This window comes from Cetorhinus maximus, chromosome 7 (assembly GCF_964194155.1).
Source record: "Cetorhinus maximus chromosome 7, sCetMax3.hap1.1, whole genome shotgun sequence".
NCBI classification, from domain to species: Eukaryota; Metazoa; Chordata; class Chondrichthyes; order Lamniformes; family Cetorhinidae; genus Cetorhinus; species Cetorhinus maximus.
The window spans coordinates 110,956,956-111,101,134 of NC_135885.1; the positions used below are offsets into that span (position 1 = coordinate 110,956,956).

Below are 144,179 nucleotides of genomic sequence, written 5' to 3' on the forward strand. Positions count from 1 at the left end.
TGGGAGAGAGGTGGAGAGAGAGGGGGTAAGAGAGAGGGGAGGGGGGTAGAAGGCTAGCTGGGAGAGAGAGGGGGAGGGGGCTAGCTTGGAGAGAGATGGGGAGGGGAAGGGGGAGGGGTTTATCTGGGAAAGAGAGGGGGAGGGGCTAGCTGGGAGAGAGGGAGAAAGAGAGTGGGGAGGGGACCAGCTGGGAGAGAGGACAGAGAGAAAGTGGGGGAAAGGGCTAGCTGGGAGAGGGGAGAGAGAGACTGGGGGAGGGGGCTAGCTAAGAGAGAGGGGGAGGGGCTAGCTGGGAGGAGGGGGAGGGGCTAGCTGGGAGGAGGGGGAGGGGCTAGCTGGGAGGAGGGGGAGGGGCTAGCTGGGAGAGAGGGGAGAGAGAAAGGGAGGGGGCTAGCTGGGAGAGCGGGAGCTGGAGGGGGCTAGCTGGGAGAGATGGGGGAAGGCTATCTGGGAGAGAGATGGCGAGAGAGAGAGGGGAGGGGGCTCTCTGGGAGAGAGGAAGGAGATGGGGGAGGGGGCTACATGGGAGTTAAGTGGGGAGAGGGGGCTAGCTCAGAGAGAGGGGAGAGAGGGGGGTGAGGGGGCTAGTTGGGAGAGAGAAGGGGGAGGTGCTAGCTGTGAGTGAAGGGGAGAGAGGAGGAGTGCGCTAGCTTGCAAAGAAGAGGGAAGAGAGACAGGGGGCTAGCTGGGAGAGATGGGGTGAGAGATGGGGGGAGGGGGCTAGGTGGTAGAGAGGGGGATGGAGAGAGGATTAATAGAGGGGTGAGAGAGAGAGACAGCATAAGGTTCTACAATGCGGAACAAGTTCAGGAGGCAAAAAATTGTGAACACCACGTTGTGGGACCAGCAACAGCAGCAGAGCAGTGAGGTTGGTGGTCTTGGCTGGTGGCGTCACTCAGGCCCAGCTGGGTGGCAGCGGTGCTCCGAATTTCAGTGGCGGCCATGTAAGCCTGAAACGCAAGGAGGTCACTCAGGCCTTGCTGCCACAAGGCTGAGGAGTCCGGTCAGGTACATTGGCCCATGCAAGTACATTTCCAATGTGCCTGAGGGTGTGACAATGGGTCTGGGCCAGCATTAGGATTGGGTAGTCTTGACAGGCAGCAGGAGAAGGGGCTCAGGAGAATGAGAGATGTGGATGGGTGGCCTGCAGACCACTTCATTGGTCTCACTAGCACTGTCACACTCACTCCTGTCATGAAGCATCCCTCACATTTTCCCCAGAGTACGTCACCCTGGCAGAACAGCAGCAGAAGAAGAGGAAATGGCAGCAGAGGCAGCAATAGCAGAGGATGAGACGGTGGCAGCAGAGGAGGAGACAGAAACAGCAAAGGTGGCAGCAATAGAGGTGTAGGCAACGAAAATTGAGGCTGCAACTACGATGCAGGGAAGGAAAACCTGAAAAAGGATGATGTGTTTTATAAAGTACAGATCTTTTCGTTTGCAGGTAAATCTTAATGAAAAAGCCGACAATTTGTGCTCTCAGCCATTACAAATTATGTGTCTTTGAGATACTTTGAGGTTTTCTTTGTCTGCAGAGGCTTGCAAAGGCATCAGGGCGCAGGTGGCATCGTTGTGCTTCCAAAACAGCACAATGAGTGCTGTCGAGAGTGACAGCAGGGCTGACGATAATCTCCTCAAGCACTCATTGAAGAGGGCATTGGAAGATGCTACTGCAGCCAGGTACATGTTGTCTAGCAGTGACTCATTGTTTTTAATTGTGTTGGCTAATATTGTATTCTCACAGACCTGCATGAACAATTATGTGCTGAAAAACAAATAATTCATGGACCTTGTATGCTTGCTCACATAGAAAATGCCAACCACCTTGTTAACATCTAATTTCTTCTTCCTGACAGAGGAAGGATTGCCTGAACGACGCGCTGCCTGACGTAAGTGGCTGAAGAGCACGATTCACTAGTGGCTCAAGGTGAAGACAAAAGCGAGCATTTCCTGAGCCCCAGCACAGCTGGAGGATGTTGCATTACCCACCCAGCACCAGAAGCTGCTGATCAGTCAGGGGCTGATGCAGTGAAGGCAGCCCTCCAGCAGAAAGCTGGGGGAGTTTCCTGCGATTAATGAAAGTCTCAAGGAGAGTTTGGAGGAGGCATCGAGGCTCAGTTACAGACTCCAGAATCAATTTCTTCCCACCTTCATGCAGAGTAATAGCTGTGTTTATATAACTGCAATCCTTATGTTACATGCCAGAGCTGATGAATCATATAAGATTAACTAGTTTTCTTGTTTTCTGTTGCAGCACAAGGACCACAGCAGTCTCGTATGGAGATGTTGCAGCCCGGGATCATGCACTTCATAGTGACAATCCCTGCCGAGACCGAAGCCCATCCTGCATTGATTTTTGCATTTGGACTTACAAGTGCGCATACGCAGGCAGTAAGCACCTTTGGACAGGCGGTGGCCAAGTCGACAGGGAATGTTAGAAAGGGAGTTCCAGGATTTTGACTCAGTGACAATGAAGGAACGGCGAGCCAGAGAAGAACTTGTAGGTGGTGGTGTCCACATGCGTCTGCTGCCCTTGCCCTTCTAGATAGTAGAGGTCATGGTTTTGGAAGATGCCGTTGAGGAGTCTTGATGAACTACTAGCTTTCTTATTTCATTATATACTTTTAAATTTATAATTCCACTGCACTGTTAATTCTCAATGGTGCCACATTTACTTTGTTACTTTCATTGTTGACTAGTTCTTTATCCCGCCAACTCCCCCACCCTGCTCCAGCAAAGTGTCCCTTGTTTTTCCCCAGAGTTGTTGAAGGCATTATTCCTTTCAATTCCCAAGTGCTTCTTATCACTAATGATCACCTCCGAACACAGGAAATAGCTTCTACAACCTTGACATGCCATGATGGCTTTCCAGCGTTTTTGATTGCTTATAACAAACGCTGTAGGGTGGGGTCATGTTTGAGTGCTTCAACGATCTGCGATCAATACTCATTCCAAATTACACCATTTGAAGTCAGATCAGCAGCGATTGCTTACGAACTTTTATGAACGCTGAATCAATGCCAAATACTTTGGGTAGGGGCCAAGCTGGATTGGTGATATTGCTGCCCTCCTGCAGCCAGAGAAGGGGCAGAGGACATCCTAGCCTCTAAAAGGAACTCCAAAAGGAGTTCCAGGGACAAGTCTCTGAACTGGGGGGCTGCAGTCTTCTTGCCTTTCAGGGCAATGTCTTCTGTGCAACAGACTTGGGCTAGAAGCACTGAGAGGTGTGCACACGGCTTCACTTTAAATATGGCACCCGGCACGAGGAAGTGGCGAGGTGATGGCGTGGCGGGTGAATCGGAGGCCGCCTGCCAGCAAAATGGCATGTTTCCCGGGAATGCTTGATAAATGAGGCGGGTTTGGGACAATACAGCATGAAAAGCTGCCATTTGCGGCTGACGGCTGAAACGTTCTTCTTCCCGCCTGCTACCGCACTTAGTGCAAATCTGGGACGATTCTGCCCCTCCTCCTGGTGACTTGGAGGGAGTATCTTGCTTGGCAGAGTTGTATTATACTTCCTTCTATTCAACAGCGCTGCAGGAGATTTCCCCAGAGAAACAACTCAGATCATGTTCACAGAGCCACCAAGTTGCCACATTGTCCAATTATAGAAACAATACATATTAAAATGTGGACACATGAGGACATATGTTTCACAGAAAGCTGTCTTAAAGCTGGCTTGACTCCAGGAGATCCTTAAATCCTTTAATCTTCCCTTAAAATGTATATTAATGCATCAGGTCAGCAGCAGGTGGAACAATCACACTGCTTGCTTGATGGCTTTAGTGAATAGAATTGGCAAATTGACAATTGGGTATGTGGCTGGGAGGGGTGGTGGGTGGGCAGCTGGGAGGAGGAAGGGAATGCAAAATTTTGGCCACTCTTTCACAGAACTGAGTTGGGATTCAGATTCAGTCCTTTAAGGGGTGGAGTCAAATCCGATAACTAAGTGGCCACTAGTCGATGATAAGACAAGATTTTGATAAAATTCCATACCAAAGATCTTGTTTGGAGCATTTAGGAGTGGCTTTCAGCGCTGGGACCACCCATACATTACCAAAAATTGCATGGAGGTCCTAAAACCAGTGTAGATGCCTGATTTAGATGTTGAAATAAGATTTCTGCCTGTTTTCTGTTGGAGGACTGGTTACTCATTTCAAGGCCCACTCGAAAATGTGAGTGGTCATATTAACCTATGCTACCCAGTGAGAAAATCAATGTAAAGTAAAATTCAGCATGTTGTCAAATCACCATTTGACCCAATCCCACCAGTTATCTGCCAGTGGGGTTAGGATAACATGACCTGCAAAATAAACGACAGATATTTGACAGCAAAAGTCAATGTTTGCTGATAGGAAGTTTGCACAGATATAATCTTTTTTAAATAAGATATAGATATACACACACATACATATATGTATAATAAACTGGAAAAGTCTTAAGCATAAACAGGGATACATTTCCACTAAATTTCATTGAATTTTTAACACATTTATTTTAGAAAGTTCCCTTACAAATGTTGTTCGATGCTAAATAATAAACACAATCAAGAAGAAATACATTATATTTTTCTTGTAATTGATTAACCAGCTGAAACATATCAAAAGACTGAAAATATTTCATTTAACAGTAAATCATTTATTGATGCAGTACTCAACTCTGGATGTTTTGCCAGATTAACTGCTGCATAATTGAAATATAATATTCTTGAAAACAAGGAAATTAGTTGCATCAAAAGACCTATAGTTAATACAGAATGATCTATTTTTCCATAAAGCTATGTTAGACAAAAATATTCCCAAGTCAAAAACGGTAATTTGAAATTTGTAGTTTTTGGAATTATTGTGAGAAACAAATGCAAATTTGACATATTTTTGCAAATTAAAGAATTGTCTCCTTACAGACTGAACTTGATTAACGTAGGTCACATCTTTATCTTATTTGTGTGTTGCTTTACTTAAACATATGCATTCTTATCAAATTGCTTTGGAGGGATCCCTGCATTCTTCATTGATCTCATGTCTTCATTGTGTACCATTGTCCGGGAAGAAAAAAGGGATGCTCTAGCACTGTAGCCATAACCCACTCTGGAAGAAAGGTTCATGAAGTTAATACATTCAATAATCAATTCAATTCCATATTAAATCTCCGAATTAAATTTATTTATACAATTCTATTTCAAATATCTTGTTTTGACTGTGCTCTTACACTGATACTGATTAGATCAATCATAATGATGTTGGCAAATTTGCAATGCTTGTTCCTGGTTCCTTGATAGAGAAACCTCATCAAAATTAACAAATCTGTCATTTTGAAAATGGTAGTATTTCTGAACTTTCTTTATTTCTTCCTGTTTCTCTCCCTTTCTAAAGGCACTCTCATACTGCAGTGCCAGCCACCCCTCCAGTTTATCACCCAAGTGTGAACTCAAGATACTTTTGGCAGGTTAGTTACCACAGTGGGTATCATATCCAAGGAAATTCCTGACCTCATATATGTGTGCAGTAACATCAGAAGTATTTGGGTAGTGATCAGGAGGTAGAAACCCTGACTGATGCTTTTTATTTGTCCCTCAACAAGCAGCACTGAAGTCATTCAGGTGCCCCTGAATTCCTTCAGGTCCGTACTCATCACCTCTGGGCTCTCTGAAAAAAACGATCACTTACCTGCTGTCCTGTAGTGTTACTCCTTTTTTGTTGGTTTGCTCTCACAATGATCTCTTTGACTCCCAATGTAGATTTCCGGCACTATTTCCCTGTGATTCTCACTGTCTCCCCAGCCCTGTGGAGCCAGGGGTACTGGAGTGGCAGATTGTTGTGGGGGCATGGGGGGGTTGTTGTGTTAATTCTGTTGATTGAGGTTGAACACATATAAAGAGACACAAATACACAGAAGCAGAGTGGGGTCAGGAGATTTATAGCTATAATATTTTACTCTCTGAATAAACCTATTTCCAGTAAAGATTGGCTCTGGTTTCTTCCTTTATCAACTGGTGGAGGGGGCCTACTGGGGGTGTGAAGGTGTTTTGATACTCCTGCTGATTTAAAGGGTGTAGTCCTGAGCAGGCTTGATGTCTGTTTGGAACAGCCTTAAATAATCATTGCAAGTATTGAGGTAAGTCCAGGCTAATCAGCTCAAGTTTACACACTAACAGGTTTGGCAGGAACATCAGCATAGACTCCCCTGGAGCCCATTCAGTAATATCACAACTTCAGATTCAAGGATACGTAGGGCCCTCGAAGTTGCTGTGCTGTTGGGGCCCTCAATTGCAGCAAATCTCTTAGCATTTGCCTCTATTCAAACTGCAAGGTCTGGACCAATATTCTCTGTGAAATGTGCGGCAGTAAAATGGCAGCCAAATCTTTGCTCTTAACAACTACTTTGGCATCTTGCAAAATGTCAAGCATCACTGTATTGTTTTTTATTCGTTCATGTGATGTGAGCATTGCTGGCTAGGCCAGCATTTATTGCCCATCCTAATTGCCCTGGAGAAGGTGGTGGTGAGCAGCCATCTTGAATGGCTGCAGTTCATATGGTGTTGGTACACCCATGGTGCTGTTAGGAAGGGAGTTCCAGGATTTTCACCCAGCAACAGTGAAAGAACAATGATATACTTCCAAGTCAGGTTGGTGTGTGGCTTGGCAGGTGGTGGTGGTGCTCCCATGCATCCGCTACCCTTGTCCTTCTACGTGGTAGAGGTTGTGGGTTTGGAAGATGTTGTCAAAGGAGCCTTGGTGAGTTGCTGCAGTGGATCTTGTAGATTGTATACACTGCTGCCACTTGTGCATCAGCGGTGGAGCGAGTGAACATTGAAGATGCTGGATGGAGTACCAATCAAGTGGGCTGCTTTGTTCTGGATGGTGTCACACTTCTTGAACCACTGCAGCCCCTGTGGTGTAGCTGAACCCACAGTGCTGTCAGGGAGAAATTTCCAGGATTTTGACACAGCGACAGTGAAGGAACAGCAATATACTCCCAAGCCAGGATGGTGAGTGGCTTGGAGGAGAACTTCCAGGTAGTGGTGTTCCCATGCATCTGCTGCCCTTGTCCTTCTAGGTGGTAGTGGTTGTGGGTTTGGGGATGATACCTAAGGAGCCTTGGTGAGTTCCTGCAGTGCATTTTATAGAGGATACACACTGCTGCCATTGTGCGTTGGTGGTGGAGGGAGTGAATGTTTGTGGAAGGAGTACCAATCAAGCAGATTGCTTTGCCCAGGATGGTGTCAAGTTTCTTGAGTGTTGTTGAAGCTGCACACATCTAAGCAAGTGGAAATTATTCCATCACACTCCTGACTTGTGCCCTGTAAATAGTGAACAGGCTTTGGGGAGTCAGGCGGTAAGTTACAGAATTCCTAACCTCTGACCTGCTCTTGTAGCCACAGTTTCAGCCCATGCCTGGATACTTTCCAGGTCTTGCTGCATTTGGACTTGGACTTCTTCAGTATCTGAGGAATCGCAAATGGTGCTGAACATTGTGCAATCATCAGTGAACGTCCCCACTTCTGACCTTATGGTGGAAGGAAGGTCTTAATGAAGCAGCTGAAGATGGTTGGGCCTAGGACACCACACTGAGGAAATCCTGCAGTGATGTCCTGGAACTGAGGTGACTGACCTCCAACCACCAGAAACATCTTCCTTTGTGCTAGGTATGACTCCAGCCAGCAGAGAGCTTTCTCCCTGATTCCCATTGATTCCAAGTTTGCTAGGCCTCCTTGATGCCACACTCGGTCAAATGCTGCCTTGATGTCAAGGGCAGTCACTGTCACCTCACTTCTGGAGTTCTGCTCTTTTGTCCACGTTTGGACCAAGGCTGTAATGAGGTCGGGAGCTGAATAACCTTGGAAGAACCCAAACTGAGCTTCAGTAAGCAGGTTATTGCTAAGCAAGTGCTGCTTGATAGCACTGTTGATGACCCCTTCCATTACTTTACTGATGATCAAGAGTAGACTGATGGGGCGGTAATTGGCCAGGCTGCTTTTGGTGTACAGGATACACCTGGGCAATTTTCCACATAACCGGATAGATGCCAGTGTTGTAGCTGTACTGGAACTGCTTGGCTAAGGGTGCAGGTAGTTCTGGAACACAAGTCTTCAGTACTATTGGTGGAGTGGAGTGTTGTCAGGGCCCATAGCCTTTGCAGTACCCAGTGCCCTCAGCTGTTTCTTGATATCACGTGGAATGAATCGAATTGGCTGAAGACTGGCATCTATGATGCCGTGGAGCTCAGGAAGAATCCAAGAAAACCATCCACTCGGCACTTCTGGCTGAAGATTGTTGCAAATGTTTTAACCTTGTCTTTTGCACTGATGTACTAGGCTCCCCCATCATGGAGGATAGCGATACTTATGGAGCCTCTTCCTCCAGTTAGTTGTTTAATTTTCCACATTCACGACTGGATGTGGCAGGGCTGCAGAGCTTAGATATGATCCATTGGTTGTGGCATGCTGCTTTCGCTGTTTTGCATGCAAGTAGTCCTGTGCTGTAGCTTCACCAGGTTGACACTTCATTTTTTGGTATGTCTGGTGTTGCTCCTGGCATGCCCTCCTGCACTCTTCATTCAACCGAGGCTGGTCTCCCAGCTTGATCGTAATGTTAGAGTTGGGGCTATGCCAGGCTATGAGGTTACAGATTGTGGTGTTTTGCATTCTGCTACTGCTGATGGGCTACAGCATCCCATGCCCAGTTTTGAGTCACTAGATCTGATCGAAATCTATCCCATTAAGCATGGTGGTAATGCCACACAACATGATGGAAGGTATCCTCAATGTGAAGACGGGACATCGTCGCTACAAGGACTGTGTGGTGGCCTCTCCTACCAATAATGTCATGGACAGATGCATCTGTGAAAGGTAGATTGGTGAGGACTAAATCAAGTAGGTTTTTTCTCTTGTTGGTTCCCTCACCACCTGCCACAGACCCAGTCTAGCAGCTATGTCCTTTAGGACTCAGCCAGCTCAGTCAGTAGCTACTGAGCCGCTCTTGCTGATGGACATTGAAGTCTCCCACCAAGAGTACATTCTGTGCTGTTACCACCCTCAGTGCTTCCTCCAAGTGGTATTCAACGTACTTCAATTTTAAAATTGTCAACCTTATTTTCGAATTGCTCCACAGGCTTGCCATTCCCTACCTTTGCACTCTCCTCTAGCCTTCTAACCCACTGAAAGGTCTGCATTTCTCTCATTCTGGCCCCTTGAGCATCCCCAATATTAATCGTGCTACCCTTGGTAGCTGTGCCTTCAGCTGCTAAGCTGCTAGGGCCTTAAGCTCTGGCATTCCATCCCAGAATCCTCACCTTTCTACCTCTCTTTCCTCCTTTAAGATGCTCCTTAAAACATACCTCTCTGACCAAGCTTTTTGTCATCTGCTCTGATATCTTGTTTTGTGCCTCGGTGTCAAATTTTGTTTGAAAACATTCCTGTTAAGGATGTTTTACTACGTTAATGATGCTCTGCAATAAAAGTTTTTGTTGATTCTATAAAAAAGCATAACGATAGAAAGAAAAATTTTGTTGGCAGAAACTGTGTATGGATGTATGGGGCTAAAATTCAACTTTGGTGAGCGCACAAATAGGCAGCAGGGGATCAGGCACCAATTGTACACACAATCACATTTTACATTACATTGACTTCAATCAAAGGGAATATCAAACAAGGTGTATAATGAGCGGCCCATTGCTTGCGACAACTTTGTGCTTCCACTAAAGTTGAATTTCCCCACATGATGTTTATTACATTTATCTAATTCTGATTAATCAAAATGTTAATCTTTGGAGCCCGGTTTATTTCAATGAAAGTTGAGATGGAATTTCACCTACCTTTGATAGCAACAAAAGACATTTTAAGTTGTACACTCCCTTGCATAACTCGCAAATACATGATAATGTAATGTACTGTAATGCGTGTCTAAGTTACTTTGTGCATTCATCACGACATATTCAGTTCCATAAAAGTAGGATTCTAAGCACACTTCTTGGAAATGAGGTGGGCCAAGTAGATTAAGTGTCAATGCGGGAACATTTAGGCGACAATGATCATTGTATTGTAAGGTTTAGGATGATGGTAGAAAAGAACAATGTGCAATCCAGAGTAAGAATAATTAACTGGGGGAGAACCGAATTCAATGGGGCAAGAACAGAGCTGGATCAGAGAGACTGGAATCAAAGGCTGGCAGGAAAAACTGTAGGTGAACAATGGGCTACCTTCAAAGAAGAAATGGTTTGGGCACAGTCAAGCTATGTTCCCTCAAAAGGGAAAGGTAGGGCAAACAAATCCGGAGCTCTCTGGATGAAAAAGGAGATACAAATTAAGGTAAAGAAGAAAAAGTGTGCTTATGACAGGCGTTAGGTAGAAAATACAACTGAGAACCAAGCGGAATACAAAAGGTTCAGAGGGGAGGTGAAGGAACAAATAAGAGAAGCAAAGACGGATCACAAGAAAATACTGGCAGCCAACATAAAGGGGAAACCCAAAGCCTTCTATCGGCATGTAAATAGTAAGAGGGTGGTAAAAGGAGGAGTAGGGTTAATTAGGGACCAAAAAAGGGATTTACACATGGAGGCAGGGGGCATGGCTGAGGTGTTAAATGAATACTTTGCATCTGCCTTTACCAAGGAAGCAGATGCTACCGTGGCCACGGTGACAGAGGAGGAAACTCTCACTAGAAGGGTTCAAAATTAATAAGGAGGAAGTGTTGGATAAATTGTCGGTACTTAAGGTTGACAAGGCATGGGACCAGATGAGATGCATCCAAGAATATTGAAGGAAGTAAGAATGGAAATTGCAGGGGCACTGGCCATAATCTTTCTTCCCTAGAGTCAGGGGAGGTGCCAGAAGACTTGGAGAATTGCAAACACTACGCCCTTGTTCAAAAAGGGCTGTAAGGATAAGCCCAGCAATTACAGACCTGTCAGTTTGACTTCAGTGGTGGGGAAGCTTCCAGAAAAAATTATTCGGGATAGAATTAGTAGTTACATGGAAAAATGTGGGTTGATTAGGAAGAGCCAGCATGGATTTCTAAAGGGGAAATCATGTTTAATAAACTTGCTGGAGTTTTTTGAAGAGGTAACAGAGAAGGTTGATGAGGGTAATGCTGTTGATGTGGTGTACGTGGACTTTCAAAAGGCATTCGATACAGTGCCACACAACAGACTTGTGAGAAAAGTTATAGCTCATGGAATAAAAGGGACAGTAGCAACGTGGATACAAAATTGGCTGAGTAATAGGAAACAGAGGGTAATGATCAATGGATATTTTTTGGACTGGAGGAAAGTTTGTAGTGGAGTTCCCCAGAGGTCGGTATTGGGACCCCTGCTTTTCCTGGTATATATTAATGCTCTAGATCTCGGTGTGCAGGGGACAATTTCTACATTTGCGGATGATACAGAACTTGGAAGCATTGTAAACTGTGAGGAGGACAGTATAGAACTTCAAAAAGACATAGACAAGTTGGTGGAGTGGGCAGATAGGTGGGAGATGAAGTTCAATGCGGAGAAGTGTGAGGTGATTCATTTTGGTAGGAGGAGCAGAGAGACATGGATGTATATGTGCATAGATCATTGAAGGTGGCAGGACAGGTGGAAAGAGCAGTTAATAAAGCATACAGTATCCTGGGCTTTATTGATAGGGGCATAGAGTACAAGAGCAGGGAGGTTATGCTGAGCTTATATAAGACACTAGTTAGACCTCAGATGGAGTTTTGTGTATAGTTCTGGGCGCAACACTGTAGGAAGGATGTGATCGCATTGGAGAGAGTGCAGAAGAGATTTACAAGAATGGTTCCAGGGATGAGAAACTTCAGTTATGAAGATAGATTGGAGAGTTTGGGACTGTTCTCCTTGGAGAGGAGCAGGCTAAGAGGAGGTTTGATCAAGGTATTCAAAATCATGAGGGTTTGGATAGAGTAAATAGGGAGAAACTGTTCCCACCCATCAAAGGATCGAGAACAAGAGGGCACTGATTTAAAGTGATTTGCAAAAGACACAAATGTGATGTGAGAAAAAAACTTTTTCACACAATGAGTGATTTGGGTCTAGAACGCACTGCCTGGAAGTGTGGTGGAGGCAGGTTTAATCAAGGCATTCAAGAGGGCATTAGATGATTATTTGAACAGAGACAATGTGCAAGGGTACAGGGAAAAAACAGGAGAATGGCACTAAGTCATGATGCTCATTTGGAGAGCTGGTGCAGACACGATGGGCCAAATGGCCTCCTTCTGTGCTGGAACAATTCTGTGATTCTTCAAACTATATAGCATTTCAGTAAGCTTATTTTATCTTACCTTGGAGAACCTTTACCATTAGATAAGGAGAAACAAAATATTGCACCTCCTAATATGGAAAGTGAAGATCCAGCCCAACCAATAAACAAAGCAGCTCCTAATTCATATCTGCAGAAGCAAGATAAACATTTTTCATGTTTCCCCCTTGACAAGTTGACTAAGTGTTTAAAAATCTGTAACAATCTTAGTAAATTACAGGGTCACTGTTTTGAGTTAACACTCCAAGTATTCAGCTTTGGTGTCAGGAGTACAAATCAGGAATTCAGGGTCTGGAGGTCAGTACCCTATCAAAATGTTGCTATGTTGAACTCTTGTCGATTGTTACAAATTCATATTTACATTGTTTGAAACTGCAGCTAAATGGGTGTCAGCCATGGCTCAGTTTATAGCACACTTGCCTCTGAGTCAGAAAGTCATAGATTCAAGTCCCATTCCAGGATGTGAGGACAAGAATCAAGGCTGATACTTAAGTGCAGTACTGATGTAGTGCTGCACTGTTGGAAGTGTTGACTTTTGAATGCGATATTAAACCAAAGTCATGTCTTAGGTGATTGCACTATTTTGAAGAAGAGCAGGGGAGCTATCCTTGATGTCCTGGCCAATATTTATCCCTCAATCAACATAAAAAAAACGGATTATCTGCTTGTTATCAAATTGCTGTTTGCGGAACTTTGCTGTTCACAAGTTGGCTGCCACGTTTCCAAATTACAACAGTGGCTGCCCTTCACAAAGTAATTAATTGGCTGTAAAGCGCTTTGGGGTGTCCAGTAGTTGAGAAATGTGCTATATAAATGCAAGTCTTTCTTTCTCGTTGTATGTAAAAACTTAATATGTAGATATCAGCATAGATCTAAAGCAACATGACGGAAGGTGAAGAATGACTTAAAATCATTACAACTAATCAGTTAAAAGTCACAGATTTTATATACATTAAAAATGCATGGTAAATGTAACAATTTGTTACTATTTTCATTGCAGCAAAAATATAAAGGAATAATGATACAGTTGTTTAAAATACTAAGAAGGATAGATTATACTGATACAAGCATGTTATTTGATTGGACTGTAAACATATAATTGGAGGACAAGAATATAAAATTCACATCCTATCTAGCAGAGGCTGAATACCAACTCTCCAATAGCTCCTCCACGTACCATGACCCTACCACCAAACATCAAGCAGTTGTTTCCAAGCCCATCATTGACCTCATCTCTTCTGGAGATCTTCCCTCCACGGCTTCCCATTTTATAAACCAGGACCCTGAACAGCGTGCTCTACCGCCTTCCCAAGATCCACAAACAGGACTGTCCTCGTAGACCTATCATTTCAGCCTGAACTGATTTCTTCCTGTCTTGAGACTGGAGAATGGCCAATGTTGTTCCATTGTTTAAGAAGGGTAGCAGGGATAATCCAGGAAATTACAGGCCGGTGAGCCTTACGTCAGTGGTAGGGAAATTATTGGAGAAGATTCTTCGTGACAGGATTTACTACCATTTGGAAGCAAATGGGCATATTAGTGAGAGGCAGCATGGTTTTGTGAAGGGGAGGTCGTTTTTCGAGTTTTTCGAGGAAGTGACAAAGATGATCGACGATGGAAGGGCAGTGGATGTTATATACATGGATTTCAGTAAGGCCTTTGACAAGGTCCCTCATGGCAGACTGGTACAGAAGATAAAGTCGCACGGGATCAGAGGTGAGCTGGCAAGATGGATACAGAATTGGCTTGGTCATAGAAGACAGAGGGTAGCAGTGGAAGGGTGCTTTTCTGAATGGAGAGCTGTGACTAGTGGAGTTCCGCAGGGATCAGTGCTGGGACCTTTGCTGTTTGTAGTATACATAAATGATTTGGAGGAAAATGTAACTGGATTAATTAGTAAGTTTTCAGACGACACTAAGGTTGGAGGAGTTGCAGATAGTGAAGAGGATTGTCAAAGGATACAACGGGATATAGATCGGTTGGAGACTTGGGCGGAGAAATGACAGATGGAGCTTAATCCGGACAAATGCGAGGTAATGCATTTTGGAAGGTCTAATACAGGCAGGAATTACACAGTAAATGGCAGAACCCTTAAGTGCATTGACGGGCAGAGGGATCTGGGTGTACAGGTCCACAGGTCACTGAAAGTGGCAACACAGGTTTATCCACCAGGTAGTCAGGAAGGCATATGGCATGCTTGCCTTCATTGGCAGGGGTATTGAGTATAAAAGCTGAGAAGTCATGCTGCAGCTGTATAGAACCTTGGTTAGGCCACACTTGGAATATTGCATGCAATTCTGGTCGTCACATTACCAGAAGGATATGGAGGCATTGGAGAGGGTGCAGAGGAGGTTTACCAGGATGCTGCCTGGTCTGGAGGTTATTAGCTATGAGGAGAGGTTGGAGAAACTCAGATTGTTCTCATTGGAGCGATGGAGATTGAGGGGCGACTTGATAGAAGTTTACAAAATTATGAGTGGCATGGACAGAGTAGATAGTCAGAAGCTTTTTCTCAGGGTGGAAGAGTCAATTACTAGGGGACATAGATTTAAGGTGAGAGGAGAAAACTATAGAGGGGATGTGCGGGGCAAGTTTTTTACGCAGAGGTTAGTGAGTGTCTGGAATTTGCTGCCAGAGGAGGTGGTGGAAGCAGGTACGATAGTGGTGTTTAAGAGGCAACTTGACAAATACATGAATAGGATGGGAATAACGGGATACAGACCCCGGAAGTGCAAAATGTTTTAGTTGACGGGCAATATGATCGGCGCAGGCTTGGAGGGCCTAAGGGCCTGTTCGTGTGCTGTACTTATCTTTGTTCTTTTACTCTATATTTTTTCTCCCCTTGTCAAGTCTCTCCCCACTACATCCATGACTCTTCTGACGCCCTAGCCATTTCAACAATTTACAGTTTCCAGCCCCTAACAGCCTCCTCTTCACTATGGATGTCCAACCCTTCTACACCTCCACCCCCCACCTGGATGGTCTGAGGGCTCCCCACTTCATTCTCAAACAGAGGTCCAACGAATTTCCTTCCACCACCACCTTACTTCACCTTGCTGAACTTGTTCTCCAATTCAGCAACCTCTCATCACTCATGTCACTTACTCCAAACAAAAGGTGTTGTACCTGTATTTGTCCTAGCTATGCCTGTTTTTTTGTGGGGTAGTGGGACATTTCTTGTTTGAGTCCTTCTCGGGCCCCATTCCTCAGCTCTTTCTGGTACGTTGGTGACTGTATTAGTATCATTTCCTGCCCTCACCCTGGAGAATTGGAAAACTTCATCAACTTTGATTCCAATTTTCCCCTTCTCTCATTTTCACCTTGTCCATCTGACTCTTCCCTACCCTTCCTCAACTTCTCTGTCTCCATTTCTCCATTTCTGGGGACAGACTATCAACAAGCAGTCATTATAAGCCCACTGACTACAGCTACCTCGTCTACAGTTCCTCATACCCAGCTCCCTGTTTTCCCAGTTTCTCCACCTCCATTGCAATGTGTTCTGATGATGCAACCTTCTGTACTAGTACCACTACTCTGATATGTCTTCCTTTACCCACAACTGAGGACTCCTCCTCAATGTTCTTGACAGGGCCTTCGACCATGCTTACCCCATTTCTCACACTTCTGCTCTCACTCTTCCCCCTCCCTCTAGAACCATGTTAGGGTTTCCCTTGTCCTCACCTACCACCCCACCAGCCACATACTGAACAGATCATCCTCCACCATTTCCACCGCCTCCAGCCTGATTTATTATTAATTTATTTAGGGTGTGCAGAGGCACAGAGCCTCAGTGGTTAGATGAAGTTCTTAAAGCCTGCTTTCGAGTTTAGTCAGCGGACACTCCTCGACAATATAGTAATTGTTTGGACTGCGCCACAGCTGCAGCCTGGATGGTCTTGGCCACCCCACTGATGCTGGGTGGCTGCACAGAGGCCTTGGTCAGTATCAAAACAGTTTAAAAGAGCCCCACTGTTCCTGTGGGAGATCAAAGCCAGGTGGACGAGCAGTGGGGTCTATGATGAGATGGTGATTTCTGATGAATGTTTTCTCCTGCCAATTCTCCTACCATTGGTCCTCAGCTGTTACTCCTCAGTGTGCTGCCTTTAACCATATGGGGTGATGTGAGGAAAGGTGTACTACTAGTGGGTTGAGGAGGTCATTGAATAAGGGCAAGCTTGGGATGGAGTAGCTTACCTGTTAGTTACCCTCCTGATGTACAGGGGTGCGATGTTGCTCAGGACTGTGAGCCAGGGGAAGCAAGTTGGTCCAAGAGCACCTGTGATGATGTGCATTGTTAAGTTGAGTTGCACATCAATAACAAAAACAGAATTACCTGGAAAAATTCAGCAGGTCTGGCAGCATCGGTGGAGAAGAAAAGAGTTGACGTTTCGAGTCCTCATGACCCTTCAGCAGAACTGAGTAAAGTTAGGAGAGTGGTGAAATATAAGCTGGTTTAAGGTGGGGCGGGGGGTGGAGAGAAGTTGGGGGGCATGTGGTTGTAGGGACAAGCAAGCAGTGATAGGAGCAGATAATCAAAAGATGCCACAGACAAAAGGAACAAAGGGGTGTTGAAGGTAAGAAGAATATTAGCTAAGAAAATGTGCTAATTAAGAATGGATGGCAGGACACTCAAGGTACAGCTCTAGTGGGGGTGGGGTGGAAAGACTGACAAGGTATTACAGTTGTAGATTTAAAAATAATGGAAATAGGTGGGAAAAGAAAAATCTATATAAATTATTGAAAAAAACAAAAGGGAGGGGGAAGAAACGGGGTGGGGATGGGTGGAAGGAAGTTTAAGATCTAAAGTTGTTGAATTCAATATTCAGCCCGGAAGGCCTAGTCGGAAGATGAGGTGCTGTTCCTCCAGTTTGCGTTGGGCTTCAATGGAACAATGCAGCAAGCCAAGGATAGACATGTGGGCAAGAGAGCAGGGTGGAGTGTTAAAATGGCAAGCGACAGGGAGGTTTGGGTCTTTCTTGCGGACAGACTGCAGGGGTTCTGCAAAGTGGTCGCCCAGTTTGTGTTACATCTCCAATGTAGAGGAGACCGCATTGGGAGCAACGAATGCAGTAGACTAAGTTAGGGGAAATGCAAGTGAAATGCTGCTTCACTTGAAAGGAGTGTTGGGGCCCTTGGACGGTGAGGAGAGAGGAAGTGAAGGGGCAGGTGTTGCATCTTCTGCGTGGGCATGGGGAGGTGCCATAGGTGGGGGTTGAGGAGTAGTGGGTGATGGAGGAGTGGACCAGGGTGTCCCGGAGGGAACAATCCCTACGGAATGCCGCCAGGAGGGGTGAAGGGAAGATGTGTTTGGTGGTGGCATCATGCTGGAGTTGGCGGAAATGGCGGAGGATGATCCTTTGAATGCGGAGGCTGATGGGGTGATAAGTGAGGACAAGGGGGACTCTATCATATTTCTGGGAGGGAGAAAAAGGCGTGAGGGCGGATGCGCGGGGGATGGGCCGGACACGGTTGAGGGCCCTGTCAACGACCGTGGGTGGAAAACCTCGGTTAAGGAAGAAGGAGGACATGTCAGAGGAGCTGTTTTTGAAGGTAGCGTCATCAGAACAGATGCGACGGAGGCGAAGGAACTGAGAGAATGGGATGGAGTACTTACAGGAAGCGGGGTGTGAGGAGCTGTAGTCGAGGTAGCTGTGGGAGTCGGTAGGCTTGTAATGGATATTGGTGGACAGTCTATCATCAGAAATTGAGACAGAGAGGTCAAGGAAGGGAAGGGAAGTGTCAGTGATGGACCATGTGAAAATGATGGAGGGGTGGAGATTGGAAGCAAAATTAATAAATTTTTCCAGGTCCAGACGAGAGCATGAAGCTGCACTGAAGTAATCATCGATGTACCAGAGAAAGAGTTGTAGGAGGGGGCCGGAGTAGGACTGGAACAAGGAATGTTCCACATACCTCATAAAGATACAGGCATAGCTGGGGCCCATGCGGGTACCCATAGCCACACCTTTTATTTGGAGGAAGTGAGAGGAGTTAAAGGAGAAATTGTTCAGTGTGAGAACAAGTTCAGCCAGACGGAGGAGAGTAGTGGTGGATGGGGATTGTTGGGGCCTCTGTTCCAGGAAGAAGCTAAGGGCCCTCAGACCATCCTGGTGGGGGATGGAGGTGTAGAGGGACTGGACGTCCATGGTGAAGAGGAAGCAGTTGGGGCCAGGGAACTGGAAATTGCAAGAAGATGCAACACCTGCACCTTTACTTCCTCTCTCCTCACTGTCCAAGGGCCCAAACACTCCTTTCAAGTGAAGCAGCATTTCACTTGCATTTCCCCTAACTTAGTCTACTGCATTCATTGCTCCCAGTGCGGTCTCCTCTACATTGGAGAGACTAAACGCAAACTGGGCGACCGCTTTGCAGAATACCTGCGGTCTGTCCGCAAGAAAGACCCAAACCTCCCTGTCGCTTGCCATTTTAACACTCCATCCTGCTCTCTTGCCCACATGTCTGTCCTTGGCTTGCTGCATTGTTCCAGTGAAGCCCAACGCAAACTGGAGAAACAGCACCTCATCTTCCGACTAGGCACTTTACAGCCTTCCGGGCTGAATATTGAATTCAACAACTTTAGATCTTAAACTCCCTCCCTCCATCCCCACCCCCTTTCCGTTTCTTCCCCCTCCCTTTTGTTTTTTTCAATAATTTATATAGATTTTTCTTTTCCCACCTATTCCATTATTTTTAAATCTACAACTGTAATACCTTGTCAGCCTTTCCACCCCACCCCCACTAGAGCTGTACCTTGAGTGTCCTGCCATCCATTCTTAATTAGCACATTTTCTTAGCTAATATCACCACCTTCAACACCCCTTTGTTCCTTTTGTCTGTGACATCTTTTGATTATCTGCTCCTATCACTGCTTGCTTGTCCCCACAACCACCCCCCCTTCAACTTCTCTCTCTCTCTCTCTCCCCCCCCCCCCCCCCCACCTTAAACCAGCTTATATTTCACCCCTCTCCTAACTATACTCAGTTCTGCTGAAGGGTCATGAGGACTCGAAATGTCAACTCTTTTCTTCTCCGCCGATGCTGCCAGACCTGCTGAGTTTTTCCAGGTAATTCTGCTTTTGTTTTGGATTTCCACCATCCGCAGTAGTTTTTTGTTTTTATCTCTGTGTTTAATTGACTGCCACTCCTCTTCAAGAAATACCTACCGTGAAGTAGTATTACTCTGTTCTCCAACAGGATTTTCGTCTGTCTCTTCTGCCTTGTTCACCTTTATTGCTTTCCATTTCTCTCCTGGTGTTTGACAAGGTGTTTACTAAAACCCGCTTTCACAGCCATATTTCCTTTCTCAGTGACTGTCTCCGTCTCCGACTCACCCCACGTGGATTTCAACTGAAATTCCATCCCTCTTGTTTCGAACCCACCCAGGATTACAGGTATCTTCGGGACATAAAACGTTTCTCGGACTGCTGTTCCTGTCGCATTCTGAGATCCACACTCAGTGCCATGCGCCGCCATATGAACACACTCGACCTCTCCCTCCAGCAGCACCGCCGCACCCTTTTTCAAAGCTGCACGTGCCCCCAGTTTCATTTTATTCTTCGTCTCATCCGACGCCTCAACAAGAAACTTTTTCTCTTTCTCTCAAGTGCTAAGGAACGCAAGCTCCAACAACTCATCGACACCAACACCCATCTGGGACCCTCCACCCCTGCTTGTCCCTCCGTCCCCACCCCATCTTCCAATCCCAGCCCCAGCCGCGTATTCACTATACCCCCCGACCTTCCCCTCTCCGATGCTGAACGTTCAGTGCTCAGCAAAGGACTTAGTTTCATACCCTTATGCCCTCATCTCAACGAATTTCGGGCTCGGCACGATGCTGAACTCTTCTTCCGCCGTCTTCGTCTCCGTGCTCACTTCTTTGGGCAGGAGTCCTCTCCCCGTTCAACGGATCCTTTTACCCACCTCCAATATTCTCCCTCCACCTGGACCCATCCCTCTGGATTCTTACCTTCTCTTGATCTTTTCATTGAGAACTGTCGGCGTGACATTAGCCGTCTCAATTTCTCTGCTCCTCTCACCCATTCTAATCTGTCTCTCTCTGAACTCACTGCACTCCGTTCTCTCAGGTCCAACCCCAACATTGTCATCACACCCGCTGACAAGGGTGGTGCTGTTGTTGTCTGGCGCACTGACCTCTACCTCACGGAGACTGAGCGTCAACTTGCAGACACTTTCTCCTACCTCTCCCTGGACCATGACCCCACCACTGAACATCAAGCCATTGTTTCCAGGACTGTCACTGACCTCATCTCCTCTGGAGATCTTCCTCCCACAGCCTCCAACCTGATAGTCACCCAACCTCGGACGGCCCTCCTACCCAAAATCCACAAACAGAACTGTCCCGGCAGACCGATCGTGTCAGCCTGTTCCTGCCCCACGGAACTCATTTCTCGTTATCTTGACTCCCTTCTCTCTCCCCTTGTCCAGTCCCTGCCCACCTACATCCGTGATTCCTCTGACAACTTACGTCACATCAACAATTTCCAGTTCCCTGACCCCAACCGCTTTCTCTTCACCATGGACGTCCAATCCCTCTACACCTCCATCCCCCACCAGGATGGTCTGAGGGCCCTTAGCTTCTTCCTTGAACAGAGGCCCCAACAATCCCCATCCACCACTACTCTCCTCCGTCTGGCTGAACTTGTTCTCACACTGAACAATTTCTCCTTTAACTCCTCTCACTTCCTGCAAATAAAAGGTGTGGCTATGGGTACCCGCATGGGCCCCAGCTATGCCTGTCTCTTTATGGGGTATGTGGAATATTCCTTGTTCCAGTCCTACTCCGGCCCCCTCCCACAACTCTTTCTCCGGTACATCGATGATTACTTCAGTGCGGCTTCATGCTCTCGTCTGGACCTGGAAAAATTTATTAATTTTGCTTCCATCTCCACCCTGCCATCATTTTCACATGGTCCATCTCTGACACTTCCCTTCCCTTCCTTGACCTCTCTGTCTCAATTTCTGATGATAGACTGTCCACCAATATCCATTACAAGCCTACCGACTCCCACAGCTACCTGGACTACAGCTCCTCAAACCCCACTTCCTGTAAGTACTCCATCCCATTCTCTCAGTTCCTTCGCCTCCGTCGCATCTGTTCTGATGACGCTACCTTCAAAAACAGTTCCTCTGACATGTCCTCCTTCTTCCTTAACCGAGGTTTTCCACCCATGGTCGTTGACAGGGCCCTCAACCGTGTCCGGCCCATCCCCCGCGCATCCGCCCTCACGCCTTCTCCTCCCTTCCAGAAACATGATAGGGTCCCCCTTGTCCTCACTTATCACCCCACCGGCCTCCGCATTCAAAGGATCATCCTCCGCCATTTCCGCCAACTCCAGCATGATGCCACCACCAAACACATCTTCCCTTCACCCCTCCTGGCGGCATTCCGTAGGGATCGTTCCCTCCGGTACAGTCTGGTCCACTCCTCCACCACCCCCTACTCCTCAACCCCCACCTATGGCACCTCCCCATGCCCACTCAGAAGATGCAACACCTGCCCCTTCACTTCCTCTCTCCTCACCGTCCAAGGGCCCAAACACTCCTTTCAAGTGAAGCAGCCACTTGCATTTCCCCTAACTTAGTCTACTGCATTCGTTGCTCCCAATGCGGTCTCCTCTACATTGGAGAGACTAAACGCAAACTGGGCGACCGCTTTGAGAACCCCTGCAGTCTGTCCGCAAGAAAGACCCAAACCTCCCTGTCGCTTGCCATTTTAACACTCCACCCTGCTCTCTTGCCCACATGTCTGTCCTTGGCTTGCTGCATTGTTCCAGTGAAGCCCAACGCAAACTGGAGAAACAGCACCTCATCTTCCGACTAGGCACTTTACAGCCTTCCGGGCTGAATATTGAATTCAACAACTTTAGATCTTAAACTTCCTCCCCCCATCCCCACCCTGTTTCTTCCCCCTCCCTTTTGTTTTTTTCAATAATTTATATAGATTTTTCTTTTCCCACCTATTCCATTATTTTTAAATCTACAACTGTAATACCTTGTCAGCCTTTCCACCCCACCCCCACTAGAGCTGTACCTTGAGTGTCCTGCCATCCATTCTTAATTAGCACATTTTCTTAGCTCATATCACCACCTTCAACACCCCTTTGTTCCTTTTGTCTGTGACATCTTTTGATTATCTGCTCCTATCACTGCTTGCTTGTCCCTACAAGCACACCCCCCCACAACTTCTCTCCCCCTCCCCCGACCTTAAACCAGCTTATATTTCACCCCTCTGCTAACTATACTCAGTTCTGCTGAAGGGCCATGAGGACTCGAAACGTCAACTATTTTCTTCTACGCCGATGCTGCCAGACCTGCTGAGTTTTTCCAGGTAATTCTGTTTTTGTTTTGGATTTCCAACATCCGCAGTAGTCTTTAGTTTTTTGTTTTTGCACATCAATAAGTTTGGTGTGGACAGATTGGTACCAAATTGGTGCGCAGTATTCTGCAGTTAAGTACGTGATGGCAACAGCAGAGGTCCTTGGGGTTTTGGCCGCAATCCCCATGAGGTACCGGCCAGTTTAATAAGGAGGTTGTTGTGGGTTTTACTTTTTTCTGCAGTCTTGATGAGGTGCTGTCTGTACATAAGCATTCTGTCAAGGGTGATGCCTCAGTAAACAGAGTCTGTGTTTCAGTCTCTGGCCATCCATGGTGATGTTCAGTTCCCTCTTTACACTTAAAGAATCCTGGTATCCCAGAATAAAAACTGCCAGCAATATGAAATTCTGAGACTCCCATACCATTGGACTGTACTTCACATCCTGCTGCTCAGTGTTGAGGGTCTATCTGCAGCCAAGACACAGCGAGTCAATAACTTCGCCAGCAACAGGCCATCAACACGATCTTCAATCATGAAACATATCCACCATCAGATGATGCCGGGAGGGACAAAATAGTTGGTTTCAATCTGATATGTGATATTGCGCAACCTAGGCCACATTTGTCCAGTGTGATGCTACCACCAAGTACATTTTCCCCTCCTCTCCCCTTTCAGAATTCCAAAGGGTCTGCTCCCTCCACCACACCCTGGTCCACATTTCAAATCACACCCAATGTCCTTTCCCCTTCCAAGGACAGCTTCCATGCAAGCGCAGGAGATGTAACACCTGCCCTTTTGCCTCCTCTCTCCTCACCTTCTAAGGCCCCAAACACTCCTTCCAGGTGAAGCAGCAATTTACATATACTTCTTTCAACTTACTGTATTCACAGCTCACAATGAGGTGTCCTCTACTTTGGGGAGACCAAATGCAGAATGGGGGACCACATTGCGGAACATCTTCATTCAGTCCACAAGCATGACCTTGAGCTTCAGGTAGCCTGCCATTTTAAATCTGAACTTTGCTCTCACACTGACATCTCTGTCCTCAGCCTACTGCAGTGTTCCAACAAAGCTCAACACAAACTTGAGGAACATACGTACGAATTAGGAGCAGGAGTAGACCACTCGGCCCCTTGAATCTGCTCCGCCATTCAATAAGATCACGGTTGATCTAATTGTAACCTTAACTCCAGATTTCCACCTACTTCCTATCCCCTTTCACCCTTTTACTTATCAGGAATCTATCTATCTCTGCCTTAAAAATATTCAAAGACCTTGCTTCCACAGCCTTTTGAGGAAGAGACTTCTAAAGACTCACATCCCTTTGGGAGAAAAAAAATTCTCCTCATCTCTATCTTAAATGGGCGACCCCTTATTTTTGAATAATGACCCCTAGTTCTAGACTCTTCCACAAGGGGAAACAACCTTCCGCATCTGCCCTATCAAGACCCCTCAGGATCTTATATGTTTCAATCAAGTCACCTCTCACTCTTCTAAACTCCAGCTGATGCAAGCCTAGCCTGTCCAACTTTTTCCTCATAAGTCAGCCGACCATTCCAGGCTTTAGCCTAGCAAACCTTTTAGTAAACCTTCTCTGAACTGCTTCTAATGCATTTACATCCTCCCTTAAACAAGGAGATCAATACTGTACACAGTATTCCAGATGTGGTCTCACCAATGCCCTGTAGAACTGAAGCATAACCTCTCTACTCTTTGTATTCAATTCCCTTCACAATAAACAATAACATTCTATTAGCTTTCCTAATTACTTGCTGTACCTGCACATGGGGGAGATGATGGTGTAGTGGTATTGTCGTTAGACAGAGACCCAGAGTAATGCTCTGAGGAACTGGGTTCAAATCCTGCCATAGCAGATGGTGGAATTTGAATTCAATAAAAATCTGGAATTAAAAGTCTAATGATAGCAATTGTTGTAAAAACCCATCTAGTTCACTAATGTCCTTTAGGGAAGGAAATATGCCATCCTTACCTGGTCTGGCCTACATGTTACTCCAGACCCACAGCAATGTGGTTGACTCTTAACTACCCTCTGAACAAGGGCAATTAGGGATGGGTAATAAATGCTGGCCTGGCCAGTGATGCCCACATCCAACGAATGAAAAAAAACTAACCTTTTGCAATTCACGCACTAGGATGCCCAGATCTCTCACCATTTAGATAATATGCTTCTTTTTTATTCTTTTTCACCTTTTGATTTGGCGGTTTACAGCCTTCTGGATTCAACGAGTTTGACAATTACAGATCATAATCTCTGGTCTACCATTTTGTTTCCTTTTCTTTGCATGTGTCGATCTTAATCTTTTTTTTCTTGTTTTTGCTTTTGGATGGCAACTGTTCATTATTCTGCCATTTAAATTTCCTTTGGATCCATAGACCGTCCTCTTTGTTCTTTTTCCACACTACCCCATTTCACTTACTTAAAGGCCATTCCATTTCCAATTTTTCCCAGTTCTGATGGAAGGTCATGAAATGTTAACTCTGTTTCTATTTCTGTAGATGCTGCCAGACCTGCTGAGTATTTTCAACATTTTCTGTTTTTATTTTATATAAAATTCACATGTCTTATACACATCTTCAAGTTAGAAGGAATTTTCCATGCACTGAGTTTTGAATTTATGGAATAGATTCCCGCATAATATGTTGATTAACACATTTAAAAAAAGCTAAATGAACATCAGTATTTTGAGGAATGTTTCTACAACTGTAATTTAAACAGAATTTAAAAACCAGCAAAGAATGATTAAAAAAAAGAGGGATAAATTAGAGTATGAGAGAAAACTAACTAGAAATATAAAAACAGATAGTAAGAGTTTCTACAAGTATTTAAAAAGGAAAAGATTAACTAAAGTGAGTATTAGCCCTCTAGAGACAATGAGTTTGGGGAATTAGTAATGGGAAATAAGGAAATGATGGAAGTGTTGAGCAGATATTTGCGTCTGCCTTCACTGTAGAAGACACAAATATCATGTCAGAAATATTTGTAAATCAAGAGGTGAAAGGGAAGGAGACACTAAAAACAATTACAATAACCATGGAAAGGGCACTAAGAAAACTATTAGAACTAAAGGCTGACAAGTCCCCAGGACCTGATGGATTTCATTCTAGGGTCTTAAAAGAATTGACTGCTGAGGTATTTGCATTGGTTTTAATTTTCCAAAATTTCCTAGATTCAGGAAAGGTTCCATCAGAATGGAAAACAGTCTATGTAACTCCCCAGTTCAAGAGAGGGAGACAGAAAGCAGGGAACTCCAGACCAAAACAAAAAGCTAAAAGCTACTGCGGATGCTGGAAATCCAAAACAAAAACAGAATTACCTGGAAAAACTCAACAGGTCTGGCAGCATCGGTGGAGAAGAAAACAGTTGATGTTTCGAGTCCTCATGACCCTTCGGCAGAACTGAAGTATAGTTAGGAGAGAGGTGAAATATAAGCTGGTCTAAGATGGGGGGCGGGGGGAGAGAGAAGTTGAGGGTGGGGTGGTTGTAGGGATAAGCAAGCAGTGATAGGAGCAGATAATCAAAAGATGTCACAGACAAAAGGATCAAAGAGGTGTTGAAGGTGGTGATATTATCTAAGAAAAGTGCTGATTAAGAATGGATGGCAGGATACTCAAGGTACAGCTCTAGTGGGGGTGGGGTGGAAAGACTAACAAAGTTTTAGTTTTAGATTTAAAAATAATGGAATAGATGGGAAAAGAAGAATCTATATATGTTCTGCCGAAGGGTCATGAGGATTCGAAACGTCAACTGTTTTCTTCTCCACCGATGCTGCCAGACCTGCTGAGTTTTTCCAGGTAATTCTGTTTTTGTTTTGGAACTCCAGACCAGTTGGCCTAACATCAGTCATAGAGAAAATGCTAGAATCTATTATTAAGGAGGTTATAGCAAGGCACTTGGAAAATCTTCATGCAATCATGCAGAATCAACATGGTTTTGTGAAAGGGAAATTGTGTTTGACTAATTTACTAGAGTTCTTTGAGGAAGTAACAACCAATGTGGATAAAGGGGAACCTGTAGATGTGGAGTACTTGGATTTCCAAAAGGTGCCAAATCAAAGGTTACTACACAAAATAAGAGCTCCTGGTGCAGGGGACAGAAGATTGGTTAGCTAACAGGAAACAGTTGGAATAAAGGAGTTATTTTTTGGGTTGGCAAGCTGTACCTAGTGGAGTGCCAATGGGATCAGTGCTGGGGCCTCAACTATTTAGAGTCCATATCAATGACTTGGATGAAAGGACTGAATGCATGGTTGTTAAATTTGCTGATGATATAAAGATAGGTAGGAGAGTACATTGTGAAGAGGACAAAATAAGGAGCCTGCAAATATATATAGATAGGTTAATTGAGTGGGCAAATATTTGGCAGATGTGAGAAAATGTGAACTTGTCCACTTTGGCAGGAGGAATAGAAAAGCAGCAGATTATTTAAATGGAGAGAGATTGCAAAACTCAGTGGTACAGAGGGATCTAGGTGTCCTGGTACACGAATCACAAGTTAGTATGCAGGTACAACAAGTGATTAGGAAGGTAAATAGAATGTTATCATTTATTGCAAAGGGAATGGAATATAAAAGTAGGGATGTTTTGCTACACTTGGGAGACCACATCTGGAGCACTGCTGGGGCCTCAACTACTTAGAGTCCATATCAATGACTTGGATGAAAGGAATGAATGCATGGTTGCTAAATTTGCTGGTGATATAAAGATAGGTAGGAGAGTACATTGTGAAGAGGACACAATAAGAAGCCTGCAAAGAAATATAGATAAGTTAATTGAGTGGGCAAATATTTGATAGATGGAGTATAATGTGGGAAAATGTGAACTTTTGGTCTCCTTACTTAAGAAAGAAGCAGTTGAAAGCAAATTCACTTGACTGCCTCCTGGGATGAAGGGGTTATCTTATGAGAAAAGATTGGACAGATTGTGCCTGTATCCATTGGAGTTTAGAAGAATGAAAGGTGATCCTATTGAAACATACAAGATCCTGAGGGGACGTGACAGGGTGGTTGCTGAGAGGATGTTTCCCCTTATGGGAGAGACTAGAACTAGAGAATACAGTTTAAAAATAAGAGGTCTCCCATTGAATATGGAGATGCAGAGATATTTTTTTCTCTCAGAGTCTCATTAGTCTGTGGAATTTTCCCCAGAGAGCAGTGGAGGCTGGGTCATTGAATATATTTAAGGCTGAGTTAGATTAACTCCCTTGTCAATCAAGAATCTAAGAGTACAGAGGGTGGACAGGAAAGTAGAGTTTCTCTAGTCCCAGATACTGTGTATAAGGAAAAGCTTAAACATCTTCCCTTGACACCTGCAAAAATCATTTTGAAAACATATACAGGGGAATCTGTACCTATGATGGGCAGAACAGAAGTTAAAGTGGAACTAAATGAACAGACTGCTAAGCTACCACCGTTTGTGGTGAAAGACACTGCCCAGCTTTTGTTGGATGGTCATGGCTTGAGAAGATCTGGTTAAACTGGGCAGAAGTACACAGTATTGCAAAAGAAGAAACTGGTCTGACAGCTGTTATAAAAAAACATGCTGTTGTTTTCAAAGGAGATTTGGGAAGCATGAAGGAAATTACCATAAAATTGAATATCAAAGCTGACTCTCAACCAAAATTTCTGAAGGCCAGAACGTTGCCTTATGCCATATGGCCAAAAGTCGCAGCTGACCTGGAGCATCCAGTCAAGATAGGAGTCTTGATACCTGCCTCCCACAGCAAATGAGCAACACCCATCATTCTAGTGCTCAAGGAAGCCAGCTCCATACGCATCTGTGGAGATTTCGAGGTTACTTCTAACCCCATGTTACGTGCTCAGTAATATCCACGTCCCCATATTGAGGACATTTTTGGCTGGCTTGGCTTGGACATAAATTCAGCAAAATAGGTCTATACCAGGCCAACTTACAAATGCACGTTGATGAGAAGTCACAAGAATATCTGACCATCACAAAATACAAGGGACTGTGCAGATATTGCCGTTTGCCTTTTGCAATAACATCAGCTCCGGCCTTGTTTCAAAGGGCCATGGATCAGATCCTGAGTGGCTTGCTTGGAGTTCAGTGCTACTTTGACGACACCTTGGTAACGGGCAATACTGATGAGGATCAAGAACTTGGATGCCATCCTACAAAGGCTAGCGGAGTATGGCCCACAGGTTCGCAAAGATAAATGTAATTTTTTTCAGTCCTCTGTGGAGTATTTGGGGCACATTATTGATGCTGCTGGGCTTCACAAAGCACCCTCCAAGGTCAAGGCTATTGTGGATGCTCCAGCTCCTCAGAATATCAACCAGCTTCGCTCATTCTTAGGGCTGCTGAATTATTATGGGAGATTTATTTCACAGCTGGCAACCCTGTTGAAACCCCTGCATGAGCTTGTGTCAGAACAAAGCCTGGAAATGGACAGAAGCCTGTGATGCAGCATTCAAGAAGGCTAAAGCAGCTTTGACAGATTCCGAGGTATTGATGCACTTTGACCACTCCTTACCCGTACAACTTGCATGTGATGTATTGCCTTATGGAGTTGGGGCTGTTGTTTCACACATAATGCCCTCAGGTGTGGAGGGGCTCATAGCGTTCGCTTCACCGACTTTAAGCAAAGCAGAAAGCCAATACACTCAAATCGAACGCAAAGCACTGGGAATCATTTTTGCAATCTGGAAATTTCACCGTTCCTGTTTGGATGGAAATTTACGCTGCCGACTGATCATCAACCATTCGCTTCAATATTCGACCCACACACAGACATCCCTTCTTTAGCTGCAAGCAGGATGCAGCATTAGGTATTGATGTTGAGTGCTCATACATATGACACATCAAGTATCAAAAATCTGCTTTGCATGGCAATGCGGATGGTCTTTCGAGGCCGCCCCTACCAGTCAGCCATGTGGACACTGCTCAAAAGGCACCTTCTACTTTGCACACGTGCAGAACACACCCATCACTTAAGTCCAAATCAAGAAGACCACATGTGTGAACCCAACATTATCCAAAGTCATGGACCTTGTGATACATGGCAACTCTTCCCCAAACTTCCAGTCTCACCTTCTCAGTCTAGCTCGACTGCAGTTGAAGTTGTCTCACCTTCACTGGCATTTGACACAATTTCAGATTTTGCTAAAAGTCCTAAGTTGTCACCAGTCTCCAATGAATATTACTCTGTAAAAGCACCAGAAGTCTGCTGCAATCCACTCCAGGAGAGAATACCTCCTGAGAGTCTAAGTTATAGTTAAGGTGAACCCATGTGTTTTTTTTGGGGGGCAGGATAATCCCCAGGGTTCAGTCAGGAATAGAGGCAGTCTGCTCTCTTTCCCTAGTTCAGAAAATGTTTTGTTAAACTGACATTTCCAATAAGGGGGAGGAACGTGTTACGTACTGTATGTCTTGTTTAGCTTTACTTTGCATACTTTGCAAGCGAGTGCATTATGAGATCGCAGAATCTATTTTGTTTTGTTAGTTCAGTTAGTGAAGTAAAATAAACAAAAGCACAATGTTCAACCACCTCCATGAGTGTTGATTAATCTTTAAAAAGTTATCGGCAGTACCCAGTATTAAAACACAACAATGAGGGTTATTGGAGGGGATGTAGAGGTGATGTGGATTCTGGAGGTCGGCAGGGTGAGGGGGACATGTCTATTGTAACGGGGGTGGGCTATTTGGGAAGGTAGGGGACTTCAACATTGACCTGCACGGGATGGAAGGTGATGGGGAAGGGTTGAAGGGTAACCATGGGGAGGTCAAAAGTGACTTCTGGGAGGTCAATTGTTATGGGAGGGGGGAGTGGTGTTGTGGATGACAAAGGGAGGGGAAGAGGTATTAGACTCTACCTTGAAGGTGACGTTAACCATGGTGGCAAGCAACTATGCACAGCCTTGTTTTGGAGATCTCGAGATGCTGCATGGGAATCGGGGGTGGGTAGAGATGCAGGTCATCTCAACTGGACAACTGAAGGAGAACCATTCTGGTATTTACAATGTTAGGGCCTTGGGACAGATGACAGTGTGAGGGGCAAAGGCTCAGTGTGCACAGGAGACATCTTGCACATGGCTCGTAATGACCCTGGCAAAGACCTTTGGCTCTCTGCACATGCATGATACCTGGGGACATGGGGTGTCCCTTGGAAGATGGTGGGGCGGTGGGGGGGGGTGCACACAGGCTTAAGGACTATCGCAAATAAACCACATCAGACATGATTAAAGTGCAAGTGAACAATATTTACAAAAATGTGATAAGTTTAACAGTCATAGTGTACATGTGCAGCCACTTGTGAAATCAAAACTTCTAAATTTTTCTTTCCCTTACACTTCTTCTACTTACCTGATATCTTCAGCAGGGGTGGAGACAACCTGCTGACCAGTTTGCCCTGTTGCCTTGGATGACCTTGGCGGCCATCCTCTGGGAGACCTGAGGCTTTTTTTGGCTGCACTGCTGTGGGGCAGCAGCTCCCCCTGCGGTCACAGAGGACAAAGCTGAAGGGGTCACAGGCAAGAAGGATTCAGAAGGATTCAGGACTCTGACACCCTCAGAGAGTCCTGAGTGGAAGTCACAGGGGTGTCCAACTGCCATTTCTCCTCCCTTTGGGCGCCCGCGGGCCCTTGCCTGACCCTTTGAGGGAAGGGGCACCTGGAGGGAGGTCGAGGTACCCTGTCCCTCTTTCACAAAGCCACTGTGAAAGTTCACCCACGGCTACAATGATGGAGTGTAGGTCTGCGCACATCTCTGGTAGAATCTGCTGGACCAGGTTCTCCATGGTGCCTGCCAACCTCCCTATGGAGACCTCTATGTGTGTACAGGTCACAACCACTTGATCAGAGAGCAGGCGGACGGACTCCTCTGTCTCACGTACCACTCTGTTGAGGGCCTCTGCCACCTGGTGTTCCCCCACCTCTTGCTGCCTCTTCAGCATCATGTGGAAGGCCGATTCCAGAGGCTCATCATCGGACTCGGAACCTTGCAGATGTCTCTTCCCCAGAACTTCTCTGAGTGCTGGTGAGCATGGCTGACACTGCCTCCCCTGCTGCAGACACGAGTCTGTGCAGTGACCACAAGAATGTGAGACCCTTCCTAATCTACATCTAGCACCCACCAAGGTGTGTGTCTCTGGGCTGGTGTAGGGTGCAGATGACTGCTGAGATGCCTCTACAAGTGCACTTTCTTCCTCCACAATGCCCTCAGCCCTCTCTGGGCTTGTCTGAATGCTGAACAGGGCTTCATCTGTTTCAGGCCTTATCCTCTTCCCGGTGATACCTGTAAGTGAGAGAGGAGAAAGCGAGTGACTGCATCAGCTGCCTCCAACATGGTGGAATGCATGACCCTTAGGTTTCTATGACATGTATGGATCCTTACTGGATGGAGGCTGCAAGCCATCTCTCCATCTCCACAGGCTCTGTCCCGGTCTTCCCCTGCCAGTTGGGCTGCCCATTCCTCAAAGTCAGTGAGGCCCCCTCTTGTCTTCTCCCTCTCTCTCCGATTATGGCTTATCTTCTCCTGCACGAAGAGAGAAGAGGGGGTTATTCTTTCTCATGCTTCCAGTCTTACAAATAACCCACTGAACTGTGTGCCATGTGCTTGATGCACTGCAGAGTTTTGGAGCAGCACCTTCCAGAGCATTGAGGCCATGCAGGTATAAGGATAAGGCTCACAGAAGCATGTCATTAGCAGTGCTTCCTGGTGCCCTCAACATCTGACCCCCTTCCCCCCGCTACCCATCCCCGACCCCTCCCAAACCCCCCACCCCAGACAGTATGTGAGCTCTCTGTGTGGAAGTGTCAGATCATGTAGAACTTTATCATCTAAAGCTTCTTGTGGGAAAAAAGAATAGATATCTGGGGCTTGGTTTTCAATTGCCGGTGGGGACCAGAATGGCTGTGCACTTGATTTGAAATCCATGTACCCGGAAAGCAGCACTGAATCCCGCTGCCTTCAGAATACGACACAATTTTCAAAGGGAGGGCAAGGGGGTGCGGGAGAGTGGGGAACCTGCTCATCTCCAACTAAGGCATGTTAAGCACATTGAGGAGCTTATTATCTGGCCAGGGAGAGTTAGAAGTCAATTTTTGAATTGTAAATTGCTGAATCCAATCAATCAATCTGGTGCACATTAGTGCACAGCTGTCAGATTCAAAGCAGGCAGAAATGAAAGTTCTTTCTTTAAAGCTGAGAAATTTCAGGACCAGGGGAATCTTGCACCGGATCATGAGCAGCACCTTTCATTTACTGTCTGGTCACTTTTGTGCATGGTGATGCAGTTGGCCCCATAAGGCAACACCTCCTCTCCGCTGCCAAGGAGAGCAGCAGTAGCAGCAGCCTCCATCATGACTGTCACCTGCTTTTGCTGCTCATGGTCTGCAGGCTGCTTTCGTCTCCTGGTAACACTTGGCGCTGCTAATTGAGCACCGAGGTCCAGTGGCCAGGGTGAGGGCTCCTCCAGTCAGAAGGGAGCTTCTGATGGAGGCGTAGCCCCCCTCCCCCCACCCGCCTTCCTGCCCGAGATCCAAGTTCCTTCTTTTTCGGACTTTCCCCATGCCATGCAATTCATCCCGCCAGCTTAAAAATTGAGGCTAGGCAGGAAACAGCACTTAATAATTGGCCACTTAAGGACCTCAATTGGGGCGAGGGCAGGCATCCTGTCCGAGGCCTTGCCCACCCCAGCGTAAATTGCTGCAAGGTTAGGGGGCCCAGGAAACCAGAGGGAATCCTATCCCTTTAATTTCACGCCACCCCCACCGAAAAACCCGCCGGCAGGGGAGCGTGAAATTCAAGGCACTGACTTTCACTGGGGCACGGGTTGCACAGGCACCGACTCTCTCTGGGGTACGGGTCACACAGGCACTGACTCTCTCTGGGGTACGGGTCGCACAGGCACTGACTCTCTCTGGGTTACTGGTTCCAGAGGCAATGGGCAGAATTTTCCATGCCTGCTGGCGTGAGCAGACAATATGGCGAGAAGGCCAGAAAATCAGTTTCACGATGTTGTGAAACCTGTTTGCAATCATCCACTCAGCCTGTCGCTGGCGTTTCCAACCATCGGATGTTGGAACCTCATTATAATACATCTGCATATCATTATAAGGTCAGCCTGCCAAAATAATCCCTCCCGCTGGATTGCATGCCGACATGTTTCACAACAGCATATAAAAGGTGTGCACTTGGCGTGCTGAAAATGTGGTTCCGGTGCCTGGACTGGTCTGGTGGAGCCCTGCAATATAGTCCACAGAGAGTCACACACAGCATCAGCACTATCTGCTGCGCCCTTTACAACCTGGCGCTGCAAATGGGGAGAGGAGCTGGCTGAGGAGGAGATGCAGGAGCTGGAGGTCTCCTCCTATGAGGTGGACATCGACAGTGATGAGGAGGTTCTCGAAGACAACGATGATGGCGATGAGGCCCTCGCACAGGCCTGACAAGGCAGGCACACTAAGGAAGTCCTCATAGTTAGATTTTTGGAGGATGATGATGACATGCAGCAAGGAGACACCATAAGATCCTCACATTGCACCTATGAACGTTTGACTCCAGTCTGGCTTATGGCAGCACATGTACACTCTGTGACAATGCTCCTCTCATTGAGACGCAGTGGTGGCCCTGATAGCCGCTCAATTGCAGGAAGATGATGATGACATGGCAATGAAGACACTCCATAAATCTTCACATGGTTCCCTCCAGTCTGGCTGAGGGCAGCTCGCTTGCACTCTGTGATCAGGGTCACATCAAGGAGATGCAGCCATGAAACTTTAAAAGCACCTGATCCTTTGTCCGCCTTCAGAACCTGAGCCCTTCAGGATCACATTGTCACTGGTCACAGATGCTGACGAGATGGGGGCCAGCCCCACCTCAAAGGTGCTGAGAGCACACAGAGAGAATGATGGAAATCTGTGATACCTGCCCACAACATTCTGGCAGCAATGACAAGCACAATAGAGTCCAGGCATCACTAATACGTCCAGGGAGTGTGAGACAGGACCATCACTTTGGTCTGAAGGCTGGACAAAGCACAAGGAAGAGGCCTTGGACTGAGACACCTGCCTTTATCTAGTGCAGAAGGGTTTCACATCTGAATGACACAAACACTGCTCATCAGAATGAGGAGCCATAGGCAGGGTGACATTCTTGGGAGTTTATTTACAATAGTGAACATTATTTATAAGTGATTAACAACCATGTCCAGGCTGTGCAACTAAGAGGTGTCAGCTGTGGCTCAGTTCATAGCACCCTCGCCTTTGAATCAGAAGGTTGTGGGTTCATGTCCCACTCCCGGAAACCAAGAACTGTGAATGTACTCGAAAGAGTTACAATCTGTGACTGTTGATAACTCAAAAGAGTTACATCTTCTTAACATTCCTAACTCTGCTGCTACATCATGATGCTCCTTGGACATCCATAGTGGAGGTGGAGGCAGCCTGCTGATGACCTTGGCGGGCGTCCTCTAGAGGGCTGAGACCTGGAGGGCCTCGGCCTGCTTTCGGGATCCTGCTGTGTGGCAGTGGCACCCTCCTCAGCCTGTGGAGCTGGAGCTGCTGAGGTCACAGGAAGAAGAGGGGATTTGGATGGGCCAGACTCTCCCGGACCCGACTGTATGGATTGGCTCGCTGGGTGGGAGGGGGGGCAGGTACACCTGCTCTTCCTCCTCCCTATGGGTACCCAACAGCCCCTGACTGACTCCTTGAGGAGAGGGGGTAGCTAGAGTGAGATTGGGCTGCTCCGCACCCCTTTCGCATACACACTGTTGGAGGCCAACTATGGCATTGGCAATTCTCACTGGGATGCGGGTTCCAGAGGCATTGACTGTCAGTGAGGTACAGGTCCAAAGGAAAGTGACCAACACTGGGATACAGATTCCACAGGAACTGACATTTACTGGGGAGCAAGTTCCACCGACACTGACTCTCAAAGGGGCATGAGTTCCATAGATACTGTCTCTCGAAGGGGCATGAGTTCCATAGATACTGTCTCTCAAAGGTGTACAGGGTTCACAGACACTGACTATCACTGGGGTACAGCTTCCAAAGGTACTGATTCTCATTGTGCCCCACATACAACGACTTTCATTTGGTTAAGTGTTCCATGTGTATTGACTCTCACTGGGTTCCACACAGTAGACAGAATTTTCCGGTCCCTCCAGCAGCAGGAAACTTCATGGGCAGGGGAACTTAATTTGGTGTGAGGCCATAGAAAAGTTATGGCACAGGAAGAGGCCATTCAGCCCATCGTAGCTGCACCGGCCAAAGAAAGAGAGAAAAAAAAGAACTAGCCACTCATTTTTAACCCCACTTTCCAGCACCTGGTCCATAGCCTTGCAGGTTACAGCAGTTCAGGTGCAGATCCAGGTACCTTTTAAATGGGTTGAGCGTTTCAGCCTCAACCACCAATTTCAGCAGTGAATTCCAGATGCCCACCATCCCGTGGGTGAAAAGGTTTTTCCTCATGTCCCCTCTAATCCTCTACCAATCACCTTAAATCTATGCCTCCTGGTAATTGACCCCTCAGGTAGGGGAAACAAGTCTTTCCTATCTACCCTATCTAGGCCCCTCATAATTTTGTACACCTCAATTAGGTCACCCCTCAGCCTCCTCTGTTCTAAGGAAAGCAACCCTAGCCTATCCAATCTTTCCCTATAGCTGCAATTTTCTAGTCCTGGCAACATTCTTGTAAATCTCCTCTGCGCTCTCTTCAGTGCAGTTATGTCCTTCCTGTAATGTGACCAGAATTGTACACAAAATTCCAGCTGTGGTCTAACCAGCGTTTTATACAATTCCATTATTACATCCTTACTTTTGTATTCTATACCTCATCCAATTAAGGGAAGCAGCTCTGAAAAAGAGCCATACGGACTCGAAATGTTCCTTATGATTTCTTTACCACCTTATCCACCCATCCTGCCACCTTCAGGGACCTGAGGACATGAACTCCAAGGTCTCTCACTTCCTCAACCATTCTCAATAACTTTCCATTTATTGAGTATTCCCTTGCTTTGTTTGCCCTCCCCAAATGCATTACCTCACACTTTTCCAGACTGAATTCCATTTTACACCCACTCAACCAAACCATTGATATCTTTTTGGAGCCAACAGCTATCCTGTTCACTATCAACTACACAGCCAGTTTTTGTGTCAAATTTCCCAATCATGCCTCCTACATTGATGTATATATTAATGATTTGTACTTAAACAGCAAGGGCTCCAACACTGATCCCTGTGGAACACCAATTTCCATTCACAAAAACATTCATCAACCATAACCCTTTTTTTCCTGTCACTGAGCCAATTTTGGATCCAACTCGCCACCTTCCCCTGTATCCCATGCGATCTCATTTTCTGACCAATCTGCCATGTGGGACCTTGTCAAATGCCTTACGAAAATCCATGTAGATAACATCCACTGCACTACCTTCATCAATCCTCCTTGTTACTTCCTCAAAAATTCTATTAAGTCTGACTGACCAGCCTATAATTTTCTGGCCAGTCCCTTGTACCCTTTTTAAATATTGTTACAACATTCGCAGACCTCCAATCCTCTAGTATCTCACCGGAATTTAGTGAGAGTTGGAAAATGATCCTCAAAGCATCCATTATTTCCTCCCTGGCTTCCTTTAACAACCTGGGATATAATCCGCCCAGCCCTGGTGCTTTATCCACTTTCAAGGATGCCAGTCACTCCAGTACTTCCTCTCCCATTATGCCTATTCCATCTAATATTTCACACTCCTCCTTCTTAATTAGAATGTCTGCATCACCTCTCTCCTTAGTGAAGACAGAGACAAAGTACTCATTGAAAACCCTACCCACATCTTCAGCATCAACACACAAGTTACCATGTACATCTCTGTTAGGCCCTACCCTTTCCTTAGTTATTCTCTTGTTCTTAATGTACAGGTAAAACATATTTGGGTTTTCCTTGATTTTACCTGCCAATATTCTCTCATATCCTCTCTTTGCTTTCCTAATTTCCTTTTTTACTTCACCCCTGTACTTTCTATACTCCTCTAGGCTTTCTACAGTATTAAGCTTTTTGTGACTGTCATAAGCTTTCTTTTTCTGATTTATTTTACCCTGCATGCTTCTGGATAACCAGGGGGCTCTAGATTTGGCAGTACCACCCTTTTTCTTAGAAACATAGAAAATAGGAGCAGGAGTAGGCCATTCGGCCCTTCAAGCCTGCTCCGCCATTCATTATGATCATGGCTGATCATCCAACTCAATAGCCTGCTCCTGCTTTCTCCCCATATCCTTTGATCCCTTTCGCCCCAAGAGCTATATCTAACGCCTTCTTGAACACATACAATGTTTTGGTCTCAACTACTTTCTGTGGTAATGAATTCCACAGGCTCACCACTCTCTGGGTGAAGAAATTTCTCCTCATCTCAGTCCTAAATGGTCTACTCCATATCCTCAGACTATGATCCCTGGTTCTGGACTCCCCCACCATCGGGAACATCCTTCTTGCATCTACCCTGTCTAGACCTGTTAGAATTTTATAGGTTTCTATGAGATCCCACCTCATTCTTCTGAACTCCAGCGAATATAATCCTAATCGACTCAATCTCTCCTGATATTTCAGTCCTGCCAGCCTAGGAATCAGTCTGGTAAACCTTCGCTGTACTCCCTCTATAGCAAGTACATCCTTCCTCAGATAAGGAGACCAAAACTACATACAATATTTCAGACGTGGTCTCACTAAGGCCCTGTACAATTGCAGCAAGACATCCCTGTTCCTATACTGAAATCCTCTGGCTATGAAGGCCAACATACCATTTGCCTTCTTTACCACCTGCTGCACCTGCATACTTACCTTCAGCGACTGGTGTACAAGGACACCCAGGTCTCATTGCACATTCCCCTCTCTCAATTTATAGCCATTCAGATAATAATCTGCCTTCCTGTTTTTGCTACCAAAGTGGATAACCTCACATTTATCCACATTATACTGCATCAGCCATGCATTTGCCCACTCACTCAGCTTGTCCAAATAACACTGAAGCATCTCTGCATCCTCCTCACAGCTCACGCTCCCACCCAGCTTTGTGTCAATCTGCAAATTTGGAGATATTACATTTAGTTCCCTCATCTAAATCATTAATATATATTGTGAATAACTGGGGTCCCAGCACCGATCCCTGTGGTACCCCACTAGTCACTGTCTGCCATTCGGAAAAAGACCCGTTTATTCCTACTCTTTGTTTCCTGTCTGCCAACCAGTTTTCTCTCCATCTCAATACACTACCCCCAATCCCATGCGCTTTAATTTTACACGCCAATCTCTTATGTGGGACTTTGTCGAAAGCCTTCTGAAAGTCCAAATAAAACACATCCACTGGCTTCCCCTCATCAACTCTACTAGTTACATCCTTGAAAAATTCCAGTAGATTTGTCAAGCATGATTTCCCTTTCATAAATCTATGCTGACTCTGTCCGATTCTGCCACTGTTTTCCACGTGCTCAGCTATTAAATCTTTTATAATGACCTCTAGAATTTTCTCCACTACCAACGTCAGGCTGACTGGTCTATAATTCCCTGTTTTCTCTCTGCCTCCCTTTTTAAATAGTGGGGTTACATTAGCTACCCTCCAATCTGTGGGAACTGTTCCAGAGTCTATAGAATCTCAGAAGATGACCACCAATGTATCCACTATTTCTAGGGCCACTTCCTTAAGTACTCTGGGATGTAGATTATCAGGCCCCGGGGATTTATCGGCCTTCAATCCCATCAATTTCCCCAACACCATTTCCCTACTAATACTGATTTCTTTCAGTTCCTCCCTCTCACTAAACCCTGTGTTCCCCAACATTTCTAGTATGTTATTAGTGTCCTCCTTTGTGATGACAGAACCAAAGTATGTATTTAGTTGGTCAGCCATTTCTTTGTTCCCCATTATAAATTCCCCTGTTTCTGACACACCCCCACCTTTTTTATTCCCCTCTCTATCCTGCCTGAAAAATCTATACCCAGGGATGTTGAGCTGCCATTTTTGCCCCTCCTTAAAACGAACTTCCGTAATTGCGATGATATCATGCTGCCATGTATCTCTCTGTGCCCTCAGCTCATAGGCTTTATTTGCTATACTCTTTGCATTTACATATACACCTTTCAACACTGCCAAGTTCCTGCACTTTACACTTTTGAACCTGTGCTGCTTCTGTCTTTCCAAGTCAGTCGCTAATTCTCCATCTCCTGTTCCCTGTTCTGAATTTGCCTTCAGGTTCCCAACCCTGCCAATCAAGTTTAAACCCTCCCCCCACAACAGCACTTGCAAATCTCCCTGCAAGGATGTTTGTCCCAGTCCTGTTCAGGTGTAGACCATCTGGCTTGTACAGGTCCCGTTGCCCACAGAACTGGTCCCAATGCCTCAAATCTGATGCCCTCCCTCCTACACCAGCTTTCCAGCCACATGTTCAACTGTTCAATTCTCCTATTTCTACACTCACTTGCACTTGGGATTGGGAGTCATCTTGCGATTACTGCTTTAGAGGTTCTGCTTTTCAATCTCCTTCCTAGCTCCCTAAAATCTGCTTTCCTACCTAAGCCATTGATACCAACATGGACCATGACCTCTGGCTGATCATCCTCCCACAGAAGAATGTCCTGCAGCCATTCCATGACATCCTTGATCCTGGCACCAATGAAACAAATACCTTCCTGGAGTCACATCTATGGCCACAGAAACACCTGTCTGTTCCCCAGCTAACAAATCCCCTATTACTACAGCTCTTCCCCTCTTTTTCCTCTCCTCCCGTACAGCACAGCCACCTGTGGTGCCACAAACCTGGCTCTGACTGCACTCCTCTGAGGAATCAACTCCCTCACCAGTATCCAAAACAGAAAGCCAAAAATCAGTTTCGTGACGACGGGATGAAATATAGGAATTCTGTTCTCGGGACTTTAGAGGCGGGTTAAAGCCGGGTCGATCCTCGAGACGAACAATGTTAGGAAGCTCTTTTGCTTGCATTAGCATGTCTTACGTGCTCACTAAAAGGCCAAGCTGCTTGAATAAGATCCCTGCCAAATTAAATTCCCCGCCAGTGACAAATTAGAACATTCAATTTTATAACTATATACAGGTGGCGTGCACCTGGTGAGATTGACTTCTTCCAGGAGTTGTTCTCTTTGGAGAGTGTCTGTAAGTGCTAAACAATGCCTCAGACCAGGTGGTGGTAGTGGAGGATGACCAAAGGAGGGAGAAAGGAAGGCAGGCTTAGTGGGGAATGGTGGGGCAGTGCTGGATAAAGGTGGAAAGGATCATTCAGGCTGCCCGGGGAGGGAGAGTGCAGGCTAATGCTCTAAAGTGGGTATTGGTCACACTTTTGCTTGGTGGCAGAGGGGAGTGTGGATGTCGAGGTTTGGGTCCTGAGGGTTAAGATTAGGGTACTGGGAGGCAGAGGGTATGGTGACGGTGATGGTGACAGGGGGATGGTGGATCTGGGAGGGTGGCAGTGGCAGGGCCATGGTTGAATACTGTGGAGTTTCATGGGTCCAGTTGCAAAAAGTCAGGTTAACGACAGCTTCAAGGATGGGAGGGGTCAGGGTCAGAATGGGCATCTGGATGGTTGAAGGCCTGGGGGGAGAGCAGAGATAAAGACAGTATTATTGGGTCAAGGGTAATGGGGGGAGATGCAAGGTGAATGGGGGAGATGAAGGATAATGTGATATTGGCGAAGGATGATGGGGGGAGCTTGTTGGGTGACAGAGGGTAGATCGAAGGTGCTGGACCTTCGTCAATATAAGATGTGCACCATTGTTTTACTTGCAATGTCACAATGCAGTCTCCCGGTGAGAGCCAGGACTCAAAGTGGGAGGAGGGTCTTCAGCAGTGGATGGAGTTACTGGCGTGTTTAGTGGGCCAACTAAACTAAACCCTAATAATCATTAGTCAACTGGATAGAGAACCATGTTCAGGTGCATTCTCACCTCTACAGTCAAACCCCCAAGACAGCAGCATTCCGCCAAGCCTCAACTTCAACACTGATTCCCAAAGATGCCTCCTACACAAATCAGGATCCTTATACCCTCCACAACAGATTACATGAGAAAATAAATGGCGATTTCTTGGGCCCACATCATTGCGGTTGCTCAGGAATGAAGTGTGACGCCCTTAAGTGCATGTGATAATTTCAGCAACCAGCAGCAAAATGAGAATACAACAAGCACAAACATGATGTTATTATACATTTACAATTGTGGTTGATATTTACAGTGATTATACACCTGTGTCACCTTTGTGCCCCTAATCTTTTCTTATCATTCTTTTCCTAACATTACGCCTATATGCAGCCCCGACATCCACAGCTGATGTGCAGGCAGCCTGCTGACTACTATGCCTTGTTGACTATGTTGAATTTGGCAGATATCCTCTGGTGGCCTGAGGTCTAGAGGGCTCAGTCTGCTGAGGGTCTCCTACAAAGGTCAGACCTGTTGGAGGCAATGGGATCACTGGCAGAGGGCAGGTGGAGTGCCAGGATATCCTTGGAGCATCCTGGGATGAAGTCCCCGGGGTGCCTGGTTGGCACCCCTCCTCCCTGTGGGTGCCTGATGGCACCTCTCTGACTCCTCGAGGAGAGGGGACACCTGGAAGGAGGTCGAGGTACCTTGTCCCCCCTCACCTAGCCACTGCTGCACTGCAACCATGGCTAGAACAATGGAGTGAAGGTCAGAGTGCATATCCAGCAATCACTGTGCATTCTGCTGGACCTGGGTCCCCAAGCCAAGCACTCGCATGCTGGAGCCATGATGTCAGACAGAACATGGACAAACTCCAGCCTTCGGTTCAGTTTGTGCTTGGCCTCTGTCATCTCTGCCTGAGGTTCCCCCGCCTGTCCCTGGATCTCCAACATGTCTCTTATGGCCAAGTCTAGAGGCTCATTATCTGGATGGGGTGCCCCAGGGGCCTGGTCTCTAGCAGTCCTCCAAGTGTCAGAGACCTCAGCTGTCACTTCTTCCATCAGCTGTGGACTCATGTCTGTGACGTGTTCACCAGATTGTGACCCTGAGCCTAATTTAGAATGTGCACCCACCAAGGTGTATGTATCTGTGCTGGTGGAGTGTGCAGGTAAATGCTATGATGGTGCATCCTCTGAGGCATTCTCCTCAGAGGTGAGGTTGGGGTTGCTTCGGTGGCTGGTCTCCCTTGTGGGCCTCCTGCTTTTTTGCCGGTACCCGGAATGGAGAAATGAGAGATTTACTGATTGCTTTAATTAAGGAGCCTGCTTAGTCAATGTCTCAGTCTGTAGGCGCAGCTGACAACCTCCATGGCCATCTCAGTGGCCTGCTCCTCATACAGGGTGAGGACTCTAATGTCCAGAATTCTGCCTCTGGTCTTGGACTGTTCCCATTTGTTGTGGGCCTTCTTGTCCTGCAGAAAGTAAGAAGGATTGATTGTCGCCCCAATGGTTGCAGGAGCAGTTCAGGAGAATGCACGCCTATTGGCAGCTGCTGACCCTTCCCGAGTAAGTGATTAAGAAGCAGGTTGTCCTGCAACTGATAGAAGATTGAGAGCTTGAAGTGACTGGCACACATTCAGTGAAGATGTCCCATCTGCTGGCGAGTGCCGCAACCCAAACTCCTGTCCGACATCCCTGTGCACTTGCACACTTACACTGCCTGATGCCCTTAGGACTGACATTTTGCAGTGAGAGTAGACTGCGCCACTTACCCTTGGAGGAGCGCATTAGATCACTCACCCTCTTCCGACATAGCTGAGCGTTTCTGTGCTAGGCCCCATAGGCACTAACCTCCACTGCGACCTCTGTCCAGGCTGCCTCCTGCTGCCATCCGGGTAAAACAGCAGCTCCCACCTTTCCTGGACAGCTTGGAAAGAGTCTTCAGGGAAGCTTCATTGACCATGGGACCGTATGTTGTTGTGTCCTCTAGGCCATTAAGGACAGCCAGACTGAAGCTCCTGGCCTGCAGTGAGTGAATATCTGTCCAGGTGCCCTTTAAATATGGCACCTGGACATTTGAGCCATAAGGTAACGGTGGGGATGGCAACTTCCTGCTGCCTCACTACTAGATTTGCCATGCTCCTCGCGAATGCTTAAGTAAGAGCTGAACAGCGCAAGATGGCACATGGTCAGCTGTCCTGCACCCCCTCAGTGGAAATCACTCAACTTCCGTGCCCACCACTGAACTTGGACTTCAGAACCAAAGATTCTACCTGCTGTCTCTGACAGGGTTTAAGATCCCAGAAACACAGACTCTCACCGGGATACTGGTTCCACACACACAAATTCTCCCTGAAGTACGGGCTCCACAGATACTGACTCTCAAAGTGGTCCAGGTTCCACTGACACTTACTTTCACTGAATACAGGTTCCACAGGCATTCACTTTCACTGAGGTACGGGTTCTATTGACATTGACTCTCAAAGTTTTATGGGTTCCACAGATACTGTCTCTCGAAGGTGTACGAGTTTCCACAGACACCAACTCTCACTGGGGTACAGCTTCCTTCAGCACTGACTCTTACAGGGGTATGTGTTCCACACACGCTGACTCTTACTAGTACACGATTTCTATGCACATTGACTCTCACGGGAGAATGATTTCCAAACACATTGGCTCTCACTGTTTTTTTAAAATTTATTCTTTCATGGGTGTGGGCATCACTGGCTAGGTCAGCATTTATTGCCCATCCCCAATTGCCCTTAAGAAGGTGGTGGCTTTCTTGAACCACTGCAGTCCATGTGATGTACGACATCTACTTGTTCCACAAGTGCTGTTAGGGAGGGAATACCAGGATTTAGACCTAGAGACAGGAAGGAACGGCGGGTGATGTAGTTCCAAGTCAAGATGGTGTGTGGCTTGAGGAGAGCTTGCAAGTGATGCTGTTCCTATGCATTTGCTGCCCATGTCCATTGAGCTGGTGGAGGTTGCAGGTTTGGAAGGGTTCTGGTTCTAGAGACAATGACTCTCACATGGGTATGGGCTTGACACACACTGGGGTATGGGTCCATGAGGAGCAGCCAAGACAGGAGAACAAAGCAGGTAGCTTTTGATTACTTTGCCAACTACTTTAAATCTGCCCTCTCGTGATTGGTTTTGATGCCTGATGATCACTTCTGATGCCTTTGACTGTTTTTGATGGCAACTGATTCAAAAGATGGCAACTAAGCACTGATGACTGATGAAAAACCCATTGCAAATTACACTTATGATCTCAAATGATGTCAGATGATTACTGATCGTTTTTGAGCGTATTTGAATGCAAATGATGTCAAAAATTTCTGGTGGGGAAGTACTTATTTAATACTACAGCCATGTCCTCTGCTTGTAAACAAAGGTCTTTTCCCTGGTTATTGCTTCCACTTTATATGTTAAAATGTTTTAGGGTCCAATTTAATGCTTTTCTTGCAAACTTTGTTTCTGCATTAAGCATTTCAATTCTCTCCTGTGCTTTCCACAGTCTTCCTGGTCATTAACTGAATCTTGCTCTTGACAATTGTCATAAGCCTCCATTTTCTGATTAATGTTAGCTTTCATTTCCTTTGTCATCCAGGGTGCATTAACTTTTCTGAAAGGAACCAGGCTATTTACAAGCTATTTGCAATTACAGAAACACTTTCTCATCAACAATGGAACCATCTTCTAATAGGGATAAAGTGCCTTTTGGTTATTGGCCTCTAAGTGACTTCATGGTAAGCCCATTTACAGCAATTAAATCTTGTGCGTGTTAAAAAAAGTGGATGTTCCACATCCCAATTTAAGTGCTATGGAACCAACCAAGACTCGAAAATGATTTTCAAAATGCATATACATTTCTGATGGAAAATGTGGAGAATGCCATTTTGATAAAGGAGCTTTTGCAGACACCCAACGACCACTGGCAGCTTGCAAATCAGACAGATGATGATGATGTGAATCAGTGTGTAATATTGATCTGAACATACTGCTGTCATTTTGCAACACTACTCTCCAACCAACACCTCAGCTTCACCTCATACAGCCGAACATAACATTAAACAACATGAATGACCTACCCCCCAAGCTCCCACCCTAAACTTCACTAGTTAAAGGAATCATGAAGCTCTTACAGTTTAGTTACTGGGTTATTTATTACAACTGCTAGTGTAGTTGAATGTATTTTGGAAGTTTTCACCATCGAGTTCCCTTTCTGCCTGTACTTTTTACCTTTCCTAGAGATCCTATGAAGGTGCTTCCCCAATGGCTGCAGCAAGTGAGGTGGATGACTTCTGACCTTCAATTGAGACTATTGTGGATGGCCTAGATTTTGACCTCAGCCTAGACGTCAAACTGCATCATATCAGTTTATGCTGCAGAATCTGTGCTGGCACTGGTGGAGTGGCAAGAATGGGAGCAGGAATACTGTCATACTAAGAGAGAACAGCAGCTTCCAGTTCCATGGAGCCACTGCCACTATTCTGTATGGTAATCCTGGTAATCTGTTGGAGAACAGATTAATGGACTGCTATGTCGCCCTGATAGACCGCTTGGCATGATGCTTTTCAGAGTCACAATAGCAGCACTCTGAACTTGCAAGGGAGTAGTCTGGGATACTGGCGGTTGTTAGACCTCTGATGGATGCTGCTTGTGCTGCGATGGCAGTTGCTTCATCGACCATCAGGTGTTGCATTATCATGTGTTCCACAGGAATGCTCAAGAAGGTGATCACCTGTTTTATATTGGAAAGGATGGCCTCCAAGCGCTGTGTAAAAACCTGTGCCCAGTTGGTGCTGGATTCCTCCATGCCCCTCGATATTGCACAGAGGCTTTCCAATGTATTAAGCATTGTGTCTGAACACACTGCTGCCATTTTGCAACACCATTTGCCAACCAAAACCTCAGCTAAATCTCGAATATCCGAACATTAAACAACATGAAGGACCTATCCCCCAAGCCCCCACCCTTTGTGTGCACTTATCAGCATTCTTCTGTAACCTGGACCATCAAAGTCCTCACCTACCTTCTCTGCAGTGGAACTTGGGTGTGATTTCAGCCTCTGGTGAGCTGGCACCTGCACACTCTCCCCCACCCTGGCTCCTATAGACCTTGTGGCTCATGGTGTTGCTATCCTAACATTTAAATTATGCTCAGTGTTAGTCTCTGAGCTGGCGGATGTGTGTGTAAGATGAAGTGACAGTCTCTCTTTATCTTCACTATCCTTGATCTGTGACAGGGAAGGTTCCCTTTCTTGGGTATCTAAACTGAACAAAGACACAGCAGGTGAGTGTGGTGAGGAGAGAGGAGAAATTAAGAAGTTTGTGCTGACACCATCCATACCTTGTGAATCAGAAGCAATTGTGCGATGAGGGAAAAGTGGGGAAAGAGAAGTTGGATTAGGTATACAGGTACCCTCATCAACAAACCCTCCTGTCCCACCAGTGACCACAGACTCAGCAGTGTCCTTTCCCATGATGGCCAGCATTGTCTTCTTCCATGAGTTAAATCATACAGGGTTGTTTGTCCCCTTTCAGTTCTTTTCTGCTGCCTCATGTTAAACATCACATTCCCCTGCAAGAAAGACAGAACTGCATCAGTCATTTAGGTGATGTAACTGGAAGAGTTAATTGGCTGCCAGTGTGTGAGCTGTGAGTTGTGGGTGTGAGGCCTGCAATTGTGCTCAGTGTATGAGGATGAGGCAAACCATATATACTGAAGGGTTGATATTGATGGTAGGTGGATGATGGGAGCATACCGACTTCAGCAGTTAATGATACATTGGCAAGATGTGCCATTTGAAGATTGAATTCACTCAGCTTAACAACTTCTGCCAGATCATTAAACTTCTTCCTGCACATATTCTTGGAGCAGTGACTTTTATCAATAATTTTTCTCTTTGTTCCCTCCTTTTCTCCACCTTGACCAGCAAGGCCTCCAGTGCATTATCAGAAGACCTTGGTGTATGCATGCTCTGTTCAGCCATTGTTAAATATATTAGAGCAATATATTAGAGCAAAATTCAATTCACAAAAAACTTCCACCATTTCCTGCAGCTTCGATGCACATCCCCTTTAGTGCAGACTATCTTTCGCTATCTGCAATTTGAGGTTCACTGCTAATGTGTACAACTAATGAACAGCATGGCTAGTGTTGTCCTCGTGCAGCAATTAGGTAAAATAGCAGACAATACAAATTTACTGTGCTGCCTGCACTGCATTGAATGGGTGCAGGTTAATTGTGTACTTTGATCACCATGCCTGTTTTCAGTGGTTACCTGATTTAGCCCCCCGGGGTGATAAAAGGATATGCTTAGTTACAAGCCATTCCACCATTAGTGACAGAATTGTGTGTTATATGGTAGAATTCTCCCCTTATAACATAACATATCCTCCAACTTACCATGAGCACCACCACGAAGGAATCTCTTAGTGTTAAATTAAGTTGTCATTGTGGGGATATTTGTTTTTGTTGTCCTTTTTAAGTACTTTCATCTTGCTTTTCTGATGACTCCTCCCATTGCTCTAAGTCTTCTGCAAACCAATTTCCTTTATCAACTTTAGAGGTGGAATTTTATGCCTCGTCGCGGCAGAGTTGTAAAATGCAGCAAGCCGTTCAAAAGTCTATTGACTTTGGCAGGACATTAAAGTCCCGCCAGCATAAAATTCTGTCCTGTTGTTGGGTTGTCACTATGCTCCTGTAAATCACATCCTCTTCTGGCCTATTTAGTATAGTTTTACACACAATAAAATGCTTTAAACCTTAAATCTTAGCTCCCAGTAGAATCCTAGGATGCCTTAATGTTCAGCTGTATTTTTTAAACATCTTGGAGATTTGTTCAAGGTACAGCACTCCCAATGAATAACTTGTCAGTCTATATATCCCCTATCTGCATGACTATTTATCTCACCCAATTTTTTTCACAAAGTAGAATAGCTTTGTAAACTCAATCCTACATGCTCACTTGTCGGTAGTCCCTTGATTCAAGGATGATGTCTACTTGGGATAGAGTTTCAGCATAGGAACGTAGGAAACAGGAGCAACAATAGGCCATTCAGCCTCTTGAGCCTGCTCGGCCATTCAACAAAATCATGGCTGATCCACTTCAACGCCTTTTCCCCCCGCAGTATTCCCATATCTGTCGATGTCTTTAATATCTAGAAATCTATCAATCTCGGTCTTAAACATGCTCACTGACTAAGCCTGCACAGTCCTCTGGGGTAGAGAATTCCAAAGATTTACCACCCTCTTGAGTGAAGAAATTCCTCTTCATTTCAGTCCACCTTCATCCAGTCTACCTCTTATTCTAAGGCAGCGTCCCCTGGTTCTAGACCCTCCCAGCCAGGAAAAACATTGTTCCTACATCTTCCTGTCAAGCCTTGTAAGAATTTTGTATGCTTCAATAAATCACCTCTCATTCTTCCAAACTCTAAAGAATACAGGCCCAGTTTCCTCAATCTCTCCACACAGGCAATCCTGCCATCCCAGGAATTAGTCTGGTGCACCTTCATTGAACTCCCTCTAAGGCAAGTATATCCTTCTTTAGGTAAGGAGACTAAAATTGTACACACTACTTAAGGTATGATCTCACCAAGGCTCTATTCAATCGCAGCAAGACACCTTTACTCCTGTATCCCCTTGCAATAGAGGCCAATATACCATTTGCCTTCCTAATTGCTTGCTGCACCTGTGTGTTAGCTTTCAGTGACACATGGAGGACACCCAGGTCCCTTTGGACATCAACACTTCCCAATCTTCTCACCATTTAAGAAATACTCTGCATTTTTGTTTTTTCTACCAATGTGGATGACTTCACATTTTTCCACATTATATTCCATCTGCCATGTTTTTGCCCACTCAGTTAGCCTGTTTAAATCCCCTTGAAGCCTCTTTGCATCCTCCTCACAACTCACATTCCCACTTAGTTTTGTGTCATCAGCAAACTTGGAAATATTACATTTGGCCCTCATACCTAAAGCATTGATACAGATTGTCAATAGCTGGAGCCTAAGCACTGATCCTTGCGGTTCCCCACCAGTCACAGCCAGTTTTCTCCTACTGTCTATTTTCAATATATTCTTAATCCATGCCATTATATTATTCCTAATCCCACGTGCTCTAATTTTTCTTACTAATCTCTTTTGTGGGACCATATCCAAAGTCTTCTGAAAATCCAAATACACCACATCCATTGGTTCCCCTTATCTATTCTGCTAGTTATATCCTCAAAACACTCCAACAGGTTTGTCAAACATGATTTCATTTTCATAAATCCATGTTGACTCTGTCCAATCCTACCATTATTTTCTAAGTGTCCAGTTATCACATCCTTTAGAATAGATTCTAGTATGTTCCCTACTACTGATGTCAGGCTAACAGGTCTGTAGTTCCCTGGTAATTAATGCTGACTTAAGGGCCTCATTGTGCCTCCACAGGTATTGACCCAGCAGCGGCTGGGGACTCACCATGGGGAAAGCATGACAAGCAAACCCTGGAATATTTGCTTGTGGGCTTTCAGGGGCGGGAACTCAGTGCCTGATTGAGGGACTCACTGGGAAGGGACGGAACTGCTGAAAGCCAACTCCCTGCCCTTGCTGCTAACCCCCATCCTCCTCTCCCCATTACCCCATTCCTGCCTTCATTTACCAGTGCCTGGGTCCCTCCTTGATCCCAGGCCTCGGGTGGGCTGTACCACAAGGTCCACCTACTGACGTGTGTTTTAAAGGACAGCCTAAAGGCAGGATCTGCATATGGTGAGATCCTGCCCAGGAGTGACCTGTGACCAGGGCAAGGGAAATGGGTAGGGCAGCTGCCACCTGGCCAGAGGGTGAGATCGCACACAAGTGCTACTGCAGAGGATTCAGTTGAGGACTTTGATGGGGTGGCCTACAGAGAGAGGCTGATGGTATACACACAGAAATGCTTGGTGCATTGGCAGGCTTGTCAGAAAACCAACGGTTATTATGAAGGGATATAGAGGAATCCAGCACTAACCTTGCATAGGATTTTGTTCAGAGATTGGAGCCCATCATTTTCAATGCAGAAGTGGTGCCCAAATCTATCACCACACTTGAGGATCCAAACATAATTCAGCATCTGACGGTCAATGTCTCAGCTTCCACTACAGCACAAGCAGAAGCCACCCAATGTTTTTGCTGCAGTGGAAGCTCAGAATGAGTCCATGCAATCTCAGCTTGTTGCCATGTAAGTGCAACTTGCTACCACAGTGTGTAAAGAGGCTGGCAGGGTCCCACAGTCGTTCAGCTCTCAAAAGCATCGCTAGGTTTAGTGAAGTGCCATGTATGGCAGTAGCAATAATTTCATGAAAACACACGTATGTGCTCTCTCAGGATGGCAGAATTTATCCTCCTCCTACTACTGCCACTCTGCCAGAGCTCCTGCTGTTGCCTGCCAGTCATCCAGCACAGGTTGCTGCCCTTGCTAAGGTGGCTCAATCTGAAGCCAGACGTTCTGGAGCCAGAACTGCACAAGGAAGTCTTGCGAGGTCATCTGCAGTCTCCCACACAGAGTCAGTACCCATGCTACAGACAATAGGGTAGCACTGTATAGGAACAATAATGAAGTCAAAGACACCTGGAAAACAGTCACTAAAGAAATGAATAATGGTGATCAGTTGACTTTTGTTAGGTATAATGGATGTTTTAATTTGTACTGTTGGTTTGGATTGTTTATTTTGTGATGGTTTTTAATTCAGCATTGTGGCCAAGAGGACTCTGTGATGGTCAATAACAAAGGAAAGTTAAGGTGTTGGAGTGTTGATGAATGCGGAATTGGCATCACAGTCGGATGAGGCGATCATGGTTATTGGTTATCTCCTCCCTTCCTCCTCCTCCTCAGCTGCTCATCATATGCCTGGTGGCAAGACCTTTGCCCTCATGATGGCAAAATTGTGCCGGGTGCAGTGGATCATGATGAATCATGACATACACTCTGGTGAGTACGGCAGGGCTCCTCCAGTACTGATCAGGCAGAGGAGTCATGTTTAATCACCCGAATGGTCTGTTCCATGGCATTGTGTGTGGAAACATGGCTCTCATCATATGTACGTTAATTGTGTGGGTTGTGCACCAGAGTCAGCAGATAGTGTCTGTCACCCAGCAGCCACCCTCTGGTTTCTTGTGGTGACTCAAATGCTGATGATATAATGTATTTGTGCAGAATAAAGACACCATGCTGCTGCTAGGATACTGAGCAGTGACCTGCCTGATGTAATGAGCTTGATTGCACACTAGTTGGACATTGAGAAGTGGTACCCCTTCCCATAGCAGTACTTTATGAATTCAAAGGTGTCACCTACAAAGTGGCGTGTGTCAAATCACTCAATAGGGAAACATGTTATCCTGGCAAAACTACATGCGCGCTCTCCCTGCTTGCTTCTGGCAAAGAAGAATGAAATGTATTCATCTTGTTTTGCATATAGAGTTTAGTGACCTTTGTGCATGAGGATGGCAGACTGAAAGATTTGAAAAAAAATCCAACCTGGAAGAAACAGATGGAAAAACATTTATAGCCATGGCTACCTCTACAGCCTCTGGCAATGCCATCTTCACCCTGTTCTGAGGCTGCAGGTCTGCCTGCAAGAGCTGACAGATTTCAGTGAGGACCACATTAGAGAAATAGAGATATCACACAGATTGTTCCTCACTGAGGTTGAGGTTCCTCACTGAGGTTGAGGTTCCTCACTGAGGTTGAGGTAAGAGAAATTCTCCCTAAAGAGGGTACACATGGCCTCCTGCTCAGAGCCCTTCTCCTCCTCCTCCCTCTTTGAGCACTTTGTCCTTCTCTGTGTCACCTTTGCTCATTCTCTTTGAAATTCATCAGACCAAGGTGGCTGGAAACTATTGGACCAATGGCAGGGAGAAAATGGTCTAAGCAGAACCCTTGACCCCAGAACCAAAGCCACACTACTCCCTGTAGACTTCAGCAACTTCAAGTAGCAGTACAAACCTCCAAACACTTCAACAATCAAATCAGCAATAGCTAGGAGAAACCACTCAGAATCTATCCCAGAAGTAGTTGATAATCTTTTTAAATAGTGCTGATGGGGGGATCCTTCCTGCTGCTGAATACATGTTTAGCTTATGCAAGTTTAGGACAACAGGTAAACTGGAACATGAAGGTCAAAAAACAGCATTACTACTTAGTCTACATATTCACAGTGCCTCTGCCAAAGGCCTACCCAAAATGATGTCCAGCATGCCCAACACCAGCAGTGTGTGCTCACAAAGTGGATGCCATTTTGAATGCGATACAACCAAATTTAGTGGCCTCAATCTTAAATACTCTAAATGACACATTAGCACATGAACAAAGCAGACAACTATTTTCTATCTTTACCACAAAGAACCATAAATGAGCATCACTGAAAATCGAGTTTGAAGTAAGTGTTCAGATTCTAGTTGCAGCTACGCCCTGCAGAAAAAGGCAAGAAATTTCTATTTTGCCATTTCTAGTTTGTTTTAATTTCCCAATTTGAAAAATCTAATGGAATATCAGAATCCACTAACGGATTAATGAAGAATTCAACATTACTTCCGCACCAAAAGTGACCATTATTAATAATACATCCTTAATATAAGCTATAGTACAAATTACAAAATCTGCCATTTTTTAATACCAATTCCATGCTTCTGTCCATTGCAATCGACAAATCATATCACAATGAGATAAGATGTAGATCAATCAAATTAAGGAAACAAAATTCTTTCAGGGCATTATTTCATTTAACAAGATAAAGAAATACTCAAATTTCAACACTAACATTTTAAATTAATAAATCTCAAAGACTGCTGTTCTGAGGACTATACTGCAAAGCTAACAGTTTTATTTCATAGTGTACTTAGAGATCTATGGAAATGATAATCTCAGTTTCATTCCATCTGTCATTAGATTTAATAGCCTAGTAGAAAATTAAGCCAGACCATAGTGGAAACTTACTTTTGTTCTACAATCATGGGATCATAGAATTCTGCAGTAATTCGATTTGCATACCAGGAAAAAGCAATTACAGATGCCAACCCTGTAGGGAATAGATTTGCATTAGTCCAAGTAGAATAAGTAATTACAGAACTGTAAATCCCTTACACAACAGGTTAAATGCATGTCATAGGTAGCCCATTCCCTAACAGCTTGAAGTAAACATGAATTGAAGGGTTCAAGGTCATGAAATATTGGCCTGGCTGTAACAGCGCTACACTTACATTCCCCCACTTTCTTTAGGCTTTGGCACTGTATTTTTCAGTAATTGAAGAGCTAAAACAGTGCAGCACCCTCTATAGGGGATCTGTGAACAGGCCAGGCAATGGTGTGTCCCCTCAAGCAAACAGATTAAGGAATCTTTATTGAGACATGCAGAGTCTAAGCCTGGAAGTCTAAATTAGATCATTTAATTCAATGTAAAATCATATACAGAAAGCAAAATAGAGGGAAAGAAAGATGGGATTAAAGAGGTAAAAGGGTTAGAAAGGATAAGTAAGAAAAAACCTTTAAAAACTTTTAAAAATCTCCAATAATAATCTGAAGCAATGATACTCTACACAGGTCAAAATAAATGTTCAGAGCCACAGAGATTGTTTTGCAACAATTAAGACTTACCACGCCATTAAAAATCCACTTACACTTTAGTGGGGAAGCCCAACGTTTTCCAGTGTGGTTAGTGGATATCTAATGGGTTAGAGGATAACCTTACAACCTTCTTTGTTTACGAGTGGCAACACTCAGCAAAATACTGTTAGAGCAAAGCTTGTGGAGGTGCAGGACAAACTGGACAGCAACTTCCTGATTTCCATGCTTAACTGTGCATGTGTAGATGCTGGAAGTCATTGTTTGGATGAAAGTTCACATAGCTGAAACATTGAACTGGATTTTCATCCTCAAGGTGGGTAGAGAGCGCCGGGAAAATTCAAGGTTTGGCCTGCCCACCTCGCAAGAAAGGTAGGATCTTGCTGGGGCCGGATGTTATCTGGAGTCAGGCCAGCCGACCTGGAAAGAAGTGCAGAGGCAGCCATAGGTGCTATGGGTTGTGAAGGCAGGCTGTTTAAAAGGCCCACCTTGATGCCCTGGGACCCAGTTAAAATAAAAACATAAAGGCCCTCCATCTTTCACCCCTCAAACCTCCGTCACCCTCCAAACACTCCCCATGCCCCATACCCCTATGGCCCCTCATGTCCCCTATGGTTTGTTGCCTTTTAAATAAACTGCACAATTGCATCCTGAGTAAAACACACACTGAAAACCAGCCAAGGATTGGATATAACCATCTTACACACTTGTGACCATCCTTACCAGAAAAAATGAATAGCATTCCTGCGCAAATGGTAATTTTTCCTTTAATTTTCTCTGAGCCTCCGATTTTTGTGCACTTCATCCCCACCAGTGAAAATATGCAACCAAAAAATCCAAGACAAACAGCAGTAATCATGAGACCTCTGCAGACTTGTATATAAGCTGAATGAGAAAGAAATCAAACATTAGCAAATTTCAAATATTTAGTAAGATATTAGATTATTTGTTATTTCTTGCATTAAAAATTAGGGTTTACAACAAATTGATTATGTAAAACATTTTTTCTCTCATATGCAAAGACCAATCATATTTTTTTTAAGTCATACACTTGTTCTACTGTCTAGGTCCAAAGAGCAGGATACCACAGGAGCTGGATAGAGTAGGAGAGAAGAGTAAGTAAATCAAGAAATAGCAACTACAAAATACCAAACTTGGATTTTAAAAGCCTGTAGATTGTAGGAGGAATGGAATATTAAGGGAATGAAAGACTTCAATTCCAACTCAAAAGAATGGGATATAAATCTGGATTATAAATTTACAAGTTTTCCTGAATTAGTGTTTCACTTACAAGAAGAAACCAATTTTGAGGATATGAGGGCTTAATGTGCAGATGCAAGGACTAATGTCATGAAAGAGGATTAACTTCCAAGTGTATACTGGTAGTAAGGAACCTTGGACCACTGCCTATAATGCAGAAGGCATTCATTGGTAATAAAGAGTACATAAATGTCTACAGGTGAGTTTTGGAAAGAATCCTATGAACATATGAAATGACATTATACTGTTGTGGTGTGAAAAAAAACTTTCAAAATGGTCATTATCTGCTTATACAGAACCATTCATAGGCCTTATTGAAACAATAATGAAATGCAAATTGAAATTCAGCACATATGTAAAGTCAGCCTTGGAAAAAAATATCCAAGAAGCAATTTTCAGTGGACACTAGGGACCATTTAAATTGCATTGTGATCTTGATATTCCATTCCACACTGGAAAGAAGAGAGGAAGGGATAAACCAGGGAACTACAGGCCAGTCAGTCTAACCTCAGAGGTGGGGAAACTATTGGAAGCAATTCTGAGGGACAGCGTTAATCTACACTTGGAGAGGCAGGGATTAATCGGGGACAGTCAGCATGGTTTTGTTAGGGGGAGGTCATGTCTGACCAATTTGATTGAAATTTTCGAAGAGGTGACCAGGTGTGTAGATGAGGGCAATGCATTTTACGTAGTCTACTTGTATTTCAGCAAGGCTTTTGATAAAGTCCCACATGGGAGACTGATAACGAAGGTAAGAGCCCATGGGACCCAAGGCAATTTGGCAAATTGGATCCAAAATTAGCTCAGTGGCAGGAAGCAGAGGGTGATGTCGAGGAGTGTTTTTGTGACTGGATGCCTGTGTCCAGTGGGGTTCCACAGGGATCGGTGTTGGGTCCCTTGCTATTTGTGGTATATATAAATGATTTAGACTTGAATATAGGAGGGTTGATCAGTAAGTTCGCAGATGACACGAAAATTGGTGGGGTGGTAAATAGTGAGGAGGATAGCCTCAGATTACAGGAGGATATAGATGGGCTGGTCAGATGGGCTAATCAGTGGCAAATGGAGTTTAATCCGGATAAGTACGAGATGATGTACTTGGGCAGGACAAACAAGGTATGGGAATACACGATGAATGGTAGGAACCTGGGAAGTACCGAGGATCAGAGGGGCCTTGGTGTGCACATCCACTGGTTCCTTAAGGTAGTGGGATAGGTAGATAAAGTGGTTAAGGCGGCATATTGGGATACTTGCCTTTATTAACCGAAGCATAGAATATAAGAGCAGGGAGGTTATGCTGGAACTGTATAAAATGCTGGTTAGGCCACAGCTAGAATATTGTGTGCAGTTCTGGAATTCGCATTATAGGAAGGATGTGATTGCACTAGAGAGAGTGCAGAGGAGATTTACCAGGATGTTGCCTGGGCTGAAGAGTTTTAGTTATGAGGAGAGATTGGATTTTCCATGGAGCAGAGGAGTTTGAGGGGGGACATTATTGAGGTGTATAAAATTATGAGGGGCATAGATAGGGTAGACAGGAAGAAACTTTTCCCCTTAGTGGAGGGATCAATAACCAGGGGGCATAGATTTAAGGTAAGGGACAGATTTAAGGTAAGGGGCAGGAGATTTGAGGGGATGTGAGGAAGAATTTTTTCACCCAGAGGGTGATGGGAATCTGGAACTCACTGCCTGAAAGGGCGGTAGAGGCAGAAACCCTAATAACATGTAAGAAGTATTTGGATGTGCACTTGCGATGCCATGGCATACAAGACTATGGGCCTAGTGCTGGAAAATGGGATTAGAATAGTTAGGTACTTGTTTGACCAGCGCAGGCTTAATGGGCCTTTTTCTGTGCTGTAGACCTCTATGACTCTATGACTCTAAATACACCTGTGTTAAATTGATGGGCACCTACTTAATATATGCAAATGAGGGTTTTATTCATTTTTCGAACCAAATGTTATTTTTAACCTATGCCATTCATCAGGCCTACAATAGACCCACAAATCATTGACAGTCAGCATGGCAACACTGAATGTTATCTAAAAGGATAATCGTCCCAGGTAAATTACTACTTTAATTTTGATTCCTAATGCATGGCTTTTGCTATTTTAGCTGAGTTGGCTGGTGTAACAGACATTAAAAGAGTACAATGAGCAGGAAGAGCTTTAACTGAACATGCAGTTCATGTGGCACATCATGCAGGTCTGTGCAACAGTCACGATACCTTCATTCAGTGCCAATTCTCAATTACCCCCTCTGCTAGAAAACAGTATGCAGAATGCAGAGACAAAAGTTTATTTTACAACTTTAGATCATGAACTCTCTCCTCCATCCCCACCCCCTTTCCCCCTTTCTGATCCCCCTTTTCTAATAATTTATATATATTTTTCTTTTCCCACCTATATCCATTATTTTTAAATGTATTTCCATCCATTGTTTTATCTCTACCTTTTAGCCTATTTCGATTAGCCCCCCCACTAGGGCTATCTGTCCCTTGCTCATCCTGATTTCTACCCTTAATGTCACCTATTAGCACATTCCTTAGCTAATATCACCACCGTCAACACCTCTTTGTCCTTTTGTCTGTGACATCTCTTGGTTATCTCCACCTATCACTGGCCCTCTATCCAGCTCTACCTGTCCCACCTCCCCTTAAACCAGGTTATATTTCACCTCTTTTCTATATTTCCTTAGTTTTGATGAAGAGTCATACGGACTCGAAACGTTAACTGTGTTCCTCTCCGCAGATGCTGTCAGACCTGCTGAGTTTTTCCAGGTATTTTTGTTTTTGCTGTTGACAAAAGTTTATCCCTTGCAGATGTAACTCATGACCCCTGCCCCCCACACCCAAGGATTCTGAGAGGAGATATATGTTAAAGTCATGCCTTCACCAGAGCTCTGATAGGGCATGTATTAGCATCTTGAGCAACACTAATGCTGCAATATTCATTCCAGGCTGCAGTTGGTTACATTGACTGACTATTGCTGCTAATCTATGTCAATGTCTATATCAAGCTAATGGCAGATGCACTCTTCCACTGTCAATGACTTTATCTCCTTCCCAATAAGGCTACAAAATAGGAAAACGGGAAGAGTAAGATTTATCTGTCTTGATAGAACAGCAGGTCACAAGAGCTCTTTTGACTAAATCATTTCTGATTTAGACTGTGCCAGGAATTTCGAAGACTGTGAAAACGTCAAGGGGGAGGCAGCAAGCTCCGGCACCCCCCACCCAGTTCAGTGGTACCTCCCCCGAAACTCCCCTGCACCAACAATCCTTTCCAACACCAGCCCCAGTCCTTTCACTGTTCAACCCAAACACCAACATGGGTTTTTCAGTTAAATCACATTGTTTGGACAATTTGTTGACTTTACCCAATGTGGACCATATACAAGATGTGCTGCAACAACTCACCAAGGCTCCTTCAACAGAACCTTCCAAACTTTTGATCACTACTATCTCGGAGAGATGGTGGCATAGTGGTAATGCCACTGGATCAGTAGCCTAGAGGCTCAGACTAATTCTCTGTGGATGTGGGTTCAAATCCCACCATGGCTGATAGTGGAATTTGAATTGAGTCAATAAAATCTGGAATGGAATGTTGATCTCAGTAATGAAAATGCTTGTTGTAAAAATCCAAATGGTTCACTAATGGAAGGAAATTTGCCTACACATGACTCCACAGCAATCTGGTTGACTCCTTAACTGCCCTATAAAATAACCTAGTAAGTTCAAGGGCAATTAGGGATGAGCAACAAGTGCTGACCTTGCTGGCAATGCCTCCAACTCACAAAAGAATAAAAACAAAATCCAGATGCTTACAGAATCTTAGCTTACATTGAAGCTGTCAGAGCTGGTGTCATTGGCTTGCCTCTGTTATTGAGGACTTACAGAGCTGACCACAAGTTGCATGGTTAACTGTACTTTCTCAACCTATCTACAATAACATTACACTTGATATGCAGGTCTCCCAATGAACTGAGCAATTACTAGTGCAAACCTATCTTTTTTTTAAAGCTTGGCCCTGGAAGTTGTCATCTGTGTCCTCTGCAGCAGAGCTAGGATATAAGCTCAGCCTCTGGAGAGGTGCGTCAGGCATCATCCTTTCCCCCTGCCCCTGCTCCTCCTTCCCCATGCACAGAAAATCACCCAGTTTCACTCTCTAAACTTCATTAACTAAAGTACGTAGATTGTCTATGACGGCATCAATGTTTACCAGAGTCAGACTGGGCCACGTTGGTTGGAATCTAGTGGGAAGTCAGAGGGACTTCTGCTGCAGAATGTAGCGGATAAACCCGCCGAATCACGCGATGTTCAGCTAATTAATTATGCAGCGACGAGGTTCACGTTGAGTCTCGTGGTGAGGTGGGCAGGAAGTTGGCCGCCCCAACATCATGTCCAGGTGCCATATTTAAAAGGCACCTGGACAGCCATTCAGTCAGTGTGCCAGGACCTTCGAAGACTGTGAAAATGTCAAGGGGGAGGCAGCAAGCTCCGGCACCCCCCACCCAGTTCAGTGATACCTCCTCCAAAACTCTCGTCCAGGCCACCTGCAAAAGGAGGGAGGTCCTCTTTCCAAAGTTTGGGAGCAGAAGGTCCTGCGGATGTTGGATATGCAGCTAGATGTGGCGGCAGAGTAAGGAAAATTGAAAAGTATTGAATTAGCACCGGTGACACAGGTGTTCAATCATTATTAATAGTTTTAGAGCTCCCAAATATATGTTACCTTGCACTGTTTGGAAGTCTCCTGTATTCATTCTAGCTTCTGGAAGTTTTAATCGAGGTGCACACTTCACCCCTTCCAAAGCTGGACTGGATGAAGGATGGGCCTTCCTCCCCCCAATACATAGCTGTGCACGGAGAAATCATTCTTTGACAAAGGTGATGACATGTTCAGGAAGCCTCCCACTTGCACAATTCTGCTTGTTTCCACTGCCCTCGAGACTCAATGGAGAGACCTTGTCATAATGGAAAGACTAACCACATGAGCTCTTGTCAGGCAGGTCCATTCCCCTGGGAGAAATGAGGTTTGCAGTCGTGACTTGACTGCCATTCACCTGAGTGCCCCTTGTAGGCCCCCCTCCCCCTTCTCCCTTTCCCCCCCCTTCTCCCTTCCCCCCCCTTCTCCCTCCCCCCCCTCCCCCCCTCCCCCTTCCCCCCCTCCCCCCCCTCCCCCCCCTCCCCCCCCCCTCCCCCCCCCTTCCCCCCCCTCCCCCCTCCCCCTTCCCCCCCCTCCCCCTTCCCCCTTCCCCCCCCTCCCCCCCTCCCCCCTCCCCCCCTTCTCCCCTCCCCCCCTTCTCCCCTCCCCCCCTTCTCCCCTCCCCCCCTTCTCCCCTCCCCCCCTTCTCCCCTCCCCCCCTTCTCCCCTCCCCCCCTTCTCCCCTCCCCCCCTTCTCCCCTCCCCCCCTTCTCCCCTCCCCCCCTTCTCCCCTAACTCTGACTGGAGCCCCTCCCTCCTTCCCCCCCTTTTCCCCTTCTCCCCTAACTCTGACTGGAGCCAATGGCTCATAGTGTACAGCAGCTCTGCAACGTGTTGGGGTTTCATTGTTGTGAGAACCCTCTGGGCCAGAGCTGCTGCCATGTGGCCTTCATGAAATAGTGAGGAATAGCAAATGAGAAAGCTCTCATACATTCTCCACATGATTGTTAGGGTTTCCATTTAGTAGTTTAGCAATGCTGAACTTGAACTCAACCCACCTGAGCAGACCCTTCCCCTCAATGATGTTTTGCACTTGGACATAAAAGGTGTTGCCTTGGTCTGGAGTGTTTCATTTCAAACTGTCTCCACCACCTTTTATCCTCCCCCTGTCACCCAGGACCCTATCACTGATGCACATGCCTTCCCTCCCTGCTGAGCCCCTCCCAGTCACCGTTCCTAGGCCCAGCCTGATCCTCCTCACTCCCATGATCCATGTCACCATTCTTGACCCCTCAACAACCACCCCCCCACCGATGAGAACTATACCTGCAATACCCGGACCCTGACCCTCCCACCCTACCGCATCCCACTCCCCCTCTCACAGTCTCTATATCCTCATATCACCAGTACTCCCAGTTCTACCCTCAGGATTCCAATGTTGACTCAACTGGCCCCTCCTGCTGAACACTCTGGCCCCACCCCAACCCCCTTCCTCTTCATGCCTTCCTTCCCCCCATTCCCCTTCATGCCTTCCTTCCCCCCATTCCCCTTCATGCCTCCCTTCCCTCCTCACTCTGTCCACACTGCCCCCCTCGCTTGCATCCAGACCCCTGGCTGTTATTCTCATCCAGAATCCTCCCCCCATCCCTTGTTAACATCCACACCCCCCACCCCCCCAACCCCCTGTTCTCATCCACCCTTCCTTCTGCTCCTTTGGACCCCCACCTTTGTGTCTTGCACACAACATCACCACACCTTTGTGTCTCCCGTGCATACTGTACCTGTGGCCAGCCCAAGTGGTGCAGCCAGCTTCGACTCCAAGTAAGTGCCTTAAAAATCTTCCCTCACTCGATGCAAGCTACTAATGTCTGGTTGGGTTAAAGAACGTGCGAATTCCCTCTGGCATTTTGCCAGATGATTTGACAGGGCACACAATTCCAGTCTGTTGTGCTTTAAATGAGCATGCATGAGATGCAAAGTGGGATCCTGCCGAGCTTTCACCTGCCCCTCCACCAGCCCAGAGACACACACCTCGGTGGGTCATCTATCTAGTTTAGGCTCTGGCTGACACTCTGGTGTTCACCATACAGACATGTGTCCATAGCAGGAGGTAGTGACAGCCAAGGTCTGTGGCAGTCAGAGGACTGCTGGAGAAGAGGCCTCTGCTAAGTCTGAGTCAGATGATGAGCCTCTGGAAATGGTCACGGAGAGGTTGCTGGACTAGCAGTAAGCTGTAGGAGAACATCAGGCAGACATGTCAGAAGCCCCCAACAGTGGCACGTGGAGCAGAGAAGTCCATGCTCATGCTCTCTGATATAATGGCTATGACATGTGAGCACATCAAACTTTTTTCCTATATTGCTACCAATTCTATGACGCCAGAATACTGACGGTCACATGCTCCATTACCTCTGCCCACTATTACAGGGCTTTCTGGTAATGCACTCTGTGCCTTTCTGCCAGGGACAACACCCACCTCTAATACTGAGACCACAACAACACTGCCTGAGTAACAGGAAACCATAGAAGCAGACATTATTTTTACAACATCTGTTATTCACCCTAGATTAAAGGCAGAAGCACTAAGAGATGCAGGTTGCCTTTAAATCATGGAACCTTGCTAAATTTCTATCCTAAGTTACAAGTGTAAGTAGGGCTGAGAGCTTGCTCTTGCTGTGAAAAAGGAGCATGCACCTTAAAATGACCTTATTTTGTATCATCAAGTTCAGAAGCTCAGATGCCTGCCCACTTTGTGCCTGTTTTTGTTGAGAGTTAAGATAAAAGTATCCCATGAGACCATAAGCTGTAGGAGCAGAATCAACAACTCACCCATCAATCCTGCTCTGTCACTCAATGAGATCATGGCTGATTTGATAATCCTCAACTTGACTTTCCTGCCTTTTCCCCATACTGATTAAAAATCTGTTTACCTCAGCCTTGAATATACTTAATGACCCAGCCTCTATAGTCATCTGCGGTAAAGAATTCCATAGATAGACAACTCTTTGAGAGAAGAAATTCCTCCTCATCTCCATTTTAAATGGGTGCCCCCTTACCCTGAGATTATGCCCTCTGGTCCTAGACCCTCCCACAAGGGGAAACAACCTCTCAGCATCTACCCTGTCAAGTACCCTAAGAATCATGTAGGTTTCAATGAGGTCACCTCTCATTCTTCTAAATTCCAGTGAGTATCGGCCCAACCTGCTCAACCTCTCTGCATAAGAAAATCCATCCATACCTGGGATCAATCTAGTGAACCTTCTCTGGACTGCCTGCAATGCCAGTATATCTTTCCTTAGATAAGGGGACCAAAATTGTTCACAGTATTCTAGGTGTGGTCTAACTAGTGCCTTGTATAGTTTTAGCAAGACTTCCCTATTTTTATACTCCATTCCCTTTGATATAAAAGTCAACATTCCATTTGCCTTCCCTATTATCTATTGAACTTGTATGTTAGCTTTTTGGGATTCATGCACAAGGACTCCCAAATCCCTCTGTGCTGCAGGTTTCTGCAGTCTTTCTCCATTTAAATAATATTCAGCTCCTCTATTCTTCCTGCCAAAGTTTATAACGTCACATTTTCCCACATTATATTCCATCTGCCAAGTTTTTGCCCACTCACTTAACCTGTCTATATCCCTTTGTAGACTCCTTGTGTTATCCTCAAAACTTGCCTTCCCACCTATTTTTGTGTCACCCACAAACTTGATGATAGTACCTTCATTTCCCTCATCCAAGTCATTAATGTATATTGTAAATAATTGAGGCCCCAGCACTGATCCCTGTGTCACTCCACTAGTTACAGGTTACCATTCCGAAAATGCCCCCCTTATCCCAATTTTCTGTCTTCTATTAGTTAGCCAGTCCACTATCCATGCTAATATACTACCCCCAACACAAGGGCTCTTATCTTATTAAGTAGCCTTATGTGCTGTACCCTATCGAATGCCTTTTGGAAATCCAAATACAGTATATCTAGTGGTTCCTTTTATCTATCCTGCCTGTTACCTCCTCAAAGAATTCTAATAAATTTGTCAGGCATGGTTTTCCCCTTCATGAAGCCATGCTGACTCTGCTTGATTGGATTATGTATTTCTAAATGCTCTGCTATTACATCCTTTATAATAGACTCCAACCTGTTCCCAATGACAGATATTAAGCTAACTGGCCCATAGTTACCCTGCTTTTTGTCTCCCTCCCTTTTTGAATAAGGGTGTTACATTGGCCATTCTCCAATCCTCTGGGACTTTTCCAGAATCTAAGGGTTCTTGGAAGATTACTACCAGTGCATTCACTATCTCTGTAGCTACTTCCTTTAATATCCTAGGATGCAACCCATCAGGTCCAGGGTGCTTATAGGCCTTTAGCCCCATTAGTTTCCCTAGTACGTTTTCTCTAGTGATAGTTATTGTATTTATTTCCACTCCCTCTTTTGCCCCTTGATTATTTAGTATTTTTGGAATGCTATTAGTATCATCTACCGTGAAGACTTAAGCAAATTATTTATTCAATTCTTCTTCCATTTCCAGTTCCCCATTATTATTTCCCCAGCCTCATTCTCTAAGGGGCCTATGTTCACTTTGGCCTCTCTCTTCCTTTTTATATTTTTAAAGAAGCTCTTTTTGTCCGTTTTTATATTACTTGCTAGTTTCCCCTCAAAAGTTTATTTTCTCCGTCGTCATTATTTTTTGTTCATCTTTTGTTGATTTTTAAAACTTTCCCAATTCTCTGGCTTACCATTAATCTTTGCCACATTGTATGATTTTTCTTTCAATTTGATACTATCCTTAACTTCCTTGGTTGACCATGGTTGGTGTATCCCCTTCCTTGAATCCTTCTTCCTCACTGAGATATATCTTTGTTATGAGTCATGAACTATTTTATTAAATGCCTGCCATTGTTCATCAAACGTCTTTTCTGCTAAACTCCTTTCCTAGCCCACTCCAGCCAACTCTGCCCTCATTCCATTGCAATTACCCTAATTTAAGTTTAGCACGGTTGTTTGTGACCCAAGTTTCTCACTCTCAAATTGAATGCTAAATTCTACCATATTCTAATCACTGTTTCCCAGGGGATCCTTTAATTTGAGATCATTTATTAAACCTGCATGCAGTCGTTAGTGGAAAGAATGAATTTACATTTATAGATTACCTTGCACATCCCCATGATGTTCCAAAGCAGTTCACAGCTAATAAGCTGCTTTTGATGCGTAATCATTTTTATTGTGTAGGCAATTATGGCAGTCAATTGCACACAGCAAGTTCTCATGAACAGCAATAAAATAAATGACGAGCTAATTTGTTTTGATTGTGTTGGTTGATAGATAAATCAGGATAACTCCTCTGTTCTTCTTTGAATAGTGCCATGGAATTTTTTTTACAGCCAACCAAAAGAGTCTTAGTTTAACATTTTAATTAAAAGGCAGACTACCTGACAATGCAGCCCCTCCTCTGTACTGGACTCAAATGTCAGCCTAGATTAAATGTTCAAATGTGCTCAATTAGTGCTGAAATTCTGGAGCTTGAATGCATTACTTTCTGATAGAGTTGAGGGTGCTACCTCTGAGGTACTCTTGTACTATTCAATTGTGTATGTGAGATAAAGCAGGGGAACTAGGTAGCAGAACATGTCTTAAAAACATCAAAGACAAATGTAGTAGAGGCTAATAGAAATGACAGTTGTCTCCATTGCAAGATGAATGATCATTGCATGACACAGAGAAACACCAAGTAGGAAGCAGAAAGAATCCCATTGGAAAGTGTTCAGGAGAAAGTTGTCAGGTAATCAATTCCAAACACCATTCTCCCTCTGGAAGTCTCTTCTTTCAACCAAAATCCTTCCCTAAAAGGAGACAAAAGAGAAGGCTATCAGGAGTAGCAAAAACCAAAGATGATATTAAGGATAGTGCAAGGGTGGGAATCTTTGCAACAAATGTAGGAAATATGACTTAGAGGAAAATTATGATAATGTCTTTAAAATGACTTATTTATTCTAACCTTACCTGTGACAGATAAATATACTTTCATTCAAGGAATGATGATTATCATATATAATGATGCATAATCTTTCTTTACAATGACCGCCACTTTTTAAATGTTCATTTTTCGCGTGTCTCAAAAAGTTGATGCAAAGGCAATATTCTTCTTGAGTTGACTTTCAGTTGATCCTCAAAATTTTTGATGATATTCTAGCATAATGAGGAGGTTTGGAGCGGTATTGCTTTAACCAGAGCCATTTTGTGATAGGTAATATTTGTAAAACATTTTTCAGTGCACTCATTTCCCCATGCATTTGATTAATGTTACATTGCACAGTGTTCTAAAATGTATATGGCTTCTTACATTTGAAGTGAAACTCTTTCGAGTTACCAACAGTCACAGATTGCAACTCTTTCGAGTACAATCACAGTTCTTGGTTTCCGGGAGTGGGACATGAACCCACAACCCTCTGATTCAAAGGCGAGGGTGCTATGAACTGAGCCACAGAAGGTGCTGCTCCTTTGTGCGCCGGGAATTGTGATGATGTATCGGCATCAGCTGTGCGCTCTGACTAATGTGTCCCCTCATTTGGTCATACCAGATATTGCACACTGCTGCTCAGCCAAGTACTGAATGACCTTCTCCCTACATTCGTTGTGTATAATAGCTTCTGCTTCCAAGCCTTCCTCAACTGCACCAGAATCATTGTGCTAATCAGACACCTCTTCCTTTGAATTGCCAATTGATTTTTTTTGTTCTTATTCGTCACTGAAGGATGAAGATGTCGATAAATCATCTTGAATATTGCTGAAAAGAGAGACAGCTTGCTGAAGCTTTTCATCTTGCATTCGTTAGGACAAATGCCAAATTTCAAATGATCACAACAATTTATACTACAGGAGAAAAGGGTGTTGATTGGTTGGCAAATCGACTCTGATTAGATGAGATATTGCCATGGAGAAAGCAACGGGAAACTGTAAACCCAAGTCCCGAGTAATTCAAAAAGGTGCACAGCTTGAACATATTCCTTTTGTTTTCAGAGACCAAACAATGAGGGGGAAGTGGGATGTGAGAAGGCGAATTGGATATGAGCACTCCCTCATTCCATCCCTGCACTGACCATAGCCTCAATCATAGCTGCTCAAATGATGGTGAGCACTGTCTCCTCTATTGGGGTGAGGACATATAGCTGTGTGTCCCCAACCACCCCACCCCCATCCCCCTCAGTTAACTGCTGCTGCCTTTGGTTGTTCAACATCTTGTCCTTCAAACGAGAGGAAAGTGTGTCAGTGAGTGTCATGGTTGAGCAGCTGTGTGCAAGGTGTGAGATGTGGCTATGAGGCTTACAGCTATGCTATGTGTATGAAGCTGAGGTGGAATTATGCATATTAGTTATGCATGATGATTAATTGAGATTGTTGGGAGGCGAGAGATGAGGGTGTGGCGCATTGAGCAGCGTGTGAAGCTCATGGTTGGTAGTTATCGCAGTTGGTGGAATGTGGCATTTGATGATGTTTTCACTAACCTTCACCACTTGTGTGAGGTCATTGAACTTCTTTCGGTACTGCATCCAGGTTCTTGGGGCGACACTGACCTGCACTGAATATCTCCTCTAACTTTTTTCTCAGAGTTTGTCTGGATGACCTCCTGACCCCATATAGGTAGAGGACCTCTCCCATCCTGTCTATCTCCTGTACCAAGGCCCCCAGTGCTGCATCAGAGACATTTAAAACCCTTTCTGCCATGTTGTGCCATTCCCATGTCCTTCCCAGGTCAGAGTCACTTGTGCAATGATTTTCATCATCTGCTCCAGCCAAAATGTACCATCTTTTTAAGAAGTACAATCTGGCGTTAGGTAGTGAAGGCTAACTTGACCTTGTGCTAGCTTCTCATGATTTTTCACCCCTTACTCAGGCATGCAACCATTCAGCATCGTGCTGAGCTTCAGCTGCACACTGCAATCATTGCAATCCCCATGCCCGTTTTTGGGCCTTATCCAATTTTTCCCCTTCAGTGTTTTGTCCGACCATCACGCTGATATATTTCAAGCAGCCTTCAAGTGCTTTAAGTTTTAAAACATAACTTTTTAAACTTTTAAGTTGATAAATCCCCTAGACCTGATGATCTTCATCCCAAGCTGTTGAAAAAGGCTGTAGACCTGTTAGCCTGACATTAGCTCTAGATCTATTCTAAAGGATGTGATAACTGGACACTTTGAAAATAATGGTAAGATTGGGCAAAGTCAACATGGAATTATCGAAGAGAAATCATGAGCAGAATTTTGCCCTTGTTGGGCGGGTTCGGCGGTGCCGGTTGGGAAGCTGACCACTGCCTGCGATCGGGGCCGGAAAGCGATTTCACACTGGCGGGCCAATTAAGGCCCGCCCAGTGTGAAAGGTGGCTGAAGAATCTCCGAGAAGGGACAGGTGGGGGCAGGGACCTGTTGTCCGCCAGGTCCAATGGCCAATTCAAAAGTGGTGCAGGCAGCCCCAGGGAGGCTGCCTGCACCAGAGTTGCAGCAGCAACATGGCTGCAACCCAGGAAGGAGAATCCATGTGGGAGATGAGGTCGGTGGGGCAGTTGGCCCTGCATTTCTCCAATCAGTGCCTTGCTGTCCTCTTGGCTGCCAGAAGGGATACAACCATCCCCAGAGGCAGCCACGACGTGGTGCGGCGGACCTGGCTCTAATGCCGGAAGCACTTCAATGATCTGCTGGGCTCAGGAAGGGTACCGTATTGGCATGGGTCAGCGAGGAGAACAATTAAGGGCTGGCCACCCCCCCCCCCCACACCCCCACCGTGGACCTTGGGTGTTAGAGTCTGAGTTGCACCTGTTAATGACGCCAGAACTGGCCAAAGGGTGAGACCTGGCTGCTTGGACTGAGTGTCTCGTGGGTCGAGAGCCAGGAATCGTATGTGTTTTGTGAGGTGTTCATCAGGTGGGGTTGGGCAGGCTGCAATGGCGCTGCAGGTGGAGAGTGGACTAACCAATGCTCCTCTGTCCTTTCAGGAGAAGACATACCACAACAGTATTGAGAGGTTACGGACTGGCAGGGGACCCCCACACCTCCTCATCCTCACCTATCAGCAGGAGGCCTTGGAGCTCAAGTGGCGGCATGCACCTCGGTCAACCAGTTACGGTAAGGTTGGAGTGTCAGATGAAGGTAAGAGTGCGGTGCACAGAGGTGAGAATTTCGGCTTGTGCAGCCATTTTAGTGTAGTCTCTTCATTGATGTAAGCTTCCAACCTGGAGACCCCATTGATAATCGAAAGACGAGGGCACCATGATGCAGATCTCCATTGTCTCACCAGGGTGCCTGGCATACGCAGTGACAGTGTGATGACTTTCACTAATGACATATTTTTCTTCTCCCTTTTAGGTTCACCAGCAGGCATTCACTCTCCAGACCCTGAAGGGCCACCCTTGACCCTGGAGGACCACTATGCTCCCCATGTACCTGCGTCAAGCAGGCACCAGTGCAGATACAAGCACCTCGGTGGGCATTAGATCACCATTTAGTATCTCGGTGCACATTGGTGAGGGCACTTCATACTCGCTTAAGGTGCAGGTGGAGGCAGAGAGTGCCCAGGGTGCTGGCAGTTGGGAGGACTGCTGGGGACCAGGACAATGCTCAGTCAATGGCTGATGATGAGCCTCTGGAGTTGTCCATTAGGCAGCAGATGCTGGATGTCCAGCGAGATGTGCAGGACGATCTGGCGGAAATCTATGAGGGTATGCATGCCATGGTCTTCATTTTGGAGAAGTAACTGCGGAGCATGACTACTGTGTTGATCCTCATGGCCGAGCGCAATGCCTCATCCATGGAGAGAGTGGCGACTCATGGAGAGGCTGCTCCAAGGACAGAATCAGGGGTCCCTGGGGATGGACTCCGATTTGCAAGCCCTCACACAGGCAATGACCTCAGCTGGTCAGTTTCCGTGTGTGAGATGGATGGGGCACCCAGTATCCCAGCTAGGTGCCCACCCATCAATGGTGTGCAGGGAGGTCCAGAGTGATCTCACATTGCCTCACGAGCTGCCTGTCATCTCATCGGGCTCCTGGTAGGGCGCTCCGGATGACGGCAGCAGCTCCTTTGTCCCTCTGCTAGTGACCGTGGCATCTGATGAGACTGCAGCGACTGGGGAGATGCCAGCCGTGGCACTGGCTGCTCCCTCTCAGGTGGGCCAGCCTCCACTGGCCATAGGATGATCACCAAGGTCATAAAGGCCAACAAGACAGCAGAGTAAGCAGGCTGTCTCCAATGCCGGTGCCAGTGAGGGGGGAGCGCCTAGACCTAGCACCCGCAGAAGTAAATTTAAAGCACCTTAAGCACAAGACGGGCTTGTCACGGGTGATATTTTGTTTCCCCATTTTGTTTTGAGTTTTTTATTGGTGTGACAACCAATGTTAATGTTTAGTTCAGCAATCTGTCACCTGCAACATTAAATTACATTTGTATTTGTGTCATTGGCCTGAGTATGCTTCATTTGTTCTGTAGGTGCAGGGTAGGCCAATATTTAATGATGGACGTGTGCCTCTTGAAACTTTATTGCACAGGCACTGAATGTATGTTGTTGATCAAGGGAATGCTCCTCTCTGAGATCGAGTATGGAACCTGCAGACCTGGCATGTGGTGGTGGTTCCTATTTGGTAGCCTAACTGAAGGAGCATTGGATGAGCAATGTGTCTTGGGTGTCCCTATCTTTCTGGAGGTTGCTCAGGTCTGCCTCCACGCTCAGCATTCTCCTCACCATGCTCGTCCTCTGACTCACTACTGGACTCATCATCTGTTGCCTGTGGAGCTGTGTCAACATCCTCTTCCTCCACTGGGTCCCCCCTTGCCAATGTCAGATTGCGGAGAGTGCAGCATGTCACCACTATCAGTGACACCCGCTCTGGGGGGTATTGCAGTGCGCCCCCTGAATGGTCCAGGCATCGGAAGCATATTTTGAGAAGACTAATGCTCCTCTCTACCATCGCACTTGTGGAGGCATGGCTCCTGTTGTACCGCTGCTCGGCCTCTGTTCTTGGGTGGCGGAGAGGCGTCATGAGCCACCTTTTCAGGGGATAGCTCTTGTCACCCAGCAGCTATCCATTCAGTCGGGCTGGAGCACTGAAGAGCCTCGGTACCTGGGAGTGTCTCAGGATGTAAGTGTCATGGGAGCTGCCAGGGTACCTTGCACAGCCTTGCAGAATATGCATCATGTGGTCACACACTATCTGCACGTTCATGGAGTAGAATCCCTTCCTGTTGATGAAGGCTCCCGACGTGTCCACTGGCGACTTGATGGCCACATGTGTGCAGTCAATGGCACCCTGGACATGGGGGAACCCAGCTATCGCTTAGCCTGCTGGCCTCATCCGTGTGGAAATTAATGAAAGGCAATGCACGCCTGAACAGAGCTTCTGTCACCATTTTGATACAACTGTGGGCAGCTGATTAGGAGACAGATCTCCCACTGAGCCCTGAAAAGAGCCGGAGGCATAGAAGTTGAGGGCCACTGTGACCTTCAGAGCCACTGGTATGGGGTCTCCACCCATATAGTTGGAGCTGATCTCAGGCCCAATCATCTGACAAATGGAGTTAACGGTCTCCCTGGAGAGGCGGAGCCTCCTTTGGCATTGCATCTCAGACATATTGAGGTAGCTGCATCGCTGCCTGTAAACCCTAGCGATAGGATAGTGCCGTCGTCTGCGGCCCCTTCCACCTTGGACTTCCTGCTGGCCCTGTCCCCCCCCCCCCACCTCCCCCCCCCCGCCCCCACCCACCACCTCGTGCCTATGCCTCTCCTCCCACAGATCGATTCCCTAGAATCTGCACTGGGGCATTTGGCCTCCTCTCCCTTCTGCCCCTCTGTTGCTCCTCAGAAGAGGTGCCTCTAGCAGGGACCATAATCCCCATTACCAGGGTTATGGAAGGCTGTTTGATACCTGGAAGGGCCCAAATAGTCTGAATCCTCCAGGTGCCTGGAAGACAACAATAAGTCCTGAAATGAAGCCTAGAAATGCTCAGAATGAAGCTCCGAATCGAGATGAAGCTGTCCAGTTCAAATAAGCAATCAGCAGCACACGATCTCCAAAACTCCTCATTACTCACATTGACAATAATGCAGACCCTTCTTATCCCACCCATGGATGAGGTTTTGCAAATTGTGGCCTGCCTACCTGCCCATTTTGCCCACACGACGGCTGAGAAATTGCACTGGCTACATAAAATCACCAGCAATTAGGGTGTCAAGGGCCTTAACTGGCCTCTTAATTAATGGCAGGCTCAGCTCCATCTCCTGTGCACGCCCGCTGTCCGAAATATTGCAAAAGTGTGCGTTGACGTCAGGAGGCTTGGCCGACATTAACGTGCATTATTTCAAGCTCGAGCAGGTAGGGCATGCGCCCACCTGCTGAGCGCAAAATTCTGCTCCATGTTTAAGAAACTTGTTGGAGTTTTTTGATAATGTAACCAGCAGAATAGATAAGGGGAACCAGTGGATGTGGTGTAGTTGAATTTCAGAAGGCTTTCGATAAGGTCCCATAAAAGAGGTTAGTAAGCAAACTTCAAGCACATAGGATTGGTGATAATATACTAGCATGAATTGAGAATTGGTTAACAGACAGAAAACAGAGTGGGAATAAACAGGTTATTCTCAGGTTGTCAGGCTGCGAATAGTGGGATACCACAAGGATCAGTGATTGGGCCCCAGCTATTCACAATCAATGAGCTGGATGTGGGGACCAAATGTAATATTTCCAAGTTTGCTGATGACACAAAAACTTGGTGGGAATGTGAGTTGTAAGGAGGATGCAAAAAGGTTTCAACGGGATTTAGGCAGGCCAAATGAGTGCGCAAGAACAAGGCAGATGAAATATAATGTGGAAAAATATGAAGTTATCCACTTTGGTAGGAAAAACAGAGACGCAGAGGATTTCTTAAATGGTGAGAGATGAGGACATGTTGATCTCCAAAGGGACCTGGGTGTTCTTGTTCGTAGGTCACTGAAAGCTAACATGCAGGTGCAGCAAGCAATTAGGAAGGCAAATGATATGTTGGCCTTCATCACAAGGGAATCTGAGTTAAGGAGTAAAGATGCCTTGCTGCAATTGTACAGAACCTTGGTGAGACCGCACCTGGAGTATTGTGTGCGATTTTGGTCTCCTTACCTAAGGAAGGATATACTTGCCATAGAGGGTGTGCAATGAAGGTTCATCAGACCTGGTTCACGGTGGGATGGTAGGATTGTCCCATGATCTAGTTGAATTACAGGACAGGTTCATGGGGCTGAATGGCCAACTCCTCCTATTTCCTGTGTTCCTAACTACAGTGCACTATTTACTTTGATAATTTTCAATTATATATGGTGCCTCTAATGCCCATAATTAAACATTTCAGTTTGGCAAATTACATAACTAGCACTAAGATTAGATTTGATTTTAAATTTCCGTAGTGGCAGCAAGTGGGCGGTAGCGGATTAATCATTTGTCATATACCCTATCCAATTTTCCTTTCTATTGATTCCATTTATAATGGAGAGCCAATCTGTTACTGTCCATTTCTCATCACCACTGAAATTTAAAATCAAGACACTGTACTTGGTTATATTTTCTGTTCTTTGAGGAGAAGGTATTTTGAAAAGGTAAGATGACTCATTTATGATACATTGGAAATATACTACGCAGAAGGTAATTTGGCCTATCATGCCTGTGCCGATTTCAGTTGGCCTCACTCCTTTGTTCTTTCAGAATAGTCCTATAAATTCTTAAGAGGTCTAATTCCCCTTTGAAAGTTACTATTGAATCTGCTTCCATAACCTTCTCATGGACTGCATTTCAGATTATAACAACTCACTGAGGGATAAAAAAATTCTCTTCACCTCCCTCTGGTTGTTTTGCCAATTATTTGACATTTGTAGCCCCTAATTCACAGAATCTGAAAGGTTACAGCACAGAAGGAGGCCATTTGGCTGTCATGTCTGCACTGGCTCTCTGAAGAAGCAATTTACATAGTGCAATTCTCCCCACTTTCTCCCTCTCATCACGCATATTCTTCCTGTTCAGATAATAACCCAATTCCCTCTTAAATGCCTCGATTGAACCTGCCTCCACCACAATCTCAGCCAGTGCATTCCAGTTCCTAACTGCTTGCTGTGTGAAGAAGTGTTTCATGTCTCCATTGCTTCTTTTGCCAATCACCTTAAATCTGTGCCCTCTTGTTCTTCACATAGGACTAAGATGAAGAAAAATTTCTTCACTCAGAGGATGGTCAACCTATGGCATTCTCTACCACGGAAAGCTGTGGAGGCCTGGTCACTGAGTATATTCAAGAAAGAAATTGATACGTTTTTAGGGGCATCAAGGGGTATGGAGAGAAAGCGGAAATATGGTGTTGAGATAGAGGATCAGCCATGATCATATTGAATGGTGGAGCAGGTTTGAAGGGCCGAATGGCTACTCCTGCTCTTAGTTTCTATGTTTCTATCCTTTCGCCAATGGAACAGTTTGCCCCTACGTACTCTGTCAAAACTCCTGTCAACTTTCTGTTCTCCATGGAAAACAGTCCCAACTTCTCCAATCTAACTGAAGTTCCTCATCCCTCGAACCATTCTCATGAATCTTTCCTGCACTCTCTCTAATGCCTTCACATCTTTCCTGAAATGTGGTTCCAGAACTGGACACAGTACTCCAGTTGAGGCCGAATCAGTGTTCTATACAAGTTTAACAGAACCACCTTGCTTTTTTTCCAAGTCAGGATGGTGAATGACTTGGAGGGGGCCTTCCAGATGGTGGTGTTCCCATGTATTGGCTGCCCTTCTCCTTCTATATGGTAGCAGCTGTGAGTTTGGAAGGTGCTGCCTAAGGAGGCTTGGTGAGTTTCTGCAGTGCATCCTGTAGCTGTGACACATTGCTGCCAATCTTCGTCGGTGGTGGAGGGAGTGAATATTTGTGAATGGGGTGCCAATCAAGTGGGCTGCTTTGTCTTGGAGGTTATCAAGCTTCTTGAGCATTGTTGGAGCTGCACTCATCCAGGCAAGTGGGGAGTATTCCATCACACTCTTGACTTGTGCCTTGTAGATGGTGGACAGGCTTTGGGGAGTCAGGGGCTGAGTTACTCACATCAGGATTCTTAGCCTCTGACCTACTCTTGTAGCCACAGTATCTATATGGCTAGTACAGTTCAGTTTCTGGTAAATGGTAACCCCCAGGATGTTGATAGTGGGGGATTCACTGGATGGTAGTGCCATTGAACGTCAAGGGGTGATGGTTAGATTCTCTCTTGTTGGAGATGGTCATTGCCTGGCATTTATGTGGTGCGAATGTTACTTGCCACTTGTCAGTCCAAACCTGAATATTGTCCAAGTCTTGATGCATTTGGACATGGACTGCTTCAGTATCTGAGGAGTCATGAATGGTGCTGCACATTGTGCAATGATCAGTGAACATCCCCACTTCTGACCTGATGATGGAAGGAAAGTCATTGGTGAAGCAGCTGGAGATGATTGGACCGAGCATACTACCCTGAGGAACTCCTGCAGTGATGTCCTGGAGCTGAGATGACTGACCTCCAACAACCACAACCATCTTTCTTTGTGCTAGGTATGACTCCGACTAGTGGAGGGTTTTCCCCCTGATTCCCATTGACTCCAGTTTTGCTATGGCTCCTTGATGCCACAGTCGGTCAAAAGCTGCCTTGATGTCAAGGGTAGTCATTCTCACCTCGGGAGTTCAGCTCTTTTGTCCATGTTTGAACCAAGGCTGCAATGAAGTCAGGAGTTGAGTGGCCCTGGCCGAAACTGGGCGTAAGTGAGCAGGTTATTGCTAAGCAAGTGCGGCTTGATAGCACTGTTGACAACTTCCATCACTTTACTGATGATCGCGAGTAGACTGATGGGGTGGTAATTGGCCGGGTTGGTTTTGTCCTTTTTGTGTGCGGGGAAATTTTCCACATAGCCGGGTAGATGCCAGTTTCGTAGCTATACTGGAACAGCTTGGCTAGGAGCGCAGCAAGTTCTAGAGCACAAGTCTTCAGTCTATTGCCGGAATATTGTCAAGGCCGATAGTCTTTGCACTATCCAATGCCTTCAACCATTTCTTGATATCACATGGAGTGAATTGAATTGGCTGAAGACTGGCATCTGTGATGCTGGGGACCTGCGGAGGAAGCCGAGATGGATCATCTACTCAGCACTTCTGGCTGAAGATTGATACAAATGTTTCAGCCTTGTCTTTTGCATTGATGTGCTAGGCTCCTCCATAGATGAGGATGGGGATATTTGTGGAGCCACCTCCTCCAGTGAGTTGTTTAATTGTCCACCACCATTCACAACTGGATGTGGCAGGACTGCAGAGATTAGGTCTGATCTGTTGGTTGTGGAATTGCTTAACTCTGTCTATCACTTGCTGCTCATGCTGTTTGGTACACAAGTAGTCCTGTGTTGTAGCTTCATCAGGTTGACACCTCATTTTTAGGTATGCCTGGTGCTGCTCCTGGCATGCTCTCCTGCGCTCTTCATTGAACCAGGGTTGATCCCCCGGCTTGGTGGTAATGGTAGATTGGGGGATATGCCGGGCCATGAGGTTACAGATTGTGGTTGAGTACAATTATGCTGCTGCTGATGGCCCACAGCACCTCATGGATGTCCAGTCTTGAGTTACTAGATCTGTTTGAAATCTATTCCATTTAGCACGAAGGTAATGCCACACAACTTGATCAAGGGTACCTTCAATGTGAAGATGGGACTTCGTCTGGACAAGGACTGTGTAGTGGTCATTCCTACCAATACTATAATTGACAGATGTATCTGCAGCAGGCAGGTTGGAAAGGATGAGGGCAAGTATGTTTTTCCCTCCTGTTGTTTTCCTCACCACCTATCTAGCAGCTAGGTCATTTAGGTCTCAGCCAGCTTGGTCTGTGGTGGTACTATCGAGCCACTCTTGATGATGGACGTTGAAGTCCCCCACCCAGAGTACATTCTGCACCCTTGCCAGCCTCAGTGCTTCCTCCAAGTGATGTCCAGCATGGAGTACTGATTCATCAGCTGAGGGAGGGCGGTACGTGCTAATCAGCAGGGCGTTTTCTTGCCCATATTTGACCTGATGCAATGAGACTTCATGGGGTCCGGAGTCGATGTTGAGGGCGCCCAGGGCAACTCCCCTTCTCTCAAATGTATACCACTGTGCCATGGGACAGACTTACCCAGGGATGGTGATGGTGATAACTGGGACATCATCTATAAGATATGATTCCATGAGCGTGACTATGTCAGGCTGTTGCTCGACTAGCCTGTGAGACAGCTCTCCCAATTTTGGCATAAGCCCCCAGATGCTGGTAGGGAGGACTTTGCAGGGTTGGCAGGACTGGGTTTGCCGTTGTCATTTCCGGTGTCCAGGTTCGCCTGGTTTCATTTCTTTTTATTGACTTTTTAGCAGTTTGATGCAACTGAGTGGCTTGCTAGGCCATTTCAGAGGGTATTTAAGAGTCAACCACATTACTGTGGGTCTGGAGTCACATGTAGGCCAGACCAGGTGACAACAGCAGATTTCAGCCTCCTAAAGGACATTAGTGAACCAGATGAGTTTTTACAACAATCGACAATGGTTTTGCGGTCGTCATGAGATTTATAATTCCAGATTTTTATTGAATTCAAATTTCACCATCTGCTGTGCTGGGATTTGAACCCAGATCCCCAGAGTATTACCTTGGGTCTCTGGATTACCAATCTGGTAACAATACTACTACTCCACCGCTCTATTAATAAAGCTTAGATGCTGCATGTTTTATTAACTACTCTCTAAACCGGTCCTGCCACCTTCAATGACTTATGCACATATATATACCAAGGGTCCATTGCTCCTGTACCCCTTTTAAAATTGTACCTTTTATTTTATAATGTCTTTCTGTGTTCTTCCTATCAAAATGAATCACTTCACACTTTCTTGCATTAATTTTCATCTGCCACTTGTCTACTCATTCAACCAACCTGTCCATGTCCTTTGGAACTGTTCACAATGTGTTTTGTATCATCCGCAAATTTTGAAATTGTGTCCTTTACACCAATGTTTAGGTCATTACTATATATCAGGAAGAGCAAGTGTCCTAACACCGATCCCGAAGGAACTCCACTACAAACCTTCCATTAACCACTACTTTGTTTCCTGTCTCTCAGTCAATTTCGTATCCATGTCGCTACTGTCCCTTTTATTCCATGAGCTATAACTTTGTTCACAAGTCTGCTGTGCAGCACTTCATCAAATACCTTATGGAAGTCCAAGTATACCGCATCAACATAATTACCCTCATCAACCACCCCATTACTACTTCAAAAATCTCAAACAATTAGTTAAACATGATTTGCCCTTAACAAATCCACACTGGCTTTTCTTAATTAACCCACGTTCAACAAGTGACTATTAATTTTGTCCCGAATGATCATTTCTAGAAGCTTCCCCACCATTGAAATTAAACCAACTGGCCTATAGTTGCTGGGCTTATCTTTACACCCTTTTTTGAACAAGGGTGAGACATTTGCAATTTTCCAGTCCTTTGGTATCACCCCTCAGTCTAAGTAGGACTCGAAAATTATGGTCAGTACCTCCACAATTTCCACTATCACTTCCCTCAGTATCCTTGGATGCATTTCATCTGGTCCTGGTGCCTTATCAACTTTAATACAGACAGCCTATCCAAAACCTTTTCCTTATCAGTTTTAAACCCTCCTCTTTTACCATGACCAGGGCAGCACCATCTTCCTTGGTAAAGACAAATGCAAAATAATTTATTTAATACCTCAGCTATAACCCCTGCCTCCATGTGTAAATCCCCTTTTTGGTCCCTAATTGTCCCAATTCCTCATTTTACCATCCTTTTACTATTAATATGCCGGTAGAAGACTTTGGGATTCCCTTTTATGTTAGCTGCCAATCTCTTTTCATATGGTCTCTTAGCTTATTTCCTTTTTCACTTCACTCTGAACGTTCTATATTCAGCCTGTATCTCAGTTGTATTATGCACTTAACATCTGTCATAAACACACTTTTTCTTTCTCATCTTAAACTCTCAGGCCTGAATTTTATGCTCCCCCACTGGTGGGTTTGTAGGCGGGGGGTGAGCATAAATTTCTTGGATGGGCTTCCCATTGGGTTCCTGCCCACCCCAAACTCTCTGCAATTTTATGCAGAGCAGGCGAGGCCTCGGTGTTGCCCCAATTGAGGCCCTTAAATGGCCAATTATTGACTGCTTAAGGGCCAATTTTCAGGCTGGCAGGAGAAGTTCCCGGGTAAGAGGGAGGCCCGAAAATAATCGGGTTCAGGCCTCGGGTGGAAATCACAGAATCTTAACGGCACAGAAGGAGGCCATTCAGTCCATCATGTCTGTAACAGCTCTCCAAATGAGCATTATGACCTAGTGCCATTGCTCTGCCTTTTTCCCGTATCCTTGCACATTGTTTCTATTCAAGTAATCATCTATGTCCTCTTGAATGCCTCGACTGAACCTACCTCCACTACACTTCCAGACAGTGCATTCCAGACCCGAGCCACTCATTGCGTGAAAAAGTTTTTTCTCACGTCACACTTGCTTCTTTTGCAAGTCACTTTAAATCTGTGCCCTCTCGTTCTTGATCCTTTTACAAAGGGGAGCAGCTTCTCCCTATCCAGCCCCCTCATGCTTTTGAACATCTCCATCAAATCTCCTCTCAGCCTTCTTCTCTTCAAGGAGAACAGTCCCAACCTCTCCAATCTATCCTCATAGCTGAAGCTTCTCATTCCTGGGACCATTCTTGTAAACCTCTTCTGCACTCTCCAATGTGTTCACATCCTTCCTATAGTATGGTGCCCAGAACTGTACACAATATTCCAGCTGAGGTCCAACGAGTGTGTTATATAAATTCAGGATAAGCTCCCTGGTCTTGTACTCTATGCCCCTATTAATAAAGCCAGGATACTATTTGCTTCATTAACTGCTCTCTCCAACTGTTCTTCCACCTTCAGTGATCTATGTACAGATACACCCAGATCTTTCTGCTCCTGCACCCTCTTCAAAATTTCACCCCTCCATCAGCAGCGTCCTTCTAATTTTGGGCGCTTCCCCTTAAGGTCCGGTAACCTCAGCACTTCCCTACTCCCAGCCTCACCCCCAATTCCCCAACATTCCACCTCCCAGGCTTCCCCCTACTCTCCACGCTCTGAGACTCCAAAGCTTACCTATTCCTGGAATCCCAGGATTTAGGGTCCAGGGACTGCATGCAGTCCCAGTCCTGTCCCCTGCAGCTTCTGGCACTGCAGGGACTAAGAGAGCTGCTGGCCAATCTAAGGCGGGACTTCCTCCCGAGTGAGGGGCGGAAGTCCCGCCTGCAGCCAGTTAATGCTCGTTGGAGCATGAAATCGCTGCGGGGCAGACAATTTTGGGAGGAATGTGTTCCCCACTGATTCTTCAGATGACAGGAAGGGAAGCCCTGCCATCCCAAAAATCCTGGCCTATCTCTTTCATCACCCAGCGAGCTCTGGGATTAGTTGCCCTACCTTTCCCCTTCATGTGTCTGAACTATCTCCTCTTTAAAGGAGCCAATTGTTCAATTACAGATTTGCCAACAGTGGATGAGCTTTCAAAGGGCATTTGATGAAGAAGTACATAATACTACCCCCAAGTTTGGCATGATTAGACTCAGTCTCGATCGGAGACAGCACTTCATCAACAATTCTGCAGGTGTAACACCTGTTGTTGAATGAGGGATGGTTCTATAATGGAAAATAAATCGTGCTAATTTAGTCACTATCGAATCTCCAGACAATTTCTTCATACCAGATTTGAACATCTGAACTGGTCTCTCGGTGAGTCCATTTGAAGGAGGGTGGCATGGGGATGTTTTCACATGAACAATACCATTGAGGCTTGTAAATTGATTAAATTCAACACTCGTAAATACTGTTCCATTTTCTGATACTAGCACTTCAGGTAGTCCATTAATTGTTAAACTTTGTCGTAGTTTGCCTATCGTTGCTGAAGATGTGGGTGACCTCACTTCGTATATGTCCATCCATTTTGAAAACACATTTTCGTTTGTACCGCACACCAAACGATCTCTAAGCATATCATTGATAGATGTACCGACCTTGCAATATTCATTAATTGCTTCAGACTTGACACATAACAAGCAATTGTCTCTCCCGCAACTCTAACCCTTGAGCTAGGGCTGGCAATGATTCTTTACGAGGTTCACTAGGTCATCAAAGCTTTTCAAGTCAGGGCACTGGGCACCGACAGATTTCGAATTACTCCATATGTCTTACTCCTACACGTGGACAGAAGGATCGCGAGCCTCTTCTGCTCCCCCACAAAGTCGTTCGCCTGGAAGAAGAATGCGAGGCGTTCAACATAGTGAGACTAGTCATCTGAGGTTGGGTCAGAAGGCTCCACTCTTTCAAAATGCAGCATGCTCTGAGGGGATTACTTCGACGATCAAGAAGGAAATTTTCTTTTACTTACAACTACTGTGAGAGGAACGGCCCGATTTCGGTTCTTCTGATTTCCTTCGTTCTTCCTTGCTTTTTACCTCATTTTTCTGGGGCTTTCCGTGCTTTTACTCTGAATGCCAGTTTGTTGGATCCAGTGCCCTTTGGTTTGTTGGGCTAAATAATCCAGGTTGCACACTTGTTTCGGTGTGAGCGAGTTGGTACAGAGACAGAGAACATCAGGAGATCGTTAGAATAAACACATGCTGTTTATTTACAAACTTAACTCAACAGCTACACTTGTATGTTCACAACTCAAAACTCTGTCTTCAATCTTCAGTGTCTAACTCAAGACTCTCTCACAGAAGTAGCCCACACTACTCTACTATTGGGTATTAAGATCATCTGATCTTGCATCACAACACTTGTCTTGAAGGTATATTACATATCAAATTACTACAAATCTTGAAATACACTTGTTGAATTATCATTTCTACAATGTTTTGCACCATTAATCATTATTTTTTCTACAGTTTATGAACTTCAGTTCTGTTTAAAATTGCTTTTATATTATAACTAATTAATAAATAGCATACAAGTATGTAAAGTATACAAACTTTCACTCAGCCATTGTTTTGTCTTTGACACTATACTGAAGCAAAATCCAGATGTACATTGTGTCGTTAAAATATCCTGCTATATGCCTTATTTCAGTTCCTGTAGTTGTATATATTATATCATTCCTGAGGTGTGTTGCGATATGCAAAAAAGTAAGTTTCCAGTGTCAGTTAATGGTTAACGTTTTTCAATATTTTAATGAGTTTTGAACAGGAGTAGTGAGTACTCTGAGGAAGAGACAGTTCATTTAAGTCTATAATACTACCTTTACTGTTTTTAAATCTAGGAAGCGTGCAGTGAAGTTAGTATTTTTGGTTTAGCTAGTACTTTATCTGTATCTAGCAGAAGGAGGGGATGCTGAGCTCCTGTGAACAACCTAGGGAGTAGGTTTCTTCCATTAGAAGTTGGAAAGACTGAAAGCTGAATTTAGTAGCAGATATACTTTACCAGTATTGACTTCTGTAGTTAAATCAGGCCAAATGATGTGTTCCAACTTATCGTTATTGGGGAGAACGTAGACTGTAAAAGAAATTATGCATTTACAGCCATCCATGAAGAATGAAGTCATTGTTGCTGGATGAATGCATATTAAGTATCCCTTGTAGAACCAGAAAGGCACATTTTGTATGACACTGGTGCTTATTACCAGCAATGTTGTCACTATTCAAGGGAGACATGCTTCTGTAGAAACTTAATCTTTCAGTTGAGCCAGACAATATCTTCAAACAATGATGTCAAGTCAGCTAATGCTACAAATGCTCACTTGATTCACTGAAGACAATCTCTCTTCTGCTGGGATAGAAAGTGTAAGTAATGCTGGCTGTGCCTCAGTATTAATTAGGACTGTTCAGTACAGCAGTCAATTACTTAATAGTCAATAGTTGACAAAAGTGACAAATCTACTTCACAGATGTCAAATTGCCACCTTTAGCTTTTTGGAAGAATTTTATATCAAATATGCATAGCTAAAAGTATACATCAGTTCATCAACAACTGACCTTTGAAATAGCACAAAGAAATGCATGTAAATATTGAGAAAACGGGAGACCATAGAATTATTGAACTACCAAGTGGAAACAGCCTTTTGTCTCAATTTAAAAAAGCAGCAATGTCTGTGTAATATTAGAATAAAAGGTTTGTATTTGCCTTCATAAATTAATGATTTAGGAAATTGTTGATTCTGATACAAAAATATGCATATTGGATATGAGAAAGGGAAAGCTGTTGGGTGTGATTTATTGAAGTTGCTGCCATGACTGGATATAGCATTGATTAGTTTGTCATAGTATAATTTAGGCTCTGCAATGTGTTGTACAACTTTATGGAATCTCCTGGACTGAGTGTAAAAAAAAGTCTTTCTTGGTAACCATGGCATTTGAGATTTTTAAAAATTCATTTCATCTTTAATTGTCCTTGAGAAACTGAGTGGCTTGCTAGGGCATTTAAGAGTCAGCCACATTGCTGTGGATCTGGAGTCACATGTAGGCCAGACCAGGTAAGGACAGTAGATTTCCTGCTAGTGAACCAGATGGCTTTTATGACAATCAATAATGGTTTCATGGTCCCCATTAGACTTTCAATTCCAGACATCTGATATGGCAGGATTTGACCCACAGTCCCCAGGGCATTACCCTGGAGTCTCTGGATTACTAGACCAGTGACAACACCACTATGCCAGGGATCTTTGTGAATGTATTTTTCTCTGTTTAATCATTCTTATTTTCCAGATATCCCTATTTTCTAGTTGAGCTTTTGGTTTGTTAAACCCTACTCCCTGATCCCAAAAGTAATTAAGTAATACTCCAGAATTCATCTATCTTCACTACCTGCTATTTCATTGGAGTCCACTGAAAACATCTTATAACTTATGAATGTAGTTATCATTATATCCCGCATTGAACTTGATTATTTCAGTGTGCACCTTCAACTATCCCTTCCAATCTAGTCACCAATCAAATACTTATCCAGTTCCTTTTGAAGATGTTAATTGATACATTATAAACCCTTTTTGCTGTGATTTATTTCATATCTTCATTGCTCTGTGTAAGAATCATGAGGTCTCTTTGAATTCCTAGGCTCACACGAGGTTACTCATTTTGAGTCTATGACCTACAATGACAATAATAACTTGCATTTATATAGCAGATTTGACGTAGAAGAACATCCAAGGCACTTCACAGGTGCATTATCAGACAAAAAAACTGATACGGTAGGGGGGTGGTCACATAAAGGTATATTATGACAGGTGGCCAAAAGCTTGGTGAAAGTGATGGGCTTTAAGGACCGTCTTAAAGGAGGGGGGAGAGATAGAGAGGTGGAAAGGTTTCAGAAGAGAATTCCAGAGCTTAGGGTCTAAGCAGCTGAAAACATGGTGGGTCAATAGAAATTGAAGATGACAAGATACCAGAATTTGAGAACACGGAAATTTCTGTATTTCCATAACCTCCTGTTCTTCGTCCACAGTCTAAGCTTAAGGCTTACTCATATCTTCATTATCCATGCCGCTCAGCAATTAAATTAATGAATTATGACTTCCCAACCTTTTTTCTCCTATGTAACAATTTCAAATCTGCACAGGGGAACTTTCAACAAGCATCAGAAATGGATACAAAATGGATGGGGCACCACAATACCTGCCTGAATTCAAAGACATAAAGCATGTTTTACTTTGTGATGTGTGCCTTATTTGCACAGTAAAGGCAAACTCTTCTCATGATGGTAATTGTATAGCTTGCCCATTGGGAGTATGGGAAATCTTGTTGGGCTTCTTTAATTTAAAGCCCACCTGTATCTCTTAATTGGGAGATGCCTTTGGGAAATGCTGAATGATAAAACTGCTGCTGCAAGCAAACTATCTGCTACTTGAGCCACTTATTTCTTGGATGTGTGATCTTGGAGGTCTTGGTGAGTGAGGAGGAAGGAGGTGTTGTTCCCTACAGATCGGTCAGAGTTTCCCACAGAAACCCCTACAGTGGTGAGCAGAGGCATAAGAGGATGGGAATGGCAGAAGTCTGGTGTCATGGACCTGGCAGCAGCATAAGAGGAAATTCAATCAACTGACCAGAGCTGCGAATGTAAGATTGTCATTTACAATCTTTTTTTAACAATCTGTACAGCCCTTCACTGTTCTCATGTAGTTTTAGCATGAGAGAGGCAATGGTGTAGTGGTATTGTTGCTGGACTAGTAATCCAGGGACCTAGGGTAATGCTCTGGGGACCTGGGTTCAAATCTCGCCACAGCAGATGGTGGTATTCGAATTCAATTTTAAAATAATCTGGAATTAAAAGTCTACTGATGACCATGAAACCATTGTCGATTGTTGTGAAAACCAACCTGGAAATCTGTTGTCACCTGGTCTGGTGACTCCAGATCTGCAGCAATGTGATTGACTCTGAAATGGCCTAGCAAGCCACTCAGTTGTATCGAACCACTACAAAGTCACAAAGAATGAATGAAACTGGACGGGCCACCCGGCATCGACCTAGGCACCGGCATCGATCTAGGCTTGAGAAACGACAATAGCAATCTCAGCTCTGTCAACCCTGAAAAGTCCTCCTTACTAACACCTGGGAGCTAGTGCCAAAATTGCGAGAGCTGAAGCAACAGCCTGACATAGACATCCTCACGGAATCATATTTTACAGATAATGTCCCAGGCACCACCAGCAGAGGTGGCGGCACAATGGTATAAAGTCGGAGGTGGGGGGGGAGGGGGTGTGGAGTTGCCCTGGGAGTCCTCAACATTGACTCCGGACCCCATGAGGCCTTATGGCATCAGGTCAAACATGGGCAAGGAAACCTCCTGCTGATTACCACGTACCGCCCTCCCTCAGCTGTTCCTCCATGTTGAACACCATTTGGAGGAAGCACTGAGGGCGGCAAGGGCACAGAATGTACTCTGGGTGGGGGACTTCATCACCAAGAGTGGCTCGGTGGCACCACTACTGACCGAGATTGCCCAGTCTGAAATGACATAGCTGCTAGACTGGATCTGCGGCAGGTGGTGAGGGAAAAACATACTTGACCTCAACCTCACCAACCTGCCTGCCACAGATGCATCTGTCCATGACAGAATCAGCAGGAGTGACCGCACAGTCGTTGTGGAGATGAAGTCCTACCTTCACATTGAGGATACCCTCCATCGTGTTGTGTGGCACTACCGCCATGCTAAATGGGATAGATTTCGAACAGATCTAGCAACTCAAGACTGGGTGTCCATGAGGCGCTGTGGGCCATCAGCAACAGCAGAATTGTACTCAAACACAATCTGTAATCTCATGGACCAGCATATCCCCCACTTTACAAATACTATTAAGCCAGGGGATCAACCCTGGTTCAATGAAACTGTCAGGAGCAGCACCAGGCATACCTAAAAATTAGGTGTCAACCTGGTGAAGCTATAGCACAGGACTACTTGTGTGCCAAAAAGCATAAGCAGCAAGTGATAGACAGAGCTAAGCGATCCCACAACCAACAGATCAGATCTAAGCTCTACTGTCCTGCCACAACCAGTCGTGAATGGTGATGGACAATTAAACAATTCACTGGAGGAGGAGGCTCCACAAATATCCCCATCTTCAATGATGTAGGAGCCCAGCACATCAGTGCAAATGATAAGGCATTTGCTACAATCTTCAGCCAGAAGTGCTGAGTGGATGATCCATCTCGGCCTCCTCTGGAGGCCCCAGTATCACAGTTGCCAGCCTTCGGCCAATTCGATTCACTCCATGTGATATCAAGAAACGGTTGAAAGCTTTGGATACTGCAAAGGGTATGGGCCCTGACAATATTCTGGCAATAGTACTGCAGACTTGTGCTCCTTAGGCAGCACCTTCCAAACCCACTACCACTACTATCTACCAGGACAAGGGCAGCAGATAGATGGGAACACCACCACCTGGAAGTTCCCCTCCAAGCCACTCACCATCCTGACTTGGAAATATATCACCGTTCCTTCACTGTCTCTGGGTCAAAATCCTGGAACTCCCTGCCTAACAGCATTGTGGGTGTACCTACACCACATGGACTGCAGTGGTTCAAGAAGGCAGCTCACCATCACCTTCTCAAGGGCAACTGGGGATGGGCAGTAAATGCTGGCCCAGTCAGAGCAGCCCACATCCCGTGAATGAATAGAAAAAACATTTCCACCCCCACTTTTTAGCTCTCTCCAATCACAGTAACACACTTCAATTTATCTACTTCTGCCTGCACATACACACTCTGCACCTGTTAATGCTCTCATAAGGACTGGACCATTTTCCCCACATATAAGCAAAACTGAGCTGCCACATACACTTCCACATCCCTTTAGGAGGCCATATACTAACACTCTTCTTGCAAGAGAAGCTGGCATCCAAAAGAAGATAGATCACGAGGACTGAGGGAGGGCAAACGGCAGTTCAGGAGCTTGCATCAATGGAGGAGGTGGCCATCAATGGAGAAAGAATGATGGAGAAAGAACACAAATTATGGTAGATGGCAAGGATGTTTGCTTACTTTTGTCTCCTTTTTTGAGACTGAAATCTGCCCATCCCGCATGCATAATGACAGTCAGATGTCCTTTAGAATGGCCACTCATTGCTGCAGCTTCTCATTGCCCCTTGTGTGCTAACTCTTGCCTATCTGTCCTCATTCCAGAACCTTTAAAAGTTTTAGACTGTCAGCAGCAGAGGAAAAGGAGAGTTGTCTTCCTGAAGAAATGTTGTCACTCTTTATGACTCTTGCAAATGCTAGCTCTGTAATCGGAACTCCACGAACTTTAGGTAATGAGTTTCAGGGTCTGTACTCTGTAATCTGCCAACAGGTGAGAGAAAATGTGGGCAGGGAATAAGGACATTCCAAGAATCAGTTCTCTGGAGGCAAGCTCACACACAAGTTCTGCTGTGGAGGGCACAGATCAGTACCTCAAGGGCCTAATGTATACCAGTTATTGTTTGCTACATTGGACAGCCTGCCACTGAGCCAATGCACCATGTTGGACAGTATTAGGAGTCCACTTCCAACTTGTGTGGGGTTACAGCACAAGACATCCAGGCATTGTAGCGACTTATGGAGTTGCGGTCAGCTCTATGCATGCTACAGGTGGGGTCTGTTTTATATTGCACCGACTAAGACAAACACGTACTCAACTGCAGATAGCCGTTATTGAACTAACTTTATTTACACCTCCCCAACAGAGAGGGAAGTATAACAAAATGCTCAGATCCTGCAATATATTACACTCCCTCCCCATTTAAAAAAAAGCTTATACATTAAAATGTAAAATGGTACATGTACATAATTTCCCAGGATACAATATAACTAAACCAATATCACGAATACCTAAAACTTAACAGGCTGGGCTGCAAAAAGAGGAGTGCTGGAGGCGACCTAGATGTTGAATCCCAGGCTGATGACAAGCCCCTGGGGGTCGTTCATCAGGCGGCAGATGCTAGACATAAATCCTGAGAGATATGGCAGAGATTCCATAGGGGTTATGTGCACTGGCACGGACAGTGAAGGAGTCTATCCAGGACATGAGCACGGCAATCACTCAACAGAACACGTGGCTTCCTCCATAGAGACTGGCGACTGTCATGGAGAGCCAAAGCTAGCAGCTCACTGATGGGATATTAGATATGCAGTTTGACTTGCACTCCATCACCTTGTCTCTGAACTCCGGTGCCCAGAGCCAGGCTGTAGGGGGAGGAGGAGCCTGAAGTCACATCCAGATCCTGGTCCCTCTCAGGAAAGCAGGGAGGGCCACATGGACCTCAGGGCAACAGATGGGCAGCTGTTGCCACTAATCGGGGCACCTTTCAGGGATTTTCTATTGAGGACAGCCTCTCCTCTGCCTCTCTGCTATTAGCACAAATGCCTCAGGGTGCTGCAGCGACACATGAGCCTCCTATCATTTTGCAGGAGGCTGCCACCACACCGGGGCCCACACGGCTTTAGGCAACCAGAGGATGCCCCCCACAGTCATCCCAGGCAAAGGGCATAGGGGTCAGCAGCCTATCTGCAGCACAGCTTGCAGCAAGGGAGGAGCACCACACTTCAACACCCGTAAGAGAACTTAAAAGAGAATTAACAGTCACATATGGGTTCACATGGGCGCTTTTCATATTTAAAGAATGTTGATTTATTTTGTAATTGATTATTATTTTCACAAGGTGATCCAGCTGCATTTATGCCATATCTGTGTGTGATGTGACAGATTTTAATTGAATTTACTGTACTCTGTTTTGAGAGTTTGCGTTCATGTTTGGTCCCTCTGCTCAGCATTATTTGTTGACTCCACATTGCTGTTAGCAGACAAGGCCCTGGTGTTCATGAGAGAATGATAAAATGAGAAGGTGTTGTGCTGGAGACAGATTGCTATGGGAATCTTCTCATTATAAGACATTGTCTTGTCTCCTGGGCATTCAGATCCTCCCACAGACTGGCATGCATATCTGGCTGGCCTGGCTCACCCTCCTCTTCATCAGAGTCATCATCAGAGGATGGGGCTGTCTCCATCAAATTGTCCTCTTCCGGGTCTTCCCCTCTCTGGAGGGCCAGGTTATGCAATGCACAGCAGACAATGACTATGAGTGGCACTCTAACAGGTGCACATTGCAGAGAATGACCTGATCTGTCCAGACAGCAGAATTGCATTTTAAACAGACCAATGTCTGTTCAATGAGGGCCCTGTTGCATAAGTGGCTTTCACTGTACTTCCTCTCAGCATCCGTGGGTTCCATGCTAGCGTCATAAGGCATCTCCTTAGAGGGTATCCACTATTCCCCAGAAGCCAGCCATCCAATGGTTGTGGCCTGGTGAACATCCCTTGCAGCTGGGAGTGTCTAAGGATGTAGGAATCATGACTGCTGTCAGGATAGCATGTGCACAAGTGCATTATCCATTGCTTGTGGTTACATACAAGCTGGGCATTAATGGAATGGTAACCCTGTTGGCGAATGCTCCTGGCTGTCCAAACGGATCTATTATGCCTTGGACCTTTGGAAATCCAACAATGCTACCGAAACCTCTGGCTCTTTCTGCTGACTGGTGTTGGCCTCGTTAAATAAGATAAATTCATGTACATGCTGGAACATGGCATCTGTGAGCACCTTGATGCAGCGAGATGCAGCAGGCTGCATTATCCTGTACAGGTCTCCAGCTGATACCTCGAAGGACCCTGTGCCAAAAAAGTGCAGTGTTACTGTAACCTTCAAGGCCAGAGATATTGGGTGTCCACCTACAAAATTTGATGATATCTTGTCAGCCAGCATGTCACAGATTGATGTTACTGTCTCCCTGGACAGGTGGAGACTTCTCAGACATTGGTGCTCTGACATTTGTATGTCAATCAGCCTGGGCCAGTATACTGTATTCTCCATCTGCCTGCATGCTGCTGTTGCCTCCCCTCCGCAGACCCTTGCTCAGCAGCAGCTTACTCAGCTTCCTGTACCACAGAGTGCATCTGTCCTTGGTCAGCTGCCTTCCTCCTTCACCTTCTTCTCTTCTCCTTACTGGAGGAGGAGTGTCCAACGGAATGTACAATTCCCATAGGGTACAGTGATGTACAGCAGTAAAGCTATCATGCTCAATGTTGTTTGTAGTGCTTCTTGTTCATCCCCCTCCCTGAGGAAATACCCTAATGTAGTTTGAAATGCAATCAAATAGAAAATGAACAGCACCAGCGAAGTCTCCCAGCTCTGTTCTACTAAAGTCAGCCATAGTCCCACTTGTAGCCTTGATGTCTGCCTTTGCAACACTTTCTGATAAAAAATGTAACTCCCACCAACTGTGTTTCCCCTGCACTCACCACATTATGGCATAGGCAATGCATTATTTGGGTAATTGCCTTGTTAACAGACTTAAAAATGTGCTAATTAGCTTTTCAAAAATGTTTGATGGACTGCTTATTCCAGGAGACCAGCGTGATGACATCAGGTTTGCAAATGGTGGGTGCTGGTAGATTTTCAGTTTATTTGTCACTTTCGCTTTCTTTCTGACTTTCAGTTGGGACTGTAGGAGAGATTTGGATTATATGAGGTTTATCGTGCTCTCCCTTTGTCACATTTCCTCTTTCAAGCAAATGACCTGCAGGACACTGACAAAGTTTCTGTCGAAACTTCAATAGATTGTGAATGCACCTAGCCTCTTAACAACAACTCTAATCACAAACTTCTCCTTATCACCTCGGTGTTTTTTTTAAAAATGATCTTCTGACCAGCACAGAAGTCCGTAAGTTTCATGTCTTGTACGTCATAACTCATCTTCATTTTGTCTTGCTTTTCTCCAAAATTGCTATTGATGTCAAGCTTAAGCAAACTAAATTTTCTCACAGGAGTATGTTTAAACGCTAACTCGTAAAGTGAACCTGTGGGGTTATTCTGTAAGAAAACAGATTGATTAATGCAGCTAATGTCACCGACTGCAGTCTGAATCACAGAATCACACAGTGCAGAAGAGACCCTTCGGCCCATCGAGTCTGCACCGACACATGAGAAACACCTGACCCACCTACCTAATCCCATTTACCAGCACTTGGCCCATAGCCTTGAATGTTATGACGTGTCAAGTGCTCATCCAGGTACTTTTTAAAGGATGTGAGGCAACCTGCCTCCACCATCCTCCCAGGCAGCACATTCAGGACCGTCACCACCCTCCAGGGTAAAAAGGTTTTTCCTCACATCCCCCCCTAAACCTCCTGCCCCTCATCTTGAACTTGTGTCCCTACGTGACTGACCCTTCAACTAAGGGGAATAGCTGCTCCCTATCCACCCTGTCCATGCCCCTCATAATCTTGTACACCTCGATCAGGTCGCCCCTCAGTCTTCTCTGCTCCAACAAAAACAACACAAGTCTATTCAACCCCTCTTCATAACTTAAATGTTTCATCCCAGGCAACATCCTGGTGAATCTCCTCTGCACCCCCTCCAGTGCAATCACATCCTTCCTATAATGTGGTGACCAGAACTGCACACAGTACTCCAGCTGTGGCCTCACCAAGGTTCTATACAACTCCAGCATTATCTCCCTACTTTTGTAATCCATGCCTCGATTGATAAAGGCGAGTGTCCCATATGCCTTTTTCACCACCCCACTAACATGCCCTCTGCCTTCAGAGATTTATGGACACACACACCAAGGTCCCTTTGTTCCTCAGAACTTCCTAGTGTCATGCCATTCATTGAATACTTCCTTGTCAAATTACTCCTTCCAAAGTGTATCACCTCACACTTTTTCAGGGTTAAATTCCATCTGCCACTTATCTGCCCATTTGACCATCCTATCTCTATCTTCCTGTAGCCCAAGACACTCAACCTCACTGTTAACCACCCGGCCAATCTTTGTGTCATCCGCAAATTTACTAATCCGACCCCCCACATAGTCACCAATGTCGTTTATATAAATGACAAATAATAGGGGACCAAGCACAGATCCCTGTGGTATGCCACGGGACATGGGCTTCCAGTCACTAAAGCAGCCTTCTGTCGTCACCATCTGTCTCCTACAACTAAGCCAATTTTGAATCCACCTTATCAAATTACCCTGTATCCCACGTGCATTTGCCTTGTTTATAAGTCTCCCATGTGGAACCTTGTCAAAGGCTTTGCTGAAATCCATATAAACTACATCAACTACACTACCCTCATCTACACACCTGGTCACCTCCTCAAATAATTCAACAAAATTTGTTAGGCATGACCTCCCTCTGACAAAGCCATGCTGATTATCCGTGATCAAACCTTGCCTCTCCAAGTGGAGATAGATTCTCTCCTTCAGAATTTCTCCAATAGCTTCCTTACCACTGACGTGAGACTCACTGGTCTGTAGTTACTTATAGGCTGCAGGTTTATCTCTACAACCCTTCTGAAATAGCCGAACTGCATTAGCTGTTCTCCAGTCCTCTGGCACCTTCCCCATGGCCAGAGAGGAATCAAAAGTTTGTGTCAGAGCCCCTACGACCTCCTCCCTTGCCTCCCTAGCAGTCTGGGACACAAATCACCCAGACCTGGAGATTTGTCCACTTTTAAGCCTGCCAACACCTCCAATACCTTGTCACTCCCTATATCAATTTGCTCAAGAACCTTGCAGTCTCTCTCCCTGAGTTCCATACCTTCATCCCCATTCTCTTAGGCGAAGATGGATGTGAAGTATTCGTTCAACACTCTACCGATGTCCGCAGGCTCCACCCGTAGATCCCTAATGGGCCCTACTCTTTCCCTGGTTATACTCTTCCCATTGATGTACTTATAGAATTTCTTGGGATTTTCCCTACTTTTACCAGCCAGTGCTTTCTCATATCCCCTCATTGCTCTCCGAATTGCTTTCTTAAGCTCCACCCTGCACTTTCTGTACTCCACTAATGCCTCTGCTGATTTGCTCCCCTTGTACCTGCTAAAAGCCTTTCTTTTCCTTCTCATCGTATCCTGAATATCTCTGGTCATCCATGGTTCTCTGGGCTTGTTACTCCTTCCTATCAACCTAGAGGGAACATGTTGAGCCTGTACCCTCCCCATTTCCTTTTTGAACACCCCCCCCCCACCCCCCCCCCCCCCCCCCATTGCTCTTCTGTAGATTTCCACACAAGTAGCTGTTCCCAGTCTACCTTGGCCAGATCCTACCTTATTTTACTAAAATCCCCTCTCCCCCAATCCAAAACAATTTTTTGCAACTTGTCTATTTCTTTGTCCATAACAAGGTTAAATTGTACCATGTTGTGGTCGCTATCACTAAAATGCTCCCCCACCGCCACCTCAGCAGTCCGGCTTCATTCCCCAGGATTGGGTCCAGCACTGTGCCGTCCCTTTTGGACCCTCTACATATTGACCTAAAAAGTTCTCCTGTACTCATTTCAAGAAATCTATTCCATCCAAGTCTATCCCAATTAATGTTGGGAAAGTTGAAATCGCCTAACATAATTACCCTATTGTTATTGTTTTTACACACTTCTGCAAATTGTGCACATATTTGCTCCTCAATCTCCCGCTGACTATCTGGGGGTCTATAATAAACACCTAACAATGTGGCTGCCCTTTTTTTATTCCTAAGCTCTACCCACAAAGCTTCATTCGATGCCCCCTCCAAGATATCATCTCTCTTTACTGCAGTAACCGACTCCTTAACTAATAGGGCAATGCCTCCTCCTCTTTTACCCCCTCCCCTGTCTCGCCTGAAGTTTCTATATCCCGGAATGTTGAGCTGCCAATCCCGCCCCTCCCTCAACCACATCTCTGTGATGGCTAACATATCACAATTCCACGTATCAATCCTCACCCTTAACTCATCCGTTTTACCTGTAATACTCCTGGCATTAAAGTAGAGGCCATCCAGCCTTCCCTTACTCCATTGAAACTTAATGCAGCTGTACTCCCTTTGACTTGATTGTTTTACTGTATTATGATGTGTCCCTATTCTGCTAACATTCTGTGTACCCTCCCCCTGCCGAATTAGTTTAAATTCCTCCCAACAGCACGAGCAAACCCGCCCGCCTGCTCTGGTTCAGATGTACAGGTCCCGCCTTCCCCAGAAACGGTCTCAGTGATCCAGGAATCTAAAACCCTCCCTCCTGCACCAAGTCTTAAGCCACGTATTCATCTGAACTATTCTCATATTTCTGTGCTCGCTAGCACGTGGCACTGGGAGTAATCCAGAGATTACAACCCGAGAGGTCCTGCTTTTTAGTCTACTGCCTAACTCTCTGAATTCTTGATGCAAGACCTCATCCTCTTTCTACCTATGTCATTGATACCAACATGTACCATGACCTCTGCCTTATTACCCTCCCCCTTCAGGATGCCCCGCAGCCGTTCGGTGACATCCCGGACCCTGGCACCAGGGAGGCATTACACCATCCTGGAGTCATGTTGATGGCCACAGTAGCGCCTATCTGTTCCCCTGACTATAGAATCCTCTATTACTATTGCTCTTCCTCTCTACCTCCCCTCCTGTACAGGCAGGCTGCTTGTGGTGCCAGAAGCTTGGCTCTGTCTGCACTCCCTGGAGGAACCAGCCTCCAAAATGGAATACCGATTTGCGAGCGGGACCCCAGGGGACTCCTGAACTACCTGCCTGTTTCTCTTGGACTGCCTGGTGGTCACCTTCCTTCCTCAAGTTCCTTCAGCTGCGGTGTGACCAATGGGGCAGCATGCAGGAGAGCACGATGGGCATGCACACTGAGATCCTGTCGCTGCCCTGTTAGCAGAGGGGATGGCATGGAGTTTGCCCTCTTGCAGCTTTTGCTATCCTCCCTGTCATGCTGCAGGCACTGCAACTGTGGAACCCATACCTGTCTCAGCTTTTGTGTGGACAGTCTCCTACTGCGAGGATGCAGCAATGCTTCCAACCAAGTCCAGGAATCTACACAACACTTTCAGAGAAACACTTCATAGTACTTTCGGACACGTTGCAGAAGTTCTTCAAAATCAATTTACTTGCAAGCTGGTTGCCGGTCTTTTAAATAACACTCGTGCAGGGACTTTCTTACAACTTCCCGCTAGTGTGATGTGCAAATTCTCTGCCTGGACTTAGTTTGTCCAAAATGCCAAGTCCGGTGCACATCAGCTAATGTGACTGTTTGAAGTCAGGTCAGCGCTGCATCACTTGTTTGTGGCGCCTGCCGGGGACATCCGCGCGGGTGCTCATCTCAGGTGGACAAGCAGCTCGCGCCTGCAGGAGGGAGCAAGGCCCATGCAGTGCCGCTAAATTGAAATTCATGCCTAATACCTCCAAAGTGCACGAACTAGCCCATGACCACAAGTGTTCTTGAGAAACTCTTTTCCAGTCCGAGCTAAGAAAGCAGCTGAGTACAGAGTATTTGTTTTTTTTAACTTTAGAGTACCCCCAGCGGGTGCCCAAAGCCACAGTTATAGCATTTTATTGAGGGCACCTTAACCCTTATGCTGCTAAATTGGTTGACTGAAGGAATGTTCACATTGAGCCATTTGGTAGTCCGGCAGTTTTGTTCTCTTGAATTAAATCACTCAGAACATGTTCAGCCGCGCAGTTTGCTGTGAGTCAAATTCCAAACTGCAACAGGTACACAGGTGTCTGGATGTGGTAACTCATCTACTTCGGTCAACCTGGAGATTCTCAGCTTAAGTAAAGAGAAGTGATTCGGAACAGCAGCGAGAACAGAATAACCCGCAGATTAATTAGTTCTGGAGTCCCCTGTGTAGTCTGGTACAGATGAACATTTTTCCTGTGATTTTGTTTTATACGCTTTCACACTTCCCCGGAACATGATAGTTTCCAGGTAGGTGATATTTATTGATGTATTTGTCTGCCTTTTCTTCAGCTCTACTAATTGTTGTTATCTGAAGAAGGCTCGGAAACCCGTGCATGTGCTGTTACATATAAATGCAGTAAATATATTGGCCCAGATTTTCCCCTCAATGTTCGCCATTGACTTGCAGTGGGAACTTGCTCTCCCTGCTGTAGCAGGGCTCCAGCAATGAATTAATGTCTGACCCCTACAGGCGTATTCTCGGTGAAACCACAGTCCCATTGATACTCTTTCGAGTTATCAACAGTCACAGACTGCAACTCTTTTGAGTACAATCACAGTTCTTGGTTTCCAGGAGTGGGACATGAACCCACAACCCTCTCATTCAAAGGCGAGGGTGCTATGAACTGAGCCACAGCTGACACCTCTTTGCCCCATTGATGCCAGCAAAGGATTTATGCCCCTTGAGGTCAACAGTCAGACATTGTTCAGCTGGCTGCTTTTTAATGATGTTAAATAATTTTGAGCTTTTTAAATACTTTTATAAACTTTGAAATACATTAAAAAACTTTTAAAACCTTTTAAAACTTCTAAATACTTTTACCAACAATCGTTACTTTAGCTATTAGAATGCTACAGGGAAGCAACTGACAAAGAGACATGTTCACAGCTTCCCGGCACTGTCCATCTGTATATCATCAGGATTGTGATTGGATAGTAAACTGTATATTATTTGAATTATTGTCACAACTCCAGCTCTCGCAGTTCCTCTTACAACTTACCCTGACCACCAACCCCTGCCTCTTTTTCCTCTTCTACCTCTCCAATCCCATAGCACTTCAGTCCCACTGAGGTCAGAAACAGCAGTGATGTTTCTGACATGGAAAGAATGAGGAGTCAAGGGAGCTGGGGGAGCTGTGGGAGTGGGAGAGCTGGGGAAGCTGTGGGAGTGGGCGGAGCTGAGGGAGCTGTGGGAGTGGGCGGAGCTGGGGGAGATGTGGGAGTGGGCGGAGCTGGGGGAACTGTGGGAGTGGGCGGAGCTGGGGGAGCTGTGGGAGTGGGCGGAGCTGAGGGAGCTGTGGGAGTGGGCGGAGCTGGGGGAGCTGTGGGTGTGGGCGGAGCTGGGGGAACTGTGGGAGTGGCAGAGCTGAGGGAACTGTGGGAGCGGGCGGAGCTGGGGGAGCTGTGGGAGTGGCAGAGCTGTGGGTGTGGGCAGAGCTGAGGGAGCTGTAGGAGTGGGCGGAGCTGAGGGAGCTGTGGGAGCGGGCGGAGCTGGGGGAGCTGTGGGAGTGGCAGAGCTGTGGGAGCGGGCGGAGCTGGGGGAGCTGTGGGAGTGGCAGAGCTGAGGGAGCTGTGGGAGCGGGCGGAGCTGGGGGAGCTGTGGGAGTGGCAGAGCTGTGGGTGTGGGCAGAGCTGAGGGAGCTGTAGGAGTGGGCGGAGCTGGGGGAGCTGTGGGAATGGCAGAGCTGGGGGAGCTGTGGGAGTGGGCGGAGCTGTAGGACTGTGGGAGTGGGCGGAGCTGGGGGAGCTGTGGGTGTGGGCAGAGCTGATGGAGTGGGCGGAGCTGAGGGAGCTGTGGGTGTGGGCAGAGCTGATGGAGTGGGCGGAGCTGAGGGCGCTGTGGGAGTGGGCGGAGCTGGGGGAGCTGTGGGAGTGGGCGGAGCTGAGGGAGCTGTGGGAGTGGGCGGAGCTGGGGGAGCTGTGGGAGTGGCAGAGCTGTGGGTGTGGGCAGAGCTGAGGGAGCTGTAGGAGTGGGCGGGGCTGGGGGAGCTGTGGGAACGGCAGAGCTGGGGGAGCTGTGGGAGTGGGCGGAGCTGTAGGACTGTGGGAGTGGGCGGAGCTGGGGGAGCTGTGGGAGTGGGCGGAGCTGGGGGAACTGTGGGAGTGGGCGGAGCTGTGGGAGTGGGCGGAGCTGGGGCAGCTGTGGGAGTGGGCAGAGCTGAGGGAGCTGTGTGAGTGGGCGGAGCTGGGGGAACTGTGGGAGTGGGCGGAGCTGGGGGAGCTGAGGGAGTGGGCGGAGCTGGGGGAACTGTGGGCGTGGGCAGTGCTGAGGGAGCGGGCGGAGCTGGGGGAGCTGAGGGAGTGGGCGGAGCTGTGGGAGTGGGCGGAGCTGTGGGAGTGGGCGGAGCTGGGGGAACTGTGGGAGTGGGCAGTGCTGAGGGAGCGGGCGGAGCTGGGGGAGCTGAGGGAGTGGGCGGAGCTGTGGGAGCGGGCGGAGCTGTGGGAGTGGGCGGAGCTGGGGGAACTGTGGGAGTGGGCAGAGCTGAGGGAGCTGTGGGAGCTGAGGGAGTGGGCGGAGCTGTGGGAGCGGGCGGATCTGTGGGAGTGGGCGGAGCTGGGGAGCTGTGGGTGTGGCAGAGCTGAGGGAGCTGTTGGAGTGGGGGGAGCTGTGGGTGTGGGCGGAGCTGGGGGAGTGGTCGGAGCTGGGGGAGGTGTGGGAGTGGGCAGCGCTGGGGGAGCTGTAGGAATGGCAGAGCTGGGGGAGTGGGCGGAGCTGGTGGAGTGGGCGGAGCTGAGGCAGCTGTGGGAGTGGGCGGAGCTGAGAGTGGGCGGTGCTGGGGGAGCTGTGGGAGTGGGCAGAGCTGAGGGAGCTGTGGGAATGGCAGAGCTGGGGGAGTGGGCGGAGCTGGGGGAGTGGGCGGAGCTGAGGGTGCTGTGGGTGTGGCAGAGCTGGGGGAGTGGGCGGAGCTGGGGGTGTGGTCAGAGCTGGGGGAGCTGTGGGAGTGGGCAGAGCTGAGGGAGCAAGTGGGAGTGGGCGGAGCTGGGGAGATGTGGGAGTGGGCGGAGCTGGGGGAGCTGTGGTAGAGGGTGGAGATGTGGGAGTGGGCAGAGCTGTGGGTGTGGGCAGAGCTGAGGGAGTGGACGGAGCTGTGGGAGTGGGCAGAGCTGGGGGAGTGGGCAGAGCTGAGGGAGTGGGCAGAGCTGAGGGAGTGGACGGAGCTGTGGGAGTGGGCAGAGCTGGGGAAGCTGTGGGAGTGGGCTGAGCTGGGGGAGTGGGCAGAGCTGAGGGAGTGGGCAGAGCTGAGGGAGTGGACGGAGCTGTGGGAGTGGGCAGAGCTGGGGAAGCTGTGGGAGTGGGCTGAGCTGCGGGAGTGAGCGGAGCTGTGGGAGTGTGCGCAGCTGTGGGAGTGGGCGGAGCTGGGGGAGCTGTGGGAGTGGGCGGAGCTGTGGGCGCTGTGAGAGTGGCCGGAGCTGTGGGAGTGGGCGGAGCTGTGGGGGTGGACGGAGCTGTGGGAGTGGGCGGAGCTGTGGGTGTGGGCAGAGCTGAGGGAGCTGTGGGAGTGGGCGGAGCTGTGGGCGCTGTGAGAGTGGCCGGAGCTGTGGGAGTGGGTGGAGCTGTGGGGGTGGACGGAGCTGTGGGAGTGGGCGGAGCTGTGGGTGTGGGCAGAGCTGAGGGAGCTGTGGGAGTTGTGGGAGTGGGCGGAGCTGTGGGAGCGGGCGGAGCTGGGGGAGCTGTGGGAGTGGCAGAGCTGTGGGAGTGGGCGGAGCTGGGGAACTGTGGGAGTGGCAGAGCTGTGGGAGTGGGCGGAGCTGGGGGAGCTGTGGGAGTGGCAGAGCTGGGGGAGCTGTGGGAGTGGCAGAGCTGGGGGAGCTGTGGGAATGGCAGAGCTGTGGGAGTGGCAGAGCTGAGGGAGTGGGCAGAGCTGGGGCACTGTGGGAGTGGCAGAGCTGTGGGAGTGGGCGGAGCTGGGGGAGCTGTGGGAGTGGCAGAGCTGTGGGAGCGGGCGGAGCTGGGGGAGCTGTGGGAGTGGCAGAGCTGGGGGAGTGGGCGGAGCTGGGGAACTGTGGGAGTGGCAGAGCTGTGGGAGCGGGCGGAGCTGGGGAACTGTGGGAGTGGCAGAGCTGTGGGAGTGGGCGGAGCTGGGGAACTGTGGGAGTGGCAGAGCTGTGGGAGTGGGCGGAGCTGGGGGAGCTGTGGGAGTGGCAGAGCTGTGGGAGCGGGCGGAGCTGGGGGAGCTGTGGGAGTGGCAGAGCTGGGGGAGCTGTGGGAGTGGCAGAGCTGGGGGAGCTGTGGGAGTGGCAGAGCTGGGGGAGCTGTGGGAATGGCAGAGCTGTGGGAGTGGCAGAGCTGAGGGAGCTGTGGGAGCGGGCGGAGCTGAGGGAGCTGTGGGAGTGGCAGAGCTGGGGGAGCTGTGGGAGCGGGCGGAGCTGAGGGAGCTGTGGGAGTGGCAGAGCTGGGGGAGCTGTGGGAATGGCAGAGCTGGGGGAGTGGGCGGAGCTGAGGGAGCTGGGGGAGTGGGCGGAGCTGAGGGAGCTGTGGGAGTGGGCAGAGCTGGGGGAGCTGGGGGAGTGGGCGGAGCTGAGGGAGCTGTGGGAGTGGGCGGAGCTGGGGGAGCTGTGGGTGTGGGCGGAGCTGAGGAAGCTGTGGGAGCGGGTGGAGCTGGGGGAGCTGTGTGAGTGGCAGTGCTGTGGGTGTGGGCGGAGCTGGGGGAGCTGTGGGTGTGGCAGAGCTGGGGGAGATGTGGGAGTGGGCGGAACTGGGGGAGCTGTGGGAATGGCAGAGCTGGGGGAGCTGTGGGAGTGGGCGGAGCTGTAGGACTGTGGGAGTGGGCGGAGCTGGGGGAGCTGTGGGAGTGGGCGGAGCTGGGGGAGTGGGCGGAGCTGAGGGAGCTGTGGGAGTGGGCGGAGCTGAGGGAGCTGTGGGAGTGGGCAGAGCTGGGGGAGCAGTGGGAGTGGGCGGAGCTGGGGGAGTGGGCGGAGCTGAGGGAGCTGTGGGAGTGGGCGGAGCTGTGGGTGTGGGCAGAGCTGAGGGAGCTGTGGGAGTGGGCGGAGCTGTGGGCGCTGTGAGAGTGGCCGGAGCTGTGGGAGTGGGCGGAGCTGTGGGGGTGGACGGAGCTGTGGGAGTGGGCGGAGCTGTGGGTGTGGGCAGAGCTGAGGGAGCTGTGGGAGTTGTGGGAGTGGGCGGAGCTGTGGGAGCGGGCGGAGCTGGGGGAGCTGTGGGAGTGGCAGAGCTGTGGGAGTGGGCGGAGCTGGGGAACTGTGGGAGTGGCAGAGCTGTGGGAGTGGGCGGAGCTGGGGGAGCTGTGGGAGTGGCAGAGCTGGGGGAGCTGTGGGAGTGGCAGAGCTGGGGGAGCTGTGGGAATGGCAGAGCTGTGGGAGTGGCAGAGCTGAGGGAGTGGGCAGAGCTGGGGCACTGTGGGAGTGGCAGAGCTGTGGGAGTGGGCGGAGCTGGGGGAGCTGTGGGAGTGGCAGAGCTGTGGGAGCGGGCGGAGCTGGGGGAGCTGTGGGAGTGGCAGAGCTGGGGGAGTGGGCGGAGCTGGGGAACTGTGGGAGTGGCAGAGCTGTGGGAGCGGGCGGAGCTGGGGAACTGTGGGAGTGGCAGAGCTGTGGGAGTGGGCGGAGCTGGGGAACTGTGGGAGTGGCAGAGCTGTGGGAGTGGGCGGAGCTGGGGGAGCTGTGGGAGTGGCAGAGCTGTGGGAGCGGGCGGAGCTGGGGGAGCTGTGGGAGTGGCAGAGCTGGGGGAGCTGTGGGAGTGGCAGAGCTGGGGGAGCTGTGGGAGTGGCAGAGCTGGGGGAGCTGTGGGAATGGCAGAGCTGTGGGAGTGGCAGAGCTGAGGGAGCTGTGGGAGCGGGCGGAGCTGAGGGAGCTGTGGGAGTGGCAGAGCTGGGGGAGCTGTGGGAGCGGGCGGAGCTGAGGGAGCTGTGGGAGTGGCAGAGCTGGGGGAGCTGTGGGAATGGCAGAGCTGGGGGAGTGGGCGGAGCTGAGGGAGCTGGGGGAGTGGGCGGAGCTGAGGGAGCTGTGGGAGTGGGCAGAGCTGGGGGAGCTGGGGGAGTGGGCGGAGCTGAGGGAGCTGTGGGAGTGGGCGGAGCTGGGGGAGCTGTGGGTGTGGGCGGAGCTGAGGAAGCTGTGGGAGCGGGTGGAGCTGGGGGAGCTGTGTGAGTGGCAGTGCTGTGGGTGTGGGCGGAGCTGGGGGAGCTGTGGGTGTGGCAGAGCTGGGGGAGATGTGGGAGTGGGCGGAACTGGGGGAGCTGTGGGAATGGCAGAGCTGGGGGAGCTGTGGGAGTGGGCGGAGCTGTAGGACTGTGGGAGTGGGCGGAGCTGGGGGAGCTGTGGGAGTGGGCGGAGCTGGGGGAGTGGGCGGAGCTGAGGGAGCTGTGGGAGTGGGCGGAGCTGAGGGAGCTGTGGGAGTGGGCAGAGCTGGGGGAGCAGTGGGAGTGGGCGGAGCTGGGGGAGTGGGCGGAGCTGAGGGAGCTGTGGGAGTGGGCGGAGCTGGGGGAGCTGTGGGTGTGGGCGGAGCTGGGGGAACTGTGGGAGTGGCAGAGCTGAGGAAGCTGTGGGAGCGGGCGGAGCTGGGGGAGCTGTGTGAGTGGCAGTGCTGTGGGTGTGGGCGGAGCTGGGGGAGCTGTGGGTGTGGCAGAGCTGGGGGAGCTGTGGGAGTGGGCGGAGCTGTAGGACTGTGGGAGTGGGCGGAGCTGGGGGAGCTGTGGGAGTGGGCAGAGCTGAGGGAGTGGGCGGAGCTGAGGGAGCTGTGGGAGTGGGCAGAGCTGGTGGAGCTGTGGGAGTGGGCAGAGCTGAGGGCGCTGTGGGAGTGGGCGGAGCTGAGGGAGCTGTGGGAGTGGGCGGAGTTGGGGGAGCAGTGGGAGTGGGCGGAGCTGAGGGGGCTGTGGGAGTGGGCGGAGCTGTGGGAGTGGGCAGAGCTGAGGGAGCTGTGGGTGTGGGCGGAGCTGGGGGAGCTGTGGGAGTGGGCGGAGCTGAGTGGGCGGTGCTGGGGGAGCTGAGGGAATGGGCAGAGCTGAGGGAGCTGTGGGAGTGGGCGGAGCTGGGGGAGCTGTGGGAGTGGGCGGAGCTGGGGGAGCTGTGGGAGTGGGCGGAGCTGAGGGAGCTGTGGGCGGAGCTGGGGGAGCTGTGGGAGTGGGCGGAGCTGGGGGAGCTGTGGGAGTGGGCGGAGCTGGGGGAGCTGTGGGAGTGGGCGGAGCTGTGGGAGTGGGCAGAGCTGAGGGAGCTGTGGGTGTGGGCGGAGCTGGGGGAGCTGTGGGAGTGGGCCGAGCTGTGGGAGCTGTGGGAACGGCAGAGCTGGGGGAGCTGGGGGAGTGGGCGGAGCTGGGGGAGCTGAGGGAGTGGGCGGAGCTGTGGGAGCGGGCGGAGCTGTGGGAGTGGGCGGAGCTGTAGGACTGTGGGAGTGGGCGGAGCTGGGGGAGCTGTGGGAGTGGGCAGAGCTGAGGGAGTGGGCGGAGCTGAGGGAGCTGTGGGAGTGGGCAGAGCTGGTGGAGCTGTGGGAGTGGGCAGAGCTGAGGGCGCTGTGGGAGTGGGCGGAGCTGAGGGAGCTGTGGGAGTGGGCGGAGTTGGGGGAGCAGTGGGAGTGGGCGGAGCTGAGGGGGCTGTGGGAGTGGGCGGAGCTGTGGGAGTGGGCAGAGCTGAGGGAGCTGTGGGTGTGGGCGGAGCTGGGGGAGCTGTGGGAGTGGGCGGAGCTGAGTGGGCGGTGCTGGGGGAGCTGAGGGAATGGGCAGAGCTGAGGGAGCTGTGGGAGTGGGCGGAGCTGGGGGAGCTGTGGGAGTGGGCGGAGCTGGGGGAGCTGTGGGAGTGGGCGGAGCTGAGGGAGCTGTGGGCGGAGCTGGGGGAGCTGTGGGAGTGGGCGGAGCTGGGGGAGCTGTGGGAGTGGGCGGAGCTGTGGGAGTGGGCAGAGCTGAGGGAGCTGTGGGTGTGGGCGGAGCTGGGGGAGCTGTGGGAGTGGGCCGAGCTGTGGGAGCTGTGGGAACGGCAGAGCTGGGGGAGCTGGGGGAGTGGGCGGAGCTGGGGGAGTGGGCGGAGCTGAGGGAGCTGTGGGTGTGGCAGAGCTGTGGGAGCGGGCGGAGCTGGGGGAGCTGTGGGAGTGGCAGAGCTGGGGGAGTGGGCGGAGCTGGGGAACTGTGGGAGTGGCAGAGCTGTGGGAGCGGGCGGAGCTGGGGAACTGTGGGAGTGGCAGAGCTGTGGGAGTGGGCGGAGCTGGGGAACTGTGGGAGTGGCAGAGCTGTGGGAGTGGGCGGAGCTGGGGGAGCTGTGGGAGTGGCAGAGCTGTGGGAGCGGGCGGAGCTGGGGGAGCTGTGGGAGTGGCAGAGCTGGGGGAGCTGTGGGAGTGGCAGAGCTGGGGGAGCTGTGGGAGTGGCAGAGCTGGGGGAGCTGTGGGAATGGCAGAGCTGTGGGAGTGGCAGAGCTGAGGGAGCTGTGGGAGCGGGCGGAGCTGAGGGAGCTGTGGGAGTGGCAGAGCTGGGGGAGCTGTGGGAGCGGGCGGAGCTGAGGGAGCTGTGGGAGTGGCAGAGCTGGGGGAGCTGTGGGAATGGCAGAGCTGGGGGAGTGGGCGGAGCTGAGGGAGCTGGGGGAGTGGGCGGAGCTGAGGGAGCTGTGGGAGTGGGCAGAGCTGGGGGAGCTGGGGGAGTGGGCGGAGCTGAGGGAGCTGTGGGAGTGGGCGGAGCTGGGGGAGCTGTGGGTGTGGGCGGAGCTGAGGAAGCTGTGGGAGCGGGTGGAGCTGGGGGAGCTGTGTGAGTGGCAGTGCTGTGGGTGTGGGCGGAGCTGGGGGAGCTGTGGGTGTGGCAGAGCTGGGGGAGATGTGGGAGTGGGCGGAACTGGGGGAGCTGTGGGAATGGCAGAGCTGGGGGAGCTGTGGGAGTGGGCGGAGCTGTAGGACTGTGGGAGTGGGCGGAGCTGGGGGAGCTGTGGGAGTGGGCGGAGCTGGGGGAGTGGGCGGAGCTGAGGGAGCTGTGGGAGTGGGCGGAGCTGAGGGAGCTGTGGGAGTGGGCAGAGCTGGGGGAGCAGTGGGAGTGGGCGGAGCTGGGGGAGTGGGCGGAGCTGAGGGAGCTGTGGGAGTGGGCGGAGCTGGGGGAGCTGTGGGTGTGGGCGGAGCTGGGGGAACTGTGGGAGTGGCAGAGCTGAGGAAGCTGTGGGAGCGGGCGGAGCTGGGGGAGCTGTGTGAGTGGCAGTGCTGTGGGTGTGGGCGGAGCTGGGGGAGCTGTGGGTGTGGCAGAGCTGGGGGAGCTGTGGGAGTGGGCGGAGCTGTAGGACTGTGGGAGTGGGCGGAGCTGGGGGAGCTGTGGGAGTGGGCAGAGCTGAGGGAGTGGGCGGAGCTGAGGGAGCTGTGGGAGTGGGCAGAGCTGGTGGAGCTGTGGGAGTGGGCAGAGCTGAGGGCGCTGTGGGAGTGGGCGGAGCTGAGGGAGCTGTGGGAGTGGGCGGAGTTGGGGGAGCAGTGGGAGTGGGCGGAGCTGAGGGGGCTGTGGGAGTGGGCGGAGCTGTGGGAGTGGGCAGAGCTGAGGGAGCTGTGGGTGTGGGCGGAGCTGGGGGAGCTGTGGGAGTGGGCGGAGCTGAGTGGGCGGTGCTGGGGGAGCTGAGGGAATGGGCAGAGCTGAGGGAGCTGTGGGAGTGGGCGGAGCTGGGGGAGCTGTGGGAGTGGGCGGAGCTGGGGGAGCTGTGGGAGTGGGCGGAGCTGAGGGAGCTGTGGGCGGAGCTGGGGGAGCTGTGGGAGTGGGCGGAGCTGGGGGAGCTGTGGGAGTGGGCGGAGCTGGGGGAGCTGTGGGAGTGGGCGGAGCTGTGGGAGTGGGCAGAGCTGAGGGAGCTGTGGGTGTGGGCGGAGCTGGGGGAGCTGTGGGAGTGGGCCGAGCTGTGGGAGCTGTGGGAACGGCAGAGCTGGGGGAGCTGGGGGAGTGGGCGGAGCTGGGGGAGTGGGCGGAGCTGAGGGAGCTGTGGGTGTGGGCAGAGCTGTGGGAGTGGGCAGAGCTGAGGGAGCTGTGGGAGTGGGCGGAGCTGAGGGAGCTGTGGGAGTGGGCGGAGTTGGGGAGCAGTGGGAGTGGGCGGAGTTGGGGAGCAGTGGGAGTGGGCGGAGCTGGGGGAGCTGTGGGAGTGGGCGGAGTTGGGGAGCAGTGGGAGTGGGCGGAGCTGGGGGAGCTGTGGGAGTGGGCGGAGCTGAGTGGGCGGTGCTGGGGGAGCTGAGGGAGTGGGCAGAGCTGAGGGAGCTGTGGGAGTGGGCGGAGCTGAGGGAGCTGTGGGCGGAGCTGGGGGCAGCTGTGGGAGTGGGCGGAGCTGTGGGAGTGGGCAGAGCTGAGGGAGCTGTGGGAGTGGCAGAGCTGAGGGAGCTGTGGGAGTGGGCGGAGCTGAGAGTGGGCGGTGCTGGGGGCGCTGAGGGAGTGGGCAGAGCTGGGGTTGCTTAGGGAACAGGAGCTAGGAGAGTTTTCAATACCATTCAATAACATCATATTTGATCTGATTGTGGCCTTAACTCCACTTTCTGTCTGTCTAACTCAGCCTTGAATATATTCAATGACCCAGTCCCAAGTACTCTGTGTGAAACAGAATTCCAAAGACTAATGATCCTCCTGGAGAAAAATTTATCAGCTCCATCTTAAATGGGAGACCCCTTACTTTCAAGCTGTGCCCCCTTGTTTTAGATTCCCTCACAAAAGAAAACATCCACTTACCATTGACCCTGTCAAGATCTCTCTGAATCATTCATGTTTCAAAAAGATCACTACTATTCTTCTTAACTCCAATGAACATTGGCCCAACCTGCTCAATCTTTCCTCATAAGACAACCCATTCATTCCTTGAACCAGCCAAGTGAACCTTCTTTGAACTGCTTCCAATGCAAGTATATCGTTCTTTAAGTAAGGAGACCAAAACTGTATACAGAAATCCAGGCGTGGTCTCATCAATGCCCTGTACAGTTGTATTAAGACTTCCCCATTTTTACACTGCAACCTCCTTGCACTAAAGGCCAACATGCATTTGCCTTCCTAGTTACTTGCTGTACCTGCATGCTAAATTTGTGATTCATGTACAAGGGTGCCCAGATATCTGTACTGCAGCATTCTGTAGTCTATCTCCATTTAAATATTCTATTTCATGTTCTGTTCTTCCTGCCAAAATGGACAACCTCACATTTCCCACATTAAACTCCATCTACCAAACTTTTGCCCACTTTTTTAACCTATTTATATCCCTTTGCAATCATCCTGAATTCTGGTTTTCCTACCTATCTTTTTATCATCAGCATATTTAGTCCCCATTCAGTTGGTCCCTGCATCCAAGTCATTAATATAGATGGGAAATAGTTGAGGCATCGATCCCTGTGGTACTTCACTAGTTATATTTTGCCAACCTGAAAATGATGAATTTTCCTTTCACAAAACCTGCTCTGCCTGATTGTATTATGATTTTCTAAATGTCCTGCTACTATCCCCGTAATAATGAATTCTAGCAATTTCCCAGTGACGGACATTCAGCTAATTGGCTTATAGTTTCCTGCTTTCTGTCTCCCTCCTTTCTTGAATAGTGGTGTTACATTTGCGGCTTCCCAGTCCGCTGGAACCTAGGTAATTTTAGAATATTACAACCAATTCATCCACTATCTCTGCAGCCACTTCTGATCAGACCCTTGGCCAACAGGTCTGGGGGATTTGTCAGCCTTTAGTCCCATTAGTTTTCCAGCGCTTTTTCTCTAGTGATCACGATTGTTTTAAGTTCCTCTCTCCCTTTTTCTCCCTTCTCTTTTTACTACTTTTGGGATGTTGTTTGTGTCTCCTATTGTGAAGCCAGATACAAAATACTTTATCAAAGTCTCTGCCAATTCCTTGTTTCCCATTATTAATTCCCCAGTCTCAACCTGTAAGGGACAAACACACACTGTCGCTACTCTTTTCCTTTTTATATACCTGTCGAAGCTTTTACTGTCTGTTTTTATATTTCTTGCTAGGTTTCTCTCGTACTCCCTCATTTTATTTTTAGTCATCCTTTACTGGTTTCTAAAATGTTCCCAATTTTCTGGCCTGGTACTAATCTTTTCAGCATTGTACACTAATTCTTTAAATTTGATACCATTATTAACTTCCTTTGTTAGCCATGGATGGTGCATTATTCCCGTAGAGTCTTTCTTTCTCAATGGAATATATATTTGAGTATTACTGAAAAAAAATGTTTTGTCGGCGCTTTTCGCCTTGCATTCATCAGGACAATCGCAAGAATATGAATGTCAGGGGAAGCAACAACTTTATGCTGTATGAGAAAAGAGCTGATTGGTTGGGAAGTGGACACTAATTGGTAGAGGTGTTGCCATGGACAATGCACCAGTCAATGGTGACTAACAGTTAACTGCCAAGCATTGTTTGAAATTTTAAACCAGGCAGCTTGACACTGATTGGTCAAGGCATTGCCCTGAGGAATGAACCAGTGAATGGCTATCTTATTTTGTTTAGCTGAAACAGGCGCAATGCGTGTACATGTCCTTTCTGTCTGCAAAGAACAGGGCCCTGTGTATCAATATATGTAGCTTCCAGTACACACAAATGCGCTATACTGCGAACAGAACTGACAATCTTAAATTGGTTGTCAGTGTAATTTTTAGCACACTGAGGATTATATAGCAAATGTTGTCCAATTATGGAATCATATTTAATGTTGGACACTGTGTTTTGAGTTTTCTTTTGAGTTTTGAATTTAGCAAGTTGTGAACAGTGGAAGGAACATGCTGTTTGATACGATCCACCAGTCTTTGGGATGTACGGCCTACATTTCTAGCAACACACTGGCACTGAAATTCATATACTACATTACTCACTTGTGTGATAGGCAGAACGTCTTTTTGGCTTGACAGCAGCATCCTGTTAGCGGCGAACAACACTCTAGTGCATAGTAGCAGCATGAAACAGCTAGCTTCACCTGTTGTTCAAATTTCAAGTTCAGCACTATCTTTTCATACAGTATAGAGCTGTTGCTTCCCCTGACATTGGTATCCTTGCAATTGTCAAATTGTCCTGATGAGTGCAAGATGAAAAGCTTTGACAAAATGTGTTTTTCCGGAATACTCAAGTTCTGTACTGCCAAATGATTATTTTAATATATGTTTGTTGAGAAATATGAAATATCTCCCAAGATGTTTGCCATTGCCTCTCTACCATCTTACCTTTTAACCTATTTACCCAGTCCACTTTAGCTAAATCTGTCTACATACCCTTGTAATTGCCTTTATTTACATCTGAGACACTAGTTTCAGATCCATATTTCTCACCCTCAAACTGAATTTGAAATTCCATTATGCTATGGTCATTCTTACCTAGAGGATCTTTACAATGAGGTCACTAATTACTGCTGTCTCATTACACATTACCAGACCTAAAATAGTCGGTTCCCTGGTTGGTTTCAGAATGTATTGATCTAAAGAACTGTCCCAAATATATTTTTTGAACGCTTCCTGCAGGCTAACTTTGTCAATTTAATTCCCCCAATCTGTATGAAGATTAAAATCTCCAACTATTATTTCAGTGCCTTTCTTTCAAACTCTTACTATTTCTTGATAGCACCACTGCTTTTCTTGGTAGCACCACTACTGACCGAGCTGGCCAGGTCCTAAATGACATAGCTGCTAGACTGGGTCTGCGGCAGGTTGTGAGGGAACCAACAAGAGGAAAAACATATTTGACCTCGTCCTCACCAACCTGTCTGCTGCAGATGCATCTGTCCATGACAGTATCAGTAGGTGTGACCACCGCACAGTCATTGTGGAGACAAATCCCGCCTTCACATTGAGGATACCCTCCATCATGTCGTGTGGCACTACCACCGTGCTAAATGGGATAGATTTCGAACAGACCTAGCAACTCAAGACTGGGTGCTGTGGGCCATCAGCAGCAGAAGAATTGTACTCGAACACAATCTGTAACCTCATGGCCCAGCATATCCCCCAATCTACCATTACCATCAAGTCAGGGGATCAACCCTGGTTCAATGAAGAGTGCAGGAGGGCATGCCAGGAGCAGCACCAGGCATACCTAAAAACGAGGTGTCAACCTGGTGAAGCTATAACACAGGACTACTTTGTGCCAAACAGCAGAAGCAGCAAGTGATAGGCAGAGCTAAGTGATCCCACAACCAACGGATCAGATCTAAGCTCTGCAGTCCTGCCACATCCAGTTGTGAATGGTGGTACACAATTAAACAACTCACTGGAGGAGGAAGCTCCGCAAATATCCCCATCTTCAATGATGGGGGAGCCCAGCACAGCAGTGCAAAAAATAAGGCTGAAGCATTCGCGACAATCTTCAGCCAGAAGTGCCAAGTGGATGATCCATCTTGGCCTCCTCCGGAGGTGCCCAGCATCATGGATACCAGTCTTCATCCAATTCGATTCACTCCATGTGATATCAAGAAACAGCTGAAGGCACTGGATACTGCAAAGGCTATGGGCCCTGACAATATTCTGGCAATAGTACTGAAAACTTGTGCTCCAGAACTTGCTGCGCCCCTAGCAAAGCTGTTCCAGTACAGCTACAACACTGGCATCTACCCGGTGATGTGGAAAATTGCCCAGATATGTCCTGTTCACAAAAAACAGAACAAATCCAACCCGGCCAATCACCACCCCATCAGTCTACTCTCCATCATCAGTAAAGTAATGAAAGGGGTCAACCAACAGTGCTATCAAGTGGCACTTGCTTAGCAATAATCTGCTCACTGATGCCCAGTTTGCGGTCCGCCAGGGTCACTCAGCTCCTGACCTCATTACAGCCTAGGTTCAAACATGGATAAAAGAGCTGAACTCCCGAGGTAAGGTGAGAGTGACTGCCTTTGACATCAAAACAGCATTTGACCGAGTGTGGCATCAAGGAGCCCTAGCAAAACTGGAGTCAATGGGAATCAGGGGAAGAAACTCTGCTGGTTGGAGTCATACCTAGCACAAAGGAAGATGGTTGGTGTTGTCGGAGGTCAATCATCTCAGCTCCAGGATATCACTGCAGAAGTTCCTCAGGGTGGCGTCTTAGGCCCATCTTCTGCTGCTTCATCAATGACCTTCTTTCCATCATAAGGTCAGAAGTGTGGATGTTTGCTGATGATTGCACAATGTTCAGCCCCAGTTGTGACTCCTCAGATACTGAAGCAGTCCATGTCCAAATTCAGCAAGACCTGGACAATATCCAGGCTTGGACTGACAAGTGGCAAATAACATTTGCACCACACAAGTGTCAGGCAATGACCATCTCCAACAAGAGAGAATCCAACCATCATCCCTTGTTGTTCAATGGCATTACCATCATTGAATCCCCCAGTATCAACATCCTGGGGGTTACATTGACCAGAAACTGAACTGGACTAGCCATATAAATACTGTGGCTACAAGAGCAAGTCAGAGGCTAGGAATAGTGTGACGAGTAACTCACCTCCTGACTCCCCATAGCCTGCCACCATCTAGAAGGCACAAGTCAGGAGTGTGATGGAATACTCCCCACTTGCAGTGCAAGTGCCGCTCCCACAACATTGAAGAAGCTGGACACTGTCCAGGACAAAGCAGTCTGCTTGATGGGCACCACATCCTCAAACATTCACTCCTTCCACCGCCAACCCACAGTAGTAGCAGTGTGTACCATTTACAAGATGCACAGCAGGAATTCACCAAGGCTCCTTAGACAGCACTTTCCAAACCCACCTCCACCACCACCTAGAAGGACAAGGGCAGCAGATAGATGGGAACACCACCACCTGGAGGTTCCCCCCCAAGTCACTCACCATCCTGACTTGGAAATATATCGCTGTTCCTTCACTGTCGCTGGGTCAAAATCCTGGAATTCCCTTCCTAACAGCACTGTGGGTGTACCTACACCACATGGACAGCGGTTCAAGAAGGCAGCTCATCACCACCTTTTCAAGGGCAACTAGGGATGGGGAATAAATGTTGGCCCAGCCAGTGAAGCCCACACCCGGTGAATGAATGATTTAAAAAATAATTTATACCCTGTCCTACAGTGCAGCTACTGTCATGGGGCCTATTCATCATTTCACACAGTGACTTCTTTCCTTTGCTATTTCTTATCTCCACCTAAACTGATTCTACATTTTGATCCAAACCAAGATCATTTCTCACCACTGTACTGATCTCATTCTTGATTAACAGAGCTATCCCACCTCATTTTCCTTTTTCTCCTGTCCTTCTGAAATGTCAAATACCCTTGAATATTCAGATCCCAGCCGTGGTCACTTTGCAACATGTCTCTGTAATGGGTACCATATACTCAATTATTTATATATATGCTATCAGTTTATCCATCTTGTTACAAATGTTGCATTTCAGATAAAGAGCTGTTACTTCTGCCATTTTACCATTTTCCCTACGCATATATAGTTATAGACAAAAGTAGTGAAATGGGCTGACATATAGCAAATGCAATCTAATGCAGATAAGTGTGAAGTGATGCACTTTGGGAGGAACAACATGGAAAGGTAGTATAATCCAAGTTGTGCTATTTTGAGTTGGTGCAAGAGCAGAGGGACCTGGGGATGAATCTTCAAAAGTCTTTGAAGGTGGTAGAGAACACAGTTGAGACTGTATATAGGATACTCAACTTTGTAAATAGGGGCATCAACTGCAAAAAATAAAAAAGTCATGTGGTTAGGCCTCAGTTAGAGTATATTGCATAATTCTGGACACTGGACTTTCGGAAGGATGTCATTGTCTTGGAGAGAGTACAGTAAGGTTTACTAGTTTGACACCAGGGATGAAGTACATCAGTTATGTGGAGAGATTGGAGAAGCTGGGATTGCTCTCCTTATAGCAATGAATGTTAAGGGGTGATGTAATTGATGTGTTTAAAATTGTGTGATGTTTAGATAGGGCAAGTAGATAAAAGCTGTTTGTTCTGGCAATGAGGTCAGTAGCCAAAGGTAATAAACTTAAAAATAATTGGCAAAAGAAGTAGAGGGAAAATTGGGAGAATTTTTTCATAAAGGGTTGTTAAAATCAGAAATGCAGTACCCAAAAGGGCAGATTCCATGGAAAATTTCAAAAGGCAATTAGACATGTACTTGAAGGGGACTGTTTTACATTGTTATAGGGAAAAAGCTGGGATATAGGACTAAATTGGACAGCTCTTTCAAAGAGCTGGGACAGGCACAATAGAGTGAATGGCCTCCCTCTCTGTTTTAAGATTCTATGATTCAATGAAAACCCAATTATAAATAATAGGGGACAGGATATTTGAAAGGATGTTTTCATACTCAAGTTCAACAGTTGTAGTTTCTAAGAGTTTAGAGTATATGCGTCAGTGTAGCTGATGTAGCATCAAAGCCCACTCTTCAAATATATCAATAATTGTGGTTTGTATTGTCATTTGTTTCAGGGTTAGTAGATAAATTTCAGTTTCTAAAGCAATTCCGGAAAATGCATTTTAATTGATTTGGAAAGCAATAGCAGTAGCATTCAATTTGTGTAAACGGTTATTTATAAGTTTAAAATCATACAATTTGTGTAAATTCCACAAGTAAACCAATATCATTTTGCATGAACCGTTACTGAGTTTAAATTTGGTGTGGAAATTTAGACTGCTCCTCTTGTCCCTTTGTATCAGAAAAAGTGCACTTTCAGAGTTAAATGTATTAGATTCCAAATCATATCCGGTATATTTATAAAATCCACCATATATGTGGTTCATTTAATACAATGACATCTAAGTCTTATCCAAATTGCATGCAAAGTGAATATATTCCAAAAGTCACAAAATGCATTTTACATACCAACAAAAGAGCAACAAACGTTTTTCTTTCTGATAACGCAAGTAGAGAGGACATTCAATCCTGAACAGCTACTAGCCCTAATGGTCAATTGACCTATATTTTTTCAGTTTGCTGCTCATTGAGACGCAAAGCGGTTATTCTTAATAAAAAGGTAAACAATTGAAGCAGACAAGATCACACACAGATCAGATTTATTGTCAGCATTTGTAGCTAAATGACATTTTAACCTGCTCAACCATGAAATCAAAATGCCTCAGGGCTGGCAGAAGTTTAGATTAATGACAACGTTTCCAAGGAAATTCATTGAATATTTACACAAATAAAAATAAGCTGGATAACCCTAGATTACTATGAGGATAAAATAAAGGACTTTGTCAATCATGCGAGGACACAAATCATTTGTGTTTTATCATCAGGTTGCTAACTTGTTTTAATCAAGTCAGTCAGCAGAGTCTATAACACTGGTCAAACAACCTTGAAATAGTTGCAAGTTAACTATTAAAGAATTGCAACAAAACAATGTTGTCACATTTCTAATCTATCCATCCTATCAGCTATCATGTAATACGTAATCTGTAATAACCTATCTAATGTATCCATATCTATCTAATCCAGTTGTCCAGTATAAACATACACAGAGTTATTTCCGCATATACAGTTACCTGCACAATATATGTTGCTCTGAAATTGATGCCCGTGAAATTTTACTCTAAAATTGATGCCTCACGTGTGAACCAATCGGGCTGTTAACCCCCTGAGGTGTAAAATCAGAAAAGCTTTTCTTTAAACGGTGATCGGAATACCTCAGTCACCAACGTGCTTTTGTTGCATTTTGGAACTGTCGTGTGAAAACGACGAAAGTTTAGAAACATACGATTTTTAACTGAAATCAGGATGGAAATCAATTTTTGGTAACCTAATTATCTTACCATAAGTATTGCCATCTCAGTCTCTCAATTTAATAAACTCTTCAAAATGAAATTAAAATGTCTTGGCATGTTTTGAATTTAAGATCTCCACTCTTAAATGTAATCCCATTCATATTTTAAAAAAATTTTATTCAAACTATTGTAAAATATAAAATTGAAAATCTGTTCTTTGAAATTTCAGTAGATCGTGAAAGGGATAAGTTATAGTTATTAAGCACATGGTTATTCTGATATAGCAGTGAGATTAGATCACTTGTTTCATTACACTTACAGGATTTTTCGGCATTAATTTGTGAGATCCCTGTATAGGTTACGGATTTTACTAAAAACAGTGCACGTGGTTATTTGATGCTTAAAATTTGTCGCAATATCTAGAAATATATGAATATCTAGAATACAATGAAGTTAACTTTAGAAGAGGGAACATTTAGGAACTTGAAAAAGTAAATGAGCCTCGCCTGACAGGAGATAATTTAACCTGAATGAACAGGGCAAAAAGAGCTCAGTGGTAAATATGCTCCAAGTGATTACGGAAGTTTCTATCCGCATTCCACATTTCTCCCTAGTCGTTACTCTTATAAACTCGTATGAAAATAAATCACTATGCATTATTGTCATGAAGCTACAAATATATATAACATTATTGGAAAATATTTCTCTTTTAATATAGAGGTTTAGTCTGTGGGTGTGTCTTAATTGGATTAAAGCCAGCTAGTCTGGGTGCTTTGATATGTACTAGTTTTGAGATGTAAGAGAGTTAGAGTGCATTTGCATTTTTTGAATAGAGCATTCAAGACATAGGGTGAAATCTAGCACCTAGTGAGCAGAGACCAGGCAATAAGTTTTATTGCTAATAAAATTGGTACTTTGAAAGGGGTTTTATTGTTAGAAGAGGCTGGTGATACAATGAGAATTTACATTCAATAAGCTGAGCTAGGTATAATTTCAGCAGTTTGTGTGTGCAGGACAAAGACAATGAAAGATCAAAGTAGCTGTAAGCCTCCAACTGACTCCACAGGAACCAAAGTGAAAGGAACCTCATTTTGAATTCATAAGGTGAAAATGCTTTGCTTGATGTCTCCTTAAAAATCTATGGGCTGCTGTTGCCTTAATGGAGATTAGTTTAGGAATTTGTTAAAAGTTATGATAGTAGTAATTTGTAGCCATATATATATATTTAACGTGTGTAAATTAATAAAATATCTCATTTAGCTTAATATAAAACCTCTCGAGAACTGGTAGTCTGATTCTTGAATTTAGAGCTGCACCTCAAACATACCAATTGAAAATATAGGTTATGACAGTTGCTTAAAGTTTCCCTCTGGGATTTTTAAATAACTCAGCTTTACCAAAAGGCTGTCTTATAACAATTATAAATAAATAAAGTACAATCCAACTTTCATATGAGTACTTCTGATTTCAACATGGTCTGATCAGAAAGCAGCTTTACTCTGGCTGTCATGTCTGGCGAAATCCCAAAAGTATTAAGGATGTATTTATAATTTCACTAGCCATACAATGGAGAGAAAATATTCCTATTTCCTCATTTAAAAAAAATATTCATTCACGGTATGTGGGCTTCGCAGGCTGTGCATTTATTGCCCATCCCCAGCTGCCCTTGAGGTGGTGTGGTGAGCTGCCTTCTTGAACCGCTGCAGTCCATGTGGTGTAGGTACACCCACAATGCTGTTAAGGAGGGAGTTCCAGGATTTTGGCCCAGAGATAGTGAAGGAATGGTGATATATTTCCAAGTCAGGATGGCAAGTGGCTTGGAGGGGAACCTCCAGGTGGTGGTGTTCCCATTGATCTGCTGCCCTTGTCCTTCTAGATGCTAGTGGTCATGGGTTTGGAAGGTGTTATCTAAGGAGCCTTGGTGAATTCCTGCAGTGCATCAGTGGTGGAGGGAGTAAATGTGGTGCCAATCAAGCAGCCTGCTTTGTCCTGGATGGTGTCAAGCTTCTTCAGTGTTGTGGGAGCTGCACTCATCCAGGCAAGTGGGGAGTATTCCATCACATTCCTGACTTGTGCCTTGTAGATGGTGGACTGGCTTTGGGAGTCAGGAGGTGAGTTACTCATCACACTATTCCTAGCCTCTGACCTGCTCTTGTAGCCACAGTATTTATATGGCTAGTCCAGTTCAGTTTCTAGTCAATGGTAACCCCCAGGATGTTGATAGTGGTGGATTCAGTGATGGTAATGCCATTGAATATCAAGGGACGATGGTTAGATTCTCTCTTGTTGGAGATGGTCATTGCCTGGCACTTATGTGACATGAATGTTAATTGCCAATTGTCAGTCCAAGCCTGGATATGTCCAGGTCTTGCTGCATTTGGACATGGACTGCTTCAGTATCTGAGGAGTCATGAACGGTGCTGAACATTGTGCAATCATCAGCAAACATCCCCATTTCTGACCTTATGATGGAAAGAAGGTCATTGATGAAGCAGCTGAAGATGGTTGGGCCTATCCTGAGGAGCTCCTGCAGTGATGTCCTGGAGCTGAGATGACTGACCTGCAACAATTACAACCATCTTCTTTTGTGCTCGGAATGAATCCAACCAGTGGAAAGTTTCCACCTGATTCCCTTTGACTCCAGTTTTGCTAGGGCTCCTTGATGCCACATTCTGGCCAAATGCAGCCTAGATGTCAAGGGCAGTCAGTTTCACCACACCTCAAAAGTTCAGCTCTTTTGTCCATGTTTGAACCAAGGCTACAAAGAGATCAAGACCTGAGTTGCCCTGGTGGAACCCAAACTGAGTGTCAGCGAGCAGGTTATTGCTAATCAAGTGCCACTTGATAGCACTGTTGATGACCCCTTCCATTACTTTATTGATGATGAAGAGTAGACTGAAGGGGCGGTAGTTGGCTGGTTTATATCTGTCCTGCTTTTTGTGGACAGGACATATCTGGTCCACATAGCCGGATAAATGCCAGTGTTGTAGCTGTACTGGAACAGCTTGGCTAGGCAACCATCTTGCTGATGGTTGCAAAACAATTTCAATTCAGTCAGCTATTACTTTCTGTGTGGACAGATCGGTCGGGGTTGGCGGGGAGGGTGGGCGGTGGTGTGCTGCATGATGAGAAACAGGGAAAGACCAGGGTCGGATCATTTTAACTGAGATAGTACAACATCGGTACAGCAAATGTATCGATTACGATAGGCATTTACCCAATGAGGTGAGGTTATTCCCCTCTCTTAGTTTCAGTGCGTAAACTAGCACAATATGCTTGTCGATTTGGAAATGATTTTGTTTGGGAGGACAAGGCTGGCTCTGTTCTACAAACATGTTCAGACAGGGAGCTACACTGACAGGCAAATCTCATGACTCTTGTGATCCCTTTCTGCAATATTGAAACTCGTACAAGTATAATGGAACTAAACAAATGGCTAGGATAACACTAACAAGGTACTTCCATCTAAGCAGAAAGGTTTACAGTCTCTGGAGAATGACATGGTGAACACAGCGCCGCAGTATTTAATGATAAAGATCTCATGAGATGCAAAACATCCAGATTACCATTAATGAAGTGACATTTCAGATAAGCACAGATCAAAGTCCAGAACTAGAGGTACCTCTGATGAAAGGGGCTGTAAGACCAACAGTTTTTGCTTTAGTTTGTTCAAATAGCCTCATGAAGCGAGTTAACCACTGCGGGCAGGGTTTCAGCAATTTAGTTTTGGCCAGTGGGTTGCGCAAATCTGCAGATTCCTAGCCGCTGCTCGTGAAGAAACAATGAATGTGATCTTAAAAGCCAAAGTCATATCAAAAACATTTATTCAAAGTGCGTAAGATTGTGAAACACATTCGCAGCAGAAATGCTGATATTCGAAGCTACAGGAAAGTAGAATTGAGAATAATCCAGAAAACAGCAAAGATGCAGTTATTGTGGAACATTATGAGAAAAATAGATAAATGGCAAAATATAAAAGTTAAAGAGAGACTTCCACTAGGTAGAGAGGGAATAAAAGAGAGGAAGAGAGTTGCTTCGAATAAGAAGGACATAGTGTATAATTCTCTTACAATATAATATAGAAAGTTAGAAGAGCAGAGGTACGTAGTAAAGCGAAAGGCATGACTGCAAATACTGGCAACCTATACATGCCTGTATACACCACAGGTTTGTAAGCATCTGAGAAAAATAGTTTACCTTTAATAAAGAACTGAACGGTCCAGAACCCGAATATCGACCCATCTTTTTAATTCACATACGGACTTCCTCTGTAATTCTAGCATTTTCTGTTTTTTTTTTAAAGATTATTCAATGATTCTGCCACAGATAATGGATAAAATCCCTTCCCTTCAAAATGTCCAATATCAATACGTGACAAATTATTCTAGTTAGTGAACGCAAGACTACAACTTGCATATAGATTGACAGGAATTGAATGAACAATAGAACCAGAAAGTATAAAAAAGAAAGGAATCTGCCCGGTACCATTACACCTGCAGCAAGTAAAGAGCAAGCAGAGGCGAGGACCAAGAGTTAGAAATGACTCATTTGACTATTTGTTAATATCACGAACCATCGAGTGCCAGCATGGATGGGAAGTCTTTGCAGTTGGAGACTCCAGTGGAATCAGTCACACACGTTTTCCAAAGGTTAGCCCAGAAAGTGGCAGTGGTGATAACTGTACCGTCGATGGAAGAGACCTTCCAATAGTCTGTGGGCAATGTTGAAGATACCAAAATAAAACCAGATACGGATAACATGAAGGCAACGATTTCAATTGTCATATTCGCCATCTTTAGGAATTTCGAAAAGTAAAGATATAGACGACTAGTTATGATTTTAAACAACTTAATTCTAATTCAGCAGATTCTTGTTTTGGAGGAGTTAAAAGCAATCAGCCTAAACTGACCGATCTGTTGGCTTTTGTTCTTCTCGGGAGGATGTGCATCCTATCCTCAGTTTCTCTGGGGTGAAGTGAAACTGAACTTCACTGAAACTTGTGAGTTACCTTACGTCACAGGATAGTCACTGTTCAACACCTTTAAATATCGTAAGTACCACAGGCTGCCAGTGCTCTCCCGATACAAGTTTAAAATGTACAAAACTGTTAGAGATATATCCAGGAAAACAATATCACCGGGGTCCACAATCTCATATATTTTATCAATATTGAATGGAAGATGAATTTATAGTCATACTTTAGTCGTGAGCAAATTAACACGTTAATGCATATATTGAAGGCAACACTTTCTGTAAATACTGATTGGGTAAGTTCAAAATAGGCCTACCATCAAATTGAAACCACTCCGCCAAAAGAACCTACTTCTGAAAAGGTATTAGGTAACGGATTATAAAGAAATAGCAGTCCAGGTATCCCGGCAACATGACCATGTCCATAAAGCTCAATAACTGAACTCTAAGAATCGATTATTCACTGTCATCCTCCCATAGACATTTAGGATATTGAAAATATCTAGTAGATTCCTGGTGAAGCTCCTCAAACTTCGACAATCTGGTATTTCACACAAAGGGATGTGATCCAGGACATGTAGGGACTAAATTCTATTTTATTTACTGATATTCTTGAATGTTTACCAGTACAGGGAAGACTGATCATTGTATTGTAATGTTTAGGATGACTATGGAAAAGGACAATGAACAATCCAGGGTAAGAATAATTAACTGGGGAAAATCCAACTTGAGTGGCGTAAGAATGGATCTGGGCCGAATAAATTGGAGCCAAAGGTTGACAGGAAAAACGGTAGCAGAACAATGGGCTACCAATGGCACAGTCAAAGTATATTCCCTCAAAAGGAGAAGGTAGGGCAAACAAATCCAGATCTCCCTGGATGACAAAAGAGATAGAAATTAAGAGCAGGAATTTTCGCTCAGCGGGCGGGTGCCCGACCCGCTTGAGCGTGAAATGATGCGCGTTGATGTCAGCCTAGCGTGTCGACGTCAATGCACAGTCGCACGATAGTTCAGTCAGCAGAGTTGGCAGCGTGCCTGCTGACAATCAAAAGGCCTGTTAACGCTATTAAATAAATAATCAATTCAATTAATTTTTTTGCTGTCCGTCCAACCTAACGGTTGGAAGGCAGGTGGAAAGGCGAAGTGGACTTTGCATTTTTTTGGAAACCTCATCCACGGGTGGGATGAAGTTTCAAAAAGCAAATAATAATAAAATAAAAGTTTTAAAATGTAATTAATAACATGTCCCTGCTCATGTGACAGAGTCACATGAGGGGACATGTCTCATTCCATTTTTATTTTTTAAATTAAGTTTTAAAATATCTCTGGAGCATGGAGCTGCCTCAGGGAGATTATACAGCACTCACTCGCGCGCATGTGCGAAGTTTGTGCTCAGCCCACTCGCACCTCACCTCCCGTACAGGCAGCGTGAGCACTGCCGCTCGCGTTTAACACTGGATTGGCCTTAATTGGCCCACCAGCGTGAAATTGCAGTGCGGTGCCGATCACGGGCAGCGGTCTGCTTCCTGACCACCCCCACCCACTGAGCACTCCTGCCAAGGGCAAAATCCTGCCCTAAGATAAGGAAGAAAAAGTGTGCTTATGACAGATGTCAGGTAGAACTACCATTGAGAGCCAGACTGAATACAGAAAGTTTAGAGGGGAAGTGAAAAAGCAAATAAGAGAAGCAAAGAGGGAGTATGGAAAGAGTCTGGCAGCTAACATAAAAGGGAATCATATGAACATACAAAACAGCAGAAGTAGGCCATTTGGCCCCATGAGCCTGCTTCGCCATTCAATAAGATCATGACTGATCTGTTTGTATTTCTGATTTCACAATCCCACCTCCACCTTAAAGACATTCAATGGCCCGGCCTCCACTGCCTTCTGAGGCAGAGAGTTCCAAAGTCGCACAATCCTCTGAGAGAAAAAAATTCTTCTCATCTCTGTCCTAAAAGGGCACCCCCTAATTTTAAAACAGTGGCCCTTGGTTCTGGACTCACTCAGAAGAGGAAACATCATTTCCACATCCACCTTGTCACGACCATTTAGGATCTTATATACTTCAATCAAATCATCCCTCAATCTTTTAAATTCCAGTGGAAACAAGCCCAGCCTGTCCAACCTACCCACATAAGACAATCCACTCATTCCATGTATCAATCTAGTACCACCTCTGAATCACCTCTAATGCATTTACTCGGCTTTTTTTATTCTTCCTGTCAATGTTCAAATTTCCCACATACTCCATCTGTCAGATTTTTTGCCCACTCACTCACCTATTTATATCCTTCTGCAACCGCCTTATTGCCCTCTTTACAACATATTTTCCTACCTATCTTTGTATCATCTGCAAATTTAGCTACCATGCCTTCACTCCCCTCATCTAAGTCATTGATATACTATGTAAAAAGTTGAGGTCCCAGCACAAATCCCTGCAGGACTCCACTCATTATGTCCTGCCAATCAGAAAATGACCCATTTATGCATACTCTTGTTTTTTGCCAGTCAGCCAACCTTCTATCCATGCTAATATGTTACCCCCTATACCATGAGCTTTTATTTTCGCAATAACCTTTGCTGCGGCACCTTATCAAATGCTTTCTGGAAATCCAAGAGCAGCACTTCTACAGGCTCCACTTTATCCATGGCGCAAGTTACTCCTTCAAAGATCTCCAATAAATTGGTTAAACATGATCTCCCTTTCACAAAACCATGCTGACTCTTCCCAATTACCTTGAGTTTTCCTAAGTGTCCAGCTAAACCTCCTTAATGATTGATTCTAGCACCTTCCCTATGACAGAAGTCAGGTTAACTGCCCTATAGTTTCCTGTTTTCTGCCACCATCCCTGCCTGAATAGAGGGGTTATATTTGCTACATTCCAGTCTGATGGAACCTTTCCAGAATCTAGCGAATTTTGGAAAATTAACATCAATACACCTGCTACCTCATTAGTCACTTCTTTTAAGACCCTAGGATGAAGTCCATCAGAACCCGAAGACTTGTCAGCCCTCAGATCCATCAGTTTGCTCAGTAAGGCTTGCCTAGTGATTTTACTTTCACCAAGTTCCCCTCTCCCTTCCACCACTTGATTTACAGCTATTGCTGGAATACTTTTTGTATCCTCTGTAGTGAAGACAGAAGCAAAATATTTGTTCATTGCATCCACCATTTTTTATTATATACTAGTCACTCCCCATTCTGACTCTGTGGAGGACCAACACTCACTTTACTTACTCTTTTCCTCTGTAAATACCTGAAGAAGCTCTTGCTATCCGTTTTTACATTTCTAGCTAATTATATTTCTCACACTTTAATTTCTTTCTCTTGATTAATGTTTTAGTCATTCTTTGCTGTTCTTTATATTCTGACCAGTTATCTGCCCTACCACTCATCTTTGCAGTCATATGCTTTTTCCTTAAGTTTGATGCTTCCCTTAACTTCTTCAGATGGTGGGTCCTCCCTTTAGAATATTTCTTTATAGTAGGAATATACTTATTCTGAATATTCTGAAATATCCCCTTAAATGTCTCCCACTACTCCTCTATTGATCTATCCTATAGCCTAGTATCCCAGTTCACTTCAGCTAGTTCAGCTCTCATGCCCACATAATTGCCATTATTTAAGTTTAAAATACTAGTCTTAGACCCACTCTTCTCTCTTTCAAACTGGATGTAAAATTCAATCATATTGTGGTCGCTGCTACTTAGGGGTGCCTTTACTCTGAGGTCATTAATTAATCCTGTCACATTACACAATATCAATCCTAATAAAACCTGCTGTCTGGTTGGTTCCAGAACATGCTGCTCTAAGAAACTATCTCAAAAATATTCCCTGAACTCCTCATCCAGGCTACTACTGGCGATCTGATTTTTCCACTTTATATGTAGATTAAAATCACCCATGATTATTGCCATCCATTCACCACAAGCACCCAATATTTCTTCTTGTCCTAGATTGTGGTTACTGTTAGGTTACCTGTAGACCACTCCCACTAGTGACTTCTTTCCCCTACTATTCCTCATCTCCACCCAAACCAATTCTACATCCTGATCTCCTGAACCAAGGTCACCTCGAACTATTGCACCAATGTCATTTTTTATTAACAGTGCTACCCTTCCACCTTTATCTAGCTTCCTATTCTTCTTGAATATCATATTCCCCTCAATATTCAGGACCCAATCCTTGTCATTCTGCAGCCATGGCTCCATAAAATGGCTATCAGATCACATTTATTTACTTCAATGTGTGCTATCAATTCATTTACTTTGTTATGAATGCTATGTGCATTCAGTCTCAAAGTCTTCTGTAGGCATATAAATAGTAAAAGGGTGATAAAAAGAAGAGTGGGGCCGATTAGGGACAAAAGGGGGATTTATACATGGAGGCAGGGGCATGGCTGAGGTATTAAGTTAACACTTTGCATCTGTCTTTACCAAAGAAGAAGATGCTACCCAAGTCATGGTGAAAGAGAAGGAAATTCAGTCATGAGAAGGGCTTTAAATTGATAAGGAGAAGGTATTGGATAGGTTGTTTGTATTTAAAGCTGACAAGGCACTGGAACAGGATGAGATGCATCCAAGGACACGGCGGGAAGTGAGAGTCGGAATTGCAGAGGCACTGGCCATAATTTTTCAATCTTCTTTAGACTTGGGGGTGACTCCAGAGGACTGGAGAATTGCAAACATTCTGCCCTTGTTCAAAAAAAAAGTGTAAGGATAAGCCCAGCAACTACAGGCCACTTCATGGTGGGGAATCTTCTAGAAACAATAATTCAGGCCAAATTTAACATTCACATAGACAAATGCAGGTTAATTAAGGAAAGCCAGTGTGGATTTCTTAACGAAAAATTGTGATTAACTAACTTGCTGGAGTTTTTTGAACAGATAACAGGCAGGGTTGATGAGGGAAATGTTGTTGATATGGTGGACGTGGACTTCCAAAAGGCTTTTGATACAGTGCCGCACAACAGATTTGTGAGTAAAGCTATAGCTCATGGAATAAAAGGGACAGTTGCAACATAGATGCAAAATTGGCTGAGTGACAGGAAACAGAGAGTAATGGTTAATGGGTGTTTTTCATGCTGGAGGAAGGTTTGTAGTGGAGTACAGGGAACAATTTTAAAATTTGCAGACAATATAAAACTTTTAAGCATTGTAAACTGCGAGGAGGACAATGCAGAACTTCAAAAGAAATTAGACAAGTTGGTGGAATGGGCAGATAGGTTCAATACAGAGAAATGTGAGGTGATACATTTTGGTAGGAAGAACGTGGAGAGACAATATAAAATAAAGGGTACTACTTAAAGGGGTTACAGGAGCAGAGGGTGTATATGTACATAAGTCATTAAAGGTGATAGGACAGGTTGAGAGAGCAGTTAATAAAGCATACAGTATCCTAGGCTTTATTAATAGGAGCATAGGGTTCAAAAGCAAGGAGGTTGAACTTGTATAAGATATCAGTTAGACCTCAGCTGGAAAATTGCGTACAGTTCTGGGTGCTGCATTTTAGGAACGATGTGAAGGCATTGGAGAGGGTGCAGAAGAGGTTTATGAGAATGATTCCAGGGATGAGAAACTTAAGTTGTGAAGATAGATTGGGAGAAGTTGGGACTCTTTTCCTTGGAGAAAAGAAGGCTTAGAGGAGATTTGATAGTAGTACTCAAAATCTTGAGGGGCCTGGACAGAGTAGACAGGGGGAAACTGTTCCCACTCATGAAAGGATTGGGAACAAGAGGGCACAGATTTAAAATAATTGGCAAAAGAAGTAAAAGCGATATGAGAAAAAACTTTTTCACACAGCAAGTGGTTAGGGTCTGGAATACACTGCGTGAGAGTATAGTGGAGGCAGGTTCAATCAAAGCATTAAAATAAAATTAGATGATTAATTGAAAATAAAATTTGCAGGGTTATGGGGAGAAAGCAGAAGAATGGCACCAAGTGAAATGCTTATTCGGAGAGCTGGTGCAGACACGATGGGCCAAATGACCTCCTTCTATACTATAGCAATTCTGTGACTTTGTAGGAATAAATAATAAAAATGTTTTCATTATTCTATGAAAACTAATTCAGTGAACTTTATCTTATGTATATATCTCTTTATGATTTAATTTTTTATCATTTTCATTTTTAAAGAAGACAGAACAAGGTAGTGTGCAAGATGGACCAATTGTAGGAAGATACCCAGTATTTACCATTGGGGTTTAGCAGTACTTCAGGGAAGTCATATACTTCCATTGCTGTGGAAAATCCTGCTGAAGTTTGGCAGAATTGAGGTGGACGTCCTGGAACATGACAATACTACAATGGAGTTGTTGGAGTGAGACAGCAAGGTGGATCCTTTGATCTGTCAGTATTGTGGAGGGTAAATGGCCTAACTGTGGGAAGTGGAACTGTGATTTGGAACAACTAGAGCATAGGGTAGAATTTTGCCCTTGATCGGTGCGCGGGCCCCGCCGACTTGGCGGCGGGCGGACAGCTGACCCCTGACACGAAACGGGGCCTGCTGCCATTTTGAGTGGGCGGGCCAATTAAGGCCTGCCTAGTGGCCTGCCCAACATGCCGCTATGCGCTTCCTGGGCGGGGGGGGGAGGGAGGGGGGGGGTGCAGGGAACCCCCAGCTGTCAAATTGCACTCTTTCGCGCATGCGCGCAAAAGAGCACACAGCTCCCTGAGACAAAGTGCTGTCTCAGGGAGATTACTGACAGTGTACAAAAGTTAAAAAAATAGAGAAATAAAAATATTATTAACAACACGAGAAGGGACATGTTAATAAAAAGGACATAAACTTTATTAAACTTTTAAAAAAGGAACATGAAACCTCATCCCGCCAGTGGATGAGGTTTCATGTATTATCAGAAGCCCACTGGGGCTCCTGGCCTGCCCACCAGCCTGAAGGTTGGACGGGCAGGACCTTTAATTACTTTAATTAGCCTGTTAATGGCCTCAATTGGCCATTGACAGGTCGGCGGGTGGACAGCTGGTTTCGCTGTCTGCCCGTCTTCCTAAAAATTTAAAGGGACTGGGATGATATCAGGGGTTCCTCCTGACGTCATCCCGTGTCATTTTCCTGTCGGCGAGCGTGCCCCATCCCCGAATCGCCAGCGGGAAAATTCTGGGCTTAAGGTTTGGCCTTCTTCTGTCAGCAGTGAGGCAGCGTTCGGTGGGACATGGACTTGATAGTACAGGGTAGAGGGACCCCATGGCTGACCATACTGGTTTGTGACTTTCTAACGGATCATGTAAATACTATATTTGATATTTTTGGATCTGTTCTACCTTAATCTCACCCACCTTGACCTCTCCATTGCCTTTGCTTTGTCAGGCATTCAGTACTGGATATGTAGAAATGTTGTCAAAAGCCAGTACCTTCAGTTTCCTCAGTAAACTTGGGCCAGGATTTTCCGGCTCCGCCATGGCGGAACCCGCTGCATGGGATATAGTGGGTCAGCCAAAAGTCCATTGACTTTCAGTGGGAGCGGAAGATCCTGGCGGTGGGCGGGGCCAGAAAATCCCAGCCTTGGTTTCTTTAGTCATCAACTCTCTCTCCCTCTTTGGTCACTGTCTGTGGCTGAACCAGACCGTTTGCAACCTTGGCATCCTATTTGACCCTGAGATGAGTTTTCAACTCCACATTGCTCCATTGCCAAGTCTGCCTATTTCCACCTCATCTGCCTCTGATCCTGCCTCAGCTGATCCGCTACTGAAACCCTCATTTATGTCTTTGTTACCAATTTTCTCCTGGCCAGCTTCCCACCTTTCACCCGCCATAAACTTTTACTATGTTAAAGGTGCTATAAATGTAAATTTAATGTTTCCAGCATTTCGAGTTTCTGTTTCAGATTTCCAGCATTTGCAGTATTTTGCTTTTTACTTTTAATAATTAATCTGTTTTTGCTGCTGCAGGCAGCTATTTAGAATACTTAACTTCATTTCTTTTTCATAAATTTTGGGATACTATTAGTATTAGTATTGGGATACCTTTTGACTGCCAAATTGATATAATTGGAAGGAAATGTGTATATAATACATGGTGTGGGAGTCTGCAGAACTCTGCTTGAGAACTTATTGTATGCTTGATTACAGGAAGTACCTTGGATACTGCCAGTAGAAAGGCAAATGGAAGCAGGGGTGATGAAAGAGTAAATTGCAATTTTGCAGAAGGAAATTAGCCCTTCCAGAAAGGAAGGATTTGTTTGATGATGGAACCATGTAAGTGGCTGAAGATGATCTGGTGAACACTGAGCCTGATGAAATGGAAGGTGAAGACTGGGATACTTTCTCAGAGTTATGGGAGGAGGGGGAGGGATAGAAGCACAAGGAACTTTAATAAGGTTAGTGAGCTGCTGGCACAAATAGTTATGTGGAAGTATCAGTAGGCTGCTGAGGGAGGTAAGGTTCTAAATTTCAGTGCTGCTGACTACAATCTCCCAATCCTTCTAATGGGGTGATGCTAAAGGAATTTCAAATGTCACACCCTTGTTCAAAAAATGGGGGAAGGATAAATCTGGCAATTACAGGCCAGTCAGTTTAACACCAGTAGTGGGGAAGCTTTTAGGAACAATGATTTGGGAGAAAATTTAATAGCCACTTGGGCAAGCATGGACTAATACAGGAGAGTCAGCATGGATTTGTTAATGGCAAATAGTGTTTGGTCAATTTGATTGAGTGTTTTGACGAGATGACTGAAGGGTGCATGAGGGCAGTAGAGACAGTTGATATTTAGTATATGGACTTTCAAAAGAAGTTAAATAAAATACCACATAATAAGCTTGTTAGCAAAATTGAAGACTATGGGTTAAAAGGAGCAGTAGCAAGATGGATACAAAAATGGCTAAGGGGGAAAAACAAAGAATTGTGGTTATTGGATGTTTTTCAGACTGAAGTGAAGTATACACTGGCGTTCCCTAATGTTCAGTAGTGGGACTATTTTGATATAATTAATGACTTGGGCTTGGGCGTACAGGCATAATGTCAACATTTGCGGAAGTGATTAAATTTGGAATTGTAACAAACAATGAGGAAGATAGTAAACAGACTTCAGGGGGACTTGGCTGACTGGTGGAATGGGTCAACACATTGTAGGTATAATTCAACATGGAAAAATGTGAGGTGATACATGTCTTAGAATGAATATATGTGAGATGGTACATTTTAAAGGAGGTGCAAGAAGACAGAGACCTAGGAGTGTTTGTGGAAGTTGGCAGGACAGGTTAACAAAGCAGTTCACAAAGCATTTAGGATTCTGGACTTTATAAATGGAGGCATCAAATACAAAAACCAGGAAGTTATGCTCAATCTATATTAAACACATATTCAGATTCCAGCGTGTACATTATAATTGCACCATGCCCAAGGAAGGACTTGAAAGCTATGGAGGGGGTACAGAAGAGATTTACTCAGATATTTCTAGGGATGAGGGATTACAGTTATGTGGATAGACTGGAGAAATTGGGTTGTTTACCTTTGAGGAGAGAGGATTAAGAGGAGATTTGATAGCGATGTTTAAAATCACGAAGGTTTTAAATAGTTTAATAAAGCAAAGCTGTTTCCAATTTCCAATGGTTAAAGGCTTGAGAACCAGCGAACATAGATTTAAGGTTATTGGCATAAGAATCAGGGGTGACATGAGGAATTTTTTTATGCCACAGGTTGTTAGGACATAGAACATATTGCCTGAAAGTATAGTGGATATAGATTCAATAGTAGCCTTCAAAGGAGAATTAGATAAATATTGAAGGCAAAAAGAGCAAAGGGATATGGGGAAAGAGCAGGGCAGTGAGACCAATTTGATTCCTCTTCAAAAGAGTGGCGCAGGCTTGATGGACTGAATGGCCTCCTTCTGTGCTGTAATTTTGTATGAATCTATGACTCACTCACGGGCCTTATTGGCCAATGCAGAGGGAAATTCTTGACTGAGGGAAAAGGAAGAAATTTGTGAGTTTCTGTTGCATGAGAGTGGAGTCAGCATAATATTTTCAATATTTGCAGAGAAATTCGGAGAGTGGGATGGAGTCTTTACAGGAGTTGATGTAGGATGTAGCTTCTACCAGGTAATGGGGAAAGCCAGTGGGCTTATAATCACTGAAAAGTTTGTTGCTGGAGATGGAGGGAGAGAAAAATCCAGTAAGGAAAGTGATGAGTCAGAGGCAAACAATATGTGCGATAGGTGGAACTGTAATTGTCAAGATCAGAGTGATAGCAAGAAGCAGCACTCGCTTAGTCATTAACTTTATAAAGACCTTTCAGGAAGATGTTCTAATCAGGATCAAACAAAAAGTGTTTAACATATTCAACAAAAAGCTAGGACCCAAGTGGGTTTGCATAGTGAAATCTTAATTTGGAGGAAGTAAGTGGAGTTAAATAAGAAAATGTCAGCCTGTTGGAGGAGCTTGGTGATGGTCGGACTGATTGGATTATTGTTCAAAGAAAAGAACAAAGAACAAAGAAAAGTACAGCACAGGAACAGGCCCTTCGGCCCTCCAAGCCTGCACTGATCATATTGCCTGTCAAACTAAAACATTTTGCACTTCCGAAGTCCATATCCCTCTATTCCCATCCTATTCATGTATTTGTCAAGCTGCCTCTTAAACACCACTAACGTACCTGCTTCCACCACCTCCTCTGGCAGCGAATTCCAGACACTCACTACCCTCTGTGTAAAAGACTTGCCCCGCACATCTCCTCTATAGTTTTCTCCTCTCACCTTAAATCTATGTCCCCTAGTAATTGACTCTTCCACCCTGGGAAAAAGCTTCTGATTATCTACTCTGTCCATGCCACTCATAATTTTGTAAACTTCTATCAAGTTGCCCCTCAATCTCCGTCGCTCTAGTGAGAACAATTTGAGTTTCTCCAACCTCTCCTCATAGCTAATAACCTCCAGACCAGGCAGCATCCTGGTAAACCTCCTCTGCACCCTCTCCAATGCCTCCATATCCTTCTGGTAATGTGGTGACCAGAATTGCATGCAATATTCCAAGTGTGGCCTAACCAAGGTTCTATACAGCTGCAGCATGACTTCCTAGTTTTTACACTCAATACCCTTGCTGATGAAGGCAAGCCTTCCTGACTACCTTATCCACCTGCGTTGCCACTTTCAGTGGCCTGTGGACCTGTACACACAGATCCCTCAGCCTGTCGATGCACTTAAGGGTTCTGCCATTTACTGTATAATTCCTGCCTGTATTAGACCTTCCAAAATGCATTACCTCGCATTTGTCTGGATTAAACTCCATCTGCCATTTCTCCGCCCAAGTCTCCAACTGATCTATATCCCGTTGTACCCTTTGACAATCCTCTTCACTATCTGCAACTCCTCCAACCTTAGTGTCATCTGCAAACTTGCTAATTAGCACAGTTACATTTTCCTCCAAATCGTTTACGTATACTATAAACAGCAAAGGTCCCAGCACTGATCCCTGCGGAACACCACTGGTTACAGTCTCTATTCAGAAAAGCACCCTTCCACTGCTACCCTCTGTCTTCTATGACCAAGCCAATTCTGTATCCATCTTGACAGCTCACCTCTGATCCCGTGCGACTTTACCTTCTGTACCAGTCTGCCATGAGGGACCTTGTCAAAGGCCTTACTGAAATCCATGTAGATTATATCCACTGCCCTTCCATCGTCGATCATCTTTGTCACTTCCTTGAAAAACTCGATCAAGTTAGTGAGACACGATCTCCCCTTCACAAAACTATGCTGCCTCTCACTAATATGCCCATTTGTTTCCAAATGGTAGTAAATCCTGTCACGAAGAATCTTCTCCAATAATTTCCCTACCACTGACGTAAGGCTCACCGGCCTGTAATTTCCTGGATTATCCCTGCTATCCTTCTTAAACAATGGAACAACATTGGCCATTCTCCAGTCCTCTGGGACCTCACCCATAGCCAGTGAGGATACAAAGATTTCTGTCAAGGCCCCAGCAATCTCCTCCCTTGCCTCCCTCACAGTAAAAAGTTTGTATCTGGCATACTCCGGGAATGGGTGGTGCTGATTAATCAAAAATTCCAGTTAATGGGCAGTTACATTTACCAATTGAATACAGTGCAATATTGGAAAGTCCCACCGTTCACAGGCTTTACATTCTTGTAAAGCCTCACAAATGGCATATTTGCAAATGGTGAACATATTTTATAATGGGAGTCAATTAGATAGTTTCCAATCATCCAAAAGTTTGATATGTATAGCGAATAAAAGACAATCTAAACAACTGCTGTTTAAAAAATAAATATATATTAGTCATATTTGCACTTCTTATAAGGCTCTCCAGCAGAATGTGATGGGCTTGGAGATGAAGTTGGTGAAGGTTTACTTGAAGGTGGAGGTGGAGGGAATGGCTGATTTGGCTGATGTAGATGTGGCAGTACTGACTGAAAATCCTCTGGAAAGTGAAGGAGAGGCCCCTTCTTCATCATCACCAGTACTACCCTCTTTTCTACTTTATACGTGCTGGTACAATTCAAGCGTCTTATTTCTAATAATTGGGCCATTAACTGAGATCTTTTATTGATGTCGGTAGTCTACCCACGTGTTAAGTAACTTCTCCATATCTTCCAAGTGTGGATCTCTCCCACTTACAGAAGTTAACCTGGTAGTGTGACTACCAGAAACACTAACACTGGCCCTTATTTTATCTTCAGTCTGCCTAACGTACCTAATTGTAGATTCATTAACATTGTATTCCCTGGCCAACATCGTAGCGCTTGCGCAATTTTTCAGCCTATCGAATATTGTCACTTTTTTGGCAAGTGTCATCACTTTTCTAGGCTGTTTACTGCTTAGTTCAAACTGTCCAGTAAGCAACATGGCAGACAATGCTCGCCCAGGCACACCTTCTAGTCGAAGAAACATTTCATGGACACCCTCCATATCATTTTTTTCTTCAGGTTTTATTTTTGAAAACCATGGATAAGTGAACATTGGACCCATAATCAGCAAAATGGTGTACGTATTTTATGCGGATAAGCAAATTCTCAAATAGCGATGACACGAGTAGCGGGACTTTACTTGCAATGGGCTGGAGGTAGGGGCACCCTCCGGACCTTTCAGCAAAAACCATTCGTATAAAACACTGTCTAGCTGTTCTAATTTAGGCGCATGCAGAGTACCATCTTTCAACGGCTTCATTTGATTCTGAACTAGCGAAAAAGTTAAGCAATTGTTCTTTTTGAGCCTTGATATCGTATATCATGGATATCAAAACCTTCCGATTTTCGCCCTTTTCAATACGTCTACAGATGTCAATTTTCTGTTTTAATGTCACAACAACTCTTTTGTGCTTCTCACCTCAATTTTTCTCTGCTCCACTGGATGCCATAAAGGCATGATTTATAAGGGTTATGAGGACAGAGCTGGCTAAAGTGAACTGGGAAATTAGGTTAAGGAGTAGGTCAGTGGGAGATACAGTGGGAGACAGGAGATATTTGATATTTCATAACACTCAGCAAAGATACATTCCAGTGAAAAAGAAAGACTCAAGGCAAAGGATGCATCATTCATGGCTAACTAAAGATGTTAAAGATAATATTAAATTGAAAAAGAAAACATACAATTCTGCAAAGATTAGTGGCAGGTCAAAAGAATGGACAGAATTTAAAAATAGCAAAGAATGACTAAAAAAATGAGGGAGAAATTAGAAAATGAGAGAAAGCTAGCTGGACCAAACCAGATAGTAAGAATTTCTACAAATAGTTGAGAATGAAAAGGGAAACTAGAGTGAGCATTCCTCTAGCGAGTGCCTGGGGAATTAATAAAGGGGAGTAAGGAAATGGCGGAAGCTTTGAACAGATATTTTGTGTCTGACTTCACTGTAGAAGACATTAATAACATCTGAGAAATACTTGTAAATGAAGAGGTGAAAGGGAGGGAGGAACTTAAAACAACTACAATCACCAGGGAAAAAGTATGGAGAAAACTATTAGAACTAAAGTCTGACCAGTCTCCGGGTCTTGTTGGACTTCATCCTAAGGTCTTAAAAGAATTGGCTGCTGAGTTATTAATACATTGGTTGTGATTTTCCAAAATTTCCTGGAAAAGTCCAATCAGATTGGAAAATAGTGAATGTAACTCCTATATTCAAGAAAGGAGGTAGACAGAAAGTGAGAAACCCCAGGCCAGATAGCCTAATGTCTGTCATAGGGAAAATGCTAGTTTCTATTATTAGGGAGGTTATAGCAAGGCACTTAGAAAATGAAATCATGCAGAGTCAACATAGTTTTGTGAAAGGGAAATCATATTTGACTATTTATTAGAGTTATTTGAGGAAGTAGCAACCAACGTGGATAAAGGGGAATAACTCCTAGGCCTTTACTCCCAGGTCCGGTACACAGATTCTGGAGAATTTCCAACTCTGCAAACCTGACCTTTAAAAATGGCTGCCCAGATGTCAGATTTTTGGGGAGGCGGGCTGGACGGAAGTTGTGCCTTCTGGCACTGTGTCCAAAAATAAAGAGTAAAGCATAAAACGGCCCTCACCAAACCACCTCCCCCCCCACTCCCCCCCCCACCCCCCACACACTCTGCATGCCAACCTATGCCACCTCATGCCCTCTACCCACCCCCTTATGGCCCCTCATACCCTCCATTCAAACTTATACTTCTGTACCCACCCTGCATGCCCAATCACCCTTTGCCTTTACTCTTACCATGCCGGCTCACCTAGTATCCACTATGTGCAGACCTCAGGGCCCATGCAGAGATGAGATAAAATGAAGTTCTATGGGCAGAATCTTCTGCCACTGCCTGGGACCGGGAAGAAAGCTGGGTGGGGGAACCTAATTGTGCGGGTGGCCAAAATCAGATTCCCAGCGGCGGGATAAACTTTTGCAATTAAGTTCTCGGAACTTTGAAGGTAGGTCGAGCTTCCTGATGGCAGGATGGGAGGGTGTCCGGGGAAGGAAGGGAGGGTGTCCGGGGAAGGAAGCCGGGCTGTCCGGGGCAAGGTGGGAGGGTAAGCTTGTCATGAATATGTTTGTCGTTTTGTTGAGTGGGGAGGGACTTTCTGGGCAGTGACTGTGGGAGAGAGATGGGTCTAAAGGACAGGGCCGCTGATGTCCAGGGTTGGGTTTTGAGGGTTTCAATGAGGATACTGGGAAGAGGGGGAAACAGTGAGAGAGGGGAATTGAATCTGATAGGGTGGTAGTTGCAGGGTCATGGGCGGGTTCTGGATGGTGTCATGGGCATCCATGGAAAGTCAAGGTACAGGTGGCCTTGAGAACAGGAAGGGTCATGGTCTGGAAAGGCATGGGAGTGTCAGCAGTTATGGGATTGGAGTGAGAGCAGTCATTTCAACAAAGATAATAATAGGGTCAAGGGTAACGGTGGAAGGTTCAAGGGTAACAGGGAGAGAGGAATGAGAATGTGGTGTTGGTGAAGAATGATGGTGGGTGACAGGGAAGAGTGGAAGGTGCTGGAGCATCTCTGAAAAGTAATGCACACCATTTTTCCATTTGATAGGTCTAAACGCAGTCCTTCACTAATGGCCAATGCTCGAAGTGGGAGGAGGGTCTTTGGTGGGTAGAGTTACTGGTGTGCTTATTAGGCTGACACAAGGGGCACCTCAATAATCAACTGAATAGGGAACAATGCTCAAGTGTGTTCCCTTCTCTGTGCTCAATCCCCCATGACAGCAGCTCCCTGGATGATTCATGGGACTCAATCAAGTGAGATTCCAGCAAAGTCAGGAGCTGCAATAAACCATCAGTTGAAGAGCACCTCCTTTGACTGAGGCTGGGGTGGAGGGAGGGAGGGACGTGGCAGCTCCACGTTGCCCAGGTGGGAGATGGCAACAATCCACCTGTTTAGAACCTTGAGAGTCCCAGACAAATGGTCATGGATGATAAAGGGTTGCGTGGCACATCTAAATGCAAAAGCAAGTGTCTCTCGATTATGTGTCAAGGGTGATAGAGGATAGCTCAATAGTGTCTGATGGACGATGTGTGAACGTGGCTTTCATTAACCCGGTCAATGCTGCATGTTTCCATGCACATAGATATATGAACGAGAGGAGAACTCATCTGTGGCCCTCAGGATGGGCTTCACCATGGTGGGGTTGGGGGAGGCCAGGGGTAGAGTGATGCTAGGTACAGGGCTTCCCATTGGCTGAAATGACCAGAGATGGAAGGAAAGCTTCAAATAATATGCTGACTAGATAGACCACTGCCATTTGTTCACAGATCTCAGGCCTTCACTATGATGGCACAAAACAACCCTGTCCTTCCACTTGCCATGGTCCAGCTGAGGAGGAGCTGGCACAGGATGGCCTGGGGTCAGGAGCAGCAGCAGCCAGAGCATCAAGAAGCAGAGGCAACAGAGCATCAAGAAGCACAGGATGCTGGCAACCAGGGCCCAGTGCGATGGCGAGCATTGGCCAGAAATTGGATACATCCCAGGCACTGCAGCTGCCTGCAGATGAGTGAGAAGCATTATCAGAGACACCTTAGGATGTCCTGGGATGTGGTTAATCGCATATGCCAGCTGCTCAATGAAGTCCTGCATCTGCAAGGACGGGGAGGCAGTCCTGTGCCAGTGGCATTGAGGTAACAGTGGCCCCAAACAACTTTGCCAGTAACTCCTTCCAGGACCCCACTGGGGACCTGTGCAGGATATCCCAGTCTGCAATGCACAAGTGCATCCACAAGGTGATAGATACCCTCTTCAGAAGAACATATGATTTTGTGAAATTTCATTTGGATCCTGAGAGCCAGGCAGCCAGAGCATTGGGTTTTGCTGTAAACACAGGATTCCCACAAGTGCAAAGGCCTATTTGACTGCACACATGTGGCATTGAGAGCTCCCTGGCATGAGCCGGCTGCATTCATTAAAAGGAAAGGCTTTCACTCACTGAATGTTCAGCTGATACATGATCACACCAAACAAATCCTTCATGCTTGTGTGCGGGAGCTCTCACAATGCCTACATTCTCAACCAATTGCAAGTGCCACAAATCTTTGGTCCACCTCTTTGATTGCAGGACTGGCTCATTACCCCCAGCTGATGACACCAGTTCGGAATCCACAAAGTGCCGTCAAGGAGAGATACAATGCTGCTCATACCTCAACAAGGTCCACCACTGAGCAGACGATAGGCCTGCTGATATTGAGGTTTCGCTGTTTGGACCACTCAGGCGGGGCACTTCAATATTTCCCAAAGAGACTGTCCAGGATTATTGTGGTGTGCTGCGCCTTACACAACATTGCTCAATAAGGGGGATGTCCTCTTAGAGAACTGGAGGACCGAGATGTCTTCCCTGATAATGAGAAAGGGGAAAGAGATGGTGATGACGAGGGTCAGGATGTTGTGAATGCACAGGCAGAAGGCAAGGCAATGGTGCAACGCGGCAGACAGGCCTGTGACAATCTAATCGCTGTCAGATTCCAGGCCAAGTGAGCTACTGATACAGTTCTTTTATTGCTTTCAATGTTTTTAATGCTTTGCAGGCTGGGAGGTCAGGGCTCCCTATTTGGGGTGGACATTAGAGTTTACTTTCATGGTCCTTGTTTTCTGGTGGCTGAAATAAATTGTACTATTTCACGTTAACTCTGTTGGTATTACAATCCTTTGCATATGCCAATTTGCATTGAAACACATCCCACTTGTGCGAAATGTGTGCAACAGTACCTGCATGACAGTGCGTACTGCCACAACCTTGGCCATCCGGAAGGATAAATGATTCGGTCCCTTGGCTCCAGCAACCCTTTATACATGCTACATTGAAAGCTAAATGCAGCCTTATTTAGGCAGGGATGCATTCATGTGACCCTGACACCTGCTGCAAATGCCTTGCAGGGAACTCTGTCAGGCAGATGCCGGGTCATTGGAACATGGAAAAAAGCAGCAAGAGTAGGCCATTTGGCCCCTTGAGCCTGCTTTGCCATTCATCTCGAACAGGGCTGATCTTTTAATCTATCACAGTAGTCTGAGAATGCTCCTGGCGTTTTTCTCCTGCCGACAGCCAGAATGATTGCGTGTCATTCCAATGCGGCCATGAGCAGTTTATGAGCATGCATGCCTATGACAGATCCTGAGCCCTCCCCAGTAAGTGTTTGATACCAACACTGTCCTGCAACTGGTACAACATTGATGGCATGAAGAGGCTGCCACACGTTCAGTCCACATATTCCTTCTGCTGCTGAGCCCTGCAAATGATCCTCCTACTTGACATCTCTCTGTACTCGCACATTTACACTGCCTGATGCTCTTTTGAGTGTCACTCCGCAGTGTGTAAACAGTACCATTTACCCTTACCCTAGGATTGTTCATCCTCTTCCTGCACTGGAGCAGAGTTCATTTGTGGGCCCAACTGGCGCCGACCTGGGCTGCTACCTCTGTAGAGGCTGCCTTGGCCAGGCAGGAGAGCCTCCTACTGCCATCCCTGAGTAAAAGGAACTTCCGCCATTCCCACAAGGCGTGGAGGCGCAGCTGCAACAGGGCATCACTAAACCTTGGGATCACTCATTATCTGCTCTGAGACATATCCAGGGAGAAAGGTCAAAAGGTTTGGCTGCAGTAGTTCTTTCCCTCATTTTCAAAATGAAAAGAAAGGTTATGATCAGTAAGACAAGTTTCCCTCTGGGGTTTGGCTTGCTCACCATCGGCTGTGGGCCGTAACAGTCATGCAGCACTAATCCAGTAATGGAAACCCACAGGCTTATGTTAACAGACAGAGTGAAATTGCAAGCAATCATTTTTGTTTTAAACACTTAAGGTTTTTTTTCAAAGATTTAAAGGACTGGACTTTTAAATGCCTTGAGAACCCCCTTTGACAGGTCCCTTTGACAGGTGCTGCTGACAGTTTTGACAGCTGATTTTGACAGGTCTGTTGATAGTTCCAATAAGCTTGACAGTAATGGGTTTATACACTTTTTATGCACATTTATACTTTTAACACTTGCAAAGGACACCTGACCTCCACCAGAGGGCACCTTATCTCGCGCAAAAATGTCCCAGAACCAGATCCCAATGAATCCACCATGTTCAGGGCTGTTTTTAGCTGATCCAATCTGCACACTTCAGGTTTCATACTCCTGGCCTACCAAAATGCCACTTCAGCGGTGGTAGCTGATAATTTAAACAACCATCTGCCTGCACTCCACCCCCATTCCTAGCCCCATGAAAATGGGAAATGTTGTGTTTGAGGATGGGACTTCTGATTTTCGGACATTTCCATTATTTTTGCCACGATGGAGAGGCTCTCTGTCATGGTGAAAGTCTGGGCCTGAGTATATTTTCAGCATTTTTTTTTTGTTTTTAATTCAGATTTCTAGCATCTGCTTTATTTTGCTTTTGCACTTAACCTGTTTATATCCCTTTGGGACCACTTCATGTCCTCCTCACATCTTACTTTCCCATCTAACTTTGTATCATCAGCAAATTTGGATTCATTATACTCAGTCCCTTCATCTACATCATTGACATGGTTGTATGTATTATTGACCTTTGCAGTACTCCACTAGTTTACAGCCTTCTAACCTGAAAACAACCTATTTATTCCTACTCTCGTGTTTTCTGTCAATTAATCCTAAATCCATGCTAATATATTCCCCTATTCCCATGAGCCCGAATTTTGTATAATAACCTCTTGGGCAGCAACTTATTGACTTAAAGGAAGGGAGAGGGAGCAATGCGGATAGGTTTATGGAGGGAATTCCAGTGCTTCATTCCTAGGCAGTTGAAGGCACAGTGCCATCGGTGGTATGACGGAAACTAGGGAGGTTCAAGAGGCAAGAGTTCGAAGAGCACAAGGACCTCTGGAGTGTTTATATGTCTGGAGGAGATTACAGAGATAGGGAGAGGCAAGGTTATAATGGGACTTGTTTAGGGATGCCAGGAAAGCATTGGATAGTCCAAGCTGTGTATGACAAATGTAGGGTTGAGGGTTTCAGAAGTAGATGAGCTGAGGTAGGAGTGGAGATGGGCAACATCATAGAGGTGGAAGTAGATGGTCTTGTGATGGAGGGGATACAGGATCAGAAACTCAACTCAGGGTCAGATAGGATGCCAAGCTTGTGAGCAGTCCAGTTCAACTTCGGACAGTTACCAGAAAGAGGAATGGAGCTGGTGGCTAGAGCACAGAGTTTTTGGTCTACCCAATTATTAATTGGAGGAAATTTCTGCTCATCCAATACTGGGTGGCAAATTAGAGGCAGTGGAATGGTCAAGAGAAGCCATTGAAGATGGTTCTCTGGCTGCAAATGGATACATACCAGTGGAACCGGAGAAAGGTCGTCTCACCTAGCTGGACAACGAAGGAGAGCTGGTTGAGGGGAATGCTGTGGTAAACCATTTCAAAGGCTGCAAACAGATCAAGAAGGATAAAAAGGGATAATTCACCACTGTCACAGCCACATACAATGTAATTTGCGACATCTATAAGAGCTGTTTGAGTATTATGACAGGTTCAAAAACCATACTGAAGTAGTTGCAGGAAAGATTGGGCATGGATTTGAGAGGCTACAACATGTTCAAGGGCATTAGAGAGGGAAGAGAGATTGGGGATGGGGCAGTAGTTTATAAGAAGAAAGGAGTCAAGAGTTGATCATTTGAGGAGAGGATAAAAGCAAAAAACTGCAGATGCTGGTATTCCAAAACAAAAATAAAAATACCTGGAAAAGCTCAGCAGGTCTGACAGCATCTGTGGAGAGGAACACAGTTAATGTTTCGAGTCCGTATGACTCTTCAACAGAACTAAGGAAAAATAGAAAAGAGGTGAAATATAAGCTGGTTTAAGGGGGCGGGGTGGGGGGGTGGTGGTGGGACAAGTAGAGCTGGATAGAGGGCCAGTGATAGGTGGAGATTGCCAAAAGATGTCTTAGACAAAAGGACAAAGAGGTGTTGAAGGTGGTGATATTATCTAAGGAATGTGCTAATAGGTGACATTAAGGGTAGAAAGCAGGACGAGCAAGGTACAGATAGCCCTAGTGGGGGTGGGGTGGGGGGAAGGGATCGAATTAGGCTAAAAGGTAGAGATAAAACAATGGATGGAAATACATTTAAAAATAATGGAAATAGGTGGGAAAAGAAAAATCTATATAAATTATTGGAAAAAAGGGGGATCGGAAAGGGGGTGGGGACAGAGGAGAGAATTCATGATCTAAAATAGTTGAACTCAATATTCAGTCTGGAAGGCTGTAAAGTGCCTAGTTGGAAGATGAGGTGCTGTTCCTCCAGTTTGCGTTGAGCTTCACTGGGACATTGCAGCAGGCCAAGGACGGACATGTGGGCATGAGAGCAGGGTGGAGTGTTGAAATGGCAAGCAACAGGGAGGTCTGGGTCATGCTTGCCGACAGACCGAAGGTGTTCCGCAAAGCGGTCACCCAGTCTGCATTTGGTTTCTCCAATGTAGAGGAAACCGCATTGGGAGCAGTGAATGCAGCAGACTAAATTGAGGGAAGTGCAAGTGAAATGCTGCTTCACTTGAAAGGAGTGTTTGGGCCCTTGGACGGTGAGGAGGGGGGAAGTAAAGGGGCAGGTGTTGCACCCTCTGCGGTTGCATGGGAAGGTGCCGTGAGAGGGGGTTGAGGTGTAGGGGGTGATGGAGGAGTGGACCAGGGTGTCCCTGAGGGAATGATCCCTGCGGAATGCCGCCAAGGGGGGTGAAAGGAAGATGTGTTTGGTGGTGGCATCATGCTGGAGTTGTCGGAAATGGTGGAGGATGATCCTTTGAATGCGGAGGCTAGTGGGGTGATAAGTGAGGACAAGGGGGACCCTATCATGGTTCTGGGAGGGAGAGGAAGGTGTGAGGGCGGATGCGCGGGAGATGGGCCGGACACGGTTGAGGGCCCTGTCAACCACTGTGGGTAGAAAACCTCAGTTAAGGAAGAAGGAGGACATGTCAGCGGAACTGTTTTTGAAAGTGGCATCATCAGAACAGATGCGACGGAGGCAAAGGAACTGAGAGAATGGGATGGAGTCCTTACTGGAAGCTGGGTGTGAGGAGCTGTAGTTGAGGTAGCTATGGGAGTCGGTAGGCCTGTAATGAATATTTGAGGAGAGGAGTTGTGATGGCATAGTTGAAAAGGAGAGAGAGCAGTACCCGAGGAGAGGGGACACTAAACGATATCAGCTGACATGAGGGCCAGAAAGGGAAGGTGGGTGGTCAGGGATTTAGTGGGAGTAGGGTCTCATGGACATTATGAGTTCAGAAAGGGCATGAAGAGAGATAGATAGGTCAGAAACTAGAGAAAGATGTAAGTTCAAGTATAGGGCATGGGGAAGTTAAGGAAGATTTGGCTCCATCGGCTAAGGGAGAGGAAGAAAGCATCAGTGGCAGTCTGAATGGATAGCCTCAAGCTTCATGACAAAGTAGTTCATGAACTTGTCATACTTGTTGTTGGAGGTGAGGGGACACAGTGGTCCAATCATCTTATTTAATTCATTCTTGAGGTCCGGGCATTGTTTGCACTGCCAGCACTCATTGCCCAATTTAGATTTGGTACGAATGAGTAGGCTTCTTTTAGAAGGCAATTAAGAATCAATAACGCTGATATGGGAACTGATTGACATATAGGCCATACCAGATAAGAACAACAGGCTTCCTCCTCAAAGGACATTAATGAACATATGTAAAGTAGCGGACATTTTCAGACTGCTTCACAAAAGTCATTTAATCCATTTAATAATGAGCTACATGAAGTGAGCAATTTCACAAAGTCTGCACTCTAGTTTTGCACCAGGTCACATGCCACAGCTACTTTGGAGTGCACTTTGGTTTACTGTGCATGAATGTTGACAAATCAGCTGTTTTAGACAATTTATAACTGACCTTAAACTTGATGCTTTCTCCACTTCATTAAACCGTCAATCAATAATACTCAATTAGCTGTCTATTATGTGACATTTTTGTCATGACAGATGGTATTATTATAAAGATTTGCACTGTCTTATGGAGAGACATACTGATAAGGACATATGCCAAAAGTATCAAATCTGATTTTCAAACAGAAAGGAAGGAGTTCTGCATTGCATTATTGTAAGGAACAAATGGTATGTCACAGCATGTGCCTGACTTCCTAAAGAAGCAATGGGTCAGTAAGCACTAATAGACCACTTGTTCACCAGTTCAGAGTCCAATAGATGGGTTGTATAAATGTCTAGGAACCAACATCTTTTATCAATTGCGAAAAGTATTTGAGGGAGAGCGGTGATGTATCTCATGGCAGGTTATTCTTTATGTTAGCTGTTTGAATGTGAGCTTAGTTTTATAAAAATACCACTAGTAACCTCAAATGTTTTAGTTTTATAAAAGTACCACTAAAAACCTCAAATAAGCAGAAATTTTCCTAATGAAAAATGTAACTTACAAAAAGCCCAAAAGCTAAAAGCTGGGAAGATATTTTTACTTCCTCTGAAACTGTTTTATGTGATTGCTATTACTAGCTAGCAAGTTCCTCCCTCTGATATAATATTCGTATCTCCTGTATCAATGCATGTAAGTTAATAGTAGTGGTGGTTGGTCCCCACCGGCTGCGGAGTTGGCGAAAACCCTGTTGCGGCCATTTCCAGGAGCCCTGTCGTGGATTAAGTCCCAATTAGGCAGTCCATTTGCTGCTGTCAGGGCTCCAGGCTCTACCAGGGGAAATTTCCCATCACACTTTCTAGTGGAAGGTGGACAACCCACCTCAGAGACCTGTTGGCCAAACAGAGGCTGGCAGCTCTCCAGTATGAGCGTGCATGTCCGCCAGGGTTTACTTGGAAGTTTTTCCATATGGCACAGACCTTGCCTGCTGCTGGCTGAACACCAGTGGGATGAAGCCCTTAAGTGGCCCTTAGGTGGCTACTTACGAGTCTCAATTGGCCTCCAGGTAATAAGGCTATCATCAAATTTTCCTACTCTGGACTTAATTGGTAAGAGTCAGGAAGGTGATGGAATCTCCACCCCACACCTTCCTGCCCCATTATATGGCTCCTGGCCTCCCAGCCCACCTTCAGGGGAACACTGAATTCTGCTCCATATATTTAAGGACTAGCTCGTAGGAGTACTTTTTTTTGCAATGTGTGCAGTCTAAATACACTCTTTGAGACTCCCAAACAATGCCTTAAAAAAACTATAGTGTACATCTGTTATAAACATCTATTTTGGGCCAGTGCAATTTAGATCTTAGCTATTTGAACTTTATCTGTACAATGGATATGCAACTGTGTAACAAACCTGTGCACTTAAGTGGCAAATTGACTTCCACATAGATAAATATGAGGTGTTGCACTTGGACAGGAAAAATAGATACATTGCCTCCATCTTAGATAATAAGAAACGGAATGGAGTGGAAGAGTAAAGGGGATTAAGGGATACAGATGAACAAATAATTAAAAGCACCTCTGCAGGTTAGCCAAGCAAGTAAAATGCTGACAAAGCACAGGGATATATTTCTAGGTATACAGAATTCAAAAGTAGTGATGTTAAGTATATATGGCACCCTGGTCAGGCCACACTTAAGAGTACTGTGCATAGATTTGGTCCCCATACTATAAAAAAGGGCTGGAGGACTTGAAGCACTGGAGATGTGCAAAACAGACTGACAAGAATGGCACCAGAACTGAGAGAATACAAATGTTGGGAAAGATTGAAAGGTTGAAGCTTTTTCCCTTGGGAAAGAGGAAATTTAGGAGTGACATGATAGAGGTTTTAAAAATTATTAATGGGCAAGACAGGAT

The 144,179-nt window shown here is 46.2% G+C and overlaps 1 protein-coding gene across 1 annotated transcript; it reads right to left on the reverse strand.

Moving 5' to 3' along the window:
* Positions 1–4,957: 4,957 nt before the first annotated feature.
* Positions 4,958–119,343, reverse strand: LOC144682433 (claudin-10-like). The gene is made up of 5 exons (XM_078544839.1): positions 119,124–119,343; positions 54,799–54,960; positions 53,452–53,533; positions 12,276–12,383; positions 4,958–5,087 (listed from the first exon to the last, which is right to left on the reverse strand). The coding sequence occupies exons 1-5, from the start codon at positions 119,341–119,343 to the stop codon at positions 4,958–4,960; spliced, it is 702 nt and encodes a 233-aa protein (XP_078400965.1).
* Between the last annotated feature and the right edge of the window lie 24,836 nt (positions 119,344–144,179).

Excerpts from the sequence above, each read along its gene's own strand:
- LOC144682433 (XM_078544839.1), bottom strand. The coding sequence starts at position 119,343 with ATGGCGAATATGACAATTGAAATCGTTGCCTTCATGTTATCCGTATCT. Across the intron at positions 54,961-119,123 it reads ATCCATGCTGGCACTCGATG|CTTATATACAAGTCTGCAGA; the intron begins GTTCGTGATATT and ends TTTCTCATTCAG. Across the intron at positions 5,088-12,275 it reads AATGGTAAAGGTTCTCCAAG|AGTGGGTTATGGCTACAGTG; the intron begins GTAAGATAAAAT and ends CCTTTCTTCCAG.